Here is a 139,960-nt window from a genome sequence, read left to right as displayed (position 1 = left end):
TCAGGGTAGGTGGGATACTATAACAACATTGGACACATTGTTATACTATTCCACCCACCTTAATGAGGATCCTTTGGGGGTGGCGATGCCGTAGCCTTTGGAGTCCAGGTTCCCTCCGACCTTCATAGTGTCACAGGGCTTGCGCTGCTCGATGTACTCGTTCATGGTGGACTCCAGCAGGTATGCGTACTTCCCCTTGGACTTCCTCACCCGCATAACACCTTCTGCTGTCGTCTTAACAAACACGGAGGGCTCCGCGCTTTTCATGTACGTCCACATTTTGTCGAAAAGAGCGATTTTGGAACGCTGGAAATGAGAAAAGACGCCTGAATTAATCTAATTCAAATTTCAAATCTCTAACAACAGTTAAAGTATTTTTAGTTTACTGTAACTACAATCAGCAATTCAGACTGGGATTTAGCGTTTAGCTTAGCATTTTATTTCAGCTTCTGAAACATTCACCAAAAGTGAATGCAAATGCAATATGAATGAAAAAGTAGACATATGGATTATGGATTACAGGGAGAAAAAAGGCTCTTACCCTGAAAAACTCTTTTGTTGAACCAGAATCTAAAGTTCCGTAAGCAATCTCTGTTTGCTTTGCTAAGTCCTCTGCACTTTCGATTGGAGACACCATCCTCTCCACTGTTAGGAAGGCAGCCAAGTTAGCCGTGTAGGATGAAATTATGATCAGGGTGAAAAACCACCAGACTCCTCCAACTATGCGGCCAGAAAGAGACCTGATGAAAAATGTCCAATGGGAATCATTAGACTTTACAGCATGATCACAGTTCAAAATCTCATTCTCAGCTAACAGGCTTCAATAAAAGCAAAATATTTTCAATATAAATCTGACATGCAACTCCACTCTTTTATCTCTGAAAACTAGGGATGTAACGATTCACTTAATTCATGATGCAGTATGATTCACAATACTGATTTCACTATATGATTTTCTCTTGATTTTTTTTTTTTTTTTTAAACAAAATGAGATTGAAGACACTAAATATTAAAAGATGTCAGCGCCGATATACAGCGCTACGGGCTTCCGAGTTCGAATCCCGGCTCGAGGACCTTTCCCGATCCCGCCCCCTTCTCTCTCTCTCCCACTTCGCTTCCTGTCCGCTATGATCTGTCCTATAATAATAAAGGCCAAAAATAAAAAAAAAAAAAAATTAAAAGGTATCCTAAATGCTACACATTTAAATAACAAAACTAAATTTAACTTTTAAAACAACTCCCAAATCAAATAAATAATGGAGTGTCTATTTACATTAAGTGCAAATAGCCCGCCTTGTTGGCAGAGGCTATTTACACTAACTCTGCCCATGTGGTTGCTAGTCAACACTACAAAAGACTCTAGTTAAACAACAGCTCCAGTGGCATAGATGGTATAGTGTGTGCCGTAGTCATTTTTGAAGCGATCGACCCGAGTTCGATTCCGAGTTTGTATTATTAAGGAAATAATCAAAAAGTTGCATATAAAGTATCGGGTATGGTAAGAGTAGGTGTAGGGAGGGCTTATATTTAGAAATGCACCATGATTCCAATTTTCTTGGCCTGTGCATTTACATTGCAAAATTTTAAATGCATGAATAATTAATTAAACCAGTCGATTGGTGCATTTCTACTTATATTGTCCCAATAAGGTGGCATCTGTTTAAAATTTTGAATTAAAACTATAATTTAAACTCAATATGTTATTACTGCATACTGTTTTATAATGTACTACAATACTGTGGTGCAGATAATTGCCACCTTTTGCAATTAGTAGTATAAATAGCAGAAAATCCTGCTATTTGAAAATAGAGTAAATAGAATCTATAGCTATTTGCACTTAGTGTAATGCTGCACACCAAGTTTTTGATTTAAATAAAATTGTTTGGTTTCTAAATTTGAAGCAAAAACAGAATGGTCTGACTTTAGCTTTGTGAAACTGTACTACATAAAACATCTGCAAAACTAAATCAGCAGACAGGCTGAATGAGAATGCAAATTCACTCTCTGACAGCAGGTGGCACTTATAGAACAGCGGCAATATAGCGTTTCCTTGGTTACCTCTGTAAACAAAGCAGCGTTGCGCTAATGAACTCTACATTAATATGCATTATAAGGAGGCACGATGAAAAGAAAATACCATCTAACCTTTTCTAAAGACAGTCAGTTCCCATCAGAGATACATTCATATAAACTCTCACCCCCAGTTGTATTGCGATTTGAATCGTCACATATTTGTATCGATTTTCAACCGGCTCGCTGTGCACCGTTACATCCCTACTGAAAAGATATTTATGAGTTGGTGACTAAGGACTTTGAAGTCAACATGAAGTCTGAACAGATGCTTCACTAATGATTTTAAGGTATTTGTGAAAATAGCTGCTGGGCTGAATTTGCTTCGCCTGCTTAGATGAGTCTATCATGCATAATGAATAGCCATCATCTAAATATGTGATGTTTTATCTGAGTTTGTTTTGGTGTAGTATATTTATTAATTTCAGCATAGGCTTAACTATTAATCCAAGAAAATCAAAGATCAAGCAAGATAAAGAACAAACCTTGGTGAAATATCACAGCCCTGTCTCATAAAAGCTCCAAGAGAGAACCAAAGGCTGTTGAAAATCCCAAACTCATTGGTGGACTCGTTGGTCTGTATCTGGCCGTCTTCATATTCCTCTGTGTGCCACTCGTATGGGCTGAAACGACTGACCAGAAAAAGCACTACGCTTACACCGATGTAGGCAAACACGATACACATCCAGATCTCATAGGCCAGAGGATCCAGAAATGAGAAAACACCAGGCTTGGATTTCTGAGGCTTCTTGATCATGATGGAGATGCCCAAACTCATGAATGGCTTTGAGAAGTCGATGACTTCTTCTCTGACTAAAGTGATAGTCAATGGAGCCACTGCTATGTCAGCTTTCTGAAATAAGAGATTTAATATTTATGGCTCAGAGGAAATGTTGATGCTAATAGCTAAACAGAAACTATTAACAATTATGTCCAACTTTCTTACCCCATAAACCAACTCTCCAACCATTCCATTCCAGATCTTCGTTTCTGCATCTCTAGCTCCATATTTGCCATCTCCTACTATTTTCAGCTGATATTTGAATCCACAGTGTTTTGCTATTTCAGCTGCCAAGTCCACACAGTACCCCTCATATCTTTCATTATCCACGAAAAGGTCAGCATTCTTCTTTAGCATTACATACGGTGCTTCCTGAAAAAGACAGCAGGGAACACCTTGTGAAGGAGCTGTGCTTTACTACACAGCACATATTTCAACAATACAGCATAATAGCATGGAAAACCACAACCGAGACCTACTAGAATAGTGGTGACGATCACAGTCTTGTTTTCCAGCCCCATTGTATCATTTGGGAAGAGATCAGACTTTGTCACAACCATCTTATCAACTTCATTCCAATAGCCAATCTGAAAAAGAAAGCCATTTGTGAGTACCTTGCAACCCTTATGAGGTGAAATGACTGAGACTTTTCTGAGAACCAAGTCTTACCTTAACTGGTCCGTTGCTTTTCAGTTCCATGACATTGACGGTGTAATTCACCCTCTTTCCGTACTGGTCAAACTGAATGTTACCAGTGAGACCATCAACTCTGACCTGTATGAAAATGATATGATAGGAAAAGACAATCATTTTTGAGGGATTGATTCAAAGAAAGGTCAAATATCTAAAGTGGCCTCTAAAAGTTACAGATTTTATATTACAAACACTTTAACGACCCAATGTAAACATGGGGCAGGTTGGCACAAGGACTTGTCACCTGTTTTAGGGCACGCTCTATCTCCACCCCTTGTGCCCATGGTACAGCAGGATTGGCCAGACAGTCTCCGTTGTTAGCTCTACGGGAGATGTCAATTCGCTGTTTGTGCAGGTAACGGAAGGCCTCAGTCATGACCTGAACTGCATCATATGTCAGTGCTGAGGTGTACTGGATACCGAGAGAGATGGTGAGGAATTAGTTAACAGCGTTGAGGAAGAAAATCAGAAAAATAATTCTAAGAAGCTGTCTCTGGAAAGAATAGCAGCAGTTTTTTCATGTATTTGTTTGCTACCTCAAAGTATTTTAAATTCAAATTCAGGATTGAAATGTAATTTCAAAGGCGTTCTCAGTTCTAAATGATGCATTTTAGGATTCACCGGTAATGTATAAATGAAACACTTGATTTTAGTCCCAGGAAATTAAGCACCTACTTAGTCTTCGTAAATTGGCGAGAAGACAGATGAGACTACATTTTATCTGGAGGAGAAAATGACTAACAAGCTTGTCCTGCAAATGGCCTGAACTATACGGGCTTTTAAATGAAGAGGTTTTATGTTCATGTAGCAATTACCTGAACATTTCTTTTAATCATATTTAGTGAAGCTGTCTGAAACAGTAAAAAGGACTGTCACACACACATACACAGATCTCACCCGTATCTTGCTGTCCGCTCCTGGATATTCTTTTTCCTCCAGGGCTTCCCAGCGCTGGTCAAATTTAGACACCAGGGGGTCATCGAAATCCACAATCTGAAAGCCTGACACATTGGCTCCACCATATTGGATTTTTGAAAGATCTCCGTCGACAAAACCCTGAAAACATGACATGGTTTTCTCAGCATTTTAGCACTAAACTTGTTCTTTGGTAGTGTTAAATTTTAGATAATTTACCAAGTTTGCTATGATGTAGTGATATCCTTTCACATGCCTGCCAATAGTTATGACCTGCAAAAAGAGAATAATAAAGCTCATCAAATCAACACTTCATAAATATATTTTAATGTGCACTGCTCCACAATGCCAGCCAGAGAGATGGACTGAAATAAAAGCAGTCTCAAAGCAGTTTTTTTTTTTTTTTTTGCTTCGGCAAGGTACTTGTGATGTGTATGTGCAAGTGTGTGTGTGTAGATAAAGCTATATTATAGAGCCCAGATCAGCTGCATTGATTCTGGCGGTTGGTTAAACACACTTCTGCAGGCCTTAAATACAAATCAATAGCTCTTCCCTGAGGGTGCAACGAGTGTGAATGAAAAACCCATCTCATGAAGACTTTTCTGCCTGCTAATGGTGTCTGTTTGTGCAGCCTAATTAATGATTCATAGTCATGGTGCTCTTAAAATGCACTTAGTTGCTTTAATTGTTATTTTTATACGTGTTATGTAGACTTGTGATTTATATAAAGACAAAAATTCCTTTTGGATTGTCAATTTCATTTTCTTTACATAAACTTCTGTTTAAACGTTTAGGGTCTGTAAGTATTTTATGCTCACAAAGCTGCACTTATTTAAAACAGCATTTGTCTATTTTAGTATTTTTTCAAAATGTCATTTATTCCTGTGATGGCAAAGCTGAATTTTCAGCAGCCATTACTCCAGTCTTCAGTGTAACATGATCCTTCAGAAGCCGATTTGCTGCTCAAAAAATGTTTTCTTATTATTATCAATGTTGAAAATAGTTGTGCTGCTTAATATTTATGTGGAAACAATGATACATTTTTTCCCCAGAAATCTTTGATGATTAGAAAGTTCAAAAGAAAAGAATTTATTTGGAATCTAAATCATTTGTAACATTATATCAGCATTTACTTTCACTTTTGATCAGTTTGTTTGTAAACAGAAGTATTAAAGTTAAAAAGTCCTGGCTCTTCCGAGCTTGGTATTGGCATTGCATTACTGTTGAGATTGATAGTCCAATAGAAGTCCAATGAAGTCCATCCATCCATCAATCCAAAACTTGTATAAATTAAAAAGAAAAGCATAAAAATGTTAATTAATACCTCCGGCGTAATTGTCCAAGTGTCTGTTTAAGTAAATGGCAATCATTTTTTCATCCATATATTTCTGAAAGTGTAGGAAATGATACATTTTGTCTCTGAAAACCATGTCCTCTGGTGTGACACCATATCCTGATTTTAAATCGACCAATTTCAGAGAAAACTTTAACTAGCTGAAGGACACCATTCATGATCATGTTACTGAAGCCCCCTGTGAAGCCCTTGACATGTGCACATGGTATATTTTCGTCTCAGAATTGTTCAAATATTTAACTTTTTTGGAACTGCTACAAAAGTGTTACGTTTTGTTGTCCTTTGGTGTCACATCCCTAAAATATATTTTTTCTAAAAACTCTACATAATCATAGAATATTATGCAAATGTGTCTTGCTAACCACTAATGACCGGTTAGCTCAGAAAAGCAAGGTCATTAATTGACACGAAAATCTTAAACGTCCTTTGGTGTGACAGAAAATGTCCTCCGGTGTGACGCAAGTCACACCACAAAACAAAGATGTCACACCAGAGGACAAGCTCTCTTTAAGAAGCATTTTAAATAATTAAGATTCTTTTTTGATAATTTTCAGTGACATGTTCAAAATTAAATAGAAATATTTTTATAACTACCATTTCTGTCATTTAGTGTGACATAATGTCCTATGGTGTGACATACATAAAATACATCTCAAAATATCTTAAAAAAAAAAAAAACAGTTGAGTATTGCAATAGAGGAGATATAAATATCACTCATTGTGAAATCGTATAATTTTCTGCAGTTTTGAACAGTTGTCGAAGTTTGTCTTGAAGTTGTCCAAGTCATGGGGAAAAATGATGTTAATTATAACTTCATATTAAATAACACTATATGAAAATAAGTGTCTAACAATGAAGATAAATCTCTCTCATGCTATTTGTATATTATTAAGGTTTTGGTTTTTTTTGCTATGTCACACCATATGACAAATTTATGTTACAGTTCAGTAAAAACAATGAAAAAATTGACATAGTGACCCTTTAAATTTTCACAAAGATCAGACTTCACACTGCATAAATATATGCATTTCTTCTACAAAAATGGTGTTTTACAAAAAAACTGTTTTACTGCCTATTTGTCAACAACCCATTTCACTAAACCAGCACATATAAAGTAAATATGATGCAGATTTTTAAACTGAAATGCTGCATGCTGACAATGTCATAGTGTACATTGTACATGTTATATCAGAACTATGCGTTGCTATCCATACCTGTTCCATGATGTCTTTAACTTTGTCTTGCTCGCAGTCAAGGATGACCCTCCGCTCCTTTTTGTTTTCTAGGTCCTGAAAGAGTGAGCGATACGCTTCATCCTTTCTCTCGTCCTTCATGTTTCCCACATTGATGGCGGTCACCTGCCATTTCTTCTCTGCTGCTGTGTCCAGCACAACTTGGAGTGTGGTAAGTCCTAAATAAGAGGAAAAGGAACAAATTAGGTTTTTGGAAGATGCTAGGAAGCCATAAAAATTACAAAGTGCTTCAAGTGCTTCACCTTTTGCACTTTTAGGACAAAGCAATTTCGGTTAGCCCAAACAGTTTCTATTTCTTTGCATGGTTTACAGTGCTTCACATCATTTTGAAGCACTGGTCGGCAGTTACGTCCTTAATAATCCTCCATGGAGGATTTGATACAGATAATAAGACTCTAAAATTGGCATTTTCATTTCTGTCAGTCACAGGGGAGGTAAACAACTAAAACAATCGATTAAGCGTGACGGCATAACAGCTACAGCACTCTACAGCTAAGTACATGTCAATGTGAGTGAGTGTTTGTATGCTAGATATGTGTATTTGATTTTTAAGAATATAACCAGTGTGTATAAGAGCCAAGTGCATTAATCGTTGGTAAAATTTGAGGCAGACGTGTTTAACCTTTGTTAAATTGTTGGCTTAGAGACATAAGGATCAAGGCTTACAGCTATTCTTGGAGATAAGTGATTAAAAACTCGTTAGAGAGGGCCATTAGTGCTAACAAATGAGATGAAAGCACTGAAATGCATTGTTACTCCAGCACACTCCAAAATCACTTCTGAATCTGGGAAATCTTGATGTGGGTCACTTAAAACCTAAGGAGCAAATGAGATGATAGCACTTGTGTTCATTATTGTTCCAGCCCACTCCAAAATCACTTCTGAATCTAGGAATGCCTGATGACATAGAAGCTGAAGATTTAACCATTTAAATGTAGGCAATTCCAGACTCGAAAGGAATTTACTTCATTTGCTAGCAATTTCCTTAACCATGTTGAGTAAAAAATAGTCATTAGAAATTTAAAAACGATTTAACCTTCTAACACGTACTTGCGCAAAATGAAAACGACAACAAGAAAGAAAATAACAACAACAACAGCAACAATAATAAATGCATTTGACATCTACACTACCATTCAAAAGTTTGGGTCTATTATATTTTTATTATATTTTTATTGTATTTTCTGTTTTTTATTCTCTCTTATGCTAAACAAGGTTGCATTTATTTGATCCAAAATACTGTAAAAATGTAATATTGTGAAATATTGTTACAATTTACAATAACTGTTTTCTATTTCAATATACTGTATTTCAAAGTATAATTTATTCATGTGATGGGCAAAGCTGAATTTTTAGCAGCCATTACTTTAGTTTTCAGTGTCACATGATCCTTCAGAAATCATTCTAATATGCCAGTTTGCCGCTCAAAAAAATAAAATAAAATAAAATAAAATAAAATAAAATAAAATAAAATAAAATAAAATAAAATAAAATAAAATAAAATAAAATAAAATAAAATAAAATAAAATAAAATAAAATAAAATAAAATAAAATAAAATAAAATAAATTAAATTAAATTAAATTAAATTAAATTAAATTAAATTAAATTATAATAAAATATCAATGTTGAAAACAGTGCTGCTTAATTTTTTGGTGAAAACTCTGATACTTTTCCCCCAAGATTCAAAAGAACAGCATTTGAATAGTTTATTGGCAAAAACAGATAACTTTTAGGTTTTTTTTTTTTTTTTTTTTTACCGTGTTTTTATTGTGTTTTATTACGTTAGTTAGCTGTATTTATTTATTTTTTATTTATTTGTTATTTTTACTTAATCAGAAAAACCTAATTGCAGTTTGACTGAGATTAACTGGAATGCACAATGAAAAAACATGATTTTTGAAAATTGTTAAAAATTGAGTTTTTGCAAATGAACTCTTCATTTATTTATTTACTTATTTTGGCAGCATTATACCTTGACTGTTTCTTTTCAGCAATTATGTGTATCCTTGCTTATTAACAGACAAAAAAAAATACATTACTGAACGCAAACTTTTAAACAGTTGCATATTGGTAGCATGCATTATATCATTTTACATAGTGCTTCCTAATCTTGTTGCATAAACATGAGTGAAGCCTTAGTGAATAATGTTTGTGGTTTAATATATTGGTTTCTCAATACGGAGTCTTCTTCAGTGCACTGTGATGTCAGTTGTATTACATAATCTCATTGTCTCTCTATAAGCACTACGCAGCTGGATCTTTGTAGATCATCAGAGGTGTTAGTCTGATTTAATTAGCCATCCCAATTATGCAGAGGTTATGGATGAGTCTCACAGTGAGCGAGAATTAGTCTTTGTGCACAGCCAGTCCTTTATTGATTATATAAGACACTTTAAAACAAAGCAAACCATTAACAGAAGATAAAGTCCAAGGAGACGATGGAGCAGTGACTGTCTTTAATATCCTATGAAGAAATGCACAATCCAGACTTTACATTTAATGACCTGCTGAAACAGGGATTCTGGTGCTATAGCATGTTTTCTGGTTGTAAGCATATTTCTCTGTTGATACTTTTTGTCATGCACCTGTCCCTGATGACAACACACCACCTAACAAACACGAGAGAGCGTTTGTGAGGCTGTGTGTGTGTGTCAGTTTCGCTCTGGGTCTCTTGTCTCATGCACTCCAGGACCACGGACAGCGACACGCCAGATCCACATGGGCAGCAGGAAGGGTGACGAAATGACCCTCAGCTACAGTCACTTCACTGCTCATCAGCATCCAGCGCAAAAGGATGCTGGCAACTCTGTCAGGTGAGTAATGAAGAAAGTATCTAAAGCGATCAGCTGTCATGCAGAAAGCAACCAGTGTGCTGTAAGAATCCATCACCTCTTCATATAAACGCCACTGAATAAAACACTAAACTGGAACCTTCACATAATTTATATAAGCATAACAACTACCACCCTACCACCCGTCACTTTCACTTCCACGCTCTGTGGTTTAAAACTAAAAGCTTTTCTGAGGCTATAAATTATGAATTTGTTTCCTGCTAAAGTGCTCAATAACAGGCTTGAATAAACTCTTTATTAACCCATCAGCCATTTTTTATGAAAACATGCATAATATATTAAATGCAGCAGCAAGTGCCTCTATCTGTGAAAGTTATCCGGCCAAAAAATGCAGAGGTGTGTGGTGGACCTGAAGAAATGAATGAGGCAAAGTCACTTCTCTGGGATTTTTTTTTTTAAATGTTTTTGTCTAATATTAATTCATATTCAAGTTTAATTTGATAACGTTTTTTCAAAGAAATAATTTCACTTTTGATTATTAAATTGATCACAAGTAACAGTGAAGATATTTCAAATTAATGTTATTTCTTGTTAAAAAACGTTAAATTTCTAAAAAAGAACAGACAAAACAACAAACATATTAAGCAGCACAACTGTATTAAACATTGACAATAATCAGATTATTGTCAGATTATCATTTCTTAAGCACCAAATCAGCATATTAGAGTGATTCCTGAAGGATCATGTGACATGAAGACTGGAGTAATGACTGAAAATTCAGCTTTGCATCACAGAAATAAATTACAATTTCTAATTTTTTTTTGCTTTAAAAATGGGGGAAAACTACATTAATACAGTGATACACACTACTAGTCAAAAGTTTTTGAACAGTAACACTTTAATGTTTTTTAAAGAAGTCTCTTCTGCTCACCAAGTCTGTATGCTATTCTTCTGAACTTTCTATTCTTCAAAGAAACCAGAAAAAAATTCTCCTCTGCTGTTTTCAGCATAAAAATAATAATAATAATAAAGGTTTTTTGAGCAGCAAATCATAATATTAAAAGTATTCCTGTAGGATCATGTGACTGGAGTAATTATTCTAAAAATTTGAAATCACAGGAATAAATTACATTTTAAAATATATTACAATAAAAAACAGTTATTTTAAATAGTAAAAATGTTTTAAAATTTTACTGCTTTTGCTATACTTTGGATCAAATAAGGCTTGGTGAGCAGAAAAGACTTCTTTAAAAAAACATTAAAAGTCTAACTTCAAAACCTTTTGACTGGTAGTGTATTTCATATAGGGTTTTTCTTTTTTTGGCTTTTATTAGCCTTTATTGTTCATAGTTATATTACAGTAACACATTTTTGGTAAACACCACAAGTGTAATGATGGTTGCAAGCATGGTTTTACCACTAAAAATGGCTTGCTCACAAATCAGCATTTCAATCGAGTAATTTTACAATATATTCAATTTAGACACGACTGAAAGTGGTGATATGAGTAACTGTGTTCTGTAAGACATTGCTGCCTTTTGTAGAACTGCTTAAGCCAAACTGAATTTGTTTAAAATGATGAATTTCGCACTGTTATTGATCTTACCCGAACCAACAAATAATCTGAATTAACCTAAACAATGACGCTATGTCTGTACTGCATAAAGGCGCTATAGAAAAGTGGCTTGACTCAACTTTAAACTCCAGAAATGGTGTTCTATGTTCTCTTATTGTCTAATTTCACATGCCAAAGCTTGCAAATTATCTGGAAATACACAGTATATTACATGTCCTCTAAAGTGCAGCGCACACATCCTATTATGTACCCTCAATCTTCCGCATTATTTGCACAAATGGAGTACTGGAGGAATGCTGGATGTGGTATTAAGTTTGCATTTATGACTGATCTCACCAGTGGAATGCATCATGACCACAGGCGCTGTGCTGCTGCTCACACACAGTAACACTGACACATTAATAACACACACAGCACAATGGTTGCCATGGGAATGCAGCGTCGATCGACCTAATTAGTATGACAAGTGATGTAAACGTGTGTGTCAAGGTGCATATTTCATCCCACGTACACAACCACACGAGGAAATAAATAATGCAGATTCAGCCTGCAACAAAAGCAAACAGTCACAAAGGCATACATGCAAATGCACACAAAGAGGATTTTTTTTTGGAAACACTGGGTTATGTATACATAATTAATATTCATAAATGATAAATGACACAGTGTGTGCATACCAATCTTCATCACAGGAAAGTTAAAAGTAGCAACCTCATAGTTAATAAAACATCGCCATTACAGACATTTATGACACCACGGTCCTAAGAGACTCACGTCAACCGTTCTCATTTGTGCCACACAGCTCTCAACCTCCGCAACCATCAAAGAAAGTGAGAATTGGAGGGTGACATAGAGGAAAATGAGTGAGACAGAAAGGGAGATTGAAAAAATGGAGAGTGAGAGACACAGACGAGCTTGAGGCAAATAGAAAGCTACGAAACAAAGGTCCAACAAACACAAAATGAACCTTTAATAATGCTGTAGCCCAGCTCCACTCCAGCACAAGGTGCAAAATAAACCTGTGTTTTATTGTAGATATGCCTTTTTGACAGGCTAATGTCTTTAAAAATAAATATTCTGAATACAACAGCCATCTGTACCATCAAATGCTTTTATATAGCATCATACATCATATCAGTTAACAACTCTCTATGCTGAACCAGCCCCAGGTACCAACTTTAAATATGCATATGCAATAAGACACTACTCATATTTATTTTAAAATGCTAAAGAGATGCCTTCATCCAAAAGTGATGATTTAGGCGAAACAACAGACCTGCTGATGTCCTGTTTCATAGCATTTCTCCTTGGCACACATATGTCATGTTCATATGGTGTTAAATAATGCAGTGCAGTGCCTTACCTCGGTCACTGTCGTACAGGTAGGCAAACTTATCCCATTTGTAGTACTCAATGAGACTTAGGAGGGGTCCTTTGATGTCTGGTCGCATCTGAATGATGAACTGCTGATTTCCGTCCAAGGGAAAGCTTGGTGTGATGAAAGAGACATGAAGTGTCCCGCAGAACGACGTTATTGTGTTTACTGACTTCTTGTCGTAAAATCCAAAAATAGCATAAACTCCTCTTGAGAACTGAGAACAGACTAAAAAAGGAGAGAATCAATTAGAATCTAATAGAAAAGTTACACATTAGGAGTCTTGCATAAACTAGAGAATCTCATTTGTAAAAATTCTTCCTTCCCCTAGTGGAAAAAAATACTAAAATGTATTCACTAAGTATACTACAAATACGTTTACATATTAATTTACGTATACTAAAGTCTTTTGTGCTTAATACACTTTAATTGTGCAAAAGTAGTGCTGATGTCCAACTAAATATGTGACCCTGGACCACAAAACCAGTCGTAAGTAGCACAGGTATATTTGTAGCAATAGCCAGCAATACATTGTATGGGTCAAAATGATTAGTTTTTTTTCTACGGCAAAAATGATTAGGATATTAAGTAAAAATCATGTTCCATGAAGATATTTTGTAAATTTCCTACCATAAATATATCAAAATTTAATTTTTGATTAGTAGTGTTCATAGCAAAGAACTTCATTTGGTCAACTTTAAAGGCAATTTTCTCAATACTTTATTTTTGTTCTGCACCCTCAGACTTCAGATTTTCAAATAGTTGTGTATGTATAAATTAAATTGTGATGTATAAATCTCAATTTCAAAAAACTGACTCTTATAACTGGTTTTGTGGTCCAGGGTCACATATATACTTGAGTATTTTAATTGTGCTTAAGTGGAACTATTGCAAGTATACTTCAGGTATACTTTAAATATCTTGCATCTTGATACTCCAAATAAAGGTTATTTATAATTTTATACAAGTCTTAAGCGATATATCAATAAGGTTAATGATTTTGAAGTATACCTAGTATGAAATAAATGTATTTTAAATAAATTATGGCATAGGTTTTTGATTTTTTTTTTTTTTTTTATCAGGGTCTTTCCTCAAGATTTCTGGAAAACATGCAGAGTCATGCGAAGTCATTACGAAGTGATGCTTATCAAGTGAAGTGTGTTCACATGAAATTTGATATAAAAAAAGAGTTAGCATGAAATCATTCATCAACAATAATGCAGATCAGGACTGTGGTATTGTGCAAGCTCAAAATAATGTTTTTGGGAAAAAAATGCAATATTAAATGGTAATATAATGTTGTAAAAGGTAGCATTCAGATATATAGTTCTATACATCAATTATAATTTTGTATTACAACATTATTACATTTATCTTAAAATTTAGATACATTAAGAAAAGACAATGCAGACAAATATAATCTAGTTTGGATCCATTGTTTTTTCAATGTTGTCTAATGGGCTGATGAAATTAATTCTACTTTGGAAGCCTGTAAACTTCTCTGTTCCTATATAATGTGAAGTCAGCAGTAAGTAAAAGATGAGCAATATTACTGAGGGATGGCATAATCAAATTTATTGATTTATTGATAAAAAATGCATTGCAATCAGTGTAATCAACTCAAGGCCTTTAAGACTTGCTGACCAACTTATGACTTTATGATTGATCAGAGTTAAATTAGTAAATTAAAAACCCATGAAAAAAATACAGGAGGCACTGTTTTTTTTTTTTTTTTTTTAATCGCTGCCATCTTGGTTCTGTTCTCAGGTCACAGCCTCAGGAGTGCAGTGGTGGCTTTATTATAAAGAATGTTAAGTTTTCATTGTTCCATAGTTCCTATAATTGAATCCCATATATAAGCCATATCTCAGAATGTGTGCTATGTAATGAACATAAACTTAAGACTCAAGGCTTAAATGTTTATATGGCCCAGCCAATCAAGTGTGAAAGAACAGTACAGTACGTCTTATTAAAATCTTTTATTCAAGAGCAAGACACCACCATTTTTAATTTTTTTAATCACTGCCATCTTGATCCTGTTGTCTGGTCACAGGCTCAGGAGTATATGAGCAAGAGCAACAGTATTGCTAATAAGGGCACCTAATGAGACCTTGTGTCACTCATGCTGTCCATCCTCATAAATCACACCAAGACAAATGTAGCAGCAAAAGACTGTAAGTACAGTGTGTCCTCATGTTTCTCAGATGGTACAACATACTGTAACTGGGCCACCCCTATATCAATGACCATCTGGCTCTGAGCCTCTGGAATTTTTTCCCTGCAAGGTCCCTTCCCCCACTTCCTCCACCCACGACAACAGCTCTATTTTCGTTACCACCCCCAACCCGGACTGTCGCTATTTCCCAAGACACCTTTCTGCCTGTCACCTCCATGTATACATTTTATACAATGGAAGCTTCTCCGTGGCATGTGACAGATCATAAAGCAAAAGTACGCAGCTGCTCTTAGACCTGTCCTTGATGAGCTGTTGCTCAGCACTATTAGTCAAATAAACTAGGTCGAGCAGCATAGTTTAAACCGTTTATGAACATAAAACATTCTTATCTCTAACCAGTTTCAACATTTGCACTGATCTAGCAATCAGAGAGGCAAGAAGAGGTCAGGTCATCTGATGGGTCAGGACAGGTCATCTGGTAAATGGTTGATGAATCAACAAAATGTGGCATGCCAGTGCTGATACAAGCGTATGAAGCAAAATATTCAATGCAAATGTCATCCACAAGACGTGCTTTTAATATTCCCATATACCACATGAACTCCATGAATACATTTTTTTCAAATTACCAGCTGTATTACAACAAAATGGGTGAGAAAGGATGTCAAGTACAGATAAAAAGGCACTTTCGAATTGCCTTTCCTCAGGCTATTACTGTATAAAAATAATGGGAGTGTTTTTTTATAATGCTGCCAATTATTGCTTGCAGTCAACTTCAATACATTCCAAATGATTCTTCGATTAGGGGAATAGTTCCATTCCCTAGTATGAATTATATATGAATTTAAAGCTTTAAAGCGCAGATTATAATAGCCTCAAAATTACATCTCTTTAATTAGTATTTCCTGTATAACAAATTTAAAAGCATTAAAACCAGAGACATTCAGCACATTTTCTAATTATATTTTCAGTGCATTTAATATTTACAGTATGAGAATAGCACATCTCTAACAGGGCAGTTGAGTAAAGATCAGAAATCTGTAATTAATTACAAATTTTGCATCATTATTGTAAGAGCACTTGTTTAGGTGTCAATGCCAAAGTGCTCCTTATTTTAATTTAGAAACAACTGATTTCTTTTTTATTATTATCTTACAAAGTGAAGAAATTGCTGTGTTTTTTTTAGATTTGTTGCCTCTATAATTGAAGAATCCCCTATATAGCCCATATCTCAGAATGTGTGCTATGTAATGAATGCAAACTTGAGACTCAAGACTTAAATGTTTGTATGGCCCAATCAGTCAAGTGTGAGAACAGTAGATGTACGTCTTATTAAAGTCTTTTAATCAAGAGCAAGACTGCCACCATATACAGTGAGCGAATGAGACTCGAGAAGCCATTAATGACACTGTCACATATGACTGCTTTTCAATGGCATAGAGTCATTAGCATACAGAAACAACCCTAACAAGTGGAGTGTGTGGATAAATTACTTCATGCTGTTAATAGCTAATGCTTCCGAGCTCCGCTTATTTATTTCATTTCTTGTCATTATTACTTTTACATTTAATTGAAGAAACACAATAAAGACTGATCTTACAGGCTATGTCTGTATGCGTTCTGTCCTTAAACTTCGCTTCTCTTTAGAGAGCAATTCAAATCTCTAGAGAAAAACAAAGAACAAAGACTGCATGATTTGGTTGGAAATTATTTTTATCTAATTCTGCAAGGAGCAAATATTATGTCGCACTTTTCTGTAACCACAACTAGTTAGGTCGTACAGGAACAGTATGTTCACCCAAAGACACTAGAGATTATAGTTAGTTTTCAACTAAAAATTGTGCAATAAAAAAATAAGTAGTAGTTCTAACTTAGTGTCCCTTTAGTGTGTCAACTAGTGTCTATAGGGTTCCAAAAAATGCCACCATAAAACTACTATTATTGTTTTTTGTCTTGTTTGGAGTTTGGACTATGGCAAGCCATTTTAGCTTAAAATATTCCTAGGGTTACTCGTCATAAATGCATTTGTACTAGTAACAGTTAAATTAGAGAGCTCTACAATTAAATTCTGACTAGTAACAATGCCAATAAGGGAGCTCTCTTAATCAGTTTACTGCTCTCTAATTGCAGTTGTTACTAGTAATTCAATTGTAGAGCTCTGTAATTAAAAATGAATGGAATTCAATGGAGATACAGCTGAGGTCAAAAGTTTACATACACTTTGCAGAAACTGCAAAATGTTAATTATTTTACCAAAATAAGAGGGATCATACAAAATGCATGTTAATTTTTATTTAGTACTGACCTGAATAAGATACAGTATTTTACAAAAGATGTTTACATATAGTCCACAAGAGAAAATAGGTGAATGTATAAAAATAACCCCGTTCAAAAGTTTGCATACACTTGGACTTGATTCTTAATACTGTGTTGTTACCTGAATGATCCAGAGCTGTGTATTTTTGTTTGTTTGCTTGTTGATAGTTCATGAGTCCCTTGTTTGTCCTTAAAAGTTAAACCGCCCGCTGTTCCTTAGAAAAATCTTTCAGGACCCACAAATTCTTTGGTTTTTCAGAATTTTTGTGTATTTGAACTCTTTCCAACAATGACTGTATTTGAGATCCATCTTTTCACACTGAGGTCAACTGACGGACTCATATGCAACTATGCAACACAATGCATTATAAGCCGGGTTTTAAAAACATTTTTAATTTGATCAGGGTAAATTTTTCTTCTGGGAGACATTTAAATATTGTTTGTAGCTTCTAAAGTGCAGTACTAAATGAAAAAAAAAAAAAGATATTTAAGCAAAAAAAACTTCATTATGTTTTTAAAGTTTACACCCCTGGCTCTTAATGCGTCATTTTTCCTTCTGGAGAATCAGTGAGCGTTTGAACGTTCTGCATGTAAACACCTTTTATGTGAAATATCTTATTTAGGTCAGTACTAACTAAAAAATAACATGCATTTTGTATGATATCTCTTATTTTAATTAAATAATTAACATTTTACAGATTCTGCAAGGTGTATGTAAACTTTTGACCTCAACTGTAACTAGAAAAAAACATTTTGTAGAGCTCTCTAATTATTGTTACTAGTAAGAATTGAATTAGAGAGCACTCTAATCTTAATTATTACAAGAATTGAATTAGAAAGCGTTCTAATTGTAATTTTTTACTAGTAAGAACTGAATTGTACAGCTTTGTAATGAAATTCTTAGTAAAATGCAATGACGACGAGTAACGCTGGGAACATTTTAAGCTAAAACAGCTTGCCATATTGTACAGCCCCAGCCACTATAAACCATTGTTGTATGACAAGAGTTGCATAATAACTCTTTAAAAAATCTATTTTCATGCTTCACAGAAGAAGTAAATAAATAAAATAACACCAAATGGGGTCAGAACAACATGAGGGTGAACAAATAATGACAGAATTTTTGCACTCTAGCCTTGGACACAGAAATTAGTGTGTCTACTATGAAGATTACGATGGTCCAAACCCTGCATAAAGCTTTATATGGGCTCACTGGGTCTGATCACAGTGATATTAAATGTGTCCTGGTGTAATGAAAGCAAGGTAACCTTCAGAGAGAGAGAGAGAGAGCGAGATGAGAGAGCGAGAGAGCAGAACGCCTGTAGTGGTATATTTAGCTGTCCTCATTAGTTGGCCTTATTTTCTTGCATCTGACACATTCTGTTCTATAGGGCTTCCATTTCCTGGACCTGCGATCAAATCTGCTTTCCAAATGTGTTCCTTGATGGATTTATATACTGGTTAAGTACATTTTAATATACATTATAGTACTGAATGCACTATTTAAAAAATCATTTTCCAGTCACATACCTTTGATTAAATAATTATATTAACTAAAGCGAAAATTGGCACATGAGGTGCCACACAAAAGCACTGTATGTTCTCCTCTATAAGTCCTCATTATCATATTGTTTATACTGACTGAGAGCATGCACAGTGAGTTTAATTAAATGTTGATTTTTGTTAGCATGATAATTTCTGGTGTTCCTCCTCCTCTCATGTGTTCGACATATCAATGTATTGCATATGCCACCTTATCGCTGCATGCCTAACTATTTCATAGGGTTTGTGCTGCTAGCAAACAGAACTGTGGTTCCCTTTTTACGGTCGGCAGTACATTGCTCCGTCACTTTTCACAGTTTGATGTGCTAAGGATGTGAATGCTGAAATGGCTGGTTTTGGTCAGGTTTAATAGGCTCTGGGTGTTATGGTCAGGTCCTGTGTGTGTGTTTAAGTCCGTATGGGTCTTTGTGTATAAAAGCAAGTTTATGTGGGCAGACATGTCTGAGCGGACACATTCCTGCCATTGGTTTAAGAGGAGCATTGTGGGATGGATGTGGTTCTCACAGTCTCTTCCTGCAGCTGCTCCATGGAAACACAGAGAGCCTCAGTCCCCGGCAACCCGCTTGCTTACAGAGACCGGATAGAAGCATGCTAAAAAGATAGGGGGAGGTAAAACAGACAAAAGCCTGACCTTCGAGACCTGACCTAAAAATCTGATTTTAAACACATGGGGCAAAAGTTCAAATGAAACATGTTTCAACATATAATCATGTCATCTGGAAATGGAGAGTGACTTTCTGATTCAAAACACAATGTTCTCTATGAAATTAATAAATGCATGTCAAATTATTTTCTCCTATCTGAGAATCTTAAAAAATAATAAGATTATACCAATCTGACACAGCAACAAAGACTCAACCAATAGTGTATGTTTGGGGCGGGGCTACATATGTGTTCAGCCAATGGCAGAAAGGGGGAGTGTTTCAGAATTTCCTTTTCCTGAAAAAAGTCTTTACTCTCCTTTTTCCCCCACTTCTATTTGGCAACACAACTGGTGCAAAAATTACACAAATCTCCTTTAATAGTCTCTTTTTTTAGTCTCCTCAGGACAATTTGAAATAAGGAACATTTTTTGTGAGAAAGAAATCATTATGCTTTTATTAAACTTTTGAAGTTTATAAAACATCAATGTAGAAGTACCACCTTTAGGCTAAAAAAAAAAAAAAAAAACTTTTATTCTTAAATTAGACTATTTTCTTTATGAAAAGAATAACTCTTCTAGAATAAGAATCCAGCAATAATACAGCCCAAACTATATTTAATATGCAAACCTGTTTTATTTTAGCATTTTTTATATTGTATCAGTATTTTATTTTTTTTATTTTTTTTTTTTTCATTTTAATTGTAAAAAAAAATAATTTGGTTATGTGGATTTGTCATTTGTATTAGTTGTTTAAGATAGATAGATGGTGACACAAATGGTGCAAAAATTACACGAGTCACCTTTAATAGTCTCTTTTTTAGTCTCCTCAGGACAATTTGAAATAAGGAACATTTTTTGTGAGAAAGAAATCATTATGCTTTTATTAAACTTTTAAAGTTTATAAAACAACAATGTAGAAGTACCACCTTTAGGCTGAACAAAAAATCTTCTCCTCTTCTTTATGAAAAGAATAACTCTTCTGGATGAATAATCCAGCAATATTACAACAAAAACTAAATTTAAATGTTGTAGTGGTTGATAACAGTCCTGCTTTTATTCATTTATTCTGAATGTGTTTTTTTAAAGCATTATTTATTTTGTATCATTTGTATTTTTTAATTCATTGGCCAGACGCTTTTATCCAATGCAACAAATTCAAAGTTGAGAATATTTTATTAATATTTGTATTAGCTTTTTTTATAATTTGAGCTTTCATATTAATTTTTAAGTAATTTTCTTATATATATATATATATATATATATATATATATAACTAATAGAAATGACAAAGCACATAAAATTACTTATTGTTTTAGTTCTAGTCATTCTTCATTCTTCATATTCAGTTAGTTGTCAAGACAACAATATTAATTTTCATTTACATTTTTTTAAAAATAGTTTTAGCTTAAGGTGAACAGTAACAACCCTGGTGCCAACTGTCTAAATTTGATTTAGATTTTTTTTTTTTTAATCTGAGTGCACAATCAGTACATTCAGGCACAAATAAAAGCCTGAATGCAGAGCAGGTGCGTGTGACAAAAGCTGGCAATGAAGAAATTTTGCAAATGGCTCGATGAAGAGAGTGCAGTGCACTGATGTTTCTGAGCATCTAATAAGGTTTTGTAAGTAGCTCAGAGTCGGAGTCCAGTATAATAAACACATGAGACTTGATGTTTGCTCATTATTGACGTGCTGTTGCCATAGCAACAGCCAGACACTCAATGGTGCGAGAGGGAAAGCTGAACATTTCAAAGGCTGTGAAACAAACTTGAAGAATGATTAAGAGAATAGACTGATGCAACATGTATCTATCATCATTTTGTTTTAAAACACCCCTTACAGTATGGGAAATCATTTTAATGCAAAGACTCAGCTGCTTATATAAAATTACCTTTGTATTATTTAAAAAAAAAAAAAAAAAAAAAAAAAAAAAGAAGAATAATCACCCCAGGTTCAATAAGCAGTTACATGTATTAGTAATAATTAGCAGAATAAACATTTCCTCCAATAAGTAATATAGTTCATTAGCCTAATTGGAGGTCGTTTGCAGTTGCCAAGCAACACTTGGCACTTCAATATAGACGATATGGAAACATGCAGTCACCTGTGTGATTATAGTCATTTTACAGCAGCTTTGAACATGGCACATCCAATCAGAATTTAGAATCAAAACACTTGTTTTGTTTATAATAGACTAGTTTTAAACATGTCATGCTGCCATCAATTACAACATAAGCTTAAAATAATGTAATTGTGTGTGTAGGCTGAAAAAGCAAAAGCACTTTGGGCATAAGTTATTATAATGCAGTCAGCATGAATACCAGCACAGCTTGCAGACTTTCAAACACTGTTCTGAATTCACTTCTGAGAATTCCTGTTCAAACATGCACATTGTAACCACAAACTGAGAGCAACCACTATGATTAGTCATGCTTAATTTCAGTCATGAACACTTTATATGGATTACAGCAGGGCGACAGCGATAGATGCAATTTCCATTATGTAAATGCAACCCTTTAAAGGAACCCAGCATCTCCATGGTGACCGTCGAATAGAGCGTGTGTCTTTCCTGTGTGTATGTGTATAAGTGTGTGTGTTGGTTGATTTCACACTCTGGCAGGACAAATCATATTCCACCCACACACACAAACACACACATACACACGCTCATTCTAAGGGAGTTCTTCAGTGGCGAGTGTACAAGCTTAGGAACAGATAGATAAACCACAGGGTGTTAGAAAAGTCTTCCTATAAGGGGAAAGCACATCACTATGGAAACAATGGCAGAGTCTGGAGCGCTGACTGTGAGAGATACTAGTTGGAAGTCCCTTCGTTTCCTGTGAAATAAAATGTGCACATTCGTTTATCTTTGGAACACAAAATTAAGATATTTCTGATGAAATCCGAGAGCTTTCTGACCCTGCATAGACAGCAATGCAACTGACACGTTCAAGACCCAGAAAGGTAGTAAGGACATTGTTAAAATAGTCCATGTGACATCAGTGGTTCAACCAAATTTTCTGAAGCTACGAGAATACTTTTTGTGCACAGAGAAAACAAACATAACCAACCAGGTCTCATGGCGAGACGCAAAATATGTACTATTAAGAGCTGCAGTTTCCATCAGAAATGTCCACTGAGTGACGCTATATGTTTGTTTTTTTTTCCCAGAACAGATAAACGTACATGGTACGTTTTATGGTAAAGGCTAGATGGTATACATATGTACTGTACAATAATGACTGTTTTTGCATTATTGTAAGGGGTAGGTTAAGGATGTAAATGTTAAAAAAACACAATCTAATAGGTTAGTGTGATCATATTTTAGTTTGCAAAAAAGAGGACAGTGGGGACCGGATGTGTGGGGGGGGGGTTAACAAAGTAGCACAATGACCATATTCCATATCAAAACACAACATATTTCATTTCCATACCTAAAATGTATATTTTACAGTCACCCTTGTGCAGATTGATCATAAATACAGCTAATAGGCTTCCTACCAGTGGCCATCACAAACGTAAACTTCCTGCACAGTTTTATCACCGGTAGAATGCAGAATGTTTCAATACAAGCATTTTAGTCAAATGTAATTTATGCTGTATTTCAAACATTTAACCCACGAGAGAAAATCAACTTTTCACAATAGTTTAAAATCAGCCCAATTCCGTGCAAAAAATGCGGATTTGGCAACGCCGCATCCAACACAAGCTGCAGGAATAAGATTAAACTGATCTTGGGTCAAGACGAGAATAAGGAGAGATAATGTTCTCACAGAGTGCGTTTGAACATGAAATTGAAAGTGAAAGTAAATAGCCGCTCATTCAAAAGAGATTTAAATACTCTGCATATGATAGCGGCTCCCTGATGCGCTAAAATTATATTCAGTATTAGAATGATTGCATAAGCAGGCAGTAATGGCCTGAAATTCAGCAGGAGCGGGATCACGAAAACAGTCCCGCGTAGGGCTTTAAAACAAAAATGCACTCAATGCATGGCGACTGTAGAAAGCAAAAGCCAAGTCCCGGACATTTTGGGCGATTTTGAATTTCCGGCCAGACACATTTTATTAGGTCCAAAAAGAGGACATGTCCGGGGAAAAGAGAGTGTATGGTCACCCTAAATAGGTAGAAAATTTTATTTATTTGACGTTTTTAAATATAGCGTACCATCTGCACTAAACCTACACCAACAGCATATGAACAAAAGCAAATGTGATGTAAAAATGCAATCACAAGCATGAGTTTTTCAGTCTCTCATCTTTCATCGTGAACCATGTTTTTCACGGGATTCGTACCCTGAAACAAGAAATATTGCAATCAGAACCTCTAAGTAAACTGCATGTTATTTTAAAATCACTGAAATAGCCATATACAGTTGTACTTATTTTATACATGAGAGGCTCACAGGTTTGAACCATCTCTGGAGCACAGACTGAAATAGAGGCCATATTGAGATGTTAACCAGTACTGACTCTCACTCATTTGTCATGATGAGATGATGTACTGGACTTACACAGAAATATGACAAAGCTGCCCTGCCTCACACGGCTCAGCCTTAAAAGCTCTTATTGGATGGCACACAATTACCGCTTCCCTCTGTATGAGAAGGCTAGAGAAAGTGGAAATCGAACTGTCAGATAATTTATGCAGGCCATTTCTGTTATGTAGCAGCAGCCAGGGGGAAAAAAAGGGCTTTTAATAGATGGGGGTCATCCCTGTGCAGGGAGGGGATGAAAGTGTGAGCTGCTTTATACTGCACTTCACTGAAGACGCCTTCCTAACACAGTCTGTTTTAATTGCCACAGGGAATTTTCACCTTTCTTTCTTGCTTTCTTTCTTTCAAATGTGCTTTTCAGTAATTTCATGCATTGCCCAACTTGCTGGAAATTCTTCTTACTAGTATTTTGCAGGTTTTTGTACAGTAAACAAAACCAAGTTACTAATGAGCAGTGATGGAAATAACAGCATTATAAATAAAATTACTAAAGGCATTACTTTTTTCAGTAACGAGTAATCAAACAAATTACTTCCCATGTTATCGCCGTTACTGGCGATAAAATGCGGTGTTACTATAATTTTGCATTGCGTTCTTCTTGAGGTAAATTCTGGCTTATTCTTCTCAACGCGTCTTTTTCCATAAACTAAAAGTAGCCGAGATTAACTTGATGAATGTTCACGTTTGTTTACAGAGGAGATGTGGGTGTTTACCTACATGTCCGCACTTCTCACGTGAATGTTTAAAATTTGAAAAGCAGAGTCGCTCATGGGCGTGATTACATTAGAGATGAGTTTAGACAGTAAAAACTGGAGCTCGGGTTGGTATCATACGGATTACTTAATCAGAGAAGATTTGTTTTCGCTGTGATTCACTTCTTTTAAAAGTAGACATTTCTATGCATATATTTCTCATGTCTGTGAGGCACATATTTACGGAGATTTAGGTTGTTTTATTTACGTGTCTGTGAAGAGAGGTGATGGAGACCGAGACGGCAGAGTGTGCACTGTATATTTTATTTATTTTACAAAAGCACAATGTTTTCTTGTTATTATGATGTTTTTCATGTCTGCGTGTTGAAGCGACCACACTAACATGATATTTAGCCCCTGGAAGGTGTCTCTCACATTGTCCCACAGCAACATTAAAATAGTGTAGATTAGTGTACAATGTTTTATTCATATACCATATTTAATATTGAAGGCGTCCAAGTTATTTGACATATTTGAACAAGTTTCTAAAAAAGTAACACAGTAGTTACTTTCCCTGGTAATTAGTAACTTTTATAATGATGTAACTCAGTTTTCCATTTATGCGTGGTTTGTTAGGATAGGACAACATCTGGATGAGATACAATTATGTGAATATCTGAAATCTGAGGGTGCAAAAAATTCAAAATACTGAGAAAGTCGCCTTTAAAGTTGTCCAAATGAAGTTCTTAGCAATGTATAATAATAATTTTAAAAAATTAAGTTTTGATATATTTAAGGTGGGAAATTTACAAAATATCTTCATGGAACATTTTTTATTTTGGCATAGAAGAAAAATCGATAATTTTGCCCCATACAATGTATTTTTGGCTATTTTACAAATATACCCATGCTACTTAAGAGAGGTTTTGTGGTTCAGAGTCACATATATCTTCCATGAAGATATTTTGTAAATTTCCTTCCCTAAATATATCAAAACTGAATTTTTGATTAGTAATATGCACTGACTCACCCTCAGATTCCAGATTTTCAAATAGCCGTATCTCAGCCAAATATGTCATTTCCTAACAAACCATACATCAACGAAAAGCTTATGTATTCAGCTTTCAGATTATGTATAAGTCTCAATTTCGAAAAATGTACACTTATGACTGGTTTTGTGATCCAGGGTCACGTATGGTTTAAAATGAATTATAACTATGTTAATTTGACCCTTGTTGATGTAAATGACCTAAACAATTCAAATCAAACCATCTTTTAAAGGAAAATATGAGGTTTAGCTAATATTAGACAACACAAATGCAAAATATTCCTCGCATTAAGCCGCCAAAACGGAAAAATAGAAGGAACAAAATCACGATGAGTCATACTGTCAGGGGTGCAGTTTTACCAACAGACAAAGTCTGTCATAACGACAAAAAAAGTAGTAAAAAATATGGAATATGCAAATTCATGGTCGGAAAGAAATATTTAAATAAATGTCCTCAATTCACTTGGCATCAGCAGGTGTGGCAAAAAGTATATTTTGGACCCTAACTTCAAATCATTCACAGTTTCTAATGCTCTTTTTCTGTTCCGTGCCTTTTCTCAGCAGTGTAGCACTAAAGCCTTTCCCAGGCTGCTGTGTGACAGCCGGATCAGAGCGAGCACTCCTGAGAACCCTACTGTGTCAGGTAGGAAAAAACAGCAGGTCTTTTTAATTGAAAAGGGATCGAATCACCCAGTTAGCGGAGGATAGTCGAACGACTGTGTATGTACTGACAAGAGACAAGGATTGAAACACACGCAGCTATTGATCATGATCACGTAATTTATTTCCCATGGTTAATAGACTCCTAAAACAGATTGAGAGATGTGCAAGAAGATGTCAGCATAGATAGGGCCCTTGCTGTATTTTTGGATGCTGATATTTCTAGGGTTTTATGTCTGAATGTTTCTTGGTTGGAGCATTTAGTGAAGCACAAATGCACTGAAGCGTGTTCCAGCACTGGAAGTGCTTCCAAAACCAGGGACAAAACCACAGTGGATATCAATCAATGCTCCTAAATGGAAATTTATCAGCTTACATGCAAATGAATGTCCTGAGAAACTACTCAGAAAACCGAATTGCTCATAACACACACGCATAATTGATTAGCCTGAGCAAATATTTTGACATAAAAGCTGATCAATGAGAATATGTACTTTTTATTGAAACAAATACAAATGTGTACAATATATTGCATATAATTATACTAGCGATTCAGAAGATGAATACTTTTCATCCCATTCATTTGATAATATATCTTTAAGAAATCCCAAGGAGCGCAAGTCTCTTTAACCGTATTTAGCTATAACTAATCTGTTTTATATTTTATGTAATGTCAGCAAACATGCTCCAGATATGTCTTCTAGATAGATGGAAAGCCTAAGAAAAGCTGACCAGCACATCTGCTTTCTTGCTTCAAATATATGCATGACTCATAAATCCACTAAATTAGATTGTGAGGCCCTGTGCAAACATAAAGCTTTCATGTTTAAAAGCTGGGGTGTTTTATCATTTCAGTCTAGCCTATTTGTCGTTTTGAATTTTTTAGTTTGTTGAGAGAGGTGAGAAAGCAATCATGGTCAAATCAGAAGCTGCCACATATAACATTATCGTTATGGATAGCTCTTAACCTATCATTAATCGTGGCACCTTAAAAATAAAAATGGCACTTCAACACTTTTTGAGAACATATTTCTTAGTGGATATCAATTTGAAGTTGAGAAATGACAAACAACCAAGCCCTATTTATACAACCGTACGAGTGCCATCAGGTTATCAGAAATTGTAAGCCGGATGATTCACATTTGAAGATAAGAGCTGGTATAAACCACAGCATCTTGCCAAAAGCTATATAGCTTCAAAGAAGAAGAGTCTCATTAGCTGCATCTCATATCAAGGTGGCACGTCTTGTTGTTTGCCTCATTAGAAAAGCCAAAAAACTGAGCCATTCGCTATATCTGTTTTGTATGAGTTGTCATACTTCAGTAACAAGATCGTTCTGACTCATGCCTAACCAACAACACCGAGCAAATGTCAGGTTTAGAGAGCAAATGTTTTCCGAACCAACAAGACCCATGAAGTCTTGCCTATACCAGAGACCAAAAACCTAGTTTGATCTGTGTCGCATAATGAATCATAACATACACCGTGTTCATATGACTGATCTACATCCACACTGAAAGTGTGTCTAAATGACATAGTATGTGGTCTAGCTTAAATACGGCTGATGGATACATTCTCCCCAGCTGCTTCAAAAAGGAGACACTAAACTGTGTGGGAAAGATGGAAATGATAAAGCGGTGCCTGTAAATGCATAGTGCCATCTAGGGGTTTTTATGTATGAGAAATAAAAGCAGCAGCGCCTGAAAGACCTATTGTTAGCACATGACACTCATCTAATCACAAATATGGAAAATGGGACATTTTTGAGAGAGTAGAGTATTAAAGTAAGTTCAAATGGAAAATTTAAAGATTACATATGAGAGACTGATCATGTTAAAAGTCAAATTTCACATGTATTCTGACAGACAAAACCCATGGGATGCGCACTTTACAAATAGGGAACACGTCCGTAGGCTAACCTGCATTTTTTCAGTTTTTCAATAAATGCACATTTCAAATAAAGTAATCGATCTTAAGTGCTGCAATATCAAGGAATACGTTTAAAAATGCATCTCTAATGAATAGGAAATAAACATTTGTGACCATAATAGTATAAAACATGGTTATCATAAGAAAAACATCATAACTGAACCTCTTGAGGAGAGTTTCTTCAACAAGAAATATTGCTTAGCAACAGCCCACTGAATACTAAATGAAATCCTTGAATATAAGTGATCCACTTAATAAAGGCTTCATTTATTCATGATCGTCTCATAAAGTTCTGTGCTGATTAAATCTAATGCAGTGATGGTCAAAAAGACTATCAAAGACTTTCTTGTGCATTGGAAAATTCTTGTTTTTCTCTTCTGATCATTGCTAGCTCAACAGGCTATCCACATTAACAACAGCAAATAAGTGTATGCAAATCTAATCTAGCCTCATATTGCTGATAGACCACAATAAAATCCTGCACAATAAAATATTGTGCGTTGTGCATGCATAGTTTTTCATGCTGTTTAATGGCACGCATTTTGTCTTAAATAACCACTTGTGCATCATAATAACTGATAATAATAATAATGCAATTTATAACACTACTGAATGTGAGTGAAGCAGTCAATACGGGCCAAATTTGCACATGTGTCGTGACAAATCCATTTCATCCCACTTACGCAAAACAATTACTTGAAGCACTACAGGTGTTTTGAAAAATGCCATGGGTGTTTTAGCAGAAAATGACATCATTTGAAGGCCTATTATCCCAGGTGGCCTTTAACCCCATTGTACTCAAACAGAAAACTGTGCCTGAAAGGCTAAAAAAATAAAAACAAATAATTAAATAAATAAAGCAACATGCTGAAAGGCCAAAGGTGAAAGGTCATAACTTGGTCAAAATCTTAGTCAAATTCGACAACATAAATACATTTCACTTTATGTTTTTTAATTATTAAAAATATATTTTTGATAATGTAATCTTGCTTCTTGTTCCAAAAACAACTGTATTTATAGAACTGTCTTTAGAAAACGTTGGGAATTGACCCGAAGACAATAGAATGGTTAAGCAGCTTCTGATGATGAGAGCTCATTCTCATCTCCGTTACTGTGGAAACCAACTTCACATCCCGCTCTACACGAATTCCTACCAACAGCCACACTAAAACTTAAGCATTCGAACTACTCATTCCAATTTTCAGAATCTGCTTTTCTTTAAAATGCATAAAAACGAACCACTAAACTATGCAGTCACGTCCATTTATAAAAAGATGACATAACTTACAGCAGTTAGTTACAGCGAAACTGTTTGCTACTTCCAGATTGTCGATGTGAGGCGTCAGTCTAAATTCAGCCGTTCCGAACTGAACCATTCCGATCCGAAACGCGCTGTACTCCTGATCAGCTCCCCTCGGAAACAAGCCCCCTGCACGACACACACAAATATATGTTAAAATTATACACTTAACATGAATTAAAACGTTGGTTTTAGAAAAATGACGCCCACGCTAAACATACCAATTTGAACACTTGGAGACCCTCCAATTGTCACCCCACATAAAAGAGAAATGAGACAAATCGATAAATTCTTAAACTGTTGCATCTCCACGACAGTGTGTGTTCACCCACTGTATGAAGGAAATATTTGTCGTTTACACAGTGTAGAATCAAATCCGTAACATATTGAGGCGTTGCTGGAGAATGAGAGCGGCTGCTGTCTGCAGGTGGTTCCTCTATCGCGGACTCCTGCCTCAGTCCCGCTTCTGGAGGAATAATGCAGATTTATCTCTCTCTCCCTTTCTCTCGCTCACTCTCTCTCCTCCTCCCTCTAGTCGCGCGTCTTCTTATGAGTTGATACCTTCACTAACATACATGAGCACTGCACACATACACGGTAATCGGCGACGAACGATAACGAGACACGTATAGGGGGGGACGGGGGTAAATAAAATTAGAAAGCATTTTAAAGAACTACTTTAAAAGACGTGCCGTTGTACTCATTTTTGTGTTCGCTTAGGTTGCAGACGTTTTTGAAAGACATTTGCACCATTTTGATTTCATGACAAGATCAGATTAAAAAAAAAATATATACATATATATATATATATATATATATATATATATATATATATATATAAAAAATATAAAGTGCAAAAAACTGACCATCACAACAAAAAAAAAAGCTGCTCACACCTTGACTACAGGTTTGAATATTTAAACACATTTTGAAAAAAGTTTTCAAGCATATATTTCAAGGTAAATATTGAGTTATAAAGTTGCCCCTGCAGTCATAAGGGTCTAAAGGGGTCTTATCTGTTTTATCCTATCTACTCATATGACAACAAAATGGCTTCCTGCATGCTGGTTATGCCACACTGACTTTGATTTGGCTGACACTAGTCATGCTTTAATAAATAATAATAATAATAATAATAATAATAAACAAAATAACAATAATAATAAAAGACTATTCCAGCAGTTTAATTAGACCTTTATTTTTATTTATTTATTTATTTATTACAAGTTTCGGGCAGTTAAACAATCGAGAGACACACACATACACATATGGTATATATAGATATAGATATAGATTTATTTATTTAAGACTAAAAATTCAAATACTGAAAATGTGTTCACAAAAAGCTGTGTTCAAGACAATTTTGTATGAATAATAAATAAAATAATAATAATAATCAAAGACTATTCCAAGCGTATGCCATAGCTGTTTTGTCAAGAATTCCAGCATTTCATCTAGACCTTTATTTTTATTTACTCTTTTTATTATTATTTTTTTTTTATTTTATTCTTATTTTTTAGATTTTGGTTTTTGTAAGCCCAACACACACACACACACATTATTTTTTATTTATTTATATATTTATTTATTTATTTAAGACTAAAAATTTAAATACTGGTTTCTTTGTCTAATAGATATTCTGTTCATTTCCCCCTTTTAAAATGTGATCACTCACTCAGTGAAAACAGGCGATTATAAATGAATGAATATTTTAGAATTGTACAAAAAGTGCTAAATTATACAACTTTTACAATCTATATAAGCTAAATATAGAGCATATCTCCATGCCGTTACTGTGGTATATGTGAAGAGGGATGTAGGTAGGAATTCTCAGGCACTTACCTTTTTCAAAATAACTTATAGAAGTTGTTGCGACCCCTATTGGATATGTGTGCCCCTGAGTCTTTCCCACCATTAACCGCAATCGCTACAGCTCCAGACTACCATACTGGACTTCCAAAATGTTGTCCGCATCTGAGACGTTGCATTGCTTTCAGGACCATGGACAGGGCCCTCTCACCTCCGCAAAACAAATGACTTGAAAACTGACCCGATTTGATGAACTGAACATACAGCCATGCTTCTTTATTTCTCTGGATTTCCACATCTATGATGAAACAAAAGCAATTAAAATTTCATGAACGTTTTGCACTACACAGCTTTGAACAACCTCCTGAGACCAGTTTTTTTTTTTTAACATTATGTATGCTTTTTTGTCTGTGTTTTTTATGTGTGGATTAGTTTGTGTAACATTTAATAAACCTGTCCCTAGTTTGTACCTCTGTAGCACAGCCCTGCAAGCCACACTTCTAGTTTTGAAGTGTGCATCACAGGCCACATTCTCTAAATCCCAAAGTGCAGCCTCTGATGAAAGACCTGACTGCTTTCATTGCTGAATATATAATGGCAATGAATCTACTAATAGCGCTCACAGATCTGATTGAATTTTGGAAACATTCTGTTTCCTCCCCTCCCTTCAGCACAGGCCACAAGCAACACCTTAATCATCCTCTCTTACATTTCCCCAAACACCATGTCCCAGTTTCATTCCCCTCAGCCCATGCTCCATACTGCATGAGTTGATATAACAAGATCCCAGGCTAGAATGTGTTTCGGAGGTAGATTGCAAACATAAAAATTGAGCTCACTGAAGTGATAAATGGAAAATTAAATATTTCATGATCAAAAAATAACAATGTGTTTTTTCTTTAGAAAGGTGAAGATAAACATAACCCACTTTTAATCATTCAGGCTCAGGTAACAGTAACTTCTAATCACTTCACAAGCATATTTTAACTTTAATTAGTATGGATGTAATTCGCTTCACAAGCAATTATTGCTTATACAAATTAGATTTTCCCATGTGCTTAAAGCCAAATACACTATATGTTTGTCCTGTATATGTTTATAGAATTACGAAGATGAGAATGACAAGTAAATGCTTTACTGAAATGCAAAAAATAGTGACTATAATCCATTTAAGCTTTAGTATATGTTGTGCATGGCACACATACATGCTCTCGCTTTCTCTCTCTGTCTTCTGGCACTCTTCAGTGTCCTTTTTCATGCTCATGGCTGTTTATCAAGTGGGTCGTCCTCACATTAACACGTTACTGCTCCATCCTCTTTTCTCCTCCTGGAAAACCCCCAATGAATCTGCACATATACAAGTCGAAAGGGCATGCAGTGGGCAAGGAGATTGGCTGCAGGACTAATGGCCATTTCTCATGGCATGGACCTTAGCGTGACACACTGAGAGAAGTTCACATGATATAGTATGATTTAGCCTATGGCTATATCACAGACTAGTGTGTTTGTCTTTCTGGCTTTGCTTTTGTAGAAAACAGTACAGAAGGCATTTCATGTGCTTTACAGAACAAGATATAATACACTTCACTGAAAAATGAGCTGAAATGGTGCTCAGTTATTATAAATTATTATTGGTGTTCAGTTATTATTAATGGTTCTTAAACAGTTTTGCTGCCTAATATTTCTCTGGAAGCTATGAAACATTTTATCAGTATTCTTTAAGAATAGAGAGTTCGAAAGAACAGAGAGTATCAGAAGTAACACAAAGCCTAGCCTATTGCTATTTATTGGAAGGAAAACGCATTACGCACTGTCCATTCATCAGCTAAAATCAGCATAGAACAAATTGATTGTGATTTAAGAATCAATATTGAATCATTAAAATGAGAATCTATTAAAATCGAGAAATCTTTTTTTTTGTTGTTTTTAAACGGTGTCGTCCTGTAGGTTCATGGTTATAAATGAAAATGTGAACAAAAATAGAAGCAAATAAATGTGTTATTCAGATTCAAATATGAAAATTAACTGGTAATAATAGATTATGACAGAATTTTTACAACCCTGTCCGTCAAAATGACGGACAATGTTAAAGTCTAGCGCAACCTTTGGTTGCAATCAAACTTTATTTCTGGGTTGGCATCATCTATGGCCCTCTGAGTTTTTTTAATGCATATTTACAGAATAAAAGTATTAATTTAATTTTATTTATTAAAAACAAAATACTAAAATAAAATATTGGCATAAAAATATGAACCAGCAAAAACTATAATAATAAGGAATATTTCTTGAGCAAATCAGCATATTAGAATGATTTCTGAAGTGATAACTGCTGAAAATGCAGCTTCGCCATAACAAGAATAAATTACATTTTAAAATATATTAAAATAGAAAACAATTATTTTAATAATATTTAATAAAATTTGACAAATAAAAAATAATACATATATATATATATATATATATGAAGAGTTCAGATGCAAAAGCCTCTAAATCCATCTGACATATTTCTTTAAAATTAGCATTTCTTTCTGGCTACTTTGTATAGGTTTCTATGTAAGTACTGGTGCTTCTGATTGGGCTGAGGCTGGAATTTAGCGAGTTTGATGGACGTATAATATGTGTCAGGAGCATTCACTCAGTATCATTATCTTTTTCTTTGACAGAGATGGCTTTTAGCTGGTTTTGCATCTGAATATATATATATATATATATATGTATGTATGTATATATAGAGTTCAGATGCATTTGGTCATATATATAATTGTGAAATATATTTCAGCATTTGGTCATATTTCAGCATATGGACCTCCCCCCATATATGTGCGCTGTGGACTAGAGCTGCTCTAATCCATGGTGACATGACATTGAGGCCATAATCAGCAGTGTCACCCATGCAACATGCAGCTAAACTGGTCAGAAAAAAAGAGAGAGTGAGTCGGAGGTTAGAGGAAGACATGAAGAATGAAAAAGACAAAGACAAAGAAAGAGGGAGAAAAAAAACTTTTCATCATCCATTTCCTCCACACATCATTTCACCCCATTCTTGCCTTATATCCACCTCTGTCATGCTTTCATTTGAAAGATGCCAGCCCTTTAAAACCCAAATTTATGCACACGCTATCACGCACACACACTCTCCATATCAAAAAAGTCAGTCCATCTGTCTGGGTGTTTGCAAGTAACCTTATCATCAGTTTCAGCTGATGATAAAATTTCCCCTTCACACCGTGACTTCACTCATGCATGGATAAGAGGCAGTGACACTGAAAAATTCAGCATTGGGAATGATGCTTTCAATGCCACCTCTTCGGGATTACACCAACACCTTAAAGTGAAATACTGCCCACTTGTCTTCAATAGCTAATAATATCAGCTAAAGACATGTCACTATATATTATAATTATAATAAAGGGCAGCACTGGGTGTGGAAACTTCAAGGAAGAAGAAGCTGTCATTCCACCCCTACCTCGCCCAGTATGTGTTCAGGTTGTATTAGCCAGTAGTCTATGTGATATAGGTTACAGAGTGAACTGACCGGTGGGGTGGGAGGACGAATAACCAGCAGGAATCAGACAAGCTGCTTGAAACAATGTGTGAGACAGCAATCATGGGGAAAACGCAGAGGCGAACGCATGTGGGTGGGCTTGGAAACACATGCTGAGTAGTGTCACGCTCAAGCACACAACTGCAAGCTGCTGAAAATAACTTGAGACACATTTTTGAAGAGTGCTTACCTGTTTTAGTTATGACTCGAGTCAGTCTTTATAAATATTCCCTGCTTTGACTATCAAGCATGTTAGTGAAACTAAAATAATTCCTTATGTTGAGCATTGTAATATCAAAATGACAGATATGCATTTGAGAGTGAAGCATATCACAAGTGCTGGCTTTTTGTGCTCGATATCCACATATTCAAAGGCTTACACCTCCATGTTAGCCTGTCTAGTTACACAAAAGCAGTCGCGCTACCACAGTAATTAGTCAAATGACTGTGGAGGAGGATCTCGCTGTATTGCTCAGAGGGAGGAAATACATATAAAGTAATTGGCTAGATAACTAAGAACCGTTTTTCAACACTCCATCACAAATTTGTGTGATTTTGATATCTATACTGTACAATTATACTGTTTCTGTAGTGAGTAAGTTCATAAGTTCCTCCCCTAGGGGGCTCTATAGTGCATCTTAACGTTTTGAAGTCTGAGGCTTTAATCAACTAGATAAAGTAGGCTATTTAAAATACATAATAGCAAATCTAAAACATAAACTCCTTGTACTAAAAACACTAAGTGAGATGATTTCCTCAGATGTCTGAATCTATTGGGACTGCTTCAGAGGTTTCAAAAGCAGACCTGGCTCCAGACACAGTCGACCCTGTGAGACAGGGAAATATATCAGCAAAATCACGCAGTAGCTGTCTCGGTGTCTGTTGCCATAGCAACTAACTAACCATTGGACACATGCTCTGCAACTCTGTGTATACCACAAAGATAATACAAGGAAACAAAAAATGTGGTCGGGTTCAGCACAATTTCTTCCTGCCCTTCCCTATTTATATAAACAACTCCAGGTTTCTCTTAGATTTATAGGCATGGCCTATTTGTTGTGCGAATGTGGCAGCTAGGGAGGGGTTGGGCATTCTCCATTTAGCACGCTTCATTACATTCCAGACAGATTTCATATTCCGACTAGTGCAAAGACACCCGTAGGTCAATCTGCCAGCATATTTCACAGCATAATGAATACTGGTTCTTGGGTTGGGCACAGGAACAGGTCAGACCCTGACTCCCAGACAGCTGTGTATTCAGTGTCTTAGGTCAGTAACACACATTATAATAAATCAGCAGGACCTTTGAAACCACACTTATAGAAAAATATTAGTGGTTTTTAAGTAAATTGACTTTGATATTATGGCATCAACAGTGAAAATCCAACTTCATTTTTCTCATACACACAATTTTAAAGCAACTGTAAGTAGTTTTGGGTATTTTGCGACTTTGGAGCAGCGCTCCATCTCATTCCAAGAACAGACTTTTAAAGGGAAGTGTGGAAGACAGACAGAAGCTATTCTTCTTATTAGAGGTTAGTAAACCATGAGAAGATTTTGAAAACTGATATTTCAAGGTAAAAAGTTACATACACTTAAACGTTAAGCTAATCAACAAATGAGCAATTCTACAATTACATGCACTTCATAATTTAATGTTATGTATTTGGTCAAAACATTTGGGAATTATAAGGATGCTAACATTTAATTGTCACGGACACTGAATGTAAACAATGCCACTGAACCGAACGAAACTCGCATATTTAGCTGATTTTTGCTGCTGAAAATGGTTAATTATTGTCATGTTTTGGGCTGTACTAATCGGTCGGACCAGAAAAAAACAGTACTATAGACAAACAAACAAATCAAGAAGAAGAGTGCAAAACTGTCTGAGGAACAAAAGGCGTTTGTGGTTGGCCAAACTGAACCAGGATTTCCAGAGCAAGAATCTTGACAACAATTATGTTTGTTCTTATAATTTCCGGTCAGGTAGGGTGAAATATTAGGCTAATATCTTAATTAATACTGCTTGTACGTGTCTTTACTGCCTACGAACTTTAGTTTGTCAAAATATTGTGCCCTTTTCTGCTAAGTTTCCACACGTTTTTGCCGTGGTTTAGACAGAATAAAGAAGCAGAACAACATATTCAGTAGTACATAACCTGTGCAATCCATGCTGTTGTTTACATCCGAGTATCGCCAATATACTTGGTGGTAAAGGTTTTATATTTAACTTTATTTTAGGTGAACAACCAGTCTAACTTTCAAAAATTGGCATAACTATAACTACTGAAGTAGCAAAAATGCAAAAATACTTTGCTTGTGGTAGCTTTATTTATTTATTTGTTTGTTTGTTTATCATTCAAATTAACTCAACTTTTTATTTCATATTATTATTTAATAATGATTTATTTATTTTTACAAGCAACAAACTACAGACATGATCAGATACTATGAACAAAACTTTTTTTTTCTTTCTTTCTTTCTTTCTTTCTTTCTTTTTTTTTTTTTTTTTTTTTTTTTTTTTTTTTTTTTTACTATGAACAAAACTACCTTGGGAAATTCTGAGGGTTTTATCTAGGTAAATTCTTAAAGGGATAGTTCACCCAAAAATGAACATTTTGTTATTAATTACTCACATCATTCCAAACCCATAAGACCTTTGTTAATATTCAGAATACAAAGTTAAATATTTTTGATGAAATCCAAGAGCTTTCTGTCCCTGCATAGACAGCAATGGCACTACCACGTTAAAAACCCAGAAACGGAGTAAGGACATCAATAAAATTCTCTTCATGTGACATAAGTGATTCAGTCGTAATTTTATGAAGCTACAAGAATATTTTTGAGCATAAAGACAACAAAAATAACGACTTTATTCAACAATTCTTCTCTTCCATGGACTATTTTATCAATGTCCTTACTCTGTTTCTGGAGAGATGTAAGTAAGAGATATAAGAAAAAGACTTATAGGTCAAGAGGTCAGCTGAGCCATTGGGCCGTTTATTTATTGATGGTTGATTCACAAACACAGAAGATGTTTGTTTATTTTCTGCTTTATACACTTGCTTGTAACTTCTGGAATGCTTGTAATAGGAACATCAAAAGACAGTTCTTATGGCAGTGTTTATCAGTACAAATGTCTCAGCATCATTTTAACAGCTGATCTGTAGGTCAAAAATAATATATATATATATATTAAATACAATATATTAATATCCATATATTCCATTTCCACATGCAAGATAATAATTTCTCTCAGGTTTGTGCATAAATTAAATATAGTAGCTGAAAATCAAATATTTTAAGCAATGCCTTCATTCTTTCTCTTCATAAATGTTGCTTTTTATTAGCAATACTGTATTTCTTCCCATAGTTTTGCTCTGTCTGCACATCATTGGCAAAACTGCTCCGTTTGATGTCTGAGGTACAAATTATATGGACCGAGGCGATACGAAGAAGGGAAAAGTTAGATGAATGGAAGCAGTTTAAACTTTACGCAATCACAAATACACAGACCAGTAAATGACATTAAAGAAAAGGAAGGAGAACGGAAAGATCGCACGAGCGTAAAGATCTATGCGCTTGGCTGCCGAGGGGATGACAGGTTTAGGAGGTGGCGGCTTCTTGTTGTTCTTGGCTTGCGATTTACCGAAAGCATTACCAACTTCAATGGGTTTGCCGTAGCAGTCAAAGTTTGAGAGTTCAAAGTCCCGTGGCAGAGAGCCTACGATGCTGAAGTCATTGGAGCGCAAATCTGACTTGGAGGTGCATACCTTTTTGCACCTTGTCTCTGTCACCTGAGAGGGATAAAAAGGGAAAGAGTGAGAAAAAAGATGAATAAAGAGAAAACATGTTTCAGATCTCAGCAACATCTGGGATTTTTACTGAAACATTAAAGGATATTTCACCCAAAAATGAAATGCTTTCATCGCATCATGTCATTCCAAACCTGTATGACTTATTTTATTCAATGAAAATGAAAAGAGTTTTACTGAAGAATGTCCAAGCTGCTCACTGAGGACAACTGAGGGACTCATATGCAACTATTACAGAAGGTTCAAATGCTCACTAATGCTCTAAAAGGAAAAAAACATGCATTAAGAGCCGGGGGTGAAAACTTTTGAACAGAATGGAGATGTGTACATTTTTCTTATTTTGCCTAAATATAGTATTTTTTCAATTAGTACTGCCCTTCAGAGGCTACAAAAGATTCTTACATGTTTCCCAGAAAACACAAAATAAGTTACCTTTACCCTGATCTTCAAATTCAAAAGTTTTCACCCCCAGTTCTTAATGCATCGTGTTTCCTTCTGGAGCATCAGTGAGCATTTGAACCTTCTGTAATAGTTGCATATGAGTCCCTCAGTTGTTCTCAGTGTGAAAAAATGGATTTTAAAATCATAAAGTCATTGTTGGAAAGGGTTCAAATACACAAAAGGCTGGAAAACCAAAGAATTTGTGGGACCCAAAGGATTTTTCTGAGGAATAGCACAGCTGTTGAACATTCCGGTAACAACACAGTATTAAGAATCAAGGGGATGTAAACTTTTTCATTTTTATAAATTCAACTATTATTTTCTCTTGTGGACTATACATAAACGTCTTTTATGTGGAATATCTTATTCAGGTCTGCACTAAATAAACAATAACATGCATTTTTTATGATCCTTCTTATTTTGGTAAAATAATTAACATTTGTAATTATTCTGAAAGGGGGGTGTAAACTTTTGACCTCAACTGTATATAAATGTATTATTACTAGATCCATGTCTAATAAATCAATACCAATAATACTTTGTGGTCTTATTACCAATATTATTATTGTATTGCAGTAAATTAAAAATGCTAAAAATGATTACAAAATATTTCATATACAAATCGTACTGATGATTTTATCATTATATTAGTGTTTTTGAAAGTGTTATTAAGGTTAGTTATGTAAATGTATGTAGTTTTGTGTTTCACTGAAAAAAGAAAATCATACTGGTTTGGAAAAATATGAGAGTGAGTTATTGATAACAGCATTTCATTTTTAACTGAACTATCCCTTTAATTTCACACTTAGGTATTTTAATTTGTATAATTAGGAAATGAACAAATGATAGCTGGCAGGCGGATCATTTATGCATTATGATACTCATTCAGGCATCAGACATGGACATCTCAAAAACCAAATCTGATTAAATGTTTTCCTCAGACTCTCATGTCTCAAGTAGAGGCACATACACTCTCTATCTCTTTCTTTTAGCGTTCTCCTTTCTCCTGACACTCTAGACTGCTGGGAGAGGAAGATTTTGAGGACAGGCAATTATTTTGGGCTCTTCCTGAACCCCTAACAGGGCAGAGGCAGTGTAGCATGGCCCTCCCACGCAGGAACAACAGGGGAAAAGAAATAGTGTGAAGAAACACCTACCTTGCATCAAAATAGAACAGGACAAGACAAGCATTACGAACTGATGTGACATCGCACTGTCTGTTTCTCTCTCTCTCTGACTAACGGAGCAGAGGGATGTCTGGATAACTGATGTCTGATGGTCTAATGCCAACTTGTCTGTTGTATTTGTTCTGGATGTGTGGAAAGGGGCAGAAGCCATGCAGTGCTGGACCGCACTACTTCCCACTGGGCACACAACACTTAAATCCTCAAACAGCTTGATATCTTTTCTAGTGTGCAGGGACACATGCACAGATTTAGGAAACTGTCTGTCAAGTGCAGTATTGGAGCTTTCATATGCTTCTGATAAATGCTGCCTGCTCAAAAGCGTTCAGCATGTCTGAACAGCCGTGAGATGGCTGGAGAATCAGTGGCAGCAAACAAGCCTTGGGACGCGTCCAAACGCTCTAATTCAGAGCAATGAATGAGGCATTCTTGGAGGTCAGTAACTTTCAGGGGTTGTGCAAAGAGCATGTGGGTTAATTTCGGGTCAGATGTTCTTCTGGTAGCTGCTGAAGGTCCAGTCTGGGAGTAAATGTGTGACAGTGGTTGAAAACACACCGCATCCTTAAGCCTCCCTCTGGGACCAATTTAAAGCTTATAATAGACTTGAGTAGAGCACATTATTCAGCCTATTTCTCCTGTCTGTCAGGCTATCCTTGCCTTCCAGCTCTTCTTCCAATTGTTGCTATAAAGCTGTCTGTTTTCTGAAGAACGTGAAGTACTGTGATTATCCCACCTACACTTTCGCATGCAGACCTGACATTAGCAGTGCATGATTTTAGATTATATAACTACAGGGACAGCAATCCAACCGAATATAATAAAACAGAAATGAAACAATGAGTTTTTTAAAAAGGTAAAATCACCCATTTAAACATGATGTGTCCCCCATGTGCTGCTTAACTTGTCTCTATGCTGCATACTGTAACGGAATAACACTTAGAATTAATACACACTGCCAGTCAAAAGATTTTTAATTAATAGTTAATAGTTTTTTAGTTTTTTTTTTAAGAAGTCTCTTCTGTTCATCAAGCCTGCATTTATTTGATATAAAGTACAGCAAAAACAGTAAAATTTTGAAATATTTTTACTATATAAATTAATTGTTTTCTATGTAAAAATATATTATAAATAAGTATAATTTATTCCTGTAATTTCAAAGCTGAATTTTTAGCATCACATGATCCTTCAGAAATCATTCTAATATTCTGATTTGCTGCTCAGAAACATTTATTATTATTATTGTTGAAAACATCTGAAATGAAAACATTTCTTTCCCTAAAAATTATACTTACTTGATTATACAAGCTTTTGAATGGTATATCGTATAATGTTACAAAAGCTTTTTATTTCTGGTAAATGCTCATCTTTGGATCTTTCTATTCATCAAAGAATCCTAAAAAAAACTGTACTCAACTGTTTTAAATATTGATAATAATAATTTAAATTTAAATGTTTCTTGAACAGCAAATCAGCATATTAGAATGAAGAATCATGTGACACTGAAGACTGGAGTAATGATGCTGAAAATGTAGCTTTGATCACAGGAATAAATTCTATTTTGAAATAGATTCAAGAAAGCTGTTATTTTAAATAGTAAAAATGTTTCACATTATTACTGCTTTTGCTATATTTTGGATCAAATATATGCAGGTGAGCAGAAGAAAATTCTTTAAAAAAACAAAAAAATCTTACTGTTCAAAAACTTTTGACTAGTAGTGTATAATAATAATAAACAATATATTACATTTACAATAAATTTAATTTAATTATTATTTATTTATTTATTTAATTATTTATTAAACATGTTTATATATTAATATACTGTAAACGCTATTGTTTATAAGTTTGGGGTTGGTAAGTTTTTTTTTTTGTTTTTTTTTTTTTTTTAATGTTTTTGAAAGAAGCCTTCAATGCTCACCAAGTCTGTATTTATTTGATCAAAAATACAGAAAAACAATACTATTATTATAGTATAAAATTAGTGTTTTCTATTTAAATATATTTGATGGCAAAGCTGAATTTTCAGCATCATTACTTCAGCCTTCAGTGTCACATGATCCTTCTGAAATCATTCTAATATGCTGATTTGATGATCATTTTAATTACCAAAGTTGAAAATAGTTGTGCTGCTCAATATTTGTGGAAATCTTTTTTTTTTTCAGGATTCTTGATGAACAAGAAGTTCAAAACAACAGCATTTATTTGTAATATAATATAAATGGCTTTACTGTCACTCTTGATTAATTTAATGCATCCATTATAAATGAAATTAATTAATTAAAAATTCCAACAAAACTGCAATTTACCCCAAACATTTGAACAACAGTGTATATTAAATATACATGCTTTGTTAAATATTGTTAAATATACTAATATAGATTGATTATATAGATTAAATACTAGATAGATAGATAAATGGTAGATGTTCATACAAAACAGTGTTGCCCAAAAATTAAAGTATCATCATAGTACCATGTACAGTAAATCACTACCCCTATTGCTTTTTATTATTATTATGAATTGTAGTAGCAATACAGTATAATCATTTCTGACCTGTAATGTGCTGACGTGTATAGGGGTGCTTCCCATGCCATTGATGGTGTTCTTGGCAGGGGTCTTTCCCTCCGCCTTCTCCTTGCTTGCAATCTTTGCTCTCTCCGCCTCCAACAGTTTAGGGCTGTTAAGCATCACCTGAACCACAGCGTATTCGACCAGAGAGGCGAAGCCAAAGAGCAGACAGGCAATCAGCCAGATGTCAATCGCCTTTACATAGGAGACTTTGGGCAGTTCAGAGGCCAGAGAAGTGCACTCAGAAGAAAGCGAGAGCACTGACAGTATCCCTGCAGACAGATGAGAGGTCATTAGATCAAATGAGCTGAGGAGAAATGAGCTTACACATTGATCTGAAGTTGTTTCTAAAGATAATTCTACAGCAGACAGTAAAACAATATGGAAGGCACCTGTAAGAGTATTTGGGTACCATGCTGTTTAAAATTTTTTTGGAAGACACTTTTTATTTTTTCAGAATTCCTTGATTAATGTACTATATATTAAAATTCAAAAAAACATTATTTATTTGAAATATGAATCATTTGTAGATTAATTTGGTCAATTTAATGCGTCCTTACTGAATAACAGTATTATTTCTTAGAAAAATTCTTAATGACCCTAAACTTTTGAACAGTAGGCCAAGACAGTTTTAAAGGAGAATTCCACTTCCAGAACAACAATTTGCAAATAATTTACTCACCCTCTTGTCACCCAAGATGTTCATGTCTTTCTGTCTTCAGTCGTAAAGAAATTATGGTTTTTGAGGAAAACATTTCAGGATTTTTCTCCATATAATGAACTTCATTGGTGCCTCGATTTTGAACTTCCAAAATGTAGTTTAAATGCAGCTTCAAAGGGCTTAAAACAATCCCAGCCGATGAAGAAGGGTCTTATCTAGCGAAACAATCTGTAGTTTTTTTCAAAAAATAAAAATTTGTATACTTTTTAAGCACAAAAGCTTGTGTAGCACAGGCTCTGGGATGCACGTCCGCGATGCTACGAATTAGTAATGGGTCGTTCTTGAACGATTCTTTCATTTTTAACAAATCTTTAATGTGACTCGGGAAGAATGAATCGTCTCCGGGAGTGATTCGTTCAGTCGCGCAGGGGCAACATCCTATTCTATCCTATGTTCTGTACTGGAATTAGTTCACCTGTTTCGAGTCTTCGGGTTTTTCGAGTCGTTTGTTCATCTTATGGGGCTGTCACGTGATGAATGAACTCAAACCCGAAAACTTCAGATAAGAGGTGAGGTGAGCTGAGCTAATCATAGACTAAAGACCCAGGTAAATCTTTTCTGTTTCTTATAGCATTATAGTTTTGTCTTGTTTGTAGAGTGATCAACATTTGTGTAAGCAGTAGATGTGTTAGGGAGGTAACAGGTAACATTTTAATTATATTTTGCTAAAATGAACAAAATGACTCGAAAAAAGATTTGTTCATTTTGCTGTACGGTAAAATGATCTGAACTTCCCATCACTACTACGAATCACGTGTAAGTTCATCGTCTGTGTACTGAGTATGGCGAAAAACTCTTCTTATTTTCTCCTACAACTTGAGAGGAGGACATCGTTGTACCTTTTTGTTTGTAAACAGCGTTTGACTTAGTTGCACTTTCTTAGTCTTTGCACATTTGCTTTGTAAACACTGGGTCTGTAGTTCCGCCTACATTTAGCATGACCTTTCGACGTGATTCAGTAGTACGTAGCGTTGTGAACGTGCATCCCAGAGCCTGTGCTACACAAGCTTTTGTGCTTAAAAAGTATACACATTTTTATTTTCCAAAAAAAATGCCAGATTGTTTCGCTAGATAAGACCCTTCTTCCTCGGCTGGGATCATTTAAAGCCCTTTGAAGCTGCATTTAAACTACATTTTGGAAGTTCAAAATTGGGACACCAATGAAGTCCATTATATGGAAAAAAATACTAAAATGCTTTCCTCAAAAAACATAATTTCTTCACGACTGAAGACAGAAAGACATGAACATCTTGGATGACAAGGGGGTGAGTAAATTATTTGTGAATTGTTGTTCTGGAAGAGTTCTCCTTTAAATGTTACTTATTAATAATTCATAAATATTTTAATCTTACATCTTATAACATGCTCATATTTTAAACATATTTACATTAATTTGTCAAATAGTATTACATATTTTAATTCATTCTGCATATTTTCACCACAAAATCTGCAAAAAACATCTGTAGTTTCTGTCTGGGCCTGTGTATGAATAATCAAAATGAATGCAAACACACACACATAAAACAAAAACCCACAGAATGCAATAAATGACTGACCTGAAACGACCATGGACAGTGGCATTTTGAGATGGCTCTTGATGTAATCACATTATACTGTGACAGTGACAACAATGTGGACAAAATGATGGTGGTACCAATGGAAGTGCAGAACAATTCAATCATAACTAAATCACAGCAGAGGATTTGGAGACATTTTGCAATGTCCACCCATGAAACGCCACCCAGTGCACAAGGAATTTGCATGATCCGTGAAAACAGCGCATGCATTTATCAGCAATATCAGGCTATAATTGGAAAAGACAAGAAATCGTCACATTTCACGGCATCTCACTTAATCTTCGTCGCATCTCAGATAATCTTCTCTCACTGGCCTCTGTGGTTCCCATAGAGAAATAATGCCTGTGGGCTGCAGCTGATGCTGATGGAAATATCCTGGACATGCATTATGTTTCCTTGGAGATGCCTTTAGGTAAGCAATTGATGAAAAGCAGCTATAGTGCTGTAGGGGATCGAAACGATCACCTTAAACCTCCCGCAACGACGGCATTGAAAAGATTCATTGGTGGATGTTGCATTGATGAAAACGGGAAATGAAAAATGTAAATGATGTGGTCGGTTATGGGGGTACGGGACTCCACAGAGACATGAGATGAGGTGCTGATGCTTGTGGGAGGACTGATGATTGGAAAAAAGTACCCAGAGGCACACGGGCAGCGCTGGCGTCAGGGTTGATCCAAAAGGAGAGCCAGGACAGGACTACGATGAGCAGGGTGGGAGCGTATACACCCATCATGTAGAAGCCCACCTGCCGCCTCAGAGTAAAAATCACCTCCACACATGTGTAGTAGCCTATGAGCATACAAAAGTTCAAAAGGTTGCTTTAAATGGGCATAGATGTTTTTCCTGGAATCGCATCTAATGGCTACCTCCTCAACAAGACCAGAGAGAGCTTATGTACACATTAGTGCCATTCATGAAAAGTGGAAAGCTTTTACCTGTCCCTGCGTAGTACTTGGTGCAGTTGCCATATTCAATGTCCTCTTGTTTAATATCGAACTGAGGCAGAGCAATCTCATCCATCTGTACAGGGTCACCAGACTGCCACATGAACTGCAGATCATCTGTGGTGTAGCCGACTAAACATACACACACACACACACACAAATTAAGGTAACACTTTACAATAAGGCGTAAAGGGTGTAGAAGTATTGTTAATTCTTAGTTCATGTTAATGTAGTTAACTAATGTTAACTAATGAACCTTATTGTAAAGTGTTACCCAAATTAAATAAGGTAATAAAAAAATAATGTCACAAATAACAGTAATACCTGTTAAAGGTCTGTAAAAATAGGGCACAATGTACTGTATTAATATGAAGGAAAATTCTGTATTGATTTTTCACAGATGTTTTACCCACGTTTTAAATTTAAAGGAGTGTCTGTAAACTTCCCAGTACCTTTTTTGTTCTTCTACTCATTTTTTTTTCTTACAGTGTGTGCTAGCTTCATATATCAGGGTTTGGGTTTTCACAATTACCGGATTTTTAAACATTATTTTTAAAGCAGTTGGGCTCACCAAGAGCACTTTTTTAGTAATTAATTAAACATTATTAATAGACTCTAAAAAATGCTGTTTTTTTTTTTTTTTTAACCCAAATGCTAGGTTCAACATGTTGGGTCATTTTATTGGGTTAATTTAATTAATATTTTTTTACCCAGGTGCTGGGTAGTTTTTCTGTAACTAAGTTGCTAGGTCATTTTTAACGCTGGATTATTTTTTTCTACCCAACCGCTGTGTTAGGTCTGTCTCTGACGAAACAACCCAGCTGCTGAGTTACAGTCAGAGCGCGGGCTTTTTGAGTCCTCTACAGGAGAGAGCGGTTCTCAACACAGCCGATTTGCACTTCTTCAGCTAAATAAAGGTTTGTATACATTTAATTTCATTTATAAAGTCTTTACTGTGCTGTAAATTGTATCATTTTACGCAACGCAACATAAGGATGAGATGTCAGTAAGATGGAAATAAGATGGAAACGCCTTTTGCCTTGCATAAAATAAATACATTTTATTTGTTATTGTACTGAGTTAATCTTAAAATTCTCTAATGTCAGTATTGTTTGTTTTTGGTGTCAGTCATTGCATCTTTCAGCTACGAGTGAAACGCGAGGCCACGGTCTAAAGTTTGCAGTTAACCCAGAGAACAGCTACCCTTTACCGGCTCAGATTTCTGCGAAACATCAGCATGAGAATTAGCACTATTTCAGTAATAAGCAATTACAGAGAATGGTTGAACACACTAAAATTAATTCTACTTTTAAAAGTTACATTTTTCATTTCTAAAATGCTTGTTAAACGAGTTTAAATGTATGTAATATTGTAAACTATGCAGTATTCACCTAAATAAATTTAATTTGTGTTGTATTTTGTCCATCTGCTCTTGCTTAATAATAAATGTTCATCTTTTGATTATTATATATCGTTAAAATAGTCCATGCAACATCTAGGCTTGGGTATCGAGAACCGGTTCCAAATTTCCAAGAACCAGGTATTCGAAAAGACACGTGCATTTTGATTCCGTGATGTTAATGTGATTTTAAGCGATTTAACCGCAGGAATGGCAAGAATATCTGTAGCGCGAGCACAAAGAACAGTGGTCCCGGTGCAGGTTCCCGGCCTGTGTCTGCTGTCGAACCATTACATGCATTTCCACTGCAGAAGAAGTTGTTTCGAGCCAGAACGGGCTTCTCTTTTACATTTACTGACCAATATGCACAGAAATATGCCAGTATATCATCATAAACACAGCTGTTTTTTTCGTCTTAACGTAATTAGATGTGTAAGAAAACGCATGTGTAACAGTATTTTTTCATAAATTTCATAAATTTAATGTTTAAAATGTATTAGTCTAGTTGTTTTTGTTGTGCTATTTTTTTGTTAAAACCATAGGTAAAAGTTACAAAGTGTAAAAGGCCTAAGTGTTCTGTAAGCTGCTTGCTAATGTTATTCAGCTGCAACAGAACACTTTGTAAAAAGACAGAATAAGTATGCTTGACATCTAAATGTTTCACTTACAAAATTATCAGATTTTTTTATATTATTGGTTATCGAAACTAGGAATCTATAAGAATCGGAATCGCTAAAATTTAAACAATACCCAACCCTAATGACATCAGTGGTTCAACCATAAAGTTATGAAGCTACAAAAATACTTTCTGTGTGCAAAGAAAACAAAAATAAAGACTTCATTCAACTATTTCTTCTCTTCCCTGTCAGTCTTTGACGTGTGTTCACAACAGTACCATGCATGTGTGTGGTGCTGCTGATGCAGGAGAAGAAATTGTTGAATAAAATCGTTATTTTTGTTTTCTTTGCGCACAAAAAGTATTCTCGTTATCTTCATAAAATTAAGGTTAAACTATTTTTATGATATCCTTACTACCTTTCTGGGCCTTCATCGTGTTGCATTATTGTTTATGCAGGGTCAGAAAGCCCTTGGATTTTCTAAAAAATATCTTAATTTGTGTTCTGAAGATAAACGAAGTTCTTACGGGTTTGGAACAACATGAAGTTGATTAATGACAGAATTTTCATTTTCGGGTGAACTATCCCTTTAAGAGCATCTGCATAAACTATTTTCACTGTTGTTGTCAGTATGACATCAAATACAACATCAAATATTTCCTAAGATATTAACATTTTTCTCAAGATATTACTAATTTTTACTACTCTTTTCAGGGTCTAGTAACAGTTTTTACTGTATACATCCCTTCACAAGTTTTTCATGACCCTAGGAACCCTGATATTTTGTTTTAGCTAACAGCTCTGAAACATGGTAGCTTAAAAATTCCCCTCCCCTTCATATAAACATTTATCTTTTTATTATTTTCCTATCAAGTAGGCTACTTTAAAATGACCGTATTCATATTCACGTACAGCTTTCAAGCTGCATTTTGCATCGTTGGGTGTCCATGGGGAAGAGAGTCAAGTCCAGTGGACACGAAAGGGTAACAGACAACCTGAGAAAGGAAAAAATAAGCAAATTTAGGTACCAGACAATGAATCATGCAGCAGCAGACTGGTCAGTTTGAATCACAGTAGTAATTTTGAATGGTGCATTTAACATTGCTTTTACCTAAAATACACTTCATAATCATCTATATATGGTCACCTAAACATCATATCCATTTGCACTTAAACATTTCATTTTAAAACCATGTACATTAATTGGGAATAAAATGGAAAAATAACAGATTCCACTTATTAGATTTAAAGATTAATGCATAATACATTCAACAACATTGCAAAGACTTCTGCCAAGATTATTTTATCGTCTGTTTGCATCACTTAATTTAACTGGCTTCATAGATGCCACAGACATGAAAGGTCTTTCCCAACAGTGGGATAAATTCTTCATGCAGTTCCCTTTATTGTGCACAGCATGCACACCAAGGCATATTTATTTAAAACACCATTAACACATGAAAGCTTTTTGGTTTTCTGCCGTAATCTGACAAGCTCAGACTCAGATGCAGCAAAGAGCTACTTTTTACACCAGCGAAGCCACACAGCACTTGAGTGCACGAACTGAAGCACTGTGCCAAGATATTTTTATAAAGGCCTGGGAGAGGTTACAGAGAATGAACATTTCCTTCTAAGATCTGTTTTTGTTTAAGATGTATCTTTATGGTGCATTATACAAATTATCTGAGAGGAAGAGAGAGAGACGAGGGTTAAGATGTAAGATGGGGTCAGACGAGAAAAGACGGGACACAAAAAATACATAATAAAGATTTATGAAAATAAACAATGTGTCCATCATATTATCTTACTCCAAACAATGTTTAGTTATAAAAATGTTAATTGTTATTATGTATTAAGCAGCAGAAAGTCTTTTTTTTTGTCACTTATAATGTCCAATATACTGGACCTTTTGACTGAAACATATAAAATTATTTTAGTATCACTGAGATACTTATGGAAGCCCGTTTCTGCCACTGAATAAAAAATAAGACACTTTATCTCATAATTCTGACTTTTTTCCTCAGAATTATGTGATATTATCTCACAATTATATACATTTAAATAAAGTCAGAAATACAAGATTAAAAACTCGTAATTCTGACTTTTTTTCTCACAAATGTAAGTTTGTGTTGTGAATTACATTGCATTTTTTTTTCTAAAAGTCCAATTTTGAGGGGGAAAAAAAACTGATATGCTCTCGCAACTGCGTGTTATAAAGTCAGAATTGCGAGATATAAACCCACAATTCTGAGAAAAAAAGTCAGAATTGTGAGTTTATATCTTTTTTTTCTCAAAATTGTGTGATATAAACTCACAATTCTGACTTTTTTTTCTCAGAATTGTGTAATATTAACACAATTGTGAGAAATGAAGTCTGAATTTCAAGATAAAAACTTGCAATTCTGTTGGCGCCAATAGCCTTGTGGTTAACGCGCTGACATATAGCGCCATTGCACTGCAGGGGTCTGAGTTTGAATCCTGGCTTGCGAACCTTTCCTGATCCCACCCCCTGCAATTCTGGCTTTTTTCTCACAAATGCAAGTATGTATCTCACAGTTCAGATTTTTTTTTTCCCCAAAAGTCCAATTTTGAGGGGGGGGACTAATATGTTAAGACTAATATGTTCTCAGAATTGAGAGTTTATATTTCACAATTTTGATTTAATAACTCATAATTTTATATTATACAGTTATAATTGCGCGATATAAACCCACAAATCTGAAAAATAAAAAAAGTCAGTTTGAGTCTATTTCTCAGAATTGGGACTTTTTTCTCAAAATTGCATAATACAAACTCACAATTCTGACTTTTTTTCAGAATTATAGATATACATTTTGAGAAATTTTAAATATATATTTTGAGATATAAACTTGCAATTGCGGGTTATAAAGTTTACATCTTGCAATTCTGGGGGTTTTTTTTCCAAAATTGCGTGATATAAATCTGCAATTTTCTCGCAAATGTCAGTCAGTATCTCGCAATTCTGATTTTTTCTTTCTCAATTGTGAGTTTGTCTCACAATTCTGACTTTTTTTCTTGTAATTCTGACTTTTATTTCTCAGAGATGTGAACTCAATGTTTATAACATATTTATAACATATAATAACGCAATTTTAAGTTATGAAGTCCCATTTTTAGGGGCAAAGAGACTGATACGTTCTCAGAATTGTGAGTAAAGGTTCTGAAAAAGACTCAGAATTGTGAGTTTACATCTCACAATTCTTACTTTATAGCTCACAATTGCAAGTTTATATATCAATTCTGAGAGGAGTCAGAATTGCGTTATGTAAACTTTCTTTTTTGTTTTTTTATTCAGTGGTGGAAATGGGCTTCCATAGATAATATGATATTTTTTATAAAAAATATTTTTTTTCCTCCCATTTTCATTTAAATTTTGAAGTAGCGTTTTAGCAATTCGTTTTAGCAATTCATTTTTATTTCAGTTGCAGTTTTAGTTATTTTGGTACATCAGGTTAAAATAAATGAAATGTCATTTCTGAAATCTTTTTTAAGCTAAGAAATTTTTGAAATCTTTGCACAAATGTCAGTATGTTCCAAAAAGAAGACATTCAAATTTTTTCCAGAACACTGCACATTTACAATGAAGAGGTTATGGGAGTGAAGGGATATCTAGGTGTGATGATAAGGTCTGTCAGTTTCATGAAGAAAATAAGATAGGAAAGATATAAATGTAAAGTCTATGCATGTATTTGAGGAAGTTGAAGGTCAATGGACGAGTAAAGGCAGAATTTGTTTGAGGGAGGTATAATATGAAATAAACACCCTTGTTTCTTTTTGAAAGACTCTCATTAAGACAGTAATCCCCTGCCACACACATACCCAGAGACAGCACAAGGCATCCTGGGCCAATGCCAAAAGTGAGAAAGGGCTCACGGAAGACCACCCAGCTCATGCTGTGATCCGGGTGGCATGGAAAAACACTATGGAAATACATGGGCCTCAGACATAACAGCAAAACGCGATGCTCTTAGACACACTTCCCATCCGGACCGAAATGGCTCAGTGCCAGTGTTTAGATTTTATCTTTACCCTAAACTGGAGCGTGTCCAATGCCCGGCTGGCACGGTGACCACAGATACAACTCACGTTTGTGAAGAGCATAACAGCTTGTGGAGTTGTTTACCTTTATAAATAACTGTTTGTTTAAATCTATCTGTGTTGATAAACTTTTGCAAATAAAAAAGATGCAGATTAGAATAATATTTCCACAGCACTGCATGGACAGATCTACAGCAGGTGTGGTCACTGACTACTAGAAGTCTCTGAGAGTTTCATTCACTCAGCAGGACCTGCAGATAAAGCGGTGGAAAGATAATGACAGAGGTGTCCGCCACTGCTAAAGGACTGAACTTTCACATGGGATCAAATAGCAGGAGCTGTAATTTAGGTGTCAGTGGTGAGGTGAAATCCTAGGGTCAACAGATGTATCAAATCGCCAATTCTCAGATTGCTTTAAGTCCCCTGAGGTTTATTAAAAGCATTAAGAAGAGCTCAGACGAGGACTAAGTCACTGTTCCCTGTCACTCAAACATGTATTCTCTGTTTTTTTGATTATATATACTGTTTTAATTGTACTCGATACTTGAGATATTCTGACAGAATTGTGATATAAACGTGTCATTGCGAGTTATAAAGTCAGAATTGTGAGATATAAACTTGCAATTCTGACTTTTTCTCAGAATTGCGTGATAAAATCTTGCAATTGCAAAGTTATAAAGTCAGAATTGTGAGATATAAACTTGCAATTGTGACTTTTTTTCTCAGAATTGCGTGGTATAGACTCACAATTGTGAGTTATAAAGTCAGAATTGCAAGATATAAACTCAGTTCTGAATTTTTTTCTCAGAATTACATTATATAGACTGGCAATTTCAAGATATACAGTCAGAATTGCAATGCACAATTTGCGAGTTATAAAGTGCAAGTTTATATCTTTTTATATCTTTCAATTCTGACTTTATAACTCGCAGTTGCAAGTCTATACCATGCAATTCTGAGAAAAAAACAGAATTGTGAATTTATATCTTGCAATTCTGACTTTTTTCTCAGAATTGTGTGATATAGACTCAGAAGTCAGAATCACAATTCATAAATTCGTAGTTGCGAGTTATAAAGCAGAATTATGCAATATAAACTCAATTCTGAATTCTTTTCATGCAATTGCAAGTTTATATCTCAAAATTCTGACTTGTTTTCTCGCAAAAGTTTTGCTGGGAAAAAAAAGACTGATATGTTTTCAGAATGACAAGTTTATATCTCACAATTCTGACTTAACTTGTAATTGGGTCATTGTATAATTAGGGGTACATTTAGAATTTGACAATGTGAAAAAAAGTTTTCCTGTTTCCCAAAAACCCAAACATGACCTTACATAGCTGCTTTGAAACAATCTATATTGTATAAAGTGCTATATAAATAAAGGTGATCTCTAGGAATATGTGCATAAAATACCATCTATGTTTGCTACTGTCCACCATGTTACCTTTACTGGGTAACACAGTTGACAGGTAACTTAGTTGACATTTTTTGTGTTTTGGGACTATACTCTACATGGAAGCCTAGAACTACTGAGCATATGGTATGTTTAGAAATATATTTTCATAAACAAAACAGTTTTGTTTAAAGTGTCACTTTTAGTTAAAGTGTCTTGTTTAAATTTGCAGCAATAATGCTTGTGTAACACTGTTGACAGTCAGTGAATCCACTCTTGACACAGGTTTGCTAGTTTAAACAATATTAGGGGAAAGAGAGAGAACATAACTTCTAGTGTTTCATCCATGTGCTTCTAGAAGAAATATCATCATACTGTGCAAATTATGTTAGAATGGGACAAACCATTCCTTTTTGAAGGGGGGTTTCTAGTGGGTAACTTAGTTGACAATGGATTTTTGGACACAAATAAAACCAGTTATATCACAATAAACACTTACTATTTTTGAAGAGCACACCCAAATGTCTTGATAACCTAATCTAACTGAAGGCAAAACTATGAAATTAATTTATATTTGAGGTAATTTTCATGCTTAAATGCAGAGTAGAATGAGCAACTTTACAAAATCGGACCATGGTTGTATGTCATATGAACGTTATTTTTGAACAAAAAATGTGGCTTTTTCACCATATAGTAATGTGATTGGAAAAAATGTAATTGTGTACTAGTAAATTAAGCATCGGGGCTTTATATTGATAAAAATATATTAAAAACATACTTCACTGACATGAGAAGTACCCACAACTATAGAATGACCCAATTACATGTTATAAAGTCAGAATTGCTAGATATAAACTCACAATTCTGACTTTTTTCACAAAATTGTGATATAAACGCGCAATTGCGAGTTTGTAAAGACAGAATTGCAAGATATAAATGAGCGATTCTGACTTTTTTCTCAGAATGGTGTGATATAGACTCACAATTGCGAGTTATAAAGTCAGAACTGTGAGATATAAACTTGCAGTTTTGAGAAATTAAGTCAGAATTGCAAGACATAAACTCGCAGTTGTGAGTTATAAAGTCAGGATTATGTGATATAAACTGATGATATATAAATTCTGACTTTTTTTCATGCAGTTTATATCTCAAAATTCTGACTTAACTTGTAATTACATGTTATAAAGTCAGAATTGCTAGATATAAACTCACAGTTCTGAAAAAAATGTCACAATTGCGAAATATAAACTCGCAATTCTTAGAAAAAAGTCAGAATTATGAGTTTATTCTGACTTAATTTCTCAGAATTGCGACTTTATTTTTCAGAATTGGAAGTTTATTTTATACTTCATAACTCACATTTGTGAGTTTATATCTCACAATTCCAAGAAAAAAGTCAGAATTGCTTCTGAACTCGCAATTACGAGAAAAAAAAGTCAGAATTCTGAGATAAAAAGTCACAATTACCTTCTTTTTAAATAAATGGTGGAAACAGGCTTCCATAGAAAATTGGACATCACATAGATAAATTACATTTTATAATATATTAATTTTTTTTTAATGACAAACAATAGTATGTTTTAAAATATTAATGATATTTCACAGTTGTATTTTTTCATTTATTTATTTACAATTAAATGCAGCTTTAGTGACCATGAACTTCTTCCAAAGACATTAACTTTTTTTTTTTTAAATCTTATGTACTCCAAACTTCTGAACAGTAGTTTATCTCACATGTGCAACATTATTTCTTGTCACTGCAACTTCTCGTAAGTGCGACTTCATTTTTCACAATCTGACATTGTATCTTATTTTAAACTTCATCTCAGTTTTATATTTCATTGCTCTGTAACAGGCTTCTATAAATTTGCAAACATGCTATACCATTAATTTCAACACCTTCCGATTAAACTCCTGCACAGTAATTTGTTCCACTTTAAAAGGCCTTGACACCTGATAAACTTTTGTGTTTGCTTTGTTTTGATTGCTGCGGTAAATAATGTGAGTAGGTGTTACCAGCACTCAGACCTCATTTGTCACCATCCGCAAAGACAGAGGTTGGATACTTTGCAGGAAGAGATCATAAAATTCACCTCATGCTGATGAGGACGTCTCCGTTTCTGAAGATAAAGAGCAGGATGTTCTCCTGAGTGACGTCGTGAAAGTTAGCGCTCTTTTCGTTGGCAAAGAAAAGATCGGGTTTCCACAGGCATTTGAACATCTTCGGGTCAACCGTGAGCGAGTCCGACTTGAAATCCTGAGGAAGCCGGAGTCGGGGGTCGTTCCAGCGCTGTCTCAAGAAGATGTTGACGCGATAGTCCTAGAAAATACAAGCCAAAATATCCATTAAGGTTTTCAGGAATTCAATCAAGTATTTTCTGACACCGAAAATTTGCTTGTGGGTGGGTGGTAGTTAGCAGGGCTGACACCTGTCTTTGTGTTACGTGACAGGAACTGTGAGAAGTTTTGATTTGGACACAAAAACAGCACATTAGTCCTAAGGGTGACAGAGGAGCCCAGGTGTCTTAGGCATCGCCATGGCAACAAGCATTTCTCACGACCTCTGAGTGATGTTTTAAAACACGCTCATCTCTGAAGTATCCAGGCTCCAATAACGGCTGGTATTGAAGGCGCACAGCTGCGGCGCTTGGAGCTGCTCCTATTTACATTTCCAACTATCGCAAACATCAGAGGCGTGCGACGGGTGCTGCAATGAGGGCTCGCGCTGTATGTGAGCACCTACACTAGGGAAAACACAGGGTTCGTTAAGTCAGATTGGCCCCAGCTTCCCTGTCGGCTTGCGTGAGCAAAAGGCTTTGAAGTGGCATTTTCTAGTGGAGCTTGTTTTGCTAGCGCTGATACTGTGAAGACAGACGACATGCCAAATAAAATGGCCACACTCCAGCTGTACTAGGTCAAGTGAATTCGGTTTCTAAATGTTTCTGGGTGTGTTGTCCCTGCGTGTATGATTCACATCTTGGTATGTCCTGTTTTTCATTTAGGGCTCTGACCAGGAACATTTGGGATGTATTACACACACTATGGATGGCACGGTGGCATCCCAGCTAACAGGGAACATTCTCTGAACAGGTTCTCTCAAAGTTATGAACAAACGTTCTTCCAGAAACGTTTTTTTCAAAGTTAGCGCAAAAACATTATTTCTACATCATTAACAGAATGTTTTTTCTGAAAGCCGTTTCTTTAAATGTTACTACTTGTTTTAGAATGTTTTAAAAATGTACTATTTTGTTCCCTTGGTTTACTAAATTGTGTGCACAAGTTACTAATTCGTTCCCTTGTTTTAAATAAATCATGCACATGATTTACTAATTCGTTCCCTCGATTTACTAAATCATGGACACGATTTACAATACGAATTTGTTCCCCCAGTTTACTAAATCGTGCACACAATTTATTAATTCGTTCCCTCTGTTTACTAAATTGTGCACACAAGTTACTAATTCGTTCCCTCAGTTCAGTAAATCGTGCACACAATTTTATTAATTTGTTCCCTGTGTTTACTAAATTATGTGCACGATTTACTAATTCGTTCCCTCTACTTACTAAATTGTGCACACAAGTTACTAATTCATTCCCTCGGTTTACTAAATTGTGCGCACAAGTTACTAATTCATTCCCTCAGTTCAGTAAATCGTGCACACAATTTTATTAATTTGTTCCCTGTGTTTACTAAATTATGTGCACGATTTACTAATTCGTTCCCTCTACTTACTAAATTGTGCACACAAGTTACTAATTCTTTCCCTCAGTTCAGTAAATCGTGCACACAATTTTATTAATTTGGTTTACTAAATTGTGCGCACAAGTTACTAATTCATTCCCTCGGTTTACTAAATTGTGCGCACAAGTTACTAATTCATTCCCTCGGTTTACTAAATTGTTACTAATTCATTCCCTCGGTTTACTAAATTGTGCGCACAAGTTACTAATTCATTCCCTCGGTTTACTAAATTGTGCACACAAGTTACTAATTCGTTCCCTCAGTTCACTAAATCGTGCACACAATTTTATTAATTTGTTCCCTGTGTTTACTAAATTATGTGCACGATTTACTAATTCGTTCCCTCTACTTACTAAATTGTGCACACAAGTTACTAATTCTTTCCCTCGGTTTACTAAATTGTGCGCACAAGTTACTAATTCATTCCCTCGGTTTACTAAATTGTGCGCACAAGTTACTAATTCGTTTCCTCGGTTTACTAAATTGTGCGCACAAGTTACTAATTCATTTCCTCGGTTTACTAAATTGTGGGCACAAGTTACTAATTCGTTTCCTCGGTTTACTAAATTGTGCGCACAAGTTACTAATTCATTTCCTCGGTTTACTAAATTGTGCACACAAGTTACTAATTCGTTCGCTCTGTTTACTAAATTGTGGGCACAAGTTACTAATTCGTTTCCTCGGTTTACTAAATTGTGCGCACAAGTTACTAATTCATTTCCTCGGTTTACTAAATTGTGCACACAAGTTACTAATTCGTTCCCTCTGTTTACTAAATTGTGCGCACAAGTTACTAGTTCATTCCCTCGGTTTACTAAATTGTGCGCACAAGTTACTAATTCATTTTCTCGGTTTACTAAATTGTGGGCACAAGTTACTAATTCATTTCCTCGGTTTACTAAATTGTGGGCACAAGTTACTAATTCATTTCCTCGGTTTACTAAATTGTGCGCACAAGTTACTAATTCATTTCCTCGGTTTACTAAATTGTGCGCACAAGTTACTAATTCATTTCCTCGGTTTACTAAATTGTGTGCACAAGTTACTAATTCATTTCCTCGGTTTACTAAATTGTGCACACAAGTTACTAATTCGTTCCCTCTGTTTACTAAATTGTGCGCACAAGTTACTAGTTCATTCCCTCGGTTTACTAAATTGTGCGCACAAGTTACTAATTCATTTTCTCGGTTTACTAAATTGTGGGCACAAGTTACTAATTCGTCCCTCAGTTTACTAAAGCGTGTGGAGAAGTTACTAATTTGTTCCCTTGGTATATTAAATTGTGCGCACAAGTTGCTAATTCATTCCCTTGGTTTACTAAATCGTGCACACAATTTACTAATTCATTCCCTTGCTTTACTAAATCCTGCACATGAGTTACTAATTCGTTCCCTCGGTTTACTAAATCATGCACATGATTTACTAATTCATTCACTCAGTTTACTAAATTGTGCACACGATTTACTAATTAGTTTCTTCGGTTTACTAAATTGTCCGCACAAGTTACTAATTTGTTCCCTTGGTTTACTAAATTGTGCGCACAAGTTACTAATTCATTCTCCCGGTTTATTAAATTGTGACATGAGTTACTAATTCATGCCCTTGGTTTAAGTAAATCATGTGCACAGTTGACTTATTTGTTCCCTCGGTATACTAAATTGTGTGCACAATTTACTATTTCTTTCCATCGGTTTATGAGAATGTGGACAGGAAGCAGAACAAATTATTATTTTGTGTGCACAATTTACGTTTTTTCCCCTGGCTGCATGTCATGTGCAGGGCTCCGTATGAATCCATTGATATTTTTCCTCTGTGATGTTATCATTATGGTTTTTGTATGGACTGTTCTATTCTTTTAAATTTAGAAATTTTTTTAAAACAATACTATGATGATTATAGTCATCGTCTATAGTTATCCAGCCTTTACTGTAGACATGACCAAGAAAAAAATGTTTTAAAAACAACTGACATTTTAGCAAGGTTAGTAAAATTTTCTTAAACCATATTTTTTTTTAGCTGTAATGTTTACAAGTGCTGTTTTGTTGGACCTTCCTGTCCAAATGGTAATAAAGTGCTAAACAAGCTGTGGTAGGCAAAGTGGCCTACTTCTTACTAGTCAGGTCTCTGGAGAGGTTATGAATAGCCTTTTTGTATATCTGTCATATACCACCTGTGCATTTTAAGGTTAACCACAGCAGAATGATGCAACAACAAAATGGGACCTCATTTCCAATGCTATAAAAGCCTGGTGTCACGCAACACTCCTGTAGAAGTGACTGCAAAACTATATTCAACCTATGACACCAAGCAGTGCCGGGCAGAAAACATGACTCTCTGATGTGTTTCCAGGGGAAATATTTTCAGTGGAGGTGATCTGAAACACTCTGGCACGATGGGTTGTTTATGGGTGTCACTGCTCATAAGAAGCCAGACGTAAGATTGTGGGGTCTGGAGCTGATTTTTTTCCCCCTGTTGGAGTGTTAAGTAAACACGGTAAGCCTAAAATAAAGCGCACAGTCATGAATCCAATCGTCTGTCGGGTAGGAGTTGTCTGACAATCTGACATTTTTAAAACTTTTTTTTCCCTCACAAAATGTTTGAGACTGATCTGTTCTTTTCTGATCCAATCATTGATTTCAATATCAATGACATTTTAAGATTCAGAAATTTAAAAAGTAAGAAAAAAAGTTGAATATTGAGAAAAATACAAGATTCAATGGCCAAAGTACTGTTGGACTAGAACACCTCAAAGGGTTGTGTCATCCAAAACTGTAAATAATTTAAATGTCACTTTTTAACTGATTTTTGTCCAGCTTGTTTTGATAAACATCGATATTCAAGGAACATTTTGTTGTTGTTACTGTATAGTGACATTACAAACAAGTTGATTGATTTATAGGAAAGAACTTGCTCTGATTTAATCATTACAATCAAAATAATAATTTCAAGCAAATAAATATAGAGAAAATATGTAACTAATTATTTACACTACCATTCTAAAAGTTTGGGGGTCAGTCTATTTCTATTTTAAAAATGCTTTTAATTTAAACTTTCTATTTATCAAAAAATCCTACAAATGTATTACAGTTAACAAAAACGGGGAAAAAAAAATTGAAATAATTATTTAGCGCCAAAACAGCATATCAAAATAATTTCTGAAGGACCACGTGACACTGAAGACTGAAGTAATGGCTGCTGAAAATTTATCATAGGAATAAATGATATTTTAAAATGTTAAAATAGAAAACAGTGATTTTATATATATTAGATATTATTTATTTTTTTATTATACTTATTATTATATGTTTGTGTTTACTATTTATGTGTATAAAAAGACAAAAGTGATGTGGCATACCATAGTGGTCTCTTGGATGGACCCAAAACTGTTGATGAAAATGTTCACACGATCCTCAACAGGAATACCTAAAAACAAAACAAAACATAAACAAACTATACGTCTCAGCACATCAATCACATACATCAAACAAGACGCACCCTAAGTCATTCTAACAATTTAAGCGGTGCACTTTCTCACGGACTATTACGGGTAACATTAACTATTTGGTTTATACCATGAAACATATGTTTTCACTTTATGTATAGTACATGGAAAGCATGGCATTATAGGAAAATGCTTCAACTACTCCACTGCTATTCCTATTCCCAAGATTATAATGTTGACTTTAATGACTGCCAGGAGCTTTCATCTTGCCCAGATATGAAGAGCAGCTGCCTGGCCATAGGGAGTAATAACACTGAATCATACAGTGAGCTCTTAACACTCAGACCACATCAAGGCCCATGTTTACGCTGAATGCCAGCGAGCAGGGAGGCAACAGAGGTTCTCACTCTTTACAACCTGCTTCATTATATCAGGAAAGGCTGCCAACAGTAGCATAACCTAGAATGACGTATCTGCCACAATGTATATACACACAATAAAACATGCTTTGTGATGTTTAATAATTGGACATAAATATATTCATTGACAGGTGGGCAGGCAAAAGACAATGTAATAATAGTGAACAAGAAAAGGAAAAATAGCTGTAAATAGTAAATAGAAGAATACATTTAAACAAGGAAATGAATGGTTGTTGCTACTGCTGAGGTAATCTGGGTAAGTGCTAGGGTGTTGATAGGCAGTTGCTAAGATGTTTTTTAGTCATTGCTAGGGTGTCTTTACATGATTTCTAGGATGTTACTAGATAGATGTAATGACATAATGAATCTTGTTCATTATTATACTTATATCATGGAATTACAAGAATGAAGTACTGACCTTTGAAGTTGGGTCGGATTCTTGGGTCATAGCTGACCAAAAGCCTGTTGAGGATGTTGCTGGTAGAGTTTGCTGGAACCCGTGCTAGATCCTCTGACGACAGCTGCCTGAAGGGACCAAAGATAGTTTTGATGTTGTTAATAGTTGCACCCTTATGTCCCCCACATTAGGGTGCAGCCATTAAAGGAGAAGCCCACTTCCAGAACAACAATTTACAAATAATTTACTCACCCCCGTCACCCAAGATGTTCATGTCTTTCTTTCTTCAGTCATAAAGAAATTACGTTTTTTGAGGAAAATATTTCAGCATTTTTCTCCATATAATGGACTGATTTGGTGCCCCGATTTGGAACTTCCAAAATGCAGTTTAAATGTGGCTTCAAACAATCCCAAATGTGGTTATAAACGATCCCAGCTGAGAAAGAAGGGTTTTATTTAGCGTAGCGATTGGTTATTTTAATAAAAAGAACAATTTCTATACTTTTTAATGCCAAACGCTCGTCTTGTCTTACTCTGCTTGGACTGTTTTTGTTCCGGTGCATGACAGTTAGGGTATGTCGAGAAACTCCCATCTCATGTTCTCCCACAACTTCGAAATCGTCCTATATCGCTGTTTTACCTTTTTCGTTAAGGGCGTTTGATCTTTGCATGTTCACGTTGCAAAGACTGGGTCAGAACTTCTGCAGCGATGTAGGATGATTTTGAAATGATTTTTGAAGTTGAGGGAGAAAATACGATTGAAGTTTTTCAACATACACTAACTGTCTTGAGTCAGAATACACAGAGTTCATGGAGAGAAAGGCAAGACGAGAATTTGAGATTAAAAAGTATTTAAATTGTATTTTGTTAATAAAAATAACCAATCATTTCGCTAGATAAGACCCTTCTTCCTCGGCTGGGATCGTTTACAACCGCATTTGGGATCGTTTGAAGCTGCATATAAGGTGTATTTTGGAAGTTCAAAATCGGGGCACCATACCAGTCCATTATATGGACAAAAACGCTGAAATGTTTTACTCAAAAAACATAATTTCTTTACGACTGAAGAAAGAAAGACATCTTGGATGACAAGGGGGTGAGTACATTATATGTGAATCTTTGTTTTGGAAGTGGACTTCTCCTTTAACAACATCAAAACTATGTGAAATCATGCTCATGTTTAAAGTTTGAGTCATCTGTTTATTACAGTGTCTTTCCATTTTCATTATACTATTGTGAAGGGCAACTTTTCAAAATCTAGAGTCAAACATTATTACCGTTGTGAGTTCATGTGTTACAGTGTGAAGTGCACACAACATTAGAGCAGATTAGCTGTTTTTATAGTTCCTTAGTCAACTTGATGTGTGTCTAGCGCAATAGACCAATTTGGAGTAGACATCACAGTTACATCACCTGCAGCTGCACGCACATAGTGGTTGCAGAAAACCACTGGTAACAAGTGGAGGTAAACGGTAAAAATCCATGCCACGAAATGTTGAATACAAATGCACTTACGAAGGACAGTAAACCTGTTTTCCCTTTTTCTTTCCTTTCTTAGCAGATTTTTCTTTGGTGAATCCTCCTTCCATCCAGAGACAGATGATAAGCAACAAGAAAATCACCTTTAGAGCCTTCATATTACAGCAGTTCATCTTCTGGAAGAGAAACAACACATACAACAAGAGCAGGTATATATGTATTACATTAGGTGCATTGCTGACATTATTTCTATCATGGTTATTAGGTGATTTAGTGATATTTTTTCTGATAGCATGATCAATGCTCTTTATTTAACTACAAATATAAAACAAAACAATGTCAATGCCATTATTTACCCAACCTCTTATTGTTCCAAATCTGTTCCAAGACCCTTGTTCATCTTTGGAACACAAATTAAGATATTTTTGATGAAATTCAAGAGCTTTCTGACCTTGCATAGGCAGCATCGGAACTGACACATTCAAGGCCCAGATTTACAGACCAAAATTTACAGATAATTTACTCACACCTTGTCATCCAAGATGTTCATGTCTTTCTTTCTTCACTCGAAAAGAAATTATGTTTTTTGAGGAAAACATTTCAGGAATGTTCTCCATATAGTGGACTTCTATGGTGCCCGTGAGTTTGAACTTCCAAAATGAAGTTTAAATGCAGCTTCAAAGGACTCTAACCAATTTCTGACGAGGAAGAAGGGTCTTATTTAGCAGAATGACAATGCAATGCACTCATGCTCATCTTGTCTGTGTAATCTAGGTCAATACAGTTAGGGTAGGTCAAAAAAATCCCATCTCATTTTCTCAAAATTGTCCCAAAAAAGTCAACGGTCAAACACCCTTTAAAAAAAAAAGGTAAAACAGCAATGTAGGACAATTTTGAAGTTGGAGGAGAAAATAAGATGCACATGGCAGAGCAAGACAAGATGAGCATTTGAGGTTAAAAAGTATATAAATTGTACATTTGTTTTTAGAAAATTGCCAGTTGTTTTGATTGTTTAGATAAGACCCTTATTCCTTGGCTGGGATCATTTAGAGCCCTTTGAAGCTGCATTTAAACTACATTTTGGAAGTTCAAACTCACGAGCACCATAGAAGTCCACTATATGGAGAACATTCCTGAAATGCTTTCCTCAAGAAACATAATATCTTTATGACTAAAGAAAGAAAGACATGAATATCTTGGATAACAAGGGGGTGAGTAAATTATCTGTAAGTTTTTGTTCTGGAAGTGAACTTCTCCTTTAACAACTACTGTTTCAAAGAAAAATAAAAAATGTGATATTATTTCCTTTTTCAAAGCCTTTCATAAGCAGAGCACTGAAATTCCCAGTGATATTAATGGATAACAGTGTCCTCTCAGAGGACGTACAGTTAGGGCAAGACTACGCTGGACTGTCTTGGAGACTGATGGTCCGTTGGCTCAGGAAATGTGGTTCTGTTGTATCCGTGACCGCTTTAAAAATGGTTATGGGTGTCTGTCACTGTGGGTGGTCTGACAATGTGCTTCTACAGTATAAAAGCACACTGTTTCCACAAATTATATATATAAAATTATTGAATTCATTACCGAAACAAATAATTTTGCCCCTTGTAAACACTGCCTTACAGATATTTATGTTGCAGGTGTTCTTGGTATCCTACCATGTGCATTATAAGAATATTAGCAGGATTTATTCATTTAAAATGTACCATAGGAAATAGCTTTGGAAAGACACAGTTATGCCTATAGTGAGACCTACATGTCAGCAGTTTGAAATATGCCAGACGTCAAACTATTTGACTCATGTACAGTGCTCTGTACAACACAACCATCCATGAGTGTCCCAAATGTAGAGGAAAGGAAACAATTGGAAAGCTCAGCAAGAGGAATTCCCCTCTGAGGAACACTGCCAGAAACTCCCCTGTCTAGACTCTTCCACCCTCCACCTCTGGAGGCCTGATTCTGCGCCAGTGCATTGATCATCATCTTAACTGAAACAGGCCAGCGTTCATGCACACTCCTCCAATCTCTCACTCATTCCATCATTATTATTATCACCAGATGCCTGTGTTTCTCCTTCACATCTCTCCATATCTCTTTCTCTCTCATTCCCTTTCTTTTCCCTGATTTAGCGGTCATGGCAATTTGAGTTTAATGTCCTTTCTTGGAAAGACACACACAAGCACTGACTGCAGGTCCATATATGAAGTATAGAAATTCAAGTAATGGATTATAATGTTTTACTACGGAAGATAATTTAAGGGAAGGAGAGACATGGTTTTGTTTTATTTTCACAACAGACTAAATCTAATTAAACTTAACCCATATTCAATTGAAACACTTCTCCTTTTTTGGCCGTCTGCCCTTAGTAAGTCTGACTGCTTCATTCACAGCTAAAAAAAAAAAACTCACTCATGATCCCTAACCTATAACACAGATCTGTATAGTAACATAAGGAAAAACAGATAAGCATCCAGAAATGAAGTATTAGAGGTAACTGAGGTGAAAAAATACATTTAATTATGTTTAATATATTAATTTAAGCCTACTGTAGCTCACACAATATGCTACAGCAATCAGAAGAGGTATCAACAAACTGCTGACCATACAATATTATGATGACTCCATATAGTGGGTTTATCACCATATAGATAAATATAAAAATATAAATGTGTTTGTGTTGATTCACATCAAATACATTTTAAACCTATTATCTAATAATGAAATGCTAATATAACATAAAATAATACTTAGGTATATAATGTATTTATCAAAATAATAATGATAAAATGAAAATAGTATTTCAATACAACTACAAAACATGCATTATACACATGTATGTTATGGTTTTGATTCAACAGTAAAATAAAATCATAATTAGGCCCAAATTACATAATCTTAGCCTGACACATGACGCTCATATTGCCAAACCCCATATGCTTACAGTATATTTTATGTTTATGCAAATACGTAATGGTATAACAACGACCTGTGGATGCATTTGAGCATCAAGTTGAAGAAGTTGCATTCAGGCATGATAGAAAATAAAGCGAGTTACGGCAGCAGATGGGGGAGAGGGAAAACATAGCAACAGCATCCTCCATGACGACGAGGGGGTTGGGATGACGATGATGAGGGGAAATACAACACAGAATGACAGCATTTACGCGCGTCGCACCTCCCCCCATTCATCACACACATTTAAAACGCTCAGTCGCTCTTTTCTTTAAATATTACACACGGTTTCACTCACCATTTCAATATGTTAGCGGTTGTTGTTCCACAGATCCGATCCAGTAGCGCTGACAGTGCAATCGGTCGTTAAAAAGCCTTCATGACCAGTCGCCGTCTATATCGCATTCTGCTCGTCGTTTCCTCAGTCAGCGCGAAACGTTGGAATAGCGTTCATTATGCCGCCGAATCCTGTTGGTTTTTCTTACCTTGTTCAATTTTAATAATCTAAACAGAATCTATATTCCCGCTGTCCTATTGCATTGGTAAAGGGTTGCCAAGATGGAGCCTTGTGTGTGCACCTGTCATGCAACATGCGCAGTAGAAGGCTGTACAAGGACAGAATTAATCACACAGCTTCCACAGCAGCACTGGAACATAATGCAAGGCCATCACACTTGCTCTGCCGTTTCAGCACAAGTGTTTCTGAAAATGATTAGCACACGCAATATTCTCTATTGTGTCTGTATGGTGCTTGAAATTGCGCTTTTGTAACAGAGAGAAGAAAAAGAGAATACATAGGAGAATCATTGAACATAGTAAAAAAATGAATGCAAGGGTGAATGCTAGAAAAAAATAAATGCAAGGACAAATGCAAAATGGAATAAATGCAAAGAGAGAGAGGCATAAATATAGTTGAAGTCAAAAGTTTACACACCTTGCAAAATGTGCAAAATTATTTTACCAAAATAAGAGAGATCATACAAAATTCATGTTATTTTTATTTAGTACTGACCTGAATGAGATATTTCACATAGAATATGTTTGCATATAGTTCACAAGAGAAAATAATAGTTGAATTTATAAAAATGAAATGACCCGTTCAAAAGTTTTCATACACTTTATTCTTGATACTGCGTTGTTACCTGAATGATTTTATTATTTTTTTTTTTTTTTGTTGATAGTTGTTCATGAGTCTCTTGTTTGTCGTGAACAGTTAAACTGCCCGCTGTTTTTCAGAAAAGTCCTTCAGGTCACACAAATTATTTGGTTATTCAGCATTTTTGTGTATTTGAACAACAATGTATATTTCCAGCAATGACTGTCTGATTTGAGATCCATTTTTTCACACCGAAGACAACTGAGGGGCTCATATGCAACTATTACAGAAGGTTCAAACAGTCACTGATGCTCCAGAAAGAAAAACGATGCATTAAGACCTGGGGGGTGAAAACTTTTTGAATTTGAAGATCAGGGTAAATTTAACTTATTTTGATTTCTGGGGAACATGTAAATATCTTCTGTAGCTTCTGAAGGGCAGTACTAAATGAAAAAATATGATTTTTATGCAAAATAGGAAAAATGTACACATCCTCATTCTGTTCAAAAGATTACACCCCTGGTTCTTAAAGCATCATTATTCCTTCTGGAGCATCAGTGAGCGTTTGAACCTTTTGTTATAGTTGCATATGAGTTCCTCAGTTGTCTTCGGTGTGAAAAGATGGATCTCAAAATCATACAGTCATTGTTGGAAAGGGTTCAAATACACAAAAATGCTGCAAAACCAACTAATTTTTGGTGCCTGAAGGACTTTTCAGCAAGCAGTTTAACTGTTCAGGACAAACAAGGGACTCATGAACAACTATCACTATACAGAAAAAACAACAACAAAAAAAAAAACAGCTGTGGATCATTCAGGTAACAGCACAGTATTAAGAATCAAGTTTATGTAAACTTTTCATACTTTATTTTTATAAATTCAACTATTATTTTCTCTTGTGAACTATATGTAAATGTCATATGTGAAATATCATATTCAGGTCAGTACTAAATAAAAATAACATGCATTTGGTATGATTACTCTTATTTTTCAGATTCTGCAAGGTGCATGTAAACTTTTGACTTCAACTGTATATGTAAGAAAAATAATCCAAGATAGGAAAGAAAGTATGTAAGAATGAATGTTTTACTTTTAAAAATAAGAATTAAACTTGTGTATTTTTTGCATGTGTAAATAATTAAACGCTTACCCTTCATTTTAGGTTTTGGCCATTTTGACGTAGAAAGGATTTTATTTTTCCAGAAAATGACAGTTAATATTAGTGCATGGTACTAATATTTACTGACTTTGCTCACACAGGCTATTATACAGTACCACCCCAAAAAAGGGATCATTATTGTACTTTTTTAGGACTTGTTTGGGGATTTTTTCATTGCCAAAATGATCCACAAACAATTTTCCACTCAAAAACTGGTGAAAGCTCAGAGTCCTATGACCAATCACTTCCAAAAAGAAATACAAAAACCTGTGCTAACCAAAAGAAAACAAGTTGACAAAAAGATTGAATTTAAGATTTGCTGATAATACTGGTAATGTTAATGTTGTTTTATTTTATTTTTAAATATGTCCATCTATACTTGTTCCTAGCTGAATGAATGGTGCCATTTTAAGCTTAAACAAGAGTACTCAAGCAACAAGCAAAGTAAAACAAGCGTGCCAGCCAACAGACACAAGGTGTGGATGTCTGTATTTTTAAGCACATCGGGACATAGAGGTTGAAGGACCCCGTTGTTAGTGGAATGTAGCCATCAGGTATAGTCTCAACCCGAGGCCAAATACATTTTTGTTCTCTCTTAGCAAAGTTAAACACTCTGTTACTTCCTCAAAAGACAACACAAACATTAAGATGTGAACCCAAAGCAAAGCTCAGACACATTTCTCTCCCATGCAGATATTCTCTAAGGATGCTGGGCAAATGGTGTTTGGATTAAGTGAGAATGAAAACACAGACATTCACAAATTTCCACAGGGCACTCTGGCGTTCAGCAGAGGTCCAAAGACCTCAAGCATTGTTCATATAAATTATGCGCAATACTATACCTCCTTCATCAGCTTTGTCAGGACAATAGACGCCTTAGTCTCTGCTTTTCATTGTAGCGGAGCAGAATGTATTAATAATGCGTGCACATAAACTAAATTACTGATTAATACCGGTTGAATTAAAACCCTGACAATAAATGACCAGGAACAAAGGGAGGCTTGTTTTTAGAAAAACGTTCAATGTTTGGCCAAAAGCCACATAGCTGATGGACAACGTAGCACCGGTCCAAAAATATGTCAGTGCGTTCTAGCAAATCGAATGTGGTATTATATCTGGCATGCAGACTCCACTTTGCTATCAGTCTCCACACACCCCTGTGCTGACACATTCCTCATTAAAAATCAAAATAAAAGCAGTCATAGGGTGAAGGTACCACTTTGCTTTCTCAAAGACACTGTATGATGGTGTGTAGTTCTCAAAAGGTGATTGGCAAGCATTCCAGAGGTCTGAAAGAATGTCAGGAAGACCCTAATGGAGAATAACTGGAACTCTGGATTCACTAGATGTGATAAACAGCATGTAAGAAAGGGACTGTCACAAGATGCAAGTAATGATAGGAAGTGTATTAATAAATCTGTTTGTCACAGACTTTTTACTTTTCCCGACAATGTCTATTTCAAGGATTCACGCTGTTTTTCCTTGCCAAAAGGCTGTGCGAGCAGCATGACTCATCCTATAGACTCTCACTCATTCACTTTACAACATTTTTGTCTGATAAAATCTATCAAGATGGTCTGTCTTGTGAAGTACAGAGTGCGATAATTCCCTAGGTCGTAATTGCAGCTTAGCAAGAAATTGTTTTAACTTTTACTTTCCCTTTTTATGTCTCTTGGAAGAGACCCAAATGAATCAAAGTGAGCAGGTCAATAGCCTTTTCTCACATTGGAACAGGACCAAATCACAGTCTAGAAGCAATTTACAAGGAGAGAATTTACTCACCTGACAAATTACATGGAACTTTAACAGCTACAAATGTTCAGTACAGTACAAACAGAGATCAGATGCTAAATACAAAATGATTTTTTAAATCTTTATACCACGACAACCATGTCATTATACTGTATGCTGATTCACATTGTTACTGTGAGCCAAAATACATTAAACGTGACAAATATTATAGTGACTTGACAAGTGTAGTTAATGTTAGCTAAAACTAATACTATTACGTATTTTAAATGCAATAAAATTAAATATTACATGAAAAACTAAATTAGAAATATTGATATCTAACTGACTTGACTAGAGTAGTTAATGTTAGCTAAAGCTAAAATTATTACATATTTTAAATGTTATAAAATAACATTTTAAATAAAAACTAAATAAGAAATAACTACATCTATGTTGATACATAACAATATTAAAATATTGGTAACTAACTGAAATTAAATTAAAGTTTAAATTGAAGCACTAAAATTACTAAAACTAAGCCTTAAAAATAAAGCAAAATAGAAAAGAATAGTGCAAATTGCAAACACACATACAAGTACTAAAACTTAAACTATTAAAATGATTAAACCAAAACGCTATTTAAAAAAAAAATTATAGTATATATATATGTACTATATATATATTAATATATTTTAGCATAAATGTAATATATATATATATATATATGTGTGTGTGTGTGTGTGTAACATTTAGCTATTCTTTTTAATAGTTAACTTTTAAGTACTTTTTAATTTTTCAGATCATTAGCCATCAAAGCTCAGTTAATATTGGTCACAGACACAGAGATTTACTTTAAATTTCACCAAGCTGATTACTCACACTGTAAAAAACCCCCAAAAAACTGTAAAATATACAGTAAAAAAAAAACAGCTATTGCCAGAATTTTACCGTAAAAAATATGGTAGCAACATTTTAGATTTTATGGTTCTACCTTAAATTTACAGTTTAATACCGTAATTTGATTAACTGATATAAATTAATACACCAAACTATTAAAGTACTGAAATCTGTTTTGTACCTTTGTAATGCACCAGGTGATGATGAGAAAGTCACATGATTAACCAAAGCCACTTTTTTAATAATGCAATAAACATTAATTTAACAACATTAGATATAACATACAACCCTAATGTACAAAACTGATAAGAAAAAACTATGAAGAAACATTGTAACATTGTAAACATTGCAATGTAACGCTGGGAATTCTAGGAATGTCAATTTACGGGTATTCAATGTAAATTCCAAATTCTTAATATATAAATATATATATATATATATATATATATATATATATAATAAATAGTCTTCCCTTTAACACCGTATATATTGGTCATTCAGACTGATTCGTGAACACGCATGAACACAAGAGGTGGAATTTATCACATGAACCAATCACAGCCAATCACAACCAATAATATCCAATCATATCACAATGAAGGCATTCTGTTAAAATTCAATGGGCTCAGGGGATGGGAGAGAGATGGGGACTCTTGTTGTAACTTTACCGGCTGTATCACTTTTGGACTATGTTTCTTTAGAAAAACAAGTACACTTTTCAAAATTATATTTTGGAATATTGGCATTGATTTATTACTGTACTATGATTTTTTTCTCATCCAATATTCTGAGGAGGCACTGCCTCCCTTGCCTCTTCTGAGGAAACACCCCTGACATATGTATATGAATAATGCAAAAATAACACTGGATTTGACTGGAAATCATCAGCACATCTTTGTAATGTCCCTCACCGGTGAAGCATTTCCTGTTCTGGACAATCTAACATGTCATATCCTGTGTGATGGATACTGCACTGGATGGAAGGTGACACAATGTTTGTTTAGTTTAGTTTCCTCTATGACCTTATTACAGACAAACAAAGATTATGTTCTCGCTAATGCTACAGCCGGATGCTAACTCAGTGTTTGCTGGCCAGACAGGCAGTGACCACACTGACCTTTTCCTCCAGTCCTCAAATAGCCTTGTTTGTAATTTGACTGTTTATCTAGACTCAATATCAAAGTGATTCACAGGACCACCGTGAAAGCATAAGACACTGTAGTGTCTCGAATGAGGCAAAATAGCAATCTACTGAAACCCCTCCCCCATATACAGAGAGAGAGAGAGAGAGAGATTCTTTCTGGCAGAGGTGCTGACATCTGCTGTAGGTTTTGGGTTGGAATATGATACTCTCCCATAGTCTGCACATGACCTCCAGTCTGGCGGCAACATATACTACACCTTTCCACTTTCTGCTACTGAGGGATCCATAAGCAACATTTCCTGCATACCTAGAGGCAAATTCTTCTACAAACCAAAAAATAGCCAAAATAAACCATGTTTTGTCTTTACAGTACCATGTTTTCTTTAAAAACCTATTCCTGTCCTGACTCAAAATAATAATTTGTCAAAAAAACACTATAATTATTACCTTCCACTTTAATCATATGTACTGTATGTATGTACATATGCATAGGTGCTGTATATGTAATTTTTTCACCTCTCCAATTGTTGTTTCTGTCCATGTCGCACACAATGCAACAATAAAACACACTTAGAAATCTGATCATGTCATCTAGATTGAGATTTTTAGCTTCCACATGCTTCTGGTCTCAAATTTTTTTCCCTCTTCTGTAGTGGTCTGGGGCTGAAAGTGAATTGCTTTGCCATTGCATCATTTGTCTGGGAGAATCACTTCAATGTGTGCCCTTCTCTGATTGTTTAGTCTGCCATAGAAATCTACACCTAACAGGCACGTAAGGAACACGTTGACAACTGGGAGATGAGATTAACCACATGAAAAAACCTTCATGGCTTGATGCTTTGAGCAAGGAGAAGGAAATAACTTACACAAGGGGAGTAAGTGCACTGTCTGCAGCTTTGATTTGACAAATTAAGAGGTCTTTAGCGGTTCCCTTAAGATGCTTTAGGCATTGTTCTGACTTCACAATGATGAAATGCCAAACAAAATGATGAAAAGATTCAGACATAAGAACCGACACAGGCCACAACTTGTGATAATAATAGTGTTAGGCCTAGTTCCAAATGGTCACACCCGTTCAGGAAGCCTTTCCATAAACATGCGAAGCAGTCATGAACTAATGATTAATGCAAGATTTTTTACACTGTTAAAGGAGTTTCAAAAATATTTTTTATTAATCTGCAGTTGTAACAGTAGCTGTAACTATGGTACATGGCAGAAACTATTGTTATCGAAGAGCCGGGGGATGAAAACTTTTTGAATCTAAAGATCAGGGTAAATTTAACTTATTTTGTCTTCTGGGAAACATATAGCTTCTGAAGGGCAGTACTAAATGGAAAAAAAAAGATATTTAGCAAAATAAGAAAAATGTCCACATCTTCATTCTGTTCAAAAGTTTACACCCCTGGCTCTTAAAGGAGAAGTCCACTTCCAGAACAACAGTTTACAAATAATGTACTCACCCTCTTGTCATCCAAGGTGTTCATGTCTTCCTTTCTTCTGTCGTTGACATTTTAGGATTAGAATTTGAAATGCAATCCAAAATGCAGTTTAAATGCGGCTTCAAACGATCCCAAATGCGGTTGTAAACGATTTCAGCCGAGGAAGAAGGGTCTTATCTAGTGAAACAATTGGTTATTTTCATAAAAATAATACAATTTATATACTTTTTAATCTCAAACACTGGTGTTGTCTTACTCTCTCTTAAACTCTGTGTATTCTAGCTCAAGACAATTAGGGTATGTCGAAAAACTGTAGACTGTATTTTCTCCCTCAGCTTCAAAATTGTTCTATATCACTGTTTTACCTTTTTTGTTAAGGGTGTTTGATCTTCTTTGCATGTTTACTTTGCAAAGACTGGGTCGGAACTTCTGCAGTGATGATTTTGAAATGATTTTTGAAGTTGAGGGAGAAAATACGGTGTGAGTTTTTCGACATACCCTAAATGTCTTGAGTCAGAATACACAGAGTAAGACAACTCCAGCGTTTGAGATTAAAAAGTATTTAAATTGTAATTTTTAAATGAAAATAACTGATCGTTTCGCTAGCTAAGACCCTTCTTCCTCTGCATTTGGGATTGTTTGAAGCCACATTTAAACTGCATTTTGGAAGCTCAAAATCAGGGCACCATATCAGTCCATTATATGAAGAAAAATCCTGAAATGTTTTTCCTCAAAAAACATAATTTCTTTACGACTGAAGAAAGAAAGACATGAACATCTTGGACGACAAGGGGGTGAATACATTATCTGTAAATTGTTGTTCTGAAAGTGGACTTCTCCTTTAATGCATCATTTTTCCTTCTGGAGCATCAGTGAGCATTTGAACCTTCTGTAATAGTTGCATGGGGCCCATCAGTTGTCCTCAGTGTGAAAAGATGGATCTCAAAATCATACAGTCATTGTTTCAAAAGGTTCAAATACACAAAAATGCTAAAAAACCAAATCATTTGTGGGACCTGAAGGATTTTTCTGAAGAACAGCGGGACTCATGAACAACTATCACTAAACAAAACAAAATAAACAAACAAAAAAAAAAAACAACTGTGGATCATTAAAGTAACAACACGGTATTAAGAATCAAATGTATGTAAACTTTTAAACAGTTCATTCTTATAAATGACAACTATTATTTGAAATATCTTATAACATGCATTTTGTATGATCCCTATTACTATGGTAAAATAATTACAATTTTGCAGATTCTGCAAGGTGTATGTAAACTTTTGACCTCAACTGTATATACAGTTTTGACTGCAAGCACCAAACACATTATGCAAATCAATTTAAATTAAGGAAATCAAAAATATACCTCATAGAAGTCTTTTTTTTTTTTTTTGATTAATTGCATTTTTAATGTTATTAATTATATTAATGATAACTTAATCATTAACAGACAAAACGAGCGTCAAGTTATTGACCCATAAGCATATGCTCTTTCTCCTTCGTCTCTCTCTCTCTCTCTCTCTCTCCCTCTCACACACGCAGATTCATATATACTTGTGTGGCAGTGGAAATGTGAGAAATATAGTCTCTCACTCCATGCGACTATAGCGGCAGCACCAGCAGCAGCTTGTGAATGGTCCCCGCCTCTCCGGGGAGTTTCCTCCACGGGGAACTTTTACTTTATGTGCAGCACCTGTTGTGTCGCCAGTCGGCCGTCTGCGCTCGCCAAACATTTGGAGCCAGCTCAAGACGTTCATTTCCTTAAGAAAGTTGGACGCGCAACGCTACAAGTGCTATTTTACCCAGAGTCGGTCGCTATGTGTTGCGTTCCGCGAATGGACTATCTGTGTGTGCAAGGGAAAGACGAACACTTTGTAAACAGACAAATGCACGTTTCGCGTCTCAGCAGATCTTAATTTACAGCAGTACACGTTTCCAACTGTCCTCTTGAACAGGTGTGCGCTCACTAAGTTAACTGCAATTAATGCTTAACTTTGCGCAGATGCTCCTCGGGAAACTTTCCACAGAGAAGTTTTCGCAGTAGAAACTCTGTCCGATCAGGATTATGTGGACTTTACTTTACGCGTGCCTCTTACTGATGTGTCCAAAGTTGGATACGCGTCTCACGAACAATATTTCTGCATGGTGATTCAAGCGACACATACTAAGTGCCTATAAGCACCGACAGCCACCATTTATCCAAATGATTCCATTGCTTCTCTTGATTCTTATATCGTCTCTTCATCAGCATGAGTCGGTGGCGGAATCGAGTCACATCAGTAAGGTTCACCACGCCAGTACGAAAGAGCAGAATGGTAAGTTCAAAAAGTCACTGCATGATCTTATATTGCTGTTGCTGAGTTGTGTGCGACTTCTGATGGTGTATTAGAACTGAACGCATTGAGTTTACCTCTGCAATGGCAAGCCTTTTTAACATTTATGACTTAAAAAGTACATTTTGTGGTACTGGGGGAAAAGTAACTAGTGTTACAAGAAATGTTATTCATATTTATCCCATAATTCTTATTCAAGTGCCTGTGATCTAGGTACTAGTGAATCTGTAATGCATACTAGCAACTATTGGGAGTTGTACCAGAGAATAAGTACTAGTAAAACAAATTCAGCAACAATTTGATTTATATATGCTACTGATACTTAATACCTAATCACCATGTACCCAATTGTTAGATAAAAATCGGAAATTAACTACTAATATTAGTAGTAGCCTACTACTATGCACTAGTATCCAATAAATTACTGGTGAAATTTAAAAAGTATACCAGTGACCGCTGGTGTCCTTATTAATCTAAGGAATAGTAATTAACAGAAATAGTACTTAAAGGGATTTAATGTTTAAACGGCTTGCCATAAATGGCTACAATTAAAGAGGTTCACATAGGATTATGCTTAGTAGGAAGTTGAAGTTACCTTTGACTTTCATGTGTATGAAACGCACATCTGTATGTGTATTTAAGAGGAAAAAAATCTCCGGGTAACCGGGTCCCCTGGGGAGGGATTTCTCTCTGATCGCAGAAAGACTCCATTCATGAAGCGTGGGGTGCCCCGGGGCCATGTAATTTGCTTTTCTCTGAATCCCACCAAAGCTCACAGGTGAACTTAAAAAAAAAAAAAAAATTCATAATGATAAATAAAATAAAGCAAAAGTTTCCATTTAACTTTGCTGTGAAACTGTAAGCTCAGTGTTGTAAAGCAGGCGTTGGTGGGGACAGGCAAACTGTCGCCCATTGCGCACCATTAACAAAATGTAAACTACTACTTGTGTTGACTTAGGCGAGGGAGCGCCCCTTACTGTGTCAGGGGTGAAGCAGAGTGGAAACATCTTGCTTCTCTGGGCCCACTATCAGAGCTTTCATTGTATTATCATTCTTTCTCTAAACTATGGTACGTGAAGAGCATGTCTACTAGAAAGCTGTGTTTATATGGAAAAAAACACTTTGTTTTTTGTTTGGAAGCCTATAAACAAAATCCTTCTAGTTCCATGTCGTTTAAAAATATAAAGTTACCAAAAGACTGTAAAATCATAACATCTTTGTCTATTAAAGTCAGGCTTAATTGAATTGGCACATCTGATGCAGTGCATATCTAGTCTTCTCAGGTCAGAGTTGTGAGATAAGGAAGACCCTTGCGATTGCAATTTGATAGGGGTCTTTGGCTGTAGCGCCACCTTTATTCCCCAATGGCTTAAGAATGGAGGTGAATTGGTAGTGTGCTCTGCCAAGGGTCTCTGAACGGAGAGTCTTGTTCTCTGGCCCTCTTTAATTGCCATAACAGTAGATGCTCTGTCGCAGCCATCTCTGGTTGGTGTTGATTGAGGCGGTTCTTCACCGCTGATCTGAGGCTGGTTTTATTTCACAGCTGCAGTGTGAGGTTAAGGTCAGGTTAAAAAGCTACTCGACCAACTTTTTCAGGTTAACCTCAGAAGAGAGTTTGCCAGCACATAGTTCATAGATGAGTACTTTTCACGTTCTTTTGGTTCAGTGGTTTTCATAAAAATTCTTGATGTGAGTAGGGGGATATAGTTGATAAAGGTGGGTGAAAGATGTTTCCGAATCCATCCTTGCTAGTGACTCAAATGTCTGCTGGTGTTTGCACTGACCTGACCTTTAAATGCTGATTCATGAATTCATTGTAAGTGATCATGCTGAAGGTTGGTCTGCTTGCAGTAGGGACATGTTGAGAGTGTTACAACAAGATTTATTTTATTTTACCCTATTTAAACTGTCTTGCTCTGTTTGACATCCAAGGCTTCTTCAATATGGACGAGTCCTTACTCATTCTGTGCTGCCTGCTTTTGGTTTGTCAGGTCAAAGGACATGGTTAAATGTGTACATTTTTAGTGTGTTATCTGAATGATTAGCTGTACTTATTTAACATGTTAACAAATTAACAGCCTTATACAGTTGAAGTCAAAAGTTTACATACATCTTGCAGAATCTGCAAAATGTTAATTATTTTACCAAAATAAGAGGGATCATACACGTTATTTTTTTTTTAGTACTTATCTGAATAAGATATTTAACATAAAAGACGTTTACATCTAGTCCACAAGAGAAAATAATAGTTGAATTTAGAAAAATGACCCAGTTCAAAAGTTTACATACACTTGATTCTTAATACTATGTTGTTACCTGAATGATCCACAGCTGTTTTTTTTTTTTTGTTTGTTTGTTTTTTGTTTAGTGATAGTAGTTCATGAGTCCCACAAATACATTTTTGTGTATTTGAACCCTTTCCGACAATGTCTGTATGATTTTGAGATCCATCTTTTCAGACTGAGGACAACTGAGGGTTTCATATGCAACTATTACAGAAGGTTGCAGAATGCAGCTCACTGATGCTTCAGAAGGAAACATGATGCATTAAGAGCCAGGGGTGTAAACTTTTGAACAGAATAAAGATGTGTACATTTTTCTTATTTTGTGTAAATATTGTATTTTTTTTATGTAGTACTGCCCTTCAGAAGCTACAGAAGATACTTAAATGTTGCCCAGAAGACGACAAAAAAAAATAAATAAATTTCTTCAAAAATGATCTTCAAATTCAAAAAGTTTTCACCCCCTTGCTCTCAATGCATTGTTTCCTTCTGAAGCATAAGTAAGCATTTGAACTTTCTACAATAGTTGCATATGAGTCATACAGTCATTGTTGGGAAAGAATCAAATACACAAAAATGCTGAAAAACCAAAGAATTTGTGCGACCTGAAGGATTTTTTTCTGAAGAACGTTGGGCAGTTTAACTTTTCAGGACAAACAAGGGACTCATAAAGAACTATTACTAAACAAAAAAAAAAAAAAAACACAGCTGTGGATCATTCAGGTAACAACACAGTATTAAGAATCAAGAGGGTGTTAACTTTTAAGCAGGTTTTTTTTTTTCCACTTGTGGACTATATGGAATCATTTTTTCTGTGAAATATCTTATTCAGGTCAGTACTAAATAAAAAATGAGAAGCATTTTGTACGACCTCTCTTATTTTGGTAAAATAATTAACATTTAGCAGATTCTGCAAGGTGCGTGAACACTTTTGACTTCAACTGTAGTTACAACCTTGCATGCACTATGGAGCTTTGAGTAAACAGAGCCTGAATGGTTGTCTGCTCCACCTTAAATGCCCATTTATTTTTATATTCTTACTTATGAATGAGCATATGTGATTTCTGTCATTATTTTAGACTTAATGTGAAATGATTAACATCTAACAGAGACCTTAAATGTATAGCCATGTTATTAATATCAAATTTAACTTAATGTTCTCAGCATTAACTAGATGGCATTCAAGCGAAGAATCAGTCAAACCCCAGATGCTAAACATGTGAGTAGTTGTTCATTAACCCTTGTTGCAACAGTGTCCAGTGTCCTACCCTAATAATGACAGAACTACAAATTCTTGCACCATAGTCACTTAGCTGTTCCTTTTTTGGCTGTGTCCACAAGCCAGTTCTGTAGCAATGGAGTGGGTTCAGAAAGCAGCTGCAGTTTCCTAATGGTGCCAGATTATCCGTAATTAATCTGTTGTAACCCCTCTGACATCTCAGGCAGAGACGTGTGAGAGTCAGCCTCGATAACAACCGAATGCCTCGCGAGGCTCTGCATTACTGGATTACTCAGTTAGGAATGGGGTTAATGTGGTGCACCAGCTAACTGGGAAATGCAGCGTGCCTCACGCATCCGACAGTTAAGTGGTGGGTGTGTAATGATTAAAGGATAGTATTGCTTGAATGCTCATAAGCAACACTTCACTGTGTAGTTAAGATTTTAAATCTAGTTATAAACATGTACGTTTATCACAGTATTTCATACACGTCATGCATCTTAAAGGGGTAGTTCACCCACAAATGAAAATTCTGTCATTAATTACTCCTCCTCATGCCGTTCTGAACCTGTAAGATCTTCGTTCATCTTCAGAATGCAAATTAAGATATTTTTGATGAAATCTGAGAGCTTTCTGACCCTGCATAGACAGCAATGCAGCTGAAACGTTCAAAGCCCAGAAAGGTAGTAAGGATATTGTTAAAATAGTCCATGTAACGTCTGTGGTTTAACCGTAATGTTTAGGGTTGGGTAGCGAAAATCGTTTCTGAATCCAGAATCGGATACTTAAGGTCAGGAATGGGATACTAACATTTCGATTCCGCCTATCAATTCCTATATGATGTTGTTGTTGTTGTTGTTGTTGTTTCATCTGTGAGGACCCGACCTAGTGATCTGACAGGACCATGCTGGCTAATCTAAGCACATAGCGCTCCAAATTATGGCTACACTTGCGATCAGAAGTCGAAAAAGCAAACTAGTCTATAATATTTGTGATAAGCTAAACATGTTGCAATAGATGTGTCACCACCAATATGACAAAGCATTTTAATTTAACAGATCGTTACACAATTTAAATACCACCGTGATTCTGTTCCTAAATTACAATGATTCATCTGTTTGATTCGCCAACCTTTCTTCCGTGCAGCGTATGACCGGTGTGATTTGAACATTCAAATCTGCCACTGACCTAAAGAGAGCCACTGTCGTGTATATGAATGAAACAGTTTCACAGTCTTTTCAACCACACAGTTCATTATTTCTGTGTTACAAACATTAAAATAATCACAGAGGTACTGGGATAAAAGTTCATAGTTTGGATATAAACTCTGATATGTACGGTAGAGATCAAAATAGAGTAAATAATCCTTGTGAAAGTTAATTTGACATTCCAAATAATGTTAAAGATTTATCGATTACGTCGTTATGCAAGTAGATGGTGAAAGGGGGCTGTTAATAATGTGTTTGTCTTTAATCATTGTAATCATTCATTCAATAACACTGATTCATCCAGTAATGAACCAAGTGAATCACTGAATCATTTACTTATAAATTAGGCCTACATGTGATTTTGTTTAGTTGTCTATTTTTTTTTTTCCTCAGAATTGTAAGAGAACCATAACTTCCATTAAAAAAAAAACAAACAAAAAAACAACAACAACAGCCCAATTTATCCAGAATCACGCAGCTCTAATTTGCAAACAGCTCTTAAGTGAATCATGTTTTTATGTAGCCTGTTGATTTTTGTTCATGGTATTCAGCTGCAACTAAATGTTTAGCAAAAAAATAAACCGAATAAATATGTTTGATATTATCTTTTATTCACATTGGAATCGAAACTGGGAATTGAAAAGGACCTTGAATGTGTCAGTTGCGTTGCTGTCCATGCAAAAATTCTGCTTTTTACCATGTAATAAAAGATCTAATGTTGTACTTGTATTTTATGGCCAAAAACATTTAAATTGATACTGTTGGATTTGTGGAGAAGCCACTTGCTCAATCCATTCCTCGCAGGAGAACAACATATTGTAGGTATTACCTTTGTTGTAAAGACTTCAGTGGAAGGTTGTTCCCAGAACTCAGAGACTGTGTGGCAGCTGGCAGTGTTCTTGCTTGGCAAAGCTCTACATTACCAGCCTGTTGTGTTAAGTAGTTTCCATAGCATTTCAAGTTTATATTGCGATTGTGAATTGTGGGTAGCCCTAAACCAAAAGGATTTTCAATACCCAGTAGTCCAATGAAACAGAAAACAAGCTTTCTGGTAACTCAAACACAAGCGCGCACACGCACACCTAAGACAAATGACTCCCTGTTAAAGTAAAAGTTTACCCCAATCCTTTTTTCACCAAGCCCTTCTGGCTGTAATACTGTAGGCATTGAAGTTTGCTGTCAATCGGCACGCCGTACCCTGCCAGTGCCCGAGTTTCAAAAGCTCAGTGGGAACCGTGCTTTTTCAGTGAAGACTTAAGGAAACTTTTAAGATGTTATTTATGCAATACTACACAGTTTGTTTAAAGGGACATCTCTTCCGTAACCCTTCTAGAATAGAAGATTGCACGGTTGGGGTGTCCATGTTTTTGCTGTCAGCACACTTGAAAGGCAGAGCGACAGATTTGGCAAGTAGGCAAGTCAATGCCTGTCTGATGTTTGTCCTGACGGACAGTGAGTGTACATTCCTAACCCAAACAGAGCTCCAGTTTGAAGGGATCAGCAGCAGGGCCATGGAGTTCCTCTGTAGAACTGGGTCATAGCCTTGGATTTGCTTTTTTTTCCCATTTCTCCTGTAATTTCATGGACTTTCTGTCTTCTGTGCTGGCACCACCTGTGCCATCATCAACCTAATACCCATAATCCTGTGAATGATATGTCCTCTTGTTTCAGTTAAATATGAGGTCAAGAAATCCATGGCTTGTGCACCGAAATGGTCATTGAAGATCATTTCATCAGGACGTCAGTGGTGGTCCATCATCTACCCTGAGGAGAAATGAGTCTGCTAACCCTGCTTTGCCCTTAGAATCAGGCATAACTTGGCAAATGTGTTCATCTAAAGACATTTACAGTGCTTTAAATGTGAAGCATGTGAGTTCTCTAAGAAATGGACCTATGATTTGCGTGTTGCTAGTGCTGTGATCTATCACATAGTAGAATTAGTTTAAAATAGTTGTTAAATATTTTATCTAATCACACTGATAGAAGACATTTAGTCCTGTGCTTCAACTTTAAGGCCAAAAATAGGAATCAGATTTAAAAGACCGTAATTGTGCTATATAGCTGCTTCCTCCTGTCTGCTTACCTCCCATTTTTGATGATTTATGCAGTGATAAGAAATAACGTCTAGGAGTTCTTAATGCTTTTTTGGCTTCAGGCAAGTCTAGTTGTAATGCTGAGCCCAGATTTGACTTTCAAAAGCAGTAAATCTCAAATTGCACTGACAGCAAATATGATGCTGTAGAGTTGTGGCTATAGTAAAATGTGCACAACCGCTAATAGGTTTTCTGTTTTTAATCAGAATCTAATTATTTTTTTTCCAGACAGAACATTTACACTTCATTAAATGTTTAAAAAAGATTATATTATATTATATCATATTATATTACACTGTTTTTGCGCATATGTATATGGTTGTGCACTAATGTTAAAAAGTAAAAGTATTTTTTTAACAAAATTTATATTTTTATTCAGCAAGAATGCATTAAATGTATGAACAGTGACAGTAAAGTCTTTTATATTAAAACTTTAAAATAAAAAAATGTAAGATTCAAATAAACACAGTTACTTTGAACTTTATATTAATCAAAAAAATAAGTAAAAATAAAAAAAAACCTAAGGAAAGTATTGAAGTTTCCACAAAAAAAAAAAAAAAATTGTAAAAACTCAAAACTCAAATGTAAACCGTTTCAAATAAACAGTCACTTTAAACTTTCTGTTAATCAAAAAATAAATAAATAGATCAAACAAATCCTAAAGAATGTATCCAGGGTTGCCAGGTTTTCACAACAAAACCCGCCCAATTGCTCCTTAAAACTAGTCAAATCACGTTTCGAGGGGAGTCCCCCAATAAAAAAAACGTTGCTGGAGGTTCGTACACATTTGTTTTTTTTTGTTTTTTTGGTAGGGTTCCCCTGGTACAGTTTGCATGCCAGGGGCTAAATATAACGTTATTGGGACATGAAAAACAACCCACGGCAACAGTGTTAAAGTAACCTAATTCCACAGGAAAACCATGAACTTGGCAACACTGAATGTATCAAAGTTTCCACAAAAAAATAAATAAATAAAATAAAATAATTTTCTCAAGCACTAAATTAGCATGTTAGAAGGATCATATGACATGTTTTTGTCATCACAGGGTTAAATATATTAAAATAAAAAAACAGTTATTTTAAAATATTTTATAATAAAATAGTAATTTATTTTTGTTTTACTGTATTTTTCAAATAAATGCAGCCTTGGGGAACACAAACTTGCCTACCCCAAACATTTGAACAGTTTATATGTGTGAAAACAATGCTTTAACCCTTAAATGCATACCTCGGGTCTTTAGCGACCCGGGACGTCATTTAGTACCCTCTCCCTCCTTTTTTGAGTTTGACATCAGCTTTTTTTATTATTCCTCAATCTATTCATTATAAGCAATAAAACAAGAAAACAAAGTCTCTAATGCTTTGTAAAAAGTGTATAGGGTAGCTAGAGACCAGAGGTGTGTAATAGTAAGTATATTTTTCATGCACAAAAATATGTAAATATCTGATGACTAAACACATGCAATTTACCTTTATTCCTTGTGGTGGCACTGTTTGATAGACAATAATGACGTGATATTTCACTTATTATTATCGCAGGCATAAAACAAAAGAGTATCATCAGCAAAAATTGAATTAGTTTGAATGGCTTTACAGTGATCAAACTATTGGTGAAAACAATAGTTTTGCAAATATGATTGAGATCGCGAATATGAGCCAGATACTGAATGTGCTGTGGAAGTGCGCTCTGACAATGAGAGCAATGGTGCAATCATCTGCTCAAACTGAACCCCTCTAAGTTTCAAAAGGTAACAAAATAGGCTTTATTTTATTCTTCAGTAATTGTTCTTAACATGTCAAGAGTTTTTTTTTTTTTTTTTTTTTTTTTTCTATTGCAGAAGTTAGAGATCCATTCATGCTGGATATATATGTCCGGGTCGCTAAAGACCCGAATATGTAGTAATGATTGGCGAAACAGTCATGCATTTAAGGGGTAAAGAGGCAAGTTCCAGCACTGACACTGACCGTGACTTTATTGGCTATCCGCACTTGTCTAGACTGGAGCAGCTGAACATTGCAGCCTCAGGTCCAGCTTAACTTGTGCCATTAATGCCTGTCAGTCACTCTCTGACAACAACACTTCCTCAAGCTTTTGCTCATCCCTCACTTTGACTCTTTGCTCCCTTTCTTTATTCATCCTACCTGTCACCCCCAGACAGTTTGAAGACAGATGTATCTGCACTTTTTAATAAACAGACTCGTGCACTCGGGCAACCCTTAACATCTGCTAGAGACTTAATGCAGAGACTATTGCAACAAACACCTTTATCAACTAATATTGTATGGTAATATTGAAAGTGAATGATTTGTGGGCAATGCTGGTTAAGTTAGACTGGATTTAGTCACTCCTACAAAAACCTGGCCCTCCGGTCATTTAATCCTGTGTGCTGAAACAAGCGGATAACCTGTAACTGTTTGCGAGGGCTAGTGCTCTGCCGGAACAGATAATTCTACGCTCTTAGGCCTAAGCTGTCTGGGGATATTGCCTGTTTTCAGAGCACACTGAATTCCAAAGGCCTTAGACTTTTGGCAGCAGGTAAATGTGATGACTTGACCTTGGTTCCTATCTCTTCAAGGCATGTCTACATACCTTGGCAGATGTCAGCGCTCACTGTCAGAGAGGTATTTTGGACGTGCCCCCCTCCCTTTTTAATCCGCACTTATCTTGCTTGGTCTCTATCTACCTGTGTAGATGTGTGTCTAAGTAGGTAATAAAATGTATAATAAAATAATACAAATGTATACTAAAAATAATAATAATAAAATAAATAAATAAATATTAAAGCCAATAAAACCAAATACAATTAAAAAAAATCTAAACATATAGTAGATAAGTCTGTTTCTGCCACTGAATAAAAAATTAAAAACAGGTAATTGCGACTTTATCTCACAATTCTGACTTTTTTCTTTTACAGTTGCGAGTGAAGTCCAAATTGTGAGAAATTAACTCTTAGTTGTGACTTTCTTTCTCAGAATTGTGCGTTTATATGTCGCAATTTTGACTTTTCTCAATTGTGAGATATAAAGTCAGAATTGCGAAAAATAAACTCGCAATTGTGAGTTATAAAGTCCAATTCTGAGGAGAAAAGACTGTTTTTCAAAATTCCAAGTTTAAATCTCACAACTCTGACTCAATAACTCTTGCAATTGCATGTTATAAAGTCAAAGTTGCGAGAGAGAAACTTGCAATTCTGAGAGAAAAAAGCTGAGTTTGAGTTTGTCTTGCAATTCTGAGAGAAAAAAAGTCAGAACTTATCTCGCAATTCTGACTTTTTTTTTCAGAATTGCATAATATAAACTTGCAATTCTGATTTTCTCAGAATAGCGGGATATAAACTAAATTGTGAGAAATTAAGTCAGAATTACGAGAGATAAACTGTGATTTTTCTCGCAGTTATGAGTTAGTCACAATTCTGACTTTTCATGTAATTGTGGCTTTTTTTTCTCAGAATTGTGATATATATACTTGCAATTACGAGTTATAAAGTTCAATTCTGAGGAGAAAAAAGACTTCTCAGAAGTTTGTCTCAATTCTGAATTAATAATTAAGTAATTGTGTCAGAGTCAGAGTTGCAAGATATAAACTCATAATTCTAAGAAAGTCAAGTGTTTTATCACAATTCAGTTTATTTCATGCAACTGTAAGTTCGTATCACACAATTTTGAGAAAAAAAAGTCAGAACAAATTTTATCTTGTAATTCTGACTTCATTTCTTGACACACAATTCTGAGAAAAACATCAGAACTGTAAGACAAACTCGCAATTTACTTTTTTTCTCAAAATTGCATGATATAAACTTGCAATTTCAAGTTGTAAAGTCATAATTGTGAGAAATAAACTCTCAATTGTGAGTTTGTCGCAATTCTTTTCTCGCAGTTCTGACTTTTTTTTTCTCATTGTTAGATATAAACTCGCAATTGCGAGTTATGAAGTCCAGTTCTGAGGAGAAAAAAAAAGACTGATATGTTCTTAATTCCAAGTTAATATCTCACAATTTGACTTAACTTGGAATTGTGTGTTATAAAGTCAGTTACAAGACCTAAACTTGCAATTCTGACTTCTCTCAGAATAGCAGGATATGAACTTGCAATTGTGAGAAAAAAAAGTCTGAATTGTGAGAAACAAAGTCTCAGTTGTGACTTTTTTTCTCGCAATTGTGAGGTTGTCGCAATTCTGACTACTTTTTTTTTTTTTTTTTCTCAGAATTGTGAGATATAAACTCGTAATTGTAAGTTATAAAGTCCAGCTCTGTTCTTACTGTTCTTAAAATTTTACATTCATATCTCACAAGCAGGGAAAAATACATCACAGAGCAAAAAGGATACTGACAATATGCCGTCAGACAAGACAGAGCAGGTTTCTTCTGGTATGAAACAAGGTCTCCGCTTTAAAATGTTGTCTTTTTTTTTTTTTTTAAGAAAGAAATTATACTCTCCTGTCTGATTTGTTTGTCGGACAGAATGGCAGATTCAACATTATGATTGGTCAGATCGCCTGTCAATCAAGCTGTCTGTGAAGGGTCAATTCTGACTTAATAACTTGCAATTGCATGTTATAAAGTCAGAGTTGCAAGATATAAACTTGCAGTTCTGAGAAAAAAAGTCAAGTGTGAGTTTGTCTTGCAACTGTCAAATTATATCACACAATTCTGAAAAAAAAAAAAAGTCAGAACTGAGTATACATCTTGCAATTTTAACTTTATAACTCCCAACTGTAAATTTATATCTCAATTCTGAGAAAAAAAAAGTCACAATTACCATTTTTTTATTCAGTGGCAGAAATGGGTTTCCATGAGAAGTAGATATACAAGTAGGCTACAAAAAAATAATAATTTATAATAATAATAATAATAATAATTTCTTTCTCTGGATGGGTAGTTATTGGCTAGCTTACTACTTGTGGCCACAGTTCATACAAAATCTATTTTAAAACATTTTGAATGACATGACTGAATTGTGCAATGAGCCTGTTTTGGACATTATTAATGGAGGAAAAAGGAAAAAAAACCTCACACCTGGCTTTAGATTGCATTAATATCCTGGCATTGTTTTATACAACATAACTTGCATCTGGAAGATTAATTATCCTGGGTGTTTTCTTGGCTTTAGCGTGGTAATTATTACTGAAGTGGCAAGTCCAAAGTCTTTTGTAGAGTTTTACCAATATTCAGTCTTGTTAGCTTGGCTAACCAGCCTATTTGAGACACGAGTCTGAAATTCACTCATTACAGCATGTTTATGACCGAGGAAGGAGATCACTGGATGATCACCAGCCCACACACCAAGACACACTCGATTAGCCAAATGATATGCCATTATGACTGGCATGTTTGTGCTGTGGCTTTGAAATGAGAAAATATTTTGCTGTCAACACCACACCACTGTGGTGGCATGACCTCCGTCAGCCTTTCTCAGAAGGTCTCTGCTGACCCCCGGCTACTGTTTTTGCACAAGAGAGATTGAGAATGCTCAGTCCTCCACTTTCAAAGGGGTGAAAAATGTCCCGTGGCCACTGAGGATTCACTGAAGCCAGACTATAAATTTTCATTTCCATTTGACCTGTTTTGCAGAAATGGCATGACTGACAGAAACATTCGAATTATGCAGTACTATCAGAGATGTGACCTGCTGGGTAGTGTACGTGGTTCAATATGTTGCATACTTGTGCAGACGACCAAAGTTCAAGTCTACAGTACTTTCCGATACCACCCCACCCATCATCTATCAACTATGATTTCCTGTTTCCTCTATTAGTCTCTCTCCAACCAGGCGTCATGAGAAATCATAAGAGTTCATTCAAGATTGTAAGAATAAACCTAACCATTAACCCTAAAGGCTTGTTCACACCAAACCTTGTTCAAACCATTGTCAATGTTAAATAGCAGAGTCCACACCACAGCTGTAACTATAAAGGCACAAAGAAACAATATAATTGGAATTACTTTCAGCACTAATTACTTTCCAGCTGATGAACGATAAAAATTGACACCCAATCAGAATCGATTTTGGAAACATTTTTTTTTTTTTTTTTTTTTGTTGTAATTAAACTTCATTTGGAGTACTACTTGTGCACAATGCACATTTCTTAATATTAAGGCTACAATGTTTTAATGTCACTATTGATGAGGATTGTATGATCTTTAAGTAATATTGGACTTTAAATGCAAAATATTTAAAGTGTACCTAAAGTATACTTGCAATCATTCCACTTTAGCACAATCAAATATAATCATAAAGTATATCTCTAGTTGGACTTTATTTTTCACTAGGGTTGCATTGTCATTTTTAATAAACTTGTGCATTTCTTTGAAACAAATCCATGTCTTTGTTGCTAACACAATGACACTGTCCTGTTTGTGCTACAAAAGGAGTTCGCAACCTTAAATTTAAAGCTCCCATTGTCCATAACAAACACATGCAAACATTTCCAGGTGTTTCCACACAATTTTTTAAAAAAAAAGGATTATTATTATTATTATTATCATTATTATTATTATTATTATTATTATTATCATCATCATTATTATTTTATTATAATTTTTCAACTCAGTTTTCACCTGAATTTAATATTTTTGCTTTTAATTTTCATGACTTTTCCAGGTCTAGAAATCACACTTTTAAAATTAAGCTACCTCATAATTAATTTTATTTTCAAAGACGTTAAAAAAAAATTGAGGGAGTGAATTAAAATAGGATTTTTTTTTGTTTTTACTTTTTAATCTTATTTTAATGGTTGTTTTGTTTTAAATCATCTTAAGTTTGTTGAGGCCCCCACCCAAGAAGACTACAGTTACTTTCACTTTCACTGTATGAAAAAGATTCACCTAAATAACACCTAAAAAGAAAAAATGTAAAATAATATGAGGTAAAGTAAATGACACAACCTAAGTTTAACTTGGTCTTTTTTTTTTAACATCCTCTATGATTAATGCTTTGTGTTTGGTTAGTAACTGCTCATTCAGATTTCTCTAAAACTGTAATCAGATGTGTTAGAATGTGGCTTCCAACAGCTTCATCGTTATTCTGTCAGCGGTATGATGTTCACTGGTGAAATATGGACGTTGTGTTATTTGAAATCAAGGGGAAAAAAGCAGCAGCGCACCTGTCGCGGTACTCGTTGGCTGAGCACCAGTGTCCCCATGCCGGACAGATTGCATTATGTTTCCTTGCACATGCTGCGATTTGATATACGACAGTGTACCAGTCGCACACCCTAGTGTGTGTAACTCAATCGCGCGCAGTATTTGGAGAATGTCTGGCTTTTTGCCGGAGCACAAATAGGTTCTCCGCACACACTCTTACACAGATGCTGGTGTCGGGCGTGGCACTTTGGTTCTCCCTGGAGACTGGAGATCTATTTCCCAGCCTACAGATGGAAGAGCAGCAGCAGCCTGGATGTCAGCTAAGATGGACTCCAGTTGGAGGCCAGATTCAGGAAGATTCACTTGGGCTGCCACTGAATCTTTTAACGGATTGGCTGTGTAGTGCATGCAGAAGCCTCGTGGACTTTTTAGTGGTTTTGAATGACTATCGCTGAGCTTCCTCTGCTCGCTGTCTTCCCACATCTGATAGTGCTACATAATCAGTCCCAACGGATGAAGGATGCTGATTACGCGTTTAGAAGTCCATTAATTTAGTGTCCAATCCCTAATGGGCTGTTAAATTCGCATTGGCTTGTGACATAGTAGGACCGCGCCAGTGATAAGTGAAATGCATGCTGATACTGACAAAAAAGCTGGCTTCCATGTGCTTATCCACTGAATCAAACCCTGAGGGTTAGTCGGTGAGTATTTATAACATACTGCTTTTTCTGTATCTTGGTGTCGTATATATTTCTCATGGTTAATTGGGAGGTGGGTGATCAAAATGGTGTGTCGGAACAACTGAGGTGAAAAAAGGTGGGATAAATCAGGCTTAAAACACCTAAGGTGAAATTGTCTCACCCCCCTCGCGTCGGACATCTGTTCAAAAGCCTCTCATTAGCTTCTTGGAATGACAGCACTAATTCAAGCCGGAAGCCCCACCGGCTAATGAGATGCCAGGCACAGCTCTCATTCATCTGTGTGCCACTGAGTGCGTGTGCATGTTTCACATTGCATCAGTCACCAATTCAAGGGACCATCTCTGTTCTCACACCTGTGGCAGTAATGGAATTGAACTATTGAAGTGACTTCTTTGGCAAAGTTGTGTGAATCCATTCTCCTGTAATGCATCTGTGCTCACCTCATAACTAAGCCACCTGGTTTATGTGCCCATACTTGCAGAAACCAGGTGCAGTTTTGTGCGGAAGACTTCTTTTAAAGTATTTTTTTATTTCATCATGGATGGGCTGACGTGTTTTGCATATTTCAATCAGGACATGAGAAATAAGGGCATTATGAAGAAAAAAAAGGAGACTTGTACACAGTTAATCAAAAAGTGAACATCATCTGCCTTCAATTCATGGCCCCTTTCACTTGATTGAGATGGATGAACACGATCAGGATGGGATTAGAGAGATTACATGGAGATTTAAAGCAATCATTGGATGATCTGGATTGCTGCTTTGTAATGCAAACAATCAAAACACACCTGGGCCGGTGTATATATAGAACTAAGATTTGAATAAGAGCCAGTTTCTTAGCAAAAGGCTTGGAGTTTTATATAAAGAAGCTAAAAGTAGCTTTTGTGAAAGTCTAAGCCTGGTTTGACTAAAGTGATGCTTAAAGGTGAACTCCACTTCCAGAACAAGAATTTACAAATAATTTACTCACCACCTTGTCATCCAAGATTTTCATGTCTTTCTGTCTTCATTTGTAAAGAAATTATGGTTTTTGAGGAAAGCATTTCAGGATTTTTCTTCGTATAATGGACTTCATTGGTGCCCCAATTTTGAACTTCCAAAATGCAGTTTAAATGCAGCTTATCTAGCGAAATGATTGGTCATTGTTATTTTTTTTTTTTACATAAAAATTTGTATACTTTTTAAGCACAAAAGCTCATGTAGCACAGGCTCTGGGATGCACGTCCACGATGCTACGAATCAGTAATGGGCCATTCTTTAACGATTCTTTCATTTTGAACGAATCTTCAATGTGACTCTGGAAGAACGAGTCGCCTCAGGGAGTGATTCGTTCAGTCACGCATGCGCAACATCTCTATTAGGTTCTGTACTGTACTCATTTTGCTGAACGAGACTCAAAGGTCCAAGTCGGTAAAATGATCCGAACTACTGCGAATCACGTGTAAGTTCATTGTCTGTGTACTGAGTATGGCGAAAAACTCCATCTTATTTTCTCCTACAACTTGAGAGAAGGACATTATTGTACCTTTTTGTTTGTAAACAGCGTTTACAAAGTTACTTGCACTTTCTTAGTCTTTGCGTGTTTGCTTTGTAAACACTGGGTCTGTAGTTCTGCCTACGTTCCGCATGACCTTTCGACTAGGGCTGTGTATTGCTGTGTATCACGATACCGGGGTTGTGATATGATATGTTGCGAAACATTGCGATACTGTAAACAAAGCGATATAATGGGATATTTCTTATTTTATGAATACGACATAATTTTAAGAAAAGCTGTAATTAAGAACACACCACCATATGCAAATCATTCTATGTTATTGAATCACTTTTTGTGCAGTAGGAGTAAAGGGGAAAAATAAAGTGCTTGCAAGATTCTTTAGTTATTAAATGTATAAAATGTAAGCTTTTATAAACCGGTCATATATATATTTTAGATTCTGCTTTACAATTGTAACCATGTCAGATCATTTTGATCTGAACTTAAGAATTGCATCTGCTTAATATCAGTAATAAATAAAAAAAGTGCTTGCAGGATTACTAAAGAAAACAAAATAATTGTAAAATATTGAAAATAAATACAGATATTGGACATTCTGAAAACCTTTTTGTTCTGAGAATTTCGCAAGTTTTTCAGTTTGTAATTATGCTCCCCGTGGAATCGCCGAGACCGCGACACGAGCACCGCCTCAACTGCACAAAACAGCCCCACCACAAGAGAAAGCGGCTACCCCACCGCGCCCGGCGTGAAGGCCCTTTCCCGGGTAGCGGCAAGCTGCGGAAACGCTGCACGGGTGCCGTCTTGGCTGCACGGGGCACTTCTGCTGCACAGACAGGTGCTGGCCGCGCGGCGGTTCCGCTGCTTGCCGCGTCCTGGAGCGAACGTTACCTCAAAAGCCGAAATGACGCCACACTTTACACCGAAGCGGGAGCAGGAACTATTCTTTCATCCTCCATTAATGCTAACATTATTAGCGTGCCCTTGTGCTAGTATTTCCTGTCACTGTTTAAGTTCAGAGATAAGAAGACTGCAATCTAGCGGTCAGGATATACCCTCAAAATGAAGCAACTGTCATGAATCTTGTATGTTTTTGTTTTTTTTTGGAGGATCAATACAGTATCGCCAAACAAAATATTGTGGTACACGTGTATTGATGTTTTCTTACACCCCTACTTTCGACTTGATTCAAGAGTACGTAGCATCGTAAATGCGCATCCCAGAGCCTGTGCTACATGAGCTTTACTTAAAAAGTATAAAAAATATTATTTTCTGAAAAAAATGACTGATCGTTTTGCTAGATAAGACCCTTCTTCCTCGGCTGGGATTGTTTAGAGCCCTTTGAAGCTGCATTTAAACTACATTTCGGAAGTTCAAAATCCATTATATGGAGAAAAATCCTTAAATGCTTTAATCAAAAACCATAATTTCTTCACGACCGAAGACAGAAAGACATGAACATCTTGGATGACAAAGGGGTGAGTAAATTAGTTGTGAATTGTTGTTCTGGAAGTGGAGTTCAGGATGATAATGCACAAATACACACTGCAAGACTGGTGATGGAGTGGTTTGATGAACATGAAAGTGAAACTGAGCATCTTTCATGGCCTGAATATTATTGAGCCACTTTGGGGTGTTGTGGAGGAGCGAGTTTCTACACCAGTACCGGGAGGAGAATGGCTCAAAATCCCTCTGGCTACTGTGCAGGACTTGTATTTGTCATTCCTATGATGAAATGGTGCTGTATTGACTGCAAAAGTAGGCCCAACACCATACTAATTGTGGTCTAAAACCAGGTGTTTGTTTGGGGGGTGAAAACTTTTGAACAGAATGTACGTTTTTCTTATTTTGCCTAAATATCATAGTTTTTCATTTAGTACTGCCCTTCAGAGGCTAAAGAAGATAGTTACATGTTTCCCAGAGGACAAAATAAGTTGAATTTACCCTGATCTTCAAATTCAAAAAGTTTTCACCCCCCAGCTCTTAATGCATCGTGTTTCCTTCTGGAGAATTGACCCTTTTAACTGTTCAGGACAAACAATGGACTAATAACAAAAAAAAACACAGTTGTGGATCATTCTGGTAACAACACAGTATTATGAATCAAGGGGATATAAATTTTTGAACCGGTTTTTATGGGAAATATCTTTTGTCAGTACTAAATAAACAATAAGCATTTTGTATGATCCCTCTTATTTTGGTAAAATAATAAACATTTTTAATGATTCTGAAAGAGGGATGTAAACTTTTGACCTCAGCTGTAAAGGGAAGAGAACCGTGATATGCAATGTGCTGTCAAATTATTGGAAACATTTTATTCCAAGCAGCTTCATAAATTACATCACACTAAAACATGGCTTTATCGTAATACACAGAAGTGTGAATTAAACACTTTTGAAAACACATACTTGTTATCACAGTGTAAAAATATTTTTTAATCTAAGAGCTGGAAACCAAATTGATGAATTAGCATTTTTCCCTATGTCTTGTTTTCTGTTATCCCGATGTTTTTACAGTTTAATTGGGTGTTTTGGGAGTGTATCAGTCACACTTGACTGAGCGTTTGTTTTGTTATCCGTCACCACTAACAGCAAGTGTCTGACAGATCAAGGCACTCTTATGCTTAATGGTGTGTGTAGGCTGTTAAAATGCAATCAGACACAAATTGTTTAAGTTATTTATTTATTTAAACCCTTTTATCTGTTATTCTGAAGCAGCATATTCAGGAAAACATTGTGAATCCAAGCTTTTATTATTCTGTCCTTAGCCATATAATGAATCTTAAATCATTTTCCTTTGCTTCATTGTGCACATTAAGGCATTTTATGTGCTATACATTATGATTTACACAAGTTTGCTGTATAGCTGCAGTGCAGATGTATTTCAAAAATACTGTTGCAGTATCTGTGTGGAGAAAAAAATCAACTGCAGTTTCATGGAAATCACCCCTCAGATGTACTTTGCAGCCTCCATCCATCAAGACAAGTTCAGCTGGTTCACTGTAAATGTCTGGACCATCTTCTGATGGTATGCGAGCATGCTTGAGCAAGCAGGAGTCAGTGAATGTGAACGCTACATGTGTGTTTTAGTGTATGTTTAGCCATTAGGGTCGCATTGTGAAATGCTATTAGCAGAATGACTGATCCTCCCTCGTGAAATGAGATGCTTATTTTTATGGCTGCGTTTAGGAAAGACTTTAGGTATTTAAGAGCTATGGCGTAGTTGAACCACTAGGGGTTTAATGGTTTGTTTGTTTATCTGCCTAGAAATGCATATATTTTCTTTGGCTCCGTATCTGATATGTTAAACAAGTCAGTAGCTTATATGCCAACAGCTGGGCATTGCATGTCTTAACATGTGATGTTACTAAACAGTAAGTGTAGCATTAAAAGCACAGATCTGTATCTTGGCTGTTTACCTGATAAATACTCCCACTGTAAGTATTGTTGTTATACTCCTTTTTGCTTGTTCTTTTTTTTTTTTTTTTTTTTCCCTCCAAATCCTGTCAGACATTTTAGTTTGGTTGAAGGATTGGCAGTATAGATTAGAAAATAAATAAATAAATAAATAAATGCACTTTTTTCCCCCACATACGCTGTAAAAAAACAATTTGTTGAGTCAACTTAAAATAATTTGTAACCTGGCTGCTTTAAAATTTTAAGTTCAGTCAACTCAAAAAAATTAGCCATAATTTCTGTTCATATGGACTCTTTATAAGTGGATATGCCTCAGTAATTCAGCCATAAAAAGTCATTTTTTTTTTTTCTTTAGCATTAGGGATGTGCACATTTAAAAAGATGATCTTTTTTTTTTTTTCATTTACTTACCCTCCTGTCATTCGAAACTTGTATGACTTTCTTCTGAGGAAGACAAAAGAGGGTATTCTGAAGAATACAGTTTTGGTTTTTTGTATGGACAAAAAACAGACAGTTTTCAAACTATCTTTGCTCCACAAGAGATGTTTTGAATTGCATGAGGGTGAGTAAATGATGACAGAATTTTTGTTTTTCTTGTGAGCTATTCTTCTAAGGAAGCCCTGTATAATTATGGTCCACCAGACAGAATCAAGCACATTTCTTACAGGCTGTTCACATGAAACATTCTTGTTTTTAAAGACAGCTATGGAGTACAGATTGTAGGGTCCTATACAGTAGCTTTTCCTTTATCTGAGTTCTTAAGTGAATTTAAAATGTGTTTTGAGATGAACTGTGTGGAGAGTTGCATTACTGCAGTAAAGCTTATGAGAGCTCAGTCTCTATCACACACACACACACACACACACACACACACACACAGCACCCAAAATCACAGATGGGATTACAAAGAGCCCTGCAGGCATTCCACAAGAGAACCAGCACAGCTGTAGCAGAAAAAATGCTTTAAGAGAAGATGTCTTGTGTCTGACTCTTGTGTTGGACCAAGTACAGATGTGCCTGTTTACAATAGAGATTCAGTGGAAAGGTGAGCGTTTGCTCTGTACCTGCAGACGTGGAATTCGTCTATCGTAGCAGGTGGTGTGTCGTCTCTTGCCAGCGATTTCTGCTGTTATATGAAAGTTTATCCTCTGAAAATTTTTACTCTGGCAGGTCAGTATGAGATTAGAGCGGATTCGAGACGTTAATATGGCCACCCACCCTGATGAGAATGGATTCCCGGCTAAGCATGAGTTGGATGGTGTGGTGAGAACTCAGAAGCTGACACATGGCCTCTAATTAGCTCAGTCATTTATGGACTAGTACAACTACTGGGTACTAAAGCCATTTTCGGACTTGTATGTTTTTGTTCCAAAACGGGGACTACATTGCACAATGTCTTGGTCTGGTTCACTTTCACAAAGCAACATTTCAAAACAGACCGAAATGTAATAAAAATCATATGTGAGATAACTGTAAAACAGGCTGGATTTTTTTTTTTTTTTTTTTTTTTTTTTTTCCACAGACTTTATACAAGGTACTTAAAGTGCTTGAATTTGACTTCTTTTAAACTTAAGGCCTGGAAAACCCTTGAAAATAGCAATATTCCTGAAGAGGTACTTGAAAAGTGCTTGAATTATTGAAAGAGAATGTACATAACATTTTTTTTAAAAAACAAATGATGAACAAAAGATGTTCAAAAACATCTTAATGTCATAAAACTAGTGAACTTAGCCAGTAGTGGTCCTGACGATTCAAGTTAAACCAATGCACTGCAAAATAATTCACCGTTTCAAAGTATTCCATTTGGATTACATATCGCAATTAATTTGTTTCAGATGAGGACTTCAAATTGCGTATCATGAATCATTTGATTTAGATCGGTACTTCGGAGCAGGTACACACATCATTTGACTTAGATCAGGACTTCAAATCGCATATCGCGAATTATTTGATTTAGATCAGAACGGGTTTGTGAATCATTTCGCAAATTGAATGATTCAGTTAGAATTATTCAAATCAAATGATTACTGATTTGAAGTCCCGATCTAAATCAAATGATTTGTGGTACGCAAAGTTCCGATCTAGGTCAAATGATTTGCTGTCTGCGTTCCGAGTCCTGATCTGAAATGATGGTTCAGGACTTTGGAGCGTGGAGCGTGGAGCGTGAATCATTCCATTTAGATCGGAACTTTGGAGTGCGAATCACAAATCATTTGATTCAGATTGGGACTTTGATACAGGATTGCTAATTGTTTGTTTCAGTTGGGGACTTTGAAGCACGTATGGCAAGTCATTTCCAGGTTTTGCAGGGGTTTTTTTTTGTTTTGTTTTGTTTTTTTTGTCTTGAAGAAAGTATACAAATCTCTTAGGAACATTTAACAGTGGTTTTACTATAGTAAAAATTTTGTATACTTTGTAATGCTTTAGTAGTAATACTTTTGCATGTGCTTCACTTTATTTTTATTTTTTGCTGTTTTGTTTTATTAGTATATTTTTATTTCTCTATTTATCTTTTTTTTTTTTTTTTTAGAATTTGAAAGAAGACATTGTTTAAGTGAGATCTCTGATTTTCAAGTCCTTGAAAAACAAAAAAAGTAGTGCTTAAAGTCCTTGAAAGATCTGGAAATCCATTTTTCAGTATCTGTATGAACACTGATTCCAGTGGTTCATATTAGGCCTACATTTGTTAAATGACTGCTGAAAATTAAGTTTTTATTTGAGTATTATAACAACTTTATTTATTTTTTTTTTTTTAATTTTTCAATTATTTGTTTTAGATTTTTTTTTTTTTCTTTCTTTGTATGCTGTTTCTACAAAATGTGGATTGACATCTGATATTGGCCAGTTTATATGAGTTATTGACTTCAAAATATGAATATTTATGTGTATTTGCCAAAATATTCAATTCAGTATAAATGCATCCTTAATTTTGATTATGAATTACACTGAGTGATCCACAGATTTCACTGATTTCTCCAAAGATTAATTAGGTATGATCAATATTTTAGGGAATATTGCATTTCCATAGTTCCTTAGTTCTTTGTTAAACTGTCAGAATACACAATAAACAAAAACAAACCCTTCCTTAAAAGGGTAGTTCACCAAAAATGACAATTCTGTCATTAATTACTCACCCTCATGTTGTTCCAAACCTGTAAGTTCATCTGCGAAGCACAAATTAATATATTTTTTATGAAATCTGACACTTTCCAACCCTCCATAGACAGCAACGCAACTGACACACTCAAGGCCCAGAAAGGTAGTAAGGACATTGATAAAACAGTCCATGTGACATCAGTGGTTTAACTATAATGTTATGAAGCTACGAGTATACTTTTATGTGCAAAAAGAACCAAATTAACACTTCTTTTCTCTCCTCTGACTGAATTTTCATTTTTGGGTGAACTAGGGCCTGTCCCTTTAAGATTGGTGGATCTGATTATTCAAAGATAACCATGGTATAACTATGTTGTCATGTTAAAAAAAAAAAAAAAAAAGTATTGTAAGCATCTGTTCTGCAGAGAAATCCTTAGAGATGCAAGTAGAGAGTAAACGTTTGGTGTAACATAGACCTTGATATGTTATTAAAATTTCTTCTCCCGGTTTCTAATGTTGAAATCATCCAAAATGTTATTGGGCAGTAAAACAAAAATGTTCAAAAGCACCAATAACAGGAACATTTCCCTTTATAAGGAAGGCAGCGGTTAAACAGAACCTACGTTTTATGAGAAAACCCAATGGCTACCTGTCATAGATACCCTATTAGTCTGATTGCTGACTGTCTTCTGCTATTTCACAGATGATGTCATGTCTAATTCAGGGCCCTTCTGGTCAGAGGTAAGTTACAGAGACCCAAAGCCACGTCTAACTATGTAAACAGAGCGTTGTGGTAAAAGTAATCATGAGGCAGGCAGTACACCAGACGTCCATTAGAGAATAACACGCACACGTGTTTTGCTTAATTGAAGACCTCACCAAATTGTTAAAGGATGTGGTCTGTATACAACATGAGCAAGCCTTGTGTGTGTGGCCAGAACCACAAACACAAGTATGCAAGCAGCTGACGTGTCGGAAGAGTTTAATTTAAGTTTGTTTCGCGCACACACAAACAGACACGCTTTGTTTGAGAAAAGCCACAAAGATATTTTAGCCTTGTTTGGTCCAAGAGTGGTTGGCTGGGTTTAATAGGGACGTTTGTATACTTGTATCTTCCCCTCATGCAAAATCATACTTAAGCAACATTGTTTTTAGACTAGCAGGTAATGAGAAAATAGCAATAGTCTCTTTCCCTTTCATTTGACACGTGTAATGTAAAAATGTCATGTCCCAGTTTAGAGACAACTATAAGCCATCTATAAGTGTTTGCCCTTAATAGTGTAAACATTTTGGCTCCAGGAGACAAAGAGTGGAAGGGATGTTTGGGAAACCTTTTTGGAAGAAAATTATTTTTGCAATTTCTTTTGTTGCCACTAGTGGCACCAAATGTACACTTTTAAAAGGGATAGTTCATCTAAAAATTTTAATTGTCATACCTTCATGTAACTGCAAACCTAAGTTGTTCTGTATTTTGAAAAATCTCTTTTATTTTATTTTTATTTATTTATTTTGATCCAGTGTTGTTTGGAGTATGGACTTTGTTTTAATTATAGCCTGCCAAAAATAATAGCTTTTTACTTTGCCTATAAAAACAAATCTACAAAGAACAGAGGTGAACAGTAGATCACCATAATAGTTGTGGAAATGTGCATGTGTCTCAATACCACATGCTTTTTTTTTTCCTCCCAGTTGTTGCTGTTAATTTTAGACCTGGCTTAAAGCGCGAGTAAAGTGGAATTGAAGAAATAACGTACCGCCCTGATGATACTCGATCTGATAATCATTTTAACAGTGACGAGCTTAAGCTCACAGTCAGCCGTTCAGCAGTCTAAACCACATGAAGTGAGACATTAGGAAAAGCTTGTGGAGAGAGACAGAGGGAACAGTCATGCAAACTTCAGAATCAAATTTCCTGTCGGGCAAGTGCTTCCCAAACACATTCATACACACGCTTATATTCACCCACCCACCAAGTGGGTTAGTTCAGTGTCGACATTTGGCCATACGATAGCATGTGCGGATGTTACGGAGCTCTCTGAGAGGACGTGTTAATGGATGAGCCTCATTCCGTGAGCTGTGGAGAGGGAAGGTTTTGGTGGCCTGTTAGGATCTTAATCGGGTCTTGGTGAAGTGCCTGTGGGATTCTGTTACTCCGCATGTGATGACACAACAGCAACCTTATGCTCACGCAGCATTTGAAAGGGATTTAGTGTAGCCAAGCTTCACTTGAACTTGCTCTGTACCACAATTTATTTGTGAAAAGAAGAACTGGTCAGGATTGTATATGGTGATATACCCATTCAAACGGTAAACCGGAATGTACACAGCATTGTTAATTGAGATAAGATCCCTGTTAACTGTGTACACTTCTGACTAATCTTTGGAAAACGTTTAGAACTAATAATAACACACTACTAATTTTTTAACTGGGCAAATAAACCAAGTGTAAACAGCCATTAACGGAAGTCAGAGATTCTAAAGATGGAAGCAAAGAGGAGAAAATATTGTGGCAGGCAATTCAAGATCACTGTTCACGATGTGCAAAATGTTGGAAGAAAATTCTCTAAAATATTAAAGTAGGGCTAAGGGGTTATATGAATGTATCTATGAGGGGAACTGACTGTTTTCAGAAAAGTTTAAATGGCCTTTTTTCATCTTTCCTTCGTATAATGCATGTTAATGTAGTATTTAAAAGCGCAGCACTGCTTTGTTTACAACGGAAACCAACATGACCCCATGACAAAAACGTACCTGTGGGAATTTTTTCGTAAGACGCGAAATATGTACCGCCATGTACGTTTCGTGATGTATTAGATGTGTTTTTTTTTTTTTTGTTTTTTTTCCCACGAATGATTTATGTAAATTTGGTTTTGTACATGTCACCACAGTTTTGACTTTAAATGTCCATTGAGTGGCCCTATAACTCTAATGCTCTGTGACGTTTTAAAATAACGTACCATCTGCACTGCACCTAAGCGAATGTGAATTAAAAACGTAATCGTAAACATGCCGTTTTAGCTCGTTTTCGGATCTCTCAACTTTTTGCTCTTTCATTGTAAGTCATGTTTTTCACAGGATTCGTACCCAAGGATTCCACATCCTAAGTCCAATTCCATGCTGGCTGAGTTACCGAGCAAGCTTGTTATGTCCGGATAGCAAAACATATGGAGCTGTAATTATAACTGTGATTAAAAACCATTACAAGTGCTGGCGGTTTTACTGCCTCTAGTGTTCAATTCTGTTGGAAACTGCAGTTATATGAACTTACTAGTATGTATTTCGCATCTTGCGAAAAAGTTCCCACAGGTTCGTTTTCCTCATGAGATTAGGTAGAAAGAAAGTTGCATCATTGCTGTTCCATAAGCGCCACCTGCTGTCAGCGAGTGAATTTGCACTCTCATTGAGACCATCTGCACAATTTTAAAATTATACAATCTCAATTTGCAACATGTAGCATGTTTGTTTCAACTGTGATTCAAATGAAGTTCTGCCACTGTTTAATTCATCCAGATTAATATAAAGGTATAGTCAGGGAAAAACCATGATAAACCGTAAAACTGCCAGAATGTATAATACATTTATTTGTCTGCGCCAATAGCCTTGTGGGCAGTGTGCCAACATGTGTTGCAGTTGCGCCTCGGGTGTCCCAAGATCGAATCCCGCCTTGTGGACCTTAACTAGATTCTGCCGCCCCCCCCCTCGCTCCCACTCACTTCCTGTCTCATCTCCACTGTCCTTTCAAAAAAAAAAACTTTGTTTCATGCCAGGAATACTACAAATACATTTACATATTATGTACTTAATAAAAATACCCTGCAATTGTATTTTTAGTATACTAAACTGGTATATTTAAAGTCTGCTAAATTGGAACAACTAATTTTGTACTTAATGCACTTTAATTGTAAGAAAGTAGTGTCGAAGTCCAACTAAAGATATACTTAAGTATATTTGATTGTGCTAAAGTGAAACTATTGCAAGTATACTCTAGGTACACTTTAAATATCTTGCATTTAAAGACCGATATTATTTAAAGATCATACAATGATCTTTCTCATCAGTAAGGACATTAAAACATATTTTAGGCTTAATATTGAGAGATGTGCCTTGTGCACAAGTAGTACTCCAAATAAAGTTTAATTATAATTTTTATATCAGTAAGTCTCGAGCGATATGTCAGTAAATATTTTGATAGACTTGAACTATACTTAAAATAAATGCATTTTAAATCTATTACTTTTTTTACTAGGGTAGTCTGGGAACAAAAGATGTTTAGCTAAATGTTCACTCGTTTTCTTACAATGAATGTAAATAGTAACCAGGAGCTGGCAGATTACAAAAAGAAGCATAAAAGTAGTTAATGTGACATGTCTGCTATACTTCAGGTCTGTCTGTTACTCACACCTGAAATGATGTGCATTAGTTGTATGGAATTGTTATACGTTTTATATATTTACATGCTTTTTATAATGCTTTTGCGTTTGATACAAGTAAATAATTAGTTTAAACCAATGTGAGGACAAAACATGAGAATGAATTTAGGAAATTTCCATTTTTAGTGAAAAGACCATGCCACATCTTTGTTGAATTTAGCAAAAGATGATTGATGGAGGGATTTATGCATTTCTTTTATATGCATGTATGGATGTGCCAGTGAGTGTCGAGGACGTTGGAGTGTGATATGTGACCTGGGTTGAAAAGGGCGTATGCGTGAGACAGCCAGTGTCATGGAGTTCAGTCAGGATGTCAGTCAATTGCCTCTTGATGTTGGCCTTGACTGAAACCTTGACATTTTGTCTGCTGATTGCAGGAGGGCAGACAGATGATGCTGAAATTACAAAATGGATCCATTAAAAAAAAAAAAAAAAAAGGTTTGAGGCATTCACCTTGACCTTTTGCAACATCTGGTTAATAAGCTTACGCCTAATCAGTGAATGTAAACACTCAATATATAGAGTAAAAAGAATTAAATGTATATGGAAAACAGGTTTGCCACTTTGCCACTTAAGTGATGCTAAATGGCCGACAGGAACTGAGCAATTCAGTGAGTCAAAGCATCAGACTCCTGTGGCGAGTCTCCATACGGAGCATCTGCACGGCAGATTGAAACATTCCAAATAAGTCGACGCTTTTGAAGCCAAATTATTTTTTAATGGTATGATGAATTCCCATGCTGCGTTCCCCTCACTTGTCTCTCCCCCCTCAATCTCCTTTTCTATCCTTCTCCCTCCTTCTCGTTGCTGCCCAACTGTAAACCTTAAAGCAATAAATATGAAAAAGCCAGAACTGGAATTTACAGCACCTGTAGTTACCGCCGCAAACCCTTAATCATGAGCAGATGTAGGAACAACTTAAAAGCAGGGGGGTAAAATCAGCATGCACGGGGGGGAAAATGGTAAGCGTGGGGTACAGTTTCACCAGCCGGCTGCAGTCAGCTCTCGACATATGGGGGATTAAAACACAGACAGCGCTTGAACAAGTCCCTTGGAATCAGAAACATTAGCACTTTATGTTGTTAAACGCTGTTACGGGCACTAGCGTCGATCTCCAGCGTGAACTTTTTAGAGTGAAATGAATACGGACATCAAGGCCTTCTGCCAGACAACTGGGAAATATGAATTGAGTGAAATGTAGTGCTATTATGCCAAATTTCCAACAGAAGGTTTCGAAAGCGTTTTTAAGAGCTCGATTGATTGTAATGCTCTTTTCTGTAAGCAGTAACACTGCAGTTTCTGAACCCCTTAAAACTGATCAGAGTAGACTGCAAAAAGCATAGGTCAGAGCTTTGGTTTCAGTACAATAAGCTATCATAAAGTAACACTTTCCTCACTGCATTTCTTTTTGATTGAAGCCTAAATGTGCATTGTCACATTAGAGGTGACCAGTTCTGTCATCAAACCTGTGTGATTTTACTTTCTTCTGTGGAACCTAAAAAAAAGATATTCTGAAGTATGGCTCATTTTGTCTGTATAATGAAAGCCAGCGGGGTCCAATGTTGTTTGACCCTCAATGTTCTTCAAATATATTTTTTCATAAACATTAGACATTTTTGACATTTTGGTTGAGGTTGTTTGGTGTCACTTTGTGTTATAGAGTGATATTTTCCTCTTTCTCTCTGTTTTTGTTTGTGTTTAGACACTTGCCCACATCCAAACGCACATGCTCACGTGTATGTCTGTGCCGTCTTTGTTTCTACCGCTTCCAGGTTAATATTTAAACTCCAGACTCAGTCGGAGGTCTAACATGTGAACAAGGCACAATGGTAGCACTGTGAGCCCTTATTTATTCATGCTCAGCTTCCTACCTTAATCAACGTAGTGCTCTCCTCAGGAGAGAGAGAAGAGGAAAAAAAAGAGAAATGGGTCAAGGAAAAGTCATGTTTGAGGTAATGCACCCAAGGGGCCAGCCTCTGATCATTATATGACATTATTTAACCCAGAGATGAGGTCATCTCAAAGCACAGGCACAGAATCTCTCTCAATCCTTACCAAGCCTAAATTTCAGCAATCAAACAAGGAAGTTTTAGTGTCAAGGTTGAGGTTGAGTTTCTAATGACAAAGCTTAATTTGGCCATTGAACATCAACCATTATTGTATTTGTGCACTTCATTTTTGGGATGTTTGAAGCGTTACAAAATTTCCGTTTTCCTTTCCCTTGCATTTTTTTTTTGTATTTAAGCTGTGTACCTACAGAAATCCCTCTCACTTACTGTTCAACTTTTTTCCCCAAAGAAATTATGTACGGATTGTTTTTCAGAGGCATGCGGCGGCGTATAATTACCCTGTTCTGTTTTAAGAGCTCATTCGTTAAATGGCATGTAAAACGCACTGTTCCTTGTTTAAGTATCAGTCATAATATGCTGTCGTCTTTCTTTTTTAATGGAAAATCTTAATGAACAACAGCCGTTTATGAGACTTTGGACAGTAGTCTTATCAGCACCTTTCAAAGTGGCTTGTTGGGGTTGTAGATGCAGAATGTTACTAAATCCAAAGTTTCACAAAATGTATTGGTTCTTTTTAATATAAATTTAATTTCCTCTGCATCTCAGAAAGTTCATTTTGAAATGGATTGACAGGAAGATGAATTTTACTGAGCTTGAATTAAGTGCATTTACACACAGAGAGTTTTTGAGTTTTGCAAGAAAACAAACAATTAGATAATTTAGTCTGATAAATCATACCTATATAAAGTGGTTTGCAAAAGTATTCATACCCCTTCTTTTTTTTTTCACGTTTTATGTTGCAGCCTTGTGTTAAACTGTTTTAAGTAACTTTTTTTCACCATGATGATAAAGCACAAAACCAATTTGCAAATTAATAAGCATGACACTAAAATAAGTTCATTGCATAAGTTTTCATACCCTTAAGTACTTAGTTGAAGCATCTTTACAGCCTCAAGTCTTTTTGAGTATGATGTGACAAGTTTTGCACATCTGCATTTGGCAATTATCTGCCATTCTTCTCCTCACCTCTTCACCTCTTAAGCTCTGTCAGCTTGAATGGCAGACATTTTCAGGTTTCTCCAGAAATGTTTGATTGGGTTCGAGTTGTCTAAAAGCCGCTCTTGCTGTGTGCTTCGGGTCATTATTCTGTTGGACAGCAAACCTTTTGCCCAGTTTGAGGTTCTAAATGCTCTAGACTAGGTTTTCAAGGCTATCTCTATATTTGTGCTGTGTTGAGCTTTCCTTCTACTCTGATGAGTCCCTCAGTCCCTGCTGCTGAAAAACCGCAACACAGCATGAGGCTGCTACCATCACACTTTATTGTTGGGATGGTACTCTTCAGGTGATGAGCAGTGCCTGGTTTCCTCTATACATGATGGTTGGAATTGAGGTTCATCTGACCAGAGAATCTTGTTTCTCATAATCTGAAAGTTCTTTAGGTGCTTTGTCGCAAATTCCAAGTGGGTTTTCAGATGTCTTCATTGAGGAGGGGATTGAGTTTGGCCACACTGCCATAAAGACCGGATTGGTGGAGTGTTGCAGTGATGTTTAATTGACAAAAGGCTGCAACAGAACAAAACATAAAAAAAAATAAAAAAAAATAATTGGGGTATGAATACTTTTGCAAGGCACTGTACACTATTGACAAAACAGCTTCCAAAAGGTTTTTCACTGCATGTCCAAAGAACAATTTGGGTTTCCCCAAGAACCTTTTAGTAAAGAGTTCTTAAAAGAAAAATTTTACACTGTGTAGAACCTTTTGTGCAATAGAAAAGTTCCACAGATGTTAAAGATTCTTAAAGGGATGAGTAAGGTTACCCAAAAATAAAAATATATATCATTAATTATTCGCCTTTGTTTATCTTCGGAGCCAAAATAAAGATATTTTTGATAATCCGAGAGCTCTCAAAGCGTCCATAGACGGCAAGGGCCCTACGATGTCATTAGGGACTTAATCACCCTAGTGCCATTTTGGAGAGTTTGGGATGATATGCGGGTGGGTAATTAATGACAGAATTTTCTTTTTGGGTGAACTATAACTTTAATGGAATCATAGATGGCAATAAAGAACATTTATGTTTAAGAGTGTGTGTGTGTGTGTGTGTGTGTATAGAATGCATTTGCCAGCTGCATTCTCAAGTTATTTGGTCCATAAAAGGGAAGGTAATTCTAGTTAAATATGGGCAATTTTGCATCCTCTTTGCTTGTTTTGGAATTGAATTGATATTCTAAATTTAATTGAGACTGAATATTTCTGAATGATGCAGAACACCGACTCATGGTCCACTTTATTTCCAGCAAAACACCAGCTACATCTGCTCTTGTTACATTAGCATTTTGAGAACAGGAATGCACCTTATCCCCCCCTTCCAAGAACCTGTAACAGCTTACAGTCACAGGCCTCAATAAGCGAAGGCCTGTCTTAATGCCAGAAACCTAAGAGAATTATAAACATTAATACAGAGCTTGACAAGAAGCTGTCAGTCAGCTGGGCAAATGCTGTAACATGCTGAGGAAAGGCCCTTTCTTTTTCATTTCAAGGGACTTCAAAGACCTTGGCAGCTGCGGCCGACTCCTGATCTGTTTATATAACGGAGTCTATAAAGGGTTTAGGCTTGTGCTGCAAACAGATCTGAGGTGTTCAACACTGTTCTACGGGCCTCGGGCTCTTTTGTTTGGATATGTTTCACACAAAATGCTCCTCAACTCTGGAGAGCATGAGTGATCTTGCTTTGCCTCCCTAACATTGACAATGTGTCTATTCTACGTGGGCAATAGTTAGCAGGGCATGCCAGGTTACTGCGTGCCGAGTGCAGTTTTTTTAGGAGGGTACTTTTTGGATGTGCACAAAGTTTGACTGTTCAAAAGTGACTTGTGTATTGTCTTTCACATCTCCTCCCCCGAGTGCAATTAATCACGACATGAGAAAGAGACATCAAAGCAGTCTCTGTCATGTTTACAGAGAGAAATTATATCAGTCGTCTTTTCTTTTTTCCACTCTAAATTTTTTCCTCCTGCCTATTATAAACAAGTCACACAGAGTCTTAGTCAAACATATTGAATTTTGATGTTCTAAACAGATTCTTTTTTATCTCCTGCTCTCTGCTTTTTCCTTCAGTCACAGATGTGATCGAATTTCTATCTCTTGTGGTTGCGGACACACCTCAGGGGTTAAAGCTGTTCCCCAGAACTTTCCAAAACCCCAGTGGTTGAGTCGTTTTTCTTCCAGTGACTCCTGAAACATCATTCAGCATTAACTGCTGCTTGTGATGGGATCTGTCATCCAGACCATGGAGGGAATAAATAAGTCATTCACCAATCCTAATAAAAAATAAAGAAAGAAACAGGGGGAAAAAAGACTCATTTACTCATCCTAATTTTGTTCTAAACCTGTATGACTTATTTTCTTCTGTGAAAATACAGAAAAAATGTTATTTGTCCATATAGTGAAAGTCAACCTGTTTTGGACCCCCATTGTGCCAAGATAATTAGCGCTTGCCGGAAAGGAAGCAATGACTCATTTTTTTTGATAGCTTATCATCCGTTGTGTATTGATGTCTATAAATACAGCACAGGAAAATGCTGGAGGTATAGTTCCTGTGTTATGTAGTTCAGAAAGACTGGAGAGAGCATTACAGATCTTGTACCATCGCTGTAACAGATCAAGATACCTATTGACACTCTGGCTTTGCCAGACAACTTGAGGGAGCCGTGTATGTGTGTGTGTTCAGGGAGTGGAGTGTGAAAGAAAATCTGTGTGCATTTCCCTTGGGTGGCCTCTGAATGTGACAGGCCTGTAAAAACCAGCACTGGTGTTGCATTTCAACAGCTGTCTGTTTGCATCAAACATCTTTTCTGAACCTAGTACAACAGGATAAGATAGATTTCAATCCTCTTGCAGAATTCAATAACATTTTATTGGACAGGAAACAAACATCCCGTTCTAAGAATGGCTTCTACCTAGTTTGGAACAGTATTTTCAGCCTGGTACTTTATTAGTTCTCTTTGCTGTGATGTAACTCTTGTGAAATGTTGGCTGTAGTGCATCAGCACATGTAAAAAGACTTGTAGGCTTTTCTTACCCCACTTAACCCTGGCTTAATGTCCTTTTAAACACCAGGTAAAGGGCCAGATTGTTTTGATTTAAAGGGATAGTTCACCCAAAAATGAAAATTACCCCATGATTTAATCACCCTCAAGAAATCCTCTGTGTATATGACTTTCTTCTTTCAGATGAATACATTCGGAGTTCTATTAAAAAATGTCCTGGCTCTTGCAAGCTTTATAATGGCAGTCAGTGGTCCAATAAAGTGCATCCATCAATCATAAAATGAGCTCCACACAGCTCAGGTGGGTTAATAAAGGCCTTCTGGAGTGAATCGAAACCTTTTTCTACAGAACTACAGAGCTAGAACTACAGAAGGCCTTTCTTAACCACTGAAGCTGTGTGGAGTACTTTCTGTGATGGATGGATGCACTTTATTGGACTTCAAAATCTCAACAGCCATTCACTGCCATTATAAAAAGCTTGGAAGAGTCGGGACATTTCCGATTGTGTTCCTCTGAAAGAAGAAAGTCGCATACACCTAGGATGGCTTGAGAATGATAAAATCATGGGGTAATTTTCATTTTTTGGGTGAACTATCCCTTTAACCCTGGGTTATGAAACCTGAATGATAAAATTACACACTGTGAAACACTGTGATGTTGAAACGAACAGGCAACTAATTATAACACCTCAGTGGTTACCTTATTAAATATTCATGCACTTTGTACATTCACACACAAACTGAGTTTCTGTGTCTGAATGAAATCTGTTAATGTTGAACTATGATAACAAACCACCAGACTTTCATGGCAATGTTTGTACTGATGGACAGGTGTTTTTATAAACTTGTGTGCCTGTCACATGCTGTACTTGTCCAATCAATGATTTAATCTCATAAATGTGCAAATAGGCATATCAACTTTACAAATACAGAATGTGACATCTCAAATCCTGATTTACTAACCCAGAGTAAAAGTGTGAAACATGGATTAAGTCTTAAGAGCAATGACCTCTGGTTAAAAATCATATTCTATGAGCTTGTTTTTCCTTCCTGGCAAAGCTGCAGGTAGAAGATGCTTTTATTTGTGCTGTATTGAGGAAGCCATTATATTTTCTTCCTCTGGGGAGGAACAACTGTGTAAATCTTGTCATAACAAAGTAGCAAGTAAATCAGTATGTAATCATTTCTGAACTTTAAACGACTAAACTCTTGGCATACCTTACCTCAGTAAACTAAACTAAACCACTGAGCTCGAAATGACTTCTTTGGCCTTGCATTTCTCTGAACTGTTAAACTATCAGAGCTCTTAAAGATACAATTGATTGTAGCAGAACAGTCTGTCCTAGTAGCCTTCACAAGTTTCCTCCACCCAAACAATGGTGTTCCTACAACTAGGAATGTCATTGCCAGCTGTTGTGTCACTATAAATTAAACTTTATAGCTGCTGATTGATCGTTCTTATCTAGATCTATAACAGAAAGCTTTTATGGTGAAGCAACATCAAAGCACACTATTGCTTTGATACACAAGCGTATGCAAATGGTAGAACATCATTCTGCTGGTTTTATGGTATTGACAAGGCAAAGTCATTTTCGTAGTTTCCTTTTATCGCTGCCTTAATGTGATTATCAGGTTTGCAGTCAATCAATGCTCAATAAAACAGAAGTCTTGAATTTGGTTCATCCTGTCTTTGTGTGATCAATTATTAAGTACTCGCACAGTGCACTGCATAATCCATATTATTTGGGATTTAATGTGATGCAGCAGAAGCTAAATCCGGTTTGATGTTAATTTGCATCTAGAAAAAAGGAAAGAACTATTCAGAAATGACTGCACAATGTGTTCTCCACTCTGTTGTGTTATGCAGGTTCAAAAAGGTTTTAATAAACCGCTTTTTTTTCCCTCTCTCTGTTTTGTAGGAGTGCATGAGTCTCAACACGAGAAGGTCCTCAGTGTCACTGGGGATGGAATTATTCAAAGTCCCGACTTCCCCAACACATATCCCCGGAATACAGTTATAGTGTGGCGGCTGGTGGCAGTCACAGAAAGTTCCAGGATCCAGCTGACCTTTGATCCTCGCTTTGGCCTGGAGGACGCCGAAGACGGCATTTGCAAGTAAGAAGCCCTGACCTTTTGGTCACTGGCTAGACCTCGCATGCACATTAGCACATGCACGTTGGCACTTCATGAAGGTGTGCTCAAGTTGGAAAATGTGCATTTATTCTGTAATTATTTCATTATATAAAACTATTTAGTAATAAGACTATTTATGTAATCATCATGACTATTCTGACTTTTTTTTAATGGTTCTTCAGGGCTGTGACTGTCTAGTACAAGTCAAAGCTGGCAGTTGATTTAAACTGACGGGCTGTAATATAAGGCTGAAGCGAAACTGTAGAGAGGAGGAGATTTAGAAGATTTGAGAGCTTGAAAAATGCCCAAGTGTTTCCTTGCAGGCGCTCAAATATTTGCTTAGTGTTACGCGACAAATCGGCACTACTAAACAAGCAGCATCAGGCATCCATTGCACTCTTTTGACAGGGTCAGACGTAAGATAAAGCACCCATATACAATGCAGCAGTATAAGTGTATGTGGGGAAGGAGGGGGAAATACAGTGGAGATGTATGTGCTTGTTGTGACCGAGTCCATTTTTTAAGATTTAGAGTCGAAAGGAGGCCATTTGGGAGATTGCTGTGCCGCAAGAAGGCTGATGAATAATGAAAAGCCCACCCCTAGAGTGATTACGTTCCGTTATATATTTATTTTTTCCATGACTGATACGATGACATAAGGTACAGGCCTTTCTACTTTGTGCATATTTAGTTCCTAGTCTCCTATGTAAGTCCGTAGCATCTGTTTGAGATTCTGGAGACGCGTACGATCGCAGACGTACACTCGCACACAGTGTAGGTCACACACGGCCCAGCCAGCCAATCCACATTAAAGACCCTTTCAATTACAGGCTAGCTTTCCTTCCTTCCTTCCAGGCCTCTGTTCATGCCTCTGTTTTGCTGTACAGTGCAATCGATTGCAGACGTGCACATCTGTGCATTTCTGCTTCCCAGAATCTAGATGATGACCTTCCCATAGCTGGTGGTTTCATGCGGAAAAAATGCTTGTAGACCTCTGCCAGATATTGATAAATACTAATGTTTTTTTCTAGGATATTCTGTTTTAATTAATGCCCTATTGACTTGTACACATTACCTGTGAAAGGTTCTTCATTGTCTAAAAAGCTTTATGTGTGAAATGATTTGCGGCATAGTGTTCTTGTCCTCACAGTAAATCAGTATAGTTTTATTTCTTGTCAATAATCAATTACGTAATGTGTTTTCATACACGTTTGTTAGCAAACCTTTGGAGTCTTGCCAGCTATGTGTGTTCCGCCTCCTAGTGGCTTCATGTTAACTGCACATTAACACTGTTTTGGTTAAAATAATTAATTAACCTAAAAAAAATCTTGGATGGCCTGAGGGTGTTTCTTTATTGGAACAGATTTTGAGAAATTTAGCATTACATCTCTTGATGTCTAACGGCACCCATTCCCTGTAGTGGATCCAATGGTGAGCAAATGATGTAATGCTAAATTTCCCCAAATCTGTTCTGATGAAGAAACAAGCTTGTCTACATCCTGAAAAACCTGAGAGTGAAAAATTTAGCAAATTTTATTTTGGAGGTGAACTATTGCTTTAATGGACCCCTTGGCCTTCTGAATTTAAACACAATGTTATTGGTTCAATATCTTCATCTTATATCTTAAAGTCACTAAATTGCCATTTACGACCCATTTTACTTCCCTAATGTGACACATTTCTGATATCAAATGAGAAGGAATGCCTTTTGGCCATCAGTAGTTGGTTAAAAAAGTAGGTATAATGTAGCAAATGTAGTCAGACTGAATGCTGCTATGTCTATACTTTTGCTGTTTTGTTAACATTATCCAATAGCATGTGTGGCTTAAGTGAAAACAGTTTTTACACACATTAAATATATTCTCAGGAATGTGTATGAAGTGAACCGCATCCATTCTTTTTTGATGCAGGCTTGCAAGTATAAATCTGCCCATAGACACATCATACAGATAGGTGAACATAATAGGACAGAACCCTTTCCTAGTTTCCAACAGTGATGCTGTAAATCTGTGTTTGCTTGTCCACTTTGTTAAAAATCACAGGCTGTGGCCTTGAGCAACAAATGTAGGGTTGGGATATTTGTAGTGAGTTAGTGTATTTGACCTGGAAGGATTTTTTGTGTGCGTATGTGGTAAGTTTTATATACCTAGCAGCCATGCAGCGACTAGTTCTGTATGATTTCACCAGCAATAAAACATAATTTAAAGTCATTATCACTCTCAACACACACACGCACACATACACATATACATACAAATGTACTTGTAACCTATCACTTAGCACAACTTCCATGCTTTCCTTTTTAAAATTAATTAGAGAAACCACATATTGAAAAGCAGTAAAGGAATTAATAGACATTGGTATGATGATCTTATGCCAGTTAATGAAGAAAAAAGCCCTTCTGTTTGGATCGAATCAAAGCAACTGAGCTGTAATAAAGATGCGTGCTGAATCCTATCACACCGCCTCCAGCAAAGCCCAGCCCAGAGCCGACAGGCCACTGCAGACAACTCTCATCATCTTGTGTGTTTGTTCAGACTGATAAGAAAACTGGGCCAGATTTTCTGTACTACTTAGGAAATTTTACAATGTTAGGTCTGTCTTTGATGGAAAGCCGAAGGGTGTTGAAAGGGCACGTAAGAAATAAGATTCAGTCATCCAAGCTATTACGAATTGTGATCAACAGTATTATATTTAATGTATAGGAGAATTTATCATTGAGGTTTATGGTAATAGACAAGGACATTTTTCATCTCTACAGACTGATAGAATCAATAAACATAATAGTTTAATCTATTAGACCTTCTCAAACTTGAACAAATTAAAATTCACAAAGCATCAGCATTAAATATCTCATGTGTAATAGTGTGTTAATATTCAAAATAAGTGTTTCTGTTGAGTTTACTTTAGTTTCCTAATGGGTAAAGCATGCTTGAGGGAAAACAAAGTAAAATATTTTTGCATTTAAATTAATACTTTTATTCAGCATGGATTCATTAAATTGCTCAAAAGTGACAGTAAAACATTTATATATATATATATATGCTGTGTGTGTATTTATATGTGACCCTGGACCACAATACCAGTCATAAGGGTCCATTTTTGAAACCGAGATTTGTACATCATCTGAAAGCTGAATAAATAAGCTTTCGATTGATGTGTGCTTTGCTTGAGATATAACTAAATCTATAAATCTGAAAAATCTAAATATTGAGAAAATCGCCTTTAAAGTTGTACAGATGTAGTTCTTATCAATCCATATTACTAATCACAAATTAAGTTTTGATATTTACGGTAGGGAATTTACAAAATAGCTTCATGGAACAAGGTCTTTACTTAATATCCTAATGATTTTTGGCATAAAAGAAAAATCAATCATTTTGACCCATACAATGTAATGTGGTTGTTGCTACAAATATGCCCATGCTACTTAAAGGGGTCCTATTACGCTCTTTTCCAAAGTCTTGATTTTATTTTGGGGGTGTACTAGAAAGCGCTGCGGATTGTTGAAGCGGTTCTCCGCACTGCATCGCTAAAGATGACGCTAAAGGGAGCTAGTCCCCCACCTCGTCCCTATACCACCCCCCAACAATTCGAATTTCCTTAGGTGGGATTTAATTTAATGACATTCTAATGGACTGCGTTGTGACATCATTGCATGCGGAAAACAAACACTGTAGTCCAAAGGAGCCATTCGCTGTAGTTCTTGGAAAGAGAATTTTTTTTAAACCGAAATATCTCCCTTTGGAGTGGACTTTGAGATTTGTAACTTTGTAGGTCTTTTTTAGCAACCTTTAAGACTGGTTTTGTGGTCCAGGATCACATATACATAAAAAATATACACAGTACACATACATATATTATGTATGTCATCGCAATTAATCGTTTTACAGTACTTTAATAAATATTTTTAAATTGTAATATTATTGTTATCAGTATCTTTTGCCATAATCTATAGCATTATGGTTGATTTGCAACACTAATAGCTGAAATCTCATTGCAGCTTGTTTTTAAGCATTCTGTTTAAACATTCTGGTATTAAAAGCACTCAAGACAACCCAGTGTTTGTTTTTTGATGCCGTGCCATATTTTCTAAAAGATAGCTGCGTCTCTTTCATGCTTCTGTCCTACTTTGGCTTCTGTGGAGTGAATGTATGCATGTAAACCTGGTAATAGTAAAATCACATTACATTATTGATGAGCCATCTGCCTTAAGTGTCGCTGAGATGAGACGAACCCCTCTGCTTTGTGGTCTTCTGAGGTAAAACAGACACAGACAAAATGAAACATCGATAGTATGTTGTATTCATTTGCTAATGCGTGATGATGACAACATTTAATTTTGGCTAATTGCAGTTTACATATGTATATGTTTTATGTTGTGTGCACAAAATGTTTATACTGACGTAGACTGAATAGCACTGATTTTTCTTATACATCTACAGGTGTATCTATCTACACAGATTCATCAGAGAGCTTTCAGCCCTCAGGCCTTTTGCTCTGTGTATTGGCTTAGTGAAAATCAAAGCTGGATGTGTTCGAAAATCAGGGATTCAGTGTCCGTTTAACCAGCGAGTGTGTCTTCGTTTTAGTGCAGTGCGTGACGACCTGTGTTGTTTTTACTGAATGTGGTTTGAAGCGTTAGTGTCAGGCTGGGTAGAGCGTAAACAATGATTTCAGAAAGCCAAACGGCTGTGCTGGCACGTGGAGGGAACGGGAAAGTATTCCTGTCCAATCAAATAATTAGTACCAGGCTTTGGCTGCGGCCACTGAAACCAGCCTTTATTGAACACTGCAGGGGCATTGAGGCCATGCAGGCAGGAATAACACAACTTCAACACTGCTGTTTTTTTTTTTTTTCTTTCCTTTATTAAAAAAAATGCTCAGGCCACTGCGTTCAGGCCAAGTTGCATCAAAGACTGTAATTTAAGGCCTGAAAGAAGGCCACGAGAGACATAAGGGGTGAGTTCACTTCACTTAAGTTGCGCCACTTCAGGATCTGGTATTTCAGTGCAAAAGCTTTTTGTACAATTTTTCAGTTTTAGATATTTTGCCATGATTCCTTAAGTAAACAGGGTGCTAAAACAGTTAGTTTATAGACAGTTTAAATAAACAAGGTTATTATTTCAAAAAGTGCTGTTTATTCTTAGACTTCAGTTTCCCAATGTGTCACTACATGATTTTTGCTGTATAGGTACTTTTGTATAGAGGTACAGTGTGTATGTGTATTAAAAAGTTACAGCATCATCAATTAAATGGTGTTTTTGGAGTAAACTTAATTTTATATCATTTTATTAAATGTGATTTCCCTGAAGCAGGTGTAGTACAAAACAATTCTTCAGTTGCTGCGTGCCGATTTGGGATACCTGAGTAGTCCCAGAATCTAATATGTTTTTAGACGTCATAATAATAGATGGATTTAGCTCTCATGTTCTCTGTGGACGCCAATGCCATAAAGGTGATTGAGATAATACATTTAGCCGTGCTTCGCTTCGTAGCTTATTCAGTTCATTAAATGCTTGTGAGAATGGATTTCTAGGTCACGGCTATTGTAGCTTATGAAAAGCCTAATGCGTTAGCATATTAGCTTGAGATCAAATACAGATAAATATAATTTATGAGCTTACATGTCTGTAGCCCTCCTTTAATCTTATTCACTCTTCACTTTCTCCCAAGCGCTTTAGCTCCGTTTTTCTCTCAGTATCCTTTTTCTCTCTCTCTACTTTTCCCATCTTTCCTCACTGGCTTTGTTTGAATGTCTGTGTTTAATAGTGTGTCCGTAAATAGCTTCATTGCCATAGTTCCCTGTGGAGGCCCTCAAAGCATTAGACCTACACTTAGATGTTTTAGAGCTGATAGTGATCAGGGGACAGTGAGAAATTGTGACACAACAGCATTAGCCTCCCCTCAGATCATCTCAAGCTAGTTGTTTCCCCACGTCCATGCATGTGACAGGAGCTGGTGGCCAACAGGAAGGACATGATGCTGGATTTATGGCAATAGTGATGAGGCACTATTAGCATCAGGTGCGCATTGTCACATGCTGCTGCTCCTCTGGGCTCCTGTCATGAGCCTGTACTTCTGATAGGGACTACATTCGAAAGCTTAGGCAGCTGAATTCTTGCCTCGCTGCCCTATCAGTTAGTGACTTTGCAAGCAGCATTTGTGTGTACATCTAAGCTGCCTTCAAAAAGCGATCATATGAAGGTGTCAAAAATGACCCTCACATGATTCTAAAGGTGCATGATTTTAAAGGTGACGTATCATGAAAATTTGACTCTTTCCATCTTTAAGTGGTATAATCAGGTCCCCAGTGCCTCCATCAATCCAGAAAACATGAAAAAGAACAACCCAGTAACTTGGTAATTTGGTAAGCCGGTCTTGTGAAAAAAAGAAGCCGCTCAGATTTCGCTCTCCCGTGATGTAGAAAGGGATTTTATTATAATATTACCGCCCCTTAATCTGCACATATCCACCTGTCACTCAAGAGGCCACGCCCTAAATTATGCAGAACTTTAAGGCTTAATATAATTTAAACATATGAGTTATAAAAAAATCACTCTCTCACAGTTGACATGAAGGGCAAAATTACCTATATAGACCAAAACTACTTTTTGTACCAGGCTGTAAATATATTTTTTTCTGCTGTAAAGTTGGACATTTTAACATGGGGCGCCTATGGGATTGACTCCCTTTTGGAGCCAGTCTCTAGCGGCCAGTCGATGAATTAGAGTTTGTCACTTCCGTGTTGGTGTCAATAGAGAGAGCGGGAGGTTGCCGCTTGGTCGTAGTACGAGCAGGGTGATTAGTAGTCCCGTCCCCTCCTCCACTTTGATAGGTTAGCTAACTAGAAAAGACATGTGATGAGCACAGCATTTTACTTAGTGTTGCCAAGTCCTTGGTTTTCCTGTGCAATTAAGTTACTTTAACACCTTTGTGAGTTGTTTTTCATGTCCACGGGTTGAAGCGACCCCAATAACGTGATATTTAGCACCTGGAATGCGAATTTATCAGGGGAACCTCGCCAAAAAAACGTGCATTTTACCCCCCAGAACGCGATCTCAAAATGTGATTGGGCTAGTTTTGAGTAGCAATTGGGCAGGTTTTGTTGTGAAAACCTGGCAACCCTGGTTTTACACAAAGTTGAACATACTTCAACTCTCGGCGGCAAGTAAAAAAAACGCCCGAACGCTTAGCGCTTAACGCGAAAAGACGCTCAATGCTCGGCACGCAGCCGAGTTTTTTAAAAAAACGTGACACTCCCATTGAGAACAACAGAATAAAATACGCCAGCCATGGGGAAAACCGCTTTTGTGGACATGCGGCCTTAGAGTCCCAGTCACAGAGAAGACAAGAGAACAGTGGATTTATTGATTTTATTTACTGTATATTGAGCTGCCGCCACACAGATTTAATGTAAACGTGTGATTTATTATAATTTTTTTTTTTTTTTGTTACTTATGTGTTTTAACATAAACTTGTGTGTATTTGACAGTTTAAGTGCAATAAGACATGAAAGAGTACTGGCATGCTGTGTGACAGTCACTTTCTGTGTGTGTGCACTTCAGATGTGTGCACTCAGAAAATCAGAAGTTTAAACTGATATGGCTTTAAAATGCAAGATTTTAGCGCAATAGACATGATAATCAAAACCAAACGGTTGTTTTTTTGGCAAAATATCTGAGGTACAAGCTGTAAAGGTACAGCTCTATTCTGTAAAAGGGGGCGGGGAGCATCAGCTCATTTGCATTTAAGGAGATGCGTACGAAAACGACTCAAAACAGGCATTTTCAAAATGATACTATAAATGACCTGTGGGGTATTTTGAGCTGAAACTTCACAGAGACATTCTGGGGACACCTGAGACTTGTATTACATATTGTAAAATGGACATAGTAGGTCTCCTTTAATGCCTACATTCTGAGTGTGTAAATTTTCTTGGGGAAAAAAATCTCACTGATCCTGAACTTTTGAACGATAGTGTAGATGATTAAGATAATCCAATTCCAACGAGACAGCGCTAAATTCAGATGTAAACAGCGTTCAAAATGTTTTGACATCCAATCAGTTAAACCACATTTGTAAATGCTCCTCTGGATTGTTTCACATCAACAACTAATGGCATGTATCCAATCCAAATGACTGTTGATATAGGCTCCTGACTCAAACAATTAGCTTTTTGTGTTTTATTGTTTATAATTGCTTGTTGTCACACAGTCAGAGAGCCTTTCTCTTGAAATACGCTCCTAAAAGGCCGCAAGTGCTGATCTGTCTTTCCCAACCACTGATGATGAAATCATCCAAGATGAATGTAAACAGACATGAAGGCTAGTGATTGATGATGTTCTTGATGTACTTTGCTGTTGTAGGTATGATTACGTGGAGGTGGAGGAGCCTGTCGGAGACGTGGTGTTGGGTCGCTGGTGTGGCTCAGAGATGGTTCCAGGGCCCCAGGTGTCTAAGGGAAACCAGATCCTGATCCGCTTCGTCTCCGACGAATATTTTCCCTCTGACCCAGGATTCTGCATCCGCTACTCTTTGCTTCAGCAGGTAAGAAGTGACTCATGCGCCATGTTCTTCCTCCCTAATGCAACATTTACTGAGAGGGCTGGTTGTGTTTTTGCTGAAAACTTTTTGTTAATCCCTAATGGCCCTTATTATTTCCCCATCTGATGAATTTTAATATTAGTGTGCAAAGGATAATTAGATGTTTATGAGAAATACAGTAAGCCTTGCTGAAAAGAGACACTTAAAAAAGGGCCAGAAAAAGAAAACCTGAGAACTAAAACATACTCCCGTTTTATTACAATGCATCTGTTGCTGTAATCACCATCCCTTTCTCTAAAATGACCTGGCAACCTTAAATGGCACTTACTAAGTTGGAAATTTCAAGTTATAATCATATTCCTACCTCAGAGACCTTCTCCTCAATGTTTCACTTCTTGTGGTGGTGAAAACCACAGTGGGGCGGGCTACGGTGTTTTCCACCTTGGCCATGGTTCAGTTTCCTCCCTTTAATTTACACCCTGACAGGCGTCACACGGCACATTTGAAAAGGATTATTCCCCTGAAATGATTTAATAGACATGCTTGGCTTTGATGTGTGATGCCTGTCAAAGTTTTATGACTCCACTTTCCCTTGCATTTGTTTACTGAGGCTTCAGAGCGTGTCTGAACGCTTTGCTACGTTGCTCGAAAATTGCTCTCATTGTTTTCCGGTGAACAAAGGTGTGCTTTATCTCCTGGTAGATAATGGCTGTATCTGTTCTGCTAAAACTTAATTATTTTGGTGTTGATTGTGGTAAGTTAGGCCACCAAAACTAGATGGGACAAATGTGATTGTGAATTTTCTTTTTAAAGAAAAAAAAAACATGTGGCATTTCCATATGCCATTTCCTTGTGATCTTGTACTGCTTTTTTATTGAAAGTGTCAATCATTTTCTGACTTGGCCAGCATTTCCGTTTATTTAAGCGCTGAACAATGATGTAACTGTACTATTACATTACCTCCCAACAAAAATATTGCCATTCACCGTCTTAGGGAGTTTTGAGGACATTTTAATAATCAATCGTACTAAAAGTAGTTATACACTACTGGATACATTAAATTAATCAGTCACAGTAAAGACTTACACTGTTACAAAAGAATGCTATTTCAAATAAATGTTGATCTTTTAGATTTTTTTTTATTCATCAAAAAAAATCCAGCTTTGCTTTTACAGGAATAAATAGCATTTTAAAATATATATTTAAAAAATATATATTTTTTAATATTTTACAATATTACTGTTTAAAAGTATTTTGATCAAATAAATGCAGCTTTGGTGAGCATAAGAGACTTCTTTCAATATACTTTTAAAAATCGTACTAACCTCAAACATTTGAACAGTAGTGAATTTCTTTTATTTAGAATTGGGACTGTTTAGTTTAGAATGATCAATTTTTGTTTTGTTTCCTTTCTGCAAGACTGAGTTGTCGTTTTGAAAACATTTTGTGGTCTGGACATTATCCAAACTTCCTAGCCACTGAGCAGCTGACCAGTAAAGAGCCACTTTTCAGGCCTTTTCTGTGGTGGAAATGCATGAAATTGTTTTAGTTCATCTCTGGCTCCAAATCTGACAAGAGTTAAGAAACATCGGTTTGGCTTTAAGGAGATCTTCTAAACAATGGTACAATCAGTTGCATGGAATTTATTCTTTTTTTTTTTGTTAGGGATTTTTCCCTGGATGACATTCGTTTTTGGCTTTCAGATATAAAATGAATTATATTTGGATGTAGAATGATAGATGAGTACAATCTCTACTCTTTATATTAGGTGGTGTGTTTTTCTTTGAGCGGTTCTCTATTATTGCAGAGGAGGTGGTGTGTTATGGCTGGTTTCTGGACAGCGAGTTCGCATCAGAGAAGGTGTGGCTGAATCAAGCTCTATTTATAGTGTTTGTGGAGGAGGATGTTGAGCTGGAACCTACAATTCCAACAGGGCCTCCTCCAGCCCTGACTCACAGTGCACAGTGTTTGTTTTCTTGCTCACCAAAGCATTTGTATTCAGGAGAATTGAGGATGGGAGTTACATCTTCAGTGTTGAGCATCAAAATTGTTATCATAAAATGTCAGAGAATGTGTGACAGCAGGTCTTTAACAAACCAAAAATAAGTCTTTTGCATTTTAATGAAACATTGCTTGACAGTCCTACAAATGTTATGATTGTGTGCTATTTCAGCTTACAGTTATGCAAGCATATGCATGATACCATAAGATGTTAAATGCCAGGCACAACACGAAAATACAATTTCAAAGTATGTCAAACAAAAAATGTGCACGGAATTACAATTCTTAGTGAAGAAATCTCTTTTCTAGCATTTAAATGCTCAACAGAGCCTTTAGTTAGCTTATGTGTTAATCTTCTCTGCCGTTAAATTCAGCTTCTCTCTGGTGGCATGTCTTAATACCTAGTTTAATTTGCACATCATGCACCACCTACTGTCAACTGAATTGTTTAAAGACAGCAGTGGTGTTAATGACACTAAACTGCAATTTAGCAGAAAACTTCCTTAGATTCCCTACACACTCTGTCTTATTTGGGTCTTTTTTGACAGAAGAAATTGTGACCTCCTTTATTTTGCTTGTGTAGTAGGTAAGAAAGCAGTAGTTGTAGTAAATGTGAGCAATATTTAAAATGAATCTCATTTTTGTGGTGATGTTTGTCGCTGAAGACAAAGTATACTGTGTTCAGAAAGGAAATTACATGTAATGGGAATAATTAGGAAAAAATTTCAGTGCTTTCTCTCGCAGTTATATTGTTGGGTAATTATACTGTCTATAAATTGCGGGCATCAGGGAGACGATATTAATATGTGGGGCATTGAAATCACTTGAATACGTTCTCACTTTTTGCAATCACACGTACAGTCGAGGTCAAAAGTTTCTATACACCTTGCAGAATCTGCAAAATGTTAACTGTTTTACCAAAATAAGAGGGATCATACAAAATGAGTGTTGTTTTTTTTATTTAGAACTAACCTGAATAAGACATTTCACATAAAAGACGTTTACATATAGTCCATAAGAGAAAAAAAAAAAGTTAAATTCATAAAAATTACCCCGTTCAAAAGTTTAATAACACTGATTCCTAATACTGTGATGTTCTCTGAATGAAAGTTGTTTGTCCTGAACAGTTAAACTACCTGCTGTTCTTCAGAAAAATCCTTCAGGACCCACAAATTATTTGGTTTCTCAGCATTTTTGTGTATTTGAACCCTTTCCAACAATGACTGTATGATCTTGAAATCCATCTTTTCACACTGAGGACAACTGAGGGACTCGTATGCAACTATTACAGAAGGTTCAAACGCTCACTTATCCTCCAGAAGGAGAAACAATGCATTAAGAGCCAGGGGGTGAAAACTTTTGAAAAAAATGAAGATGTGTACATTTTTTTTATTTTCCTCAAATATATATATTTTTTTTCCATTTAGTACTGCCCTTCAGAAGGTACAGAAGATACTTACAGTCATTGATTTATAGTCTTTGGCCCTAGTCAGAATCCAGGGAGCAGAAGTATTGATTTGGACTATCTTGCTCCTTTTACTTCTTCCTGCATTAAGAATCTAGGTGTTTTCTGGGATCAGAATCTACAATTTGATAAGCAGATAAATGCGGTTGTTAGTTCCTGCTTTTTTCAGCTACGCCTCCTTTCCAAAATTAAATCTTTTCTTTCTGTGAAAACTTTAGAGATTGCCATCCATGCGCTTAGTACATCTCGCTTGGATTACTGCAACTCTCTTTATTTTGGCATTTCTAAATCTTCCATTGCTCGACTTCAGTTAGTACAAAATGCAGCTGCTAAATTCCTCAAAGGGCAATGTAAATTTGATCACGTCACTCCAGTTCTGAAATCATTGCATTGGTTACATGTACATTTTAGAATTGAGTTTAAAATTCTTCTTTGTTTTTAAATCTATAAACAATCTGGCACCAAGCTATCTGTCTGATCAACTTTATCCATACAATCCTACACAGAATTTGAGGTCTGGTAATCAAAGACTTCTCTCTTTCCCCAGATCAAGGTTAAAGCATAGAGGGGATAGAGCTTTTGCAGTTGCTGGCCCTAGGCTGTGGAATAGCCTCCCAGCCTATATTAGATCAGCACAGTCTTTAACTGTTTTTAAATAATCTTTTAAAACTTATTTCATTTCTTTGGCTTTTAATTCTTTGTGAGTTTATGGTTCGTATCTGTGGTTTGATATTTGTGTTCTATGTCTTCATCTGTTCAGCACTTTGGTCAGCCGTGCATGCTGTTTGTAAATGTGCTATACAAATAAAACAAACTTGAAACTTGAACTTGAAGATACTTGCATGTTTAACTTACAAGTTAAATTTACCCTGATCTTCAAATTAAAAAATTCAAATACACACAAATGCTGGAAAACCAAAGAATTTGTGGGACCTGAAGGATTTTTGAAGAACAGCAGACAGTTTACCTGTTCAGGGCAAACAAGGGACTCATAAACAACTTTCACTAAACCAAAAAAAAGCGGCTAACTATGTCTCTTTAGTGGCGTAGAATGGATTATTCATTTTTGCCACTATTTGGGCACATCCCTAATAAAAATATTTAATTTATCATTCAAATATTGGGTGGAGAAACATTTTATTAGTTAAAGCACACATCTTTCAGATAATAGTTTCATCATTTGTTTTGGTTGTAGTACAAAGACAACTATAGTCAACTTGTTGTCTGTAATATCACAGATAGTATTTAATGTATTACACGAATGTATAAATGGAACTATATATAGCTGTTGAAAAGTATATAGCTGCTTTTATATTTTAGTGAGTGATTTATATTTGCAAGGCCTTGACAAGGGAATTTCAGGGAAAAGAGCAGAACATTTCTAACTATAAACCCTGGATGGAATATCAATAAAACCCATCTACGCAAACACATAAAGTGGATAAGATCAAGCAATTGCAGAGATCAGCATTCTCAGTTTATTTGGCATGCAGCCACACATTAATGGATGTTGTAACATTGTTTGTTGGGTAAAACTGTTCATTGTGGAACTGCTAATTCACCTGACTGTTCACAAATCTAGTGCACTTCTCATAAAACACCTAACGATGTTATTACAGTGTTTATCGTACCTGTGTTTATAGCTCTTTTTTTATTATTTATTTTCCTGTCCATTGAGGTTAATCTTAATGAATGCTTCAGATCTTCTGGTTGAAAGTCCTGCATTAATTCCCTCTTATGATGCAACTAGGGGAAATGAGCGGCCTAGCTGACTGGCTGTCGGCTTTGTACACGATGGCAGCGGGCTGCCATGTTGGAACAGCCAAATTCTGTTTCTCTGTGGTCAACCTCAGCTACTGGAAACCCTGGGATCACGGGGGCACCCTGCACTCTCTGTTTAAACAAGCAATCACTCCCCTTTACCACTACCACAGAAAGGAGGAGGAAAATGAGGCCCAGCTGCAATTCTCAGGAAGAGACTTTGGGAGCTGGTAAGGGTTTGAGGGAAGAGGTCATTAAAACAGCACCTAGCTCTGGAAATAAGTAGAATTTTGTGATTCTCACGAAAGTCTGAGGAACTAGACTGCTGCTTTTAGCTCCCAGCTGGATTTCATAGATGTTTTCCTCCTTGAATCAACCTGAAATATGCCTTTTGCGTGTGCTTGCTGATTTCCACTGGCTTTGTGCAATCTTTACAGCCATTAAATTTACCAAAATAGGCTAGAACAAAGGCAAGGGATGTTTCTTTCCAAACGGAGTAACAGGTTTCATAGGCACCAAAAGTGGGACATGGTTGCGGAGGCCAAACTAAGTTCAGGACAGGTTTTTTATAAGCATTTTAAATTAGGAACAGCTTTTCTTCAAAAGAACAAGGTTTGTATGCAGAGTGAATGCAGTATGCTCTTGTGTCGAAGAAGCTTTTGTTGTTGCTACTTGTTTTTAAAGTAATTGTAGATGGCGGTTTTGTTGGCCGGACCTTCTTTCCTTCTCAGTAGCATTAGTTCAGGACAACCACAAGGATTACTGAATTACATAAGGCGTATCATTTCAAACACAATGCCTATTCAAAATTCAGTTAGATGTGTGAAAAAAAACTCCAGTCGCTTCATTTCTCTTCTCCTTTTCTTACAACCACTGTGTATGATTGGCATGCCACCAAGCTTGGCCTTCACCAAAATACGTCCACAGTGAATCACCCACATTTTTGAGTGAGACCTCTGCACTGTTATTTGGTTTTCTACAGAGCTGACTGCTCTCATGTGTGTTCTGACAAGCTACTGGCAGACATCTGAATCTGTGCGCTCATGTCCATCTGCTAAGCCATTGTACAACCTGCAAACAATTTGAAACATCATGCTGACAGACTACAGGACATAAATGAGGCCATTATCTTGCAGATAATGTTTTAGCTTTAATCAATGCATCTGCTATGAATAATGATGACATAAGAGGAATATGTAGGAGGAAGCACCTTAAGTGTTAATGTGATTTGCAATGTACTATATTGGCATATTATAAATGCACTGACAAATGCTTACAAATAATCATTTCTTCAGTCACTTTAAAGTACACACAAAGTGTGTGTTTTAATTTATTTATTTATGCGCTCACTCAGTATTTGATTTGACAATTTGTAGAAATGCACTATTTACAGCCAGACAGTTTACTTAAAGGGATAGTTCACCCAAACATGAAAATTACCCCATGATTTACTCTCCATCAAGTCTTCCTAGGTGTCCTTCATACAAATACAATCTGAGTTATTAAACAATGTCCTGGCTCTTCCAAGCTTTATAATGGCAGTGAATGGGTGTTGATTGTTTTTTAAATCCAATAAAGTGCATCCATACATTATAAAATATACTCCACACAGCTCCAGGGGATAAATAAGGGCCTTCTGAAGTGAATGTATTTGTGTAAGTAAAGAATCCATATTTTAAAACTTAAATAAACCGTAATCTCTAGCTTCACTAACTGTCGTACTTGTGTTGACAAAAGCCAGCGTGGCAGAAACACAGTGGAAAGAGCAAAACAAAACACCGGTCACTAATTAAAGGAGAAGTCCACTTCCAGAACAACAATTTACAAATAATTTACTCACACCCTTGTCATCCAAGATGTTCATGTCTTTCTGTCTTCAGTCGTAAAGAAATTGGGGTTTTTAAGGAAAACATTTCAAGATTTTTCTGCATATAATGGACTTTGGTGCCCTGAATTTGAACTTCCAAAACGTGGTTTAAATGCAGCTTCAAAGGGCTCTAAATGATCCCAGCTGAGGAAGAAGGGTCTTATCTAGCGAAGCGATCGGTCATTGTTTTTGAAAAAATAAAAATTTGTATACTTTTTAAACACAAAAGCTCGTGTAGCACTAGCTCTGGGATGCGCGTCCACGGGTCGTTCTTGAACAATTCGTTCATTTTGAACGAATCTTTAATGTGACTCAGGAAGAACGAGTCGTCTCGGGGAGTGATTCGTTCAGTCATGCATGCGCAACATCCTATTAGGTTCTGTACTGGAATTAGTTCACCTGTTTCAAGTCTTCCGTTTTTTCACGTCGTTTGTTCATCTTATGGGGCTGTCACGTGATGCTGATTTTGTTCTTGATCGTTTCGCTAAATAAGACCCTTCTTCCTCAGCTGGGATCATTTAGAGCCCTTTGAAGCTGCATTTCAACTACATTTTGGAAGTTCAAAATCGGGGCACCAATGAAGTCCATTATACGGAGAAAAATCCTGAAATGCTTTCCTCAAAAACCATAATTTCCTCTTGACTGAAGACAGAAAGACATAAACATCTTGGGTGACAAGGGGGAGAGTAAATTATTTGTGAATTGTTGTTCTGGAAGTGGACTTCTGCTTTAAAAGTACAAATTGAGGATTTGTAAAGAAAAATGTCGCAGGATATCAATATAAGCCAAGAGGAAACTCGTTTTCCTTTGCTGTAAACAAAACTTGGTTCTCGTGAGACTAGCATATTCTTACTGGAGCTTACACTATGCGTATGACAGTTAGCGAAAGCTAAAGATTACCATTTATAAAGTTTTAAATGTTAATGTTTTTCTTACATAAACACATCAGATTGCTTCAGATGGCCGTTATTAACCTCCAGAGCTGTGTGGAGTACTTTTTATGATGGATGGATGCACTTTATTGGACTTCAAAAAATCAACACCCATTCACTGCCATTATAACGCTGGATTGTATTCAAAGGTATATACGTATAGAATGGCATGGGTGAGTAAAACGTAGGTTAATTTAAATTTTTGGAAGCACTATCCCTTAAAGTTAGACTGTTGTTTTTTTTTTTTTTTTTTTTTTTTTTTTTTAGTCCTATTTATTTAATAAAAAACATATTTTAAGTTTTATATTTAAAAGGTGTTTTTTTTTTAAGGTTTAATAAATTAATGTATGTCTGACTGTGAATATTGCATTTCATTTTAAAGTCACTTTGTACCTGCATAGTAGAAATTTAAAGTATGGGGAAGTTTTCAGTTGTCATTTGTTTCTTTTAATATGTTGAATTTGAATGCATGACTCCACGTTTTATGTCTGAAATTCTCCTGAATTTCTTTTGTATTATCTTGTGAGCGAAGTTGCACAAGCGCTGTTACGTCCACTTCGGTAGGGATGCTTGGCTGTGGCTTTATAGTCCAGGGCTCAGAGGATCTTTAATTGACAGATTGAAAGAGTGCCTCACATTCACAAGCTGTTAATGGTTTCCATTCCCCACTGCTGACCAATGCCAAAACTGGAAGCCAGCATTCTGTGCTGAAGGACAGCTGAAAGTACAGGCTTTCAGAAGGTAATGGCAACTGCTCTTGAGAGCTTACAACAAAAAAAAGATTAAAAACATTTTGATGTGTGCAGCCAATTTACATCTCCAGAAATTATGACTTAAGATACAACGTACAAAGTACACAACGCTATAATTTTAGTTCACATCAGGCTTGAGTGAAAGTTATAGTGACTTGCTGTTCAGCAAGTCAGATGATAATTCACTAAAGCGTTCATTAGAAAGATTCAAACGGGTCACTTGGGGGTTCCTGAATCCTTTTGAACAATTCAAATGGCTATAAAATAAGTGGCTTATAAGAGTCATACATTTGAAAATCTGGCTAAGCTGATCGCAGTCTTTGTTTTTGCACGTAGTAATGAAGACAAGGCAATGAAACACATGTTGTCTTTGTGTTATTTTGAGATATCTGGTCCTTTCACTCATCATGTTCTTTTTTTTAAAATGCATGTAAGTAATAGTTGGGTTTCTTTCAATAAAATACTTTAGTGACATCAAAGTAAGAAATACTGAAAAGATGTTTTCATTACTTAATGTCTAAATATAGTGTTCTCGTACTGATAGACAGGTTGGCACTGTATTATTTCCAGTGCTTGACTCAGATGCCCTCAATCAGTCTGTCTTGGTGACCTCATTTACCGCTTTGTTCACGGTAGTGATGCTTTTTTTTTTATCATTGTAGAAATCACAGAAATCACAGGCCTTCCGTTGACACCTTGTCCTTTACACAATGGTAACCATGCCAACTCACTCCTCACTTGTTACCCGGTTTTAGAGCATGGCATTGGACGTGTCATTCATAGGGGGATTATGTTAGTATGCCTGAATTAAGCTGCTGGAAAAAGGACATGTTGACAGATCCCACAGCACCTGAGGCACTGGAGCAGAGTTGAACCGAGTGCAGAAATGTGGCTTCCTGCAGGTTGCCCAACACCATAGGTATCAATGTTGCTGCCCTGGCATACACTTTTAATTGTGCGTTCGAGTTCAAACAAGGTGAAGCTGTTTTGGGACTGGTTAATTGATTTTGTGGATAAGCCAATGTCAAACATGAGCTCATCTAGCAAAATTATTCCCATTAAATGGTAATTTAGTAATACAAAAGCTCATTTGATGTTCTCTGATGCTTTATTGAGGAGAAAACTGCTGAGTGTGTTGATTTATTTATATATATATATATATTATGTATTTTAAATCATTTATGTAAAAAAAAAAAAAAAAAAAGATTAAAAGATTATATGTGACCCTCTTAAGTAGCATGGGTATGTTTGTAGCAATAGCCAAAAATACATTGGGTGAGTCAAAATGATAGATTTTTCTTTTATGCCAAAAATTTTTGATTGGTAAAATGCATTGCTAAGAACTTTATTTGGGTGATTTTTGTTTTTGTTTTTTTTGTTTTTTTTGTTTTTTTGTTTTTTTTTTGCACCCTCAGATTCCAGATTTTCAAATAGTTGTACCTCGGCCACATATTGTTCTGTTCTAACAAACCATACATAAATGGAAAGCTTATTTATGTATAAACCTCAATTTTGAAAAATTGACACTTACGACTGGTTTTATGTTCCAAGGTCATATATTCTAATATGTGACCCTGGACCACAAAACCAGTCATAAGGGTCAAATTTTCAAAATTGAGATTTATATATCATCTGAAAGCTTAATAAATAAGTTTTTCATTGATGTTTGGTTTGTTAGGATAGGACAATATTTGGCCGAGATACAGCTATTTGAATATGTGGAACCTGAGGGTGCAAAAACATCAAAATATTGAGGAAATCTGCTTTAAAGTTCACCTAATTAAGTTCTTCATAATGCATATTATTAATCAAAAATTAAGTTTTGATATATTTACAGTAGGAATTTTACAAAATATCTTCATGGAACATGATCTTTAATTTAGTAATGATTTTTGGCATAAAAGAAAAATCTATAATTTTGACCCATATAATGTATTTTTGCCTATTGTTACAAATATACCTCAGCGACTTAAGACTGGTTTTGTGGTCCAGGGTCACATGTATATTATTTTTGGGAGGAGAAAAACTTTTTTTTTTTTTTTTTTTCAAATTATGTATTTATAATAATTTAGAAGTTACTTTTATTCTAGAATTATATATTATTTGGGGGAAATAAATCTTTTGTCTTAATGGCTAATTTTACATCTAGCATTTTCTGCATTTTAGGTACTAATAATACATTAATTTCAGTTACGCCTTAATTATGCACAATCACAATCTGCACTTAATTGATATTTACCTTTTAATTTCACATAATTAGCTGTAATGTGTGAAGAAAATGAAGCATTAAACAATAATTAAACTAAAAATAAATCAGGCTTCTGCGTAATGCTTTTTAATCGCCTGTTAAAAATGAAATGGCCTGTATGGAGTGGCTTAAGTACCACTGATTTTTCTTTTTTTTTGTGTGTGTTTTCAGAGGCAGCCGGAGCCTGAGGCCCCTGCAGCGATGCCTGCATGGATGCAGAGTGTGGATGTTTTGAGTGAAGCTGTAGCTGGATTCAGCACGATGGAGGAAGTGATGAAATACCTGGAGCCGGATCGCTGGCAGGTGGACATTGATGACCTCTACAAGCCTACCTGGCAGGTTTTGGGCAAGTCGTTTTTTCACCAAAAGAAAGCCAGAGGTAAAAATCCTGTATTTACAAATACAAAGAGTCAATAGAAATACTGGATGTTTTGTTTTTGTTTTTAAAACTGCTGTCTATTTTTGTTTAAGTAGGAGTGGTGGACCTGAACCTGCTTCGTGAGGAGGTCCGGCTTTACAGTTGCACTCCACGGAACTTTTCCGTCTCATTGCGTGAGGAGCTGAAAAGGACGGACGCCATCTTCTGGCCCAGCTGCCTGCTGGTGAAGCGCTGTGGAGGGAACTGTGCATGCTGCTCTCACAACTGCTATGATTGCCAGTGCTCGCCCACCAAAGTGGCCAAAAAATACCATGAGGTATATAGCAAAAAAACAGAAGGCCTTCTGTTACACTAACATATTTCATATAATAGGTTTCTTTCAATAACTGTGTGCAAGTGTTCTTATATGCATAGAAACTATGCCACATCAGTGAGGTGTAACACTATATTGATATATTGTCTGTAGTGGCAGTTCATTTCTAACGCTAACCATTTGCTAACCATTTTTTTTTTTTTATCAAATGTATATTGGTGTCCCAATCACATTTTCTTGGCTAAATAAATATCAGAAAAAGAAAAAGGAAAAAAAAAAAATTCTATTACATTAACAGTGTAATCAGTGTTCTGTTTATTAAACTATGATGTATGAGTCTCATCAAATTAGTGTTTTTAAGCATTTTACATTTATTAAAATAACTCAAGGCAGTAACAATTTAAACAGTATATTTCATTTGTGAACTAATGTTCAGCTATTCTTTTTAATAGATAACTTTTAACTATTTTTGAGTTTTTCGGATCATCAGTCATTGTAGCTCAGTAAATATTGGTCATAGACACTGAGATTTACTTTGTTTCACCAAGCTGATTACTCACTAAAAACTCCCACTGATCATGCCATTTACATCTTATTTTGATCCAACAAAGTGGTTATATCTACTGTAAGAGTGTGATTTGCAGAGCTGGGTAGTAGCTAATTATATTTAATCTGGTTTACGTAATCCGATTCCAAAAATTAAGTACTTGTAATTAGAGTAAATTACATGTTAAAATACTTGTAATCAGACTACAGTTACTTTTTTTTGTTGATTGCATAATTACATATTATTCACACAATAGCAATAAATTATTCATAATTTATTGATTCTCTCTAATTCCTCTGCATTCAGAAAGTCCAGTTTTGTGGACATTCAGTGAAAAACTAGTCACTAGTCTAGATGGCTACACAGCATTTGACCACTGAATTTACAAAAATCATTTCAGGTTTAAGAGTGTTTCAACATTGCATCAACTACTCATGAATGCACTAAGTTTTATTTGAATTGCCACTCAGTGAGTTATTTAACCATGTCTTCCAAAAGTCTTTGGAAGGCTTTTGTCTTTCAAACACATTAAAATGCACAAATTTACATTATTTCTTATTTACATGTAATGCAGATATTCCCAAACCTTTTGTCATCTGAACCTCTTTCAACTAATAATTTACTTGAAGTTAATATTTATGCATGTGCATGTTCACGGTTGTCTGTAAATGGCCACACGGCTTGCAGGTAAACACAACATTTTTTTAAGTAAGTGTTGTTTTTTTCAATTGTTTTAAAAATATTTATTTTAGTTTTCTAGATTTATGCTGGTTTATGCTGGTTTCACTGTTGGACAGTGTTTAAGAAAACAAGTGATTTATACACTTTTTAATGTTATATTTTGTAATATCGGTGTTGTTTTATTTTGTACTACTTTTTTTTTTTTTTTTTAATCCAGTATTTCGAGGAGACACTGCCTCCCTTGCCTCTTCAGAGGAAACACCCCTGATATATATGTGGCATAAATATTAATACTTTCTAGCACACTTGTTTTGATTTAGAAATAATGTAGTGCAAATTCTTTGTTTTTTATGTGTACACATGGTTAGTAAATGAGGATGTACATGAAGTGCTTAAATAATTTCTGTGTGTATATCTCCATCTGTCTACATTTGTCTCTTCTTCTGCAGGTTCTGATGCTGAAACACAGGGCAGGGGGTCGGGGGCTGCAAAAGACTCTAACGGATGTCCCGCTGGAGCACCATGAGGAGTGTAGCTGTGTGTGTAAAAATGACTCAGACTAAAACAGTCCCAGGGAGATGGCAAACAGCAACACTGGCCTCCAACAGACTCACCCAGGGAAATATTTCTTGCTTCGTGCATAAGAGCAAAAGAGTTTTTTACCCTGACGTTGCAAACTAATGAAACCCAGCGCTGGATATCTTTTTATCTTGACTTATCTAAGCCTGCAGTTCCATGCGTTTTGGGTTCACAAATCCATAAAAAATTGACCCGTGCAGAAGTTTCCACTGGCCCTGTGATAGCATGGAATATCTGGAGGAAAATTGGACACGGTCTTGCTTCTGTGTGCATGCGGAGGTTTGCGAACAATGTGCGCATGTACATTCCTGATTTTTTTTCAGGTTCAGGAAATGAGGTATTCCAGAATAAGTGAGGTTGCTATTACTTGCAGAACAAGTGGATTTGGCGTGTTCTTTTATATATTTTTTTTTTTTTGTTTTGTTTTCACAACTTAAAAATATCAAAGGACCTTGACTATGTATCCACTTTCAGCAGTCCAAGGACAGTTTGAAGGTAGCATGGACTTTCTCCTCAATAAAATCCCAAAGAAATGAATTACACTGTGTCATAAACCAGCACTCCTTCGCCTGCTCATCACTGAAATCAGACATTTTCATTAATAATTCAGAACAAATATTCCAGGGAAGATAAGGATGTCCCTCTTTTTTTAAAACCAGAGATGAATGATCATGCATCTTTTGCTCTTTTACTATGTACTATGGACTCCATTCAAGAGAGAACACTAAAATACAAAAGTGAATTTTGTGTAAATATATTTCAAATTGTGATTTGTTGACTTTTCCTTCGTCATTACTGTTTTTGCTATCAAAGAAACATTTTCCCCTTTCATAATCACTGTAGTATTTCAGTATTAGTCACTCTTTTTGTAGAGACATTTATACTTTTGTGTTGTTTGAATAGTTGTTTTAATTGCGTAATAAGATTTTGACTGGAGATAAAATGAAAACTGTTAGATGTTCATGTAAATAGACTTTTTAGAAGTTAAAGGGACATAGAACTGCCAGTACCATATTCCTCTACCATTAAACGATTAACTAAATTGTTGTGGTTTTTCCAAATGGCACTTAAAGCACTGGTTTGCTCAAGTAATCTGCAGTTGTCACAAAATTGCAAAGTACTGCCAGGGAACCCTATAACCATGAACTGTTAACTGCAATCTGACTTCAGCCTTTGAGAGTATAATTAGATGTAAAAGATGAATCTCTGCGTTAAATCAGTGATCTTTTTTGAATAATGACACATTTATTTTCCTTTTCACTTGTTTTTGGTGAAAAACTTCATCTCATCTGCATGCATTGGATGACGTGAACACTAAAACAATATAACAAAACATGACATTGTTGGAAAATGAAGACAATGCGATTTGCTCGCAAATTCAGTTTTGATTGACTGGAAAAGGGAGCTGAGTAAACAAGACATGCAGCGTTATTTGCATCTTTTTTAATCCGCCTTGGATGACCTTTTCCGCTGTCATTTTGTCAGGCTATTATTCTTTGATGTAATATTTTTGTGACTTTGTTTTTCATACTTTGATCACAGATTCCTCACACTTGGCAAACCAATTTAACAAGCCACCTACTGTAAGCAGGCTTTGAGATCGTCTTTAAAGGAAGAAAGCCTCATTTTTGTGCAGCCTGACAGAGGGGATGAGAATCTGGATTTTGTTGATGTCATGTGGAAATGAGAGAAGTGCCTTGATGTTGTTAAACATCACACACAAATGTAAAGCATGACGTTTCACTCCATGAGACTCATTTATGCTTCAGAGTGATGCTACAGAATAACTGGTTTTCCTCATCTCTTGGTTTACATCTTGAAATTCTGCATCATTTCAGAATCTTAAAGGTGACGCATGCATTTTTTTTTTTTTCCTGTGTTAAATGCTTCTAACCCAGAGAAACCCTTCAAAAGATGATCAGGCTCTGTTATGCCATCAAAACTCTTTTTATTATTCTAACTCATCCAATAAAGTGAGTTTTGAGCAGGGCTTTATGGCACTATGACTAATGGCAGATGGGAAAGTGTTTCAATAAGTTTGAAAACAACCAGTTTGGTTATGCTAGTGGTGCAGGAGTCATACACTGAAAGGGATAGTTCACCCAAAAATACAAATTCTGTCATTAATTACTCACCCTCATGTCGTTCTAAACCCGTAAGACCTTCGTTCTTCTTAGGAGATGAATTAAGATATTTTTTTCTGAAATCGGAGTGTTTTCTGACCCTGTGTGGACTAATGCAACTACCACGTTCAAGGCCCAGAAAGGTAGTAAGGACATTGATGGTTCAACATTCATTTTATGAAGCTATGATGATACTTTTTGACACAAAAGCTCTCAGATTTCATCAAAAATATCTTAATTTATGTTCCGAAGATGAATGAAGGTCATACGACAGAATTTTTTTTTTTTTTTTTGTGAACTATCCCTCTAATATTATGTTTCAAGGGTATTTTATCATCATCAAGTAGAGTATAAGTAGTTGAGCATAATAACTGGAAGGCTCTTATTGTGCATTAGCACATGTCTGTTTGCATTTTAAAGAGACCTGGCCATTTTGCTGTCACCGTTAATAGTAAAAAATGATGGCTGCAAATTCATGAGATTGTCTGGGAACAAAGCATTTATGTATTTAACCAGATGTGCGTATATTAGCGTTGGACTGAGGGCTTGGTCTTATTTAGATAATTACAGGGTAGTTGCTCTGTGGTTTTCCAGGAACTGCCTGTGGTTCCTGAGGAAAGTAATGACCTGACATCTGAGTGGCATTAATCAATGATGAGGACAGTTCACTTTTCCACTGCATGTGTCATTATGTGATGCAGTCAAGTTTTGGATAAACAAAAATCTAACACTACTGTTCAAACCCCTCACAAATCACTCTAATACGCTAATTTGGTGCTCAAGAAACATATTTTTATTATCATTGTTAAAAACAATGCTGCTTAAAGGAGCATTGCTTTTCAGAACAAAAATTTGCAGATAATTTACTCCCCCCTTGTTATCCAAGATGTTTGTGTCTGTCTTCAGTCGTAAGGAAATTGTTTTTTTTGAAGAAAACATTTTAGGATTTCTCTCCATATAGTGGATTTCTACAGTTCCCCGAGTTTGAACTTCCAAAATTCAGCTTCAAAGGGCTCTAAATTATCCCAGCTGAGGAAGAAGGGTCTTATCTAGCGAAGTTTGTTATCTTCTAAAAAATGTATAATTTCTATACTTTTTAACTTCAAATGCTCGTTTTGTCTAGCTCTGCGTGAACTCTGTGTATTCCGGTTCATGGCAGTTAGGGTATGTTGAACAACTTCCATCTCATTTTCTCCTCCAACTTCAAAATTGCCCTGCATCACTGCAGAAATACCGACCCATTGTTTACAAAGTGAATGTGCAAAGAAGATTAAATGTCCTTTACAAAAAAAGGTAAAACAGTGACGTCGGACGATTTTGAAGTTGGAGAAGAAAATGAGTTTTTCTACATACCCTAACTGTCCAGCTTACACAGAGTTCACACAGAGCTAGACAAGATTTCGAAAATATTTAGAACCCTTTGAAGATGCATTTTGGAAGTTCAAACTTGAAGTCCACTATATGGAGAGAAATCCTGAAATGTTTTCCTCAAAAAACATTTCTTTAAGAAGAAAGAAACATGAACATCTTGGATGACAAGTAAATTATCTGTAAATTTTTGTTCTGGAAGTGAACTTATTTTATATTTTGGTTCAAGAATGAGTAAAAAGTTTAAAAAGTGTTTACCGTCACTTTTGATCAATTTCTTGCATATTTGCTGAGTAGAAGTTTTATGTTTTTTAAATGGATTTTTTTTTTTTCTGTTTAAAAAACAAAACTTCTACTCAGCAAAACATCTTACTGACCCCAAGCTTTTGAACTTTCTTTTAGAAACTTTCTTTTAGACTTACAAACAGTTAACTAATTTACCTAGATTACATAAAGTATTATTCTTACCAAGAAAGAAAAAAAAATGGCACAGTTCTCATATAATGCCTGATCTTGCCTGTTGTCAACACATTTTGGAAGCTGTTCACTCAATTCCAGATTTATATAAATACACAAGTAACAGCATGCCCACTAACAAAAACATCAACGTACAACGTTCCACAAGTCCATGCTGTAAGTGTATTAAAAGTAACAGTTAAATGTGGTTTTATTCCCTTTAGCCCTGAATATGCATAACTCTTAAAGGCAGGGACTGTAATCTCTTTCGAGAACATCCAGTACTTTTACCACACAAAACACTACAGTCATATTGTCCCACATATTGTGTGTATGTGTGTGTGTGTGTGTGTGTGTGTGTGTAGGGTTGATGATAAGCATATTCCAAAAGGAGCAGGGAAAAGGCCATTTATCTTGGAAAACCTTAATCTGTCATGTCCAATTAGAACAGATAGAGGGCAAAGTGTAGACTGTACTGTATTTGCTTTTAGACTTTGAATAATGCATGTACTTCATAGGCACATGCATGCATTCAGGGTCCTGAAAGGTTAATACGGCTGATGCTGTTTTCATAATCTAACTAAGCTAATATAAGTGAGCCTTGACATTCTTAAGTGTAGCCATAGACAAGATGACAGAGCAGTCAAGGTCACACTCTATAATTCACCATGTGTCGCATCTGTGTGAAAATCACCTGTTTTAAACCTACCATAGATTAGGGATTGGTTAAATCTCCAGGAGTTGATGTGAAGCAACAAATTAAAAGTTTGGTTCCAGTCCTGTTATGTTATCATTTAACTATATTTTTTCAGATAGAAATGTTGAGATTAAATCAACAGTTTTTAGGAATACTTTAGTGTTAAAATATTCTGTAATCTAGTTAGACATTAAATGTCTCTTCAGAGCCACTTTGCCATTGTCATGACACTCAGCACATCTTTCCAGTTTAATTGTGGCTATATGGTTAAACAGATGTTAGAAAGAAAAGCTCAGTCGTTATTTAGTATGCAAATATACTAACGTTCAAAACTTTTTATTCAGCAAGGATCCATTAAATTGATCAAAACTGACAGTAAAGATATTTATGTTATAAAAGATTTCTATTTCAAATAAAGGCTGTTCTTTTGAATTAATGATAAATGATTCTTGAGCAGCAAATAAGCACATTACAATGATTTCTGAAGGATCATGTGACAGTAACGACTTGAGTAATGACTGCTGAAAAATCAGCTTTGTCATCACAGGCATAAATTACACATTAAAATATGTTCCAATAGAACATTTATTTTAAATTGTCATAATATTTCAACAATCCATCACAATTATGTATGTAAATATTATAATGACACCATCAGTATCAGCTACATTTTCAGTGGCAGATGTCATTATTCACAGGCTGAAATGCTCTAAATGGAACTTTACATGTATTTTAAAACTGTTTGGACTAGGTTAATTACACAAGCTCAGTGTTTTAGCTTTAGGGTTTTGAGCAAAGCCCTAATCAGAATGTTTAAGGAATATCAATGCAGTCTTGCCTTTCAAGCACTGTAATAAAGATCCCACATACACAGCAATTGCTTTATGTTAAAAGCTGTAGATCAATCAAGTGAGCTTGGGATGATTATAGCCTGGAGTTTATGGATCTGGGCTGTTGAGAAGGTCTTAAGTCTGATGAAAAACAAAAAAAAAGAGATTTCCTTCAGAACGTGCATATAATGGTCAATAAAACCAGAAAAAAAACTAATTTGATAGTTTATAATTGTTTCTGTTCAGTATTTTCCAGGAGAGTTAACTACTGTGACTACAACTCTGGTACTATGAAAGACTTATTTACTGTTGCCACTAGGCCTACTTATATCAATATGCATATGAACATTAAGATTAAATTATTCTACCAGGTGTAATGCATCTTAATTCCCTAAAAGTCTCATTTATGGGTCTTCTGTGCATGTTTGCTTTCTTCAGATGTGACAGTGGAGTTCTGCACGAGTTACAGTATTGTTTTGCAATGTGCTGATGCAGGTTCAATTCCATGCACACATTCTCATAATAAACACTGACCTGTGTCGTCTATGAAGGGCTGAGTGGGACCCTCTGGGAATATCAACAGCCAAAACTAGTTGTGTACATTCAGCACATATAATGTCCTTCAACTGAGGGTGTCATTTTCAGGAAACGCTGCCATTTTTGCCCTATTTGCACCCCCTGGCTTAATACTGCTCCATATCCACCTTTTTTTCTGAACTTGGAAGTCTTCCCTGACTGGAATAATGCTTTGGATTTCCGGTCTCTGGTGTTTCTTGATATATTAAGGTATTTTCCGAGCCGATAATATAACATCAAACATATGAAAATGATTTTAATGAGTACATGGTGCTATGGTTTCATCACTTTACAGTGTCGCAATGACCGTCTTTTTGCAGTAACTCACTTGTCGTAGTTGAATGAGTGGGAAGATGACACGGGGCCAAGCGAGGTAAAAGCTGCATTAGAAACAGGTGAGAGCACATAATACAGCTCCCGATCTGGCGGTCTGTGGTATTTGGTCCACAAAATGATAAGAGCACATATTATTTTATTATTTCACACAGTATTTTAACTTAAGTGCTCGTTTTCTTAAACAGCGCTGGACACGGACAGTGTTGCTGGTACGCAAAACAAGTACTTTACAAGAAATCCTTAAGCATATTGCTATTACTGTGGCAGCCAACAGCAGCACAGCTTAACCCTGCGCACATTTTTATATTTAGTTATATTGAAAAACTTTAAGTTTAATTAATTCAGT

General features: G+C 35.9%; 3 protein-coding genes across 7 annotated transcripts in view; 1 reads left to right on the top strand and 2 right to left on the bottom strand.

Annotated features, from left to right (window-relative positions):
- gria2b (glutamate receptor, ionotropic, AMPA 2b) overlaps nucleotides 1-30,140 on the bottom strand; it is a 38,938-nt gene extending 8,798 nt beyond the window's left edge. For 3 of the 5 annotated variants that reach the window (XR_007829052.1, XM_051127373.1, XM_051127374.1), the window contains exons 1-13: nucleotides 29,855-30,136; nucleotides 29,622-29,762; nucleotides 12,800-13,039; nucleotides 7,029-7,225; nucleotides 4,679-4,732; nucleotides 4,442-4,600; nucleotides 3,789-3,956; nucleotides 3,521-3,625; nucleotides 3,331-3,438; nucleotides 3,017-3,223; nucleotides 2,556-2,923; nucleotides 542-740; nucleotides 59-306 (exon numbers count right to left, since the gene is read on the bottom strand). Coding sequence is in view for 4 of the 5 variants with exons in the window: in XM_051127373.1 (XP_050983330.1) it covers nucleotides 59-306; nucleotides 542-740; nucleotides 2,556-2,923; nucleotides 3,017-3,223; nucleotides 3,331-3,438; nucleotides 3,521-3,625; nucleotides 3,789-3,956; nucleotides 4,442-4,600; nucleotides 4,679-4,732; nucleotides 7,029-7,225; nucleotides 12,800-13,039; nucleotides 29,622-29,762; nucleotides 29,855-29,939 (2,279 nt within the window). In the remaining variant the exon portion in view is untranslated. Of the gene's footprint in view, nucleotides 1-58; nucleotides 307-541; nucleotides 741-2,555; nucleotides 2,924-3,016; nucleotides 3,224-3,330; nucleotides 3,439-3,520; nucleotides 3,626-3,788; nucleotides 3,957-4,441; nucleotides 4,601-4,678; nucleotides 4,733-7,028; nucleotides 7,226-12,799; nucleotides 13,040-29,621; nucleotides 29,763-29,854 lie in introns of all 5 variants that reach the window. The other 2 variants (XM_051127376.1, XM_051127375.1) reach the window with 2 other exon arrangements.
- Nucleotides 30,141-37,967: 7,827 nt separating this feature from the next.
- Nucleotides 37,968-66,783, bottom strand: glrbb (glycine receptor, beta b). The gene is made up of 10 exons (XM_051128017.1): nucleotides 66,440-66,783; nucleotides 63,226-63,365; nucleotides 61,732-61,838; nucleotides 60,808-60,875; nucleotides 55,804-56,030; nucleotides 49,171-49,253; nucleotides 46,234-46,374; nucleotides 45,935-46,087; nucleotides 42,983-43,269; nucleotides 37,968-38,786 (listed from the first exon to the last, which is right to left on the bottom strand). The coding sequence occupies exons 1-10, from the start codon at nucleotides 66,440-66,442 to the stop codon at nucleotides 38,490-38,492; spliced, it is 1,506 nt and encodes a 501-aa protein (XP_050983974.1). The 5' UTR covers nucleotides 66,443-66,783; the 3' UTR covers nucleotides 37,968-38,489.
- Nucleotides 66,784-75,200: 8,417 nt separating this feature from the next.
- pdgfc (platelet derived growth factor c) lies at nucleotides 75,201-134,449 on the top strand. Its single transcript, XM_051128371.1, has 6 exons — nucleotides 75,201-75,925; nucleotides 110,943-111,138; nucleotides 119,526-119,706; nucleotides 130,901-131,108; nucleotides 131,204-131,424; nucleotides 133,099-134,449. The coding sequence occupies exons 1-6, from the start codon at nucleotides 75,814-75,816 to the stop codon at nucleotides 133,210-133,212; spliced, it is 1,032 nt and encodes a 343-aa protein (XP_050984328.1). The 5' UTR covers nucleotides 75,201-75,813; the 3' UTR covers nucleotides 133,213-134,449.
- The last annotated feature ends 5,511 nt before the right edge of the window (nucleotides 134,450-139,960 follow it).

Source organism: Labeo rohita, chromosome 14 (assembly GCF_022985175.1).
Source record: "Labeo rohita strain BAU-BD-2019 chromosome 14, IGBB_LRoh.1.0, whole genome shotgun sequence".
In the NCBI taxonomy this organism is placed as follows: Eukaryota; Metazoa; Chordata; class Actinopteri; order Cypriniformes; family Cyprinidae; genus Labeo; species Labeo rohita.
The sequence above is the reverse complement of the archived record's forward strand: the minus strand, read 5'-3'. Positions and strand labels throughout refer to the sequence as shown.

What these genes read in the sequence shown, in the direction of transcription:
- pdgfc (XM_051128371.1), top strand. Translation starts at nt 75,814, where the DNA reads ATGATTCCATTGCTTCTCTTGATTCTTATATCGTCTCTTCATCAGCAT. An exon ending in GCCGAAGACGGCATTTGCAA is followed by an intron (nt 111,139 to 119,525) that starts GTAAGAAGCCCT and finishes TTGCTGTTGTAG; the next exon opens with GTATGATTACGTGGAGGTGG. An exon ending in TCACCAAAAGAAAGCCAGAG is followed by an intron (nt 131,109 to 131,203) that starts GTAAAAATCCTG and finishes TTGTTTAAGTAG; the next exon opens with GAGTGGTGGACCTGAACCTG.
- glrbb (XM_051128017.1), bottom strand. An exon ending in AATCCGACCCAACTTCAAAG is followed by an intron (nt 60,876 to 61,731) that starts GTCAGTACTTCA and finishes TTTTGTTTTTAG; the next exon opens with GTATTCCTGTTGAGGATCGT. An exon ending in GACGTCCTCATCAGCATGAG is followed by an intron (nt 49,254 to 55,803) that starts GTGAATTTTATG and finishes TTCCTTTCTCAG; the next exon opens with GTTGTCTGTTACCCTTTCGT.